Genomic DNA, 144,179 nt, shown 5'->3' with positions numbered 1-144,179 from the left:
TTGAGGGTTCTTTGCCAGGTCAATTTAGTCTTGTTTCCAGACAACATAAGCTTCAGCATGAATAGAGGGCCATGCCCTTGGATTTTATGAACAGAATGACACAAATTGCAACCCAGCTAATGATGTGAAATTCATTCTTCGACTATTCATCAGTAGTCAAATCATTAAGTTTCTATTATACCTCTCAACTTCAAGCACAATACGTGTAGAACAAGACTACAGCAAACTAGAATATTTTTTTTTTTCAATTTTCACATTAGATGTTTGTGTGTTCTTCCTGTGGAAGGTCCCACTGCTGTTCATGACACATGACATTTGTAAAATTCGGAATGGAGCTACATGTACTTTTCTTCTCCCAAAACAGGAATACAACGTATTTGACATGTACAGTGTTCTTAGACTCTTTTTCATTCAAGAAATGTAATGTTTTGTGTCGTCATATGGTGAAGACTTGCGCTATTTTAATCCTTTTCATGACATCAAATTCGACATGCAGGGGGTCACTGACTTTTGTTGTGTTTAATGTCCAGTGATATCATTGATAATTGATTTTTGTTTTAAATGTCCAGCAATATCATTGATATTAACTGATTTTGAATACCTGGGTACCAGCACACACCAATACTAGCTCAGGTTACACTCCCTGATGTACACTCATTTCTTATGAGTCCATTTGGAATGGCAACAATAAACAAGTACTGTAAAAGTGGAAATTTTCGCGGTGTTGAAATTTTCACGCATTTCGCGCAACCAGAAACTGGCGCGAAAATAAAAGCACTCGAATATTTTTGCATGCCATATGTTCCTGTGCATGATATCATGATTCCGCGGGATTTAAAAACACGCGAAACTCTTCTTACCCGGCCAAGCACGGAAAATTTGTCGCGCAAAAATATCCACTTTTACAGTAAGCTGACAATGGCTGCTTGTTTTCTGTGATGCTAAGATATACCCAGGTTATGTTTTCATACTTAAAAGCAAGTGAATAACATGTTCTATACCTTGCTGTAGACACAAAGCAGATTGTGTAATTTATTATTTAACAGGCGTATATATTAATTTACATGTACAATGTATATACTCGCATATATCCCATTGTAAAACACATTTGAACACATATGTACATGGAAAATGCACTGTACACGTGTCTTATTACTGATTTTATATATAGTTATGTGATATACATGTATATGCAATGAAGTAAACTAATAATTAGCCATTCAATGTAATAATTGATTCTGTTCTGCTTCTCTTTTGTTCTGTGCAGGGTGAATGTTGGGTGTGGTCCGGCAGAGGAGCGAGTTCTGCTGACTGGTCTACACGCCGTCTCGGACATCTACTGCGAGTGCTGCAAAACGACATTGGGTTGGAAATATGTAAGTGTGTGGTCATTCCTGTAATGTAAGGACTAGAAATAAAGTACAGGGGGCATTTCATGAAGTGTTTTGTCCGACAAATTTGTCGAACAAATTTGCATTCAGCCAATCAGATGCAAGGATTTCAGTAGCTTATAACAGTTTGTCAGAAAAATATCTGACCAAAATGCTTCATGAAATGCCCCCCAGATGTTTGTACATCTCTCAACACATACGAGCCAATGGGGGGGGGGGGGGGGGGCTGTAAATATTGTTAATACATTTCATTATAAATCATACAGTGTACTCTTCTCTGTTTTTGTGTGAGAGACTGGTTTTGCTCACTTCAAAACATGTTAGGTCCTACACCTAACATGACCAGAGCAGGAGGTAATCTTGTAGAGGATGAGCTTTCTCTCCTGAGGTCTTCTGCTCGCATTAATTTGAAAGAAAATGTCTTAATTTATACTCCCGAGACCCATTAAAATATCCATTGCAGCATCAGATTTTGAAAGGATGTCTGCAGTCACACTGGAAAGTGATGCATACTTTGCCCCACAAAGAAAGGTGGCAGTATAATACTTGACCTGTGCTTGTAAGCCTCATGCTCAATGTCCTTGAAAGAGCGCATAGGTTACGGTAAGGTAGGCCTGAACTTCATTTCAGACCTGTGTAGGATGGGGACACCCCACTTGGCTTGCGCACAGCTCGTTCATTCTAACCCTTAGTGGGATTGTTGGGGATTCGGGTTACCACGTAACCAGCGCTTCCATATTCAGTGAGGGAGCTGTTAATGGGCAACAAAATGTAGGTTGGTGTCACATAGAGAGTGAGTTCAGGAAAGATGTACCTGGTTCTGGTTTCCACGCTGTTGCAGAGAGACAAACACCCCCACAGCTAAGTCATTAAAGGCATTATTTGCCATTTGCAGACGAAACAAAAAAAAAATCAGCTTTAGTGTTTCAAAATAGTTCTAAAATGTGAATGAGGGGTGGAAACGACCAATGTGAAATCTTAGTCAGTATAATCAATGTTAAGTACTGTTAAGTGTACAAAATGTGAACTATACAAAACTGTAGTTATTATAAGAGTGTTTCTAGAATAAACCATCTATAGTTGTTTATTGAGAAAAATAGTGATACCTCCTTATATTTTAGCCTTTATTGCGAAATGTTTATGTGGTAGGATGTTTTGTTATAAAACTGACCTGCACATATGCATCAAATGTGATAACTCGCACATTTTTTAAACTAGAAAAGCACTCTGAGAGCGCAGACCTCCGCCAAGCAGCTTCTTTCCAACAATAATCTTGCTCTTCAATAAAGACCTGTGATTTCCACCCATTGAAAAATCGCGCGATTTCCCAATATAGAAGCCTTTGTTACGTCATAAACCCTCAGCTGCGCGGCATGCCTCGCCCTAGCAGAAACTAGAGGACGCACTTTAGTGTGCGTATGAAAGCTTCAAAAATGCACAGCTTGAACTCCTAAGTTCATTGACCCTGCCTGCCAAAATAGTGAAAATCCTTCATAAAATCCATAAAAATTTCAGGATCACTACCAAAATTTAATCATCTGTTTCTTGTGCCATTCTCAAACTTTCCTGCAAGTTTTATCCAAATCTGTGCACAACTTTTTGAGTTATTTTGCACACGGACAAACAAACAAACAAACAAAGCAGCAAACCAACTGTAATGAAAGCATAACCTTCTCCCCTGGCGGAATTAATCACTGCTCCCAATGGTAAACAGTATCTTTTTAACTCCTGTAGCACTGTATGTCGCGTGCAGTGATTTTCACAGATTTATTCTCATATAAAATAGAAAGGGGAAGAAAGAGAGGAGATGGGACATAGAAAGGGGGAGGTAAAGGGTGGGTGAATTCAGAAATCATACGTAAACAGGATTACTCCCTGTAGCCAGGGAGTTTATGAAATCATAAAGCATGATCACAAAGAACATAATATTACACAGGATAAAAGTGCATATTTGTACTAATCAAGAATATTGAACAACAAAATAATACAAATATGGTACTCATTTATATAGTAGATGTAGAAAATCACTTTGTTGTTTCTCAAGTCTCTTTGAGTTTACAGAGTTGCAGTTGAGAAGAGTTCTGAAGTGACATGTCATTGTACTGTAGTAGACTGTAATGAGTTAGAAAATTCTCTTTGTGAAGATCATAGTTTATTTGTCCCAAAGTTCGCATTGTCTTCGTATTGGCCTTGTGAAATTCCAGTACCGTGACTTTTTTCTTAGGTGTAGCAGTTGATTGTCTGGAATGCTCACAATGTGTAGGGAAAATATGAATTGAAGTACACAGGACCAGATCCCTCAATTCATTGTGCATCTGTTTTGTACCATCTACATGTTCATATTTTTACATTTATCTTGATCTGTATCACAACTATTTGAGCTTCCCTTTCTGTCCTAGACAGCTTTCTTACCTTAGATGCAAACTGACCTTGTAAATGCATGACATACATTTTAGTGAAACTAAGGAGGTATCCTTTTGTCATTTTGATAGATGATAAATGATAGCGAGTCAAGTTTTTGTTTTCAAATGTGTCCAAATTAAATAGTCGTTATTGCATAATTTAGGCAGTAAGATTGGCAATGAATGCAAACTGAAGATTAACAGCTAGCCAGTGAAAATATAGCAAGTCATGTGTTTGGCAATATGTCATCCGTATTCTGCCTGCGGTCAGTGCTCAGTGTACAACATTCATCGTCTATTTGCTTCAATCTTTAATCGTTGTAACAATAATAGACGGTGTCTTCCCGAAAGAGGTTTTGATCGCAAATACCGTATATTTTTGTAGTCCCACCTCCTTCCCCTTTACCCACTTAGCACACATTTCCTCTTTCTCTCTCTCTACCTGTATACTTCCCTGTCACCCTGTTTATATTTTTCCTTTCAACATGTCCTGTTTTGATCAGTGTTCTCTGTTTCATTAGCACAGTGACATTTTGATATAAATGAATAGATGCAGGCATATTCAACATTATTGAGCTCATCCAGTGTTATGAAATCAGAAGAATTGGTAAAATTTTTATGAGTGATATGTGGGATATCATAAGTCACAATAAAATTAGTATATCAGTAAGTCAAACTTAATTATCCAGTATTAGTAAGATAGTCTATCCTTAGTCTTATCAGTAGAGCTTTTTTTTTTCTGTGATTACATTGCTACTGCACCGCTTACATAACATTACTCATAAATCTGATTTGTACATAAAAAGTTAGTGCTTTTACAATTTCTCGACAGAACCATCATATCCATATGAAGATATATCACATGCACTTTATCTTTGTGCACATGCTGCATGGCACATTGAGTTCCTTCTTTCAAGATTCAGACAAATCATATTCATGGCCTCGATCTATTTAAAGCAAGTCGTTTACAACTTACCAATCCAAAGAAATTAAAATCCCATGATGATGACATGGACAGATATTCATTGGCAAATGTAGAATGCTACATTGTTTGAACTGACAGCAATCAAGTCGTATATTTCTTGCCTCCATTAAATTTTCATTGATATTTTACCATGTTTCAGTGCTCATCCATTCAGAGAAACTATGTAGGAGTTTGTAAATACTCTTTATTAGAAGGGAGTCTATACTGTACATTGTAGGTGTCAACATGATAGACACACATTGTTTCTTATTGTATGTATTGGTATGATGTGTGAGCTGGAAGCTATACACAGTAGAGATTTCACCTCACCTCCCATGCTGACAAAAGTAGGGCCAATAGACCTCAGTGACTGCAGTATCATCTACCATTCTACTCATAGTGCCATATCAGCCTTATCTTTCACAAATATGTCCAATTTTAGAGTCGGCATTGTTCAGGGTTATCTAAAGGAGATATTAACACATGATAATATTGCTCTAAATAGATACCACCCCTGGTAGTACCACCGGTAAATCAAATATTGGTCAAGGTGAATGATATAGTATGTGTACGGAGATAGGCCTATTGTTTGTTGGTTTATTGTCTTATTATTTTCTGTGATACTGTTGTAACGTGACACAATATGTACTCTGTTCTCTAGCGCCTTGAGTATCTTTTTTAGGTAGAAATGTGCGCTTTATAAGAGTCTCACTATTATCATTATTATTATATTCTTTTTCTATTTTAATGAGTCTGTGTCATAGTCCTGGACATAGTCAAAATTGTCAGTTGCAATGATATATTTATAGCCTCTAGGATCTAGGGAATCACTATGATGATGCTGTATTAAGACACTTTATGCCATAGGGTATTTGGAGGATTTTCGCAAAGTGCAAGAGTTTATGTTATTCATTATGCCATAAAGGATTTGTCGCCTGACACCCCCTGTGGTTCAGCCACTGGACTAGAGTTTTCTCCTCACACCTTTGTTTAATGAGGAGAGATGAAACCATGCTGAAAATCACTCCCCTCCTAATGGTATGATTGGGCCAGCCCACCACCACCGTGCAGATGTTCCCATATCCCGTCGTGTCGGTGAGCGCAGTGGTTAACAAAGGTAGACAGTCATGGCATGGGTTAATTAGCTGATGGAGGAAGGGGCACCTGCAGTTCATCCACAGTCAGGGCTCGGCAGAGTCTAGTCTGCCATGCAGACTCCCAAGGTTTTGAACTTCTGATGCTGTGCCCAGTATTCCATGTGTTGCCTTTTGCAGATTTGTGTCAGCACAACAACAACAACAACAACAACAAATAATGAAAGATTGGTATTCATTATTAAAAGATGAATAGCAATCAAAAGTTTTTCTCTGTTTTCATTTTGGCGAGTATGATACTGAAAGCTGCAGCGCATGCAGTGCTGGTGTAAAAGAGACTATTTCTCCAACGATTTAACATTGTTGCCATGACGACAATGTGGACATTATCTAATGGAGCCACATCAGAGAGCACTGGGTAATGATGACACATACAGTGTACCCGCATTAGCTTCCCCGTACCCTTTTGATTAGCCGCTCCTCAGATACAGGGATGACTTTGCCATGATGTACCCAGAAATATCTGCCTTCTCTGTATCTGCCGCTATGCCCCAATGGCATTGAGGTGAATGTACATTTGATGGATACTCCATGCTACAGAAGGAAACGGAACAGATGGCTATGAGGCTTGCCTCTCTCTCACTCATACCGATATTCCTCTGTAAAAATCAAATTCTGGGAAATCCCCTTCTGGCTTCCCTCAGAGGCAGGCGTATGATCATGCCCTATGGAAAATCCTTTTTTCCAAGTACAGGACAATAATAGAGAAAACTAAGGACAGTAATAGAGAAAACTATACAGCACTGAAACAAATCGAGAAGCAAGACAGAGATTGCATGATGGTATGCACCTGAGATGGGTATTGTACATGGAAATGTATTATGGCTATCCAGAAAAGAAACAAAACAAAAATGTATATATTTTTTCCTTATACTATTCTCTGAGTAGGAAGAGTAAGCAGAAAGGAAAAATTAGAACCAAGGAAATGAGAGTCATCTTCTTTTGTTTGTTTGGTTATTTTTTCTTCAGATGGTGTATCTAATATGTGAAGGAAAGTTTCGGGTTTTTTTCAATTATTTATGGATTGGGGAGTCAACAGCAATACCCTTCAGTGCTGCTGCGTGTGTTAATGGGCATAGTATAGGAGGTGAGAAAAATGACACCTCAGCTTCCATATCTTTGATGTCTTCCATCCTTAAACTGTAGCAGCAAAGGCCCAGACACCATGGAATCACACCTTCCAATTCACTCGCTACCCATTGAAATCAATTGAAAAACAACGAAAGGCTTGTTTTTGACTGTGAGACGCATCCTGGGTGACGTCACCGACCCACGCCCGTTCCATAACGAGCGGTTACGACACGACCACGGAAAATTCAATAGAGGTTGATCAGCTGGCGTTGGGACATGCGTGATGGTTCGGCGACAAATATTTGCCGCAGTGATTGCAAGTTGCAGTCATTCGTAGAGATGCATGCCTCACCCCATGTAAATGAATTAAACACACACATACACACACACACACACACACACACACATGAGAAGGATGATGTCAAGAGATAATTCAGTATAATCTTTTCAGTATGTTGACTATATACAGTATGGACTACACTCTAGAACATACATTTCAGTTAACATGCAAGTCACAGTTACAGGAGACGAATGATAGAATTATCCAGTTCCCAAAGATATTAGCATGTGAGTCTATGTCCAGTAGATCATCGCTGCAGTGAAAATTACTTGCTTTTTTTGGCTTGATATGTTTCAATGTAAAGGAATGACATATTTTTCTTTTTATGTTGATACAAAGGTATGGCTGTAAACTCCCCCGTCTGAATATAACTTCTGTGCATAGAGATTCAATATTGGTCATACTCTTTTTCGGGGGGGGGGGGGGGGAACAGCAACTTGTGATCAAAATATGAGCATCACAGATTATTTCTTACAAGCAATCTACAAAAGTAGCAGCTGAGTTTGATGTGAAATTGTATGAATTTCAGGCATGCCTGGAAATCATCTATCCTCATTTTCAGATCTGACTTGAATAGGAAAACTGGAAATTTTTATATGTGTGTTTGTCATCTAGCTCTGTTTGTGTGTTTGTTTGGTTTTTTTTTGCAGAGAGGAGGTCTTCTCTAGTTGCTCTTCTGCAAACCAATTTTACGGTGAAAAACTCATTTCTGAGGAGAGACTATTGAGTGCTGCTGTATTTCATTGTCATCTTCTTCCTCAGCCCCAAGTCTTCATCTCTTCCAAAATAGATGATTCAGAGAAAAGAAATGGAAAAAAAAATAGAATACAGTTCATAGTAGCAAACTGAATTTCCCCAGACTTGGCCCTTTATTGGAATGAAATACAATATGAACATGACAGTCAGTGAAATCATTCTATAATGCATGCTAGGCGATGTGATGCATGGGTCCAGATGTAGAAAGAAAAAAAAGATTGAAATGTCAAAGGCGCATGCAGCCATACACCAGAAAATGGACAGCTTTCCTAGAAAGTGGCACTCTGCCCCAAATTGTTTTTCTTACGGGGAGAAAATACCATCAAGAGTTCTTGGAATAGCCATATTCTGCCCGTGCCGCATATATTTTAAACACATAGAGAGATTCCTTGAAAGATTTTAACATAAGCAATACCTGAAGATATTATCCTCTCAACAATGCTGGGTACATTTTGTGATTTTTTTTTCCCTTCTGAGCTGTCATTATTCTTTGTGATGCATCCGTGCGTCACACAATTTGAAAGACATTATTATTAATTCTCCTGCGACATTGCTCAATCAGTACTACATTGTATGTGGTGTTTCCCCGCATATTTCCTCAAGCAATGAGGTGATTAGGAAGACATTATGTGCTGTTTATGTTTTTAGAATTGACCTCATTTCTTGCCCGCATATGTTTTGTAAATGTGAAAAAGTCCTGGTAGTGTGTGAGATAATAGGACAAGTCACCTGAAGTTTTTGTTTGATGTTTTGTTTTCATCTTTTTTTTTTTTTTGGTTATATTATCATGTAAAAGGAAATATTGTATAATAGGAATTCTTAACAAGGAGATGACTGCCAAGACAATTTTTTTTTTTGTGGCTGTATTTTTTGTTTTGATTTTTATTCCTTTTTATTTTGACTTTGGAATGACATGCCCCATGTTTTTCTTTAGAAAATAATGCATATTTCTTTATTGTGAGTACAGCACTTTGACTGTAAGGTAAATCAATTAATAAAGTTTGAATATGATAGTATATATTTGTTATACTCCATATTCATACATGAAGATTATCATCCCTGACATTCACTCTTTCTCAGTTTTCCTCTAATCCCTTTGAGGATTTTGGGAAGAAACATGACTGTGGAACCGTGTATTCTCTCTCCTTGATTCTAGCGTTCATGTAATATGGTTCTTGTCAAATACTAGTACTTTAGATCATGTGCTATGATTTTTATATCAATTGTCTCCCTCCGTACAAATGTATTTGTAAGATTGCAACTGCTGATCTACATTTTAACAAACATGTTGGAAAAAGGAACCAGTGGGAGACAATTGATATAAAGTTTGTAAAAGAGGGAGACAATTGAACAAAAATCTTAGCACATCTTCATCCTTTTGCTTTAATGATCTCTTGCTTCACTTTCAACTCATCTTTAAGTGTTTGTCTCTCTCTTTTTCTTTTTCATCCCTTGTAGGAGCATGCATTTGAGAACAGCCAGAAGTATAAGGAGGGCAAGTACATCATCGAGCTGGCCCACATGATAAAAGACAATGGATGGGATTGTGACTGAAATAACCATGGCAACCAGCAAACTTCATCCAAGCCAACAAGAGATGCAAAACTGACAGCAACTATGTAAAGCAACTAGTGTAAAAGTCAACAATTAACGTCTACTGTGAGTGAGTATGGGACACCACCGGGCCTTTCGACATCAACTAGCGGTGGACTTTTTTGCCGATGGATTGATTCCGCGCGATTCGCTTTCTCGTGTACACCTGCAGCTTCGCACGCTCACTTACTCGTACTTCGGTGCTGCGTTATCTTCTTCGTTCCTGTTTCACACCATTTTCGATCTTCAGTTTCAAAAGCGTGAATGCTGCTTGCCTGTACGGACTGATGTGACCAATCATTGCCTCGCCTCACCTCTTCTTTGTTTTGTTTTATTTTGTTTTGTTTTGTTTTCATAATTGATTTTCATATGGCGCTTGAGCTGTACATTTGTCAGCTAACACCGGAGGTTTGCCACGTTTTGTTTCCTGGCATGGCATCACAGATGTATCATTTTTGTCATGAAAGTGGAAAAGATGTCCATTCACCCCACTGGCACCTGGAATAGCACCCGTACTAATGTCTGTTTCAAGTGCGCTGTGAGGTTAATGGCATCTAAGTACACAGTCAGGTACTGCTGGTTGCTTTATTAGCTCACCTGAGCCAAAGGCTCAAGTGAGCTATTGCGATCGCCCTTCGTCCGGCGTCCGTCGTGCGTCGTGCGTCGTGCGTCGTCCGTCGTCCGTCGTCCGTCGTCCGTCGTCCGTCGTCCGTCGTCCGTCGTCCGTCGTGCGTCGTGCGTAAACTTTTTACATTTTCATCTTCTTCTTGAAAACCCCATGACCGATTTTCATCAAACTTGGCAGGTAGCATCCCTAGGGGGTTAGGAACTCAATTTGTTAAAATGGGCACCATGCCCCACCCAGGGGGCCCCCAGGGGGGCCCAAACCCCCCAAAATTAAGGAATCTGTAAAAATGTTCTTCTCTAGAACCAGAAGTGATAGAGCGAAGTTAATACTATGAGTTAGTACATTGATGACTGTAGTTTCAAGTTTGTTCATGGCAGAATCAGGGGTGCCCCCCTTGGGACCCAGGGGAGGGGGGTGGGGAAGGGTTCTAATGGGGCCTAAATTGTACATTTTCATCTTCTTCTTGAGAACTCCATGACCCATTTTCACCAAACTTGGCAGGTAGCATCCCTAGGGGGTTAGGAACTCCATTTGTTAAAATGGGCACCATGACCCACCCAGGGGGCCCCCAGGGGGCCCAAACCCCCCAAAATTAAGGAATCCGCAAAAACCTTCTTCTCTAGAACCAGAAGTGATAGAGCTAGGTTAATACTATGAGTTAGCACATTGATGACTGTAGTTTCAAGTTTGTTCATGGCAGAATCAGGGGTGCCCCCCTTGGGACCCGGGGGGGGGGGGGGGGGGGGGGGTGAGGAGGGGTCCTAATGGGGCCTAAATTGTACATTTTTATCTTCTTCTTGAGAACCCCATGACCCATTTTCACCAAACTTGGCAGGTAGCATTCCTAGGGGGTTAGGATCTCAATTTGTTAAAATGGGCACCATGCCCCGCCCAGGGGGCCCCCAGGGGGCCCAAACCCCCCAAATGAAGGAATCTTTAAAAATCTTCTCTAGAATCAGAAGTTATAGAGCTGAGATAATACTATGAGTGAGTACATTAATGACTGTAGTTTCAAGTTTGTTCATAGGAGATCCAGGGGTGCCCCTCTTGGGGGTAGGGGGGAGGGGGGTGGTTGGAAGGGTCCAAATGGGGGCCTGAATTGTACATTTTCATCTTCTTCCTGACAACCTCATGATGGATTTTTGTCAAACTTGGCAGGTAGCATCCCTAGGTGGTCAGGATCTCAATTTATCAAACTGGGCACCATGCCCCACCCAGAGGGCCCCAGGGGGCCCCAATTCCCCCAAATTAAGGAATCTTGAAAAAATTGGGCCCTTATTGTACATTTTCATCTTCCACTTGAGAATGCCTCGTCAAATTTTGGTAGAGCTGTGAATAATTTAGATTAGTGACTGCGTGAAAGGTGAACTTGCGATACTCAGGTGAGCGCTAGACCCGCGGGTCTCTTGTTTTATCTAAACCGTGGATACTGACCACTGGTCAGTGGCTAACAGATAGCTAAATATATTTCCCTTTTGGTCAGTTCTATCTTTTTCCATCAAGGCAATCCAACTCTTGTGGTACATGGTCCAATCTGTTGTTGTTTTTCACTCTTATTTACATTTTTAGTAGTTGAATGTGTGTGAGAGGCATCTTTAAGTCACATATAGGATAAGAAGAATTAATGAAAAAAAAATAGTTGCAACAAAAACTGTATGTATAGTACAGATGGACTGTGAGAATGGAATTTGTTTTGAACGAAAGCAGAGCGGCAGAGGGAAAGGAAAAAAGGCAAGCCTGTTTGTTCAAGCTTGTAACAAGGGACCGAACAATGTGACAAATTGAACTGACGGTGGAAGTGGCTACGAGGAGTCCGTGCAATGAGCAACAGAGTGCTAATGGCAGAGACAGCATTTGCAAACGAAACGACTTTTTCACAATTTTCCTGCGTCCACTCCCGCCATCTTTGTGGAGGTTTCAGGAATGGTGCCAGGCACATGAAGCGTTTTGAGCGAAGAGTTTTCGAGATGAGATGAGATGTGATTTACCTACCGCAAGCATTTTTTGTCGCGTGATGCAGCGTGGACATTCGAGGCAATGTGACGATGCACTTGGGTTTATATGTTGATGGGTTTTGGGGGAGCAGATTTTAGTATGCGGAGCGGAGACAGAGAAGCGAGTGGAGGTGGCTACATTTCGTAGACTAGCAACCCGCAGCATCGGCAGAGCAAAGGACCATGGAGCATTCTACAAGCAAAGATTCCTTGATGTACATGACATGTGCCGGCCACCATCAAAACACGAGCAGACTTTTTTCCCCACCACTGAAGTCAGTGTAAGACTGTGTCAGAGCTACTTTGGAGGAGGGACCTACTGCAAAATAAAGGTTTTACACTGCAGGTGTTGAGTGTATAACTGGTGTAACCAGTGTGACAGGTGTTACTGGTGTAAGAGTTTAGATGGCGGTTATACTTGGTCTGTGCATGAGTTTATGTGCATATTATAGGATAGTGGAGTAAAAAAAAAAGTAAGGAGAGAATAATGTGTATCATCAATGTCTTCTATGTAACGATGCGCCCGGATGTAAATTTCACATCTTTTACATGAGACTTGTTGTTTATTCAAGGCGTAAGGGCAAAATGTTTTGCATGATGTATAGGAAAAAATGAGTACTGTATAATATGCATTGATACACAGGTTTCTTTGGGTTTTTTTCTCTATGTCTGCACTTGCCAACAGTCTTTGGCATGAGTATGAGCTGTGTGGAGCATGTGGCTGCTTGGTGGATTTTTGCAAAGGGTTCTCGGGTGTTAGTAGTCTATGGACATTTTGGAGGAAGACATTAACCATTGGCACAATATTACACTCAGATGTATACTTGTTGTACCGGTTATTGCATTGTAACAATATAAGTTGCCTTCACTACTTTGCTTGCATGCTTGTTAAAACTGATGGGGAAAAGAGAGAAGATGCAAATGTCAGTGTATGCTTGCTTTATGAGGTTTGTGGGGTGTGTGTGTGTGTGTGTGTGTGTGTGTGTATGTGTGTGTGTGTATGTGTGTTTATGAGTGCTTGTGTGAGCGTATGTGCATGCCTACACCGATACGTGTTTTCATGAAATGCGAACAGCTTGTGTAGCCACTTGGATATGTGCGGATGAATGTGATGAGTCTGCGTGGATGTGTATGGGTGGCTGTGTGTGTATGAGTGGCTGTGTGTGTATGGATGGCAACATGTGTTTCGTTGAAGCGAGTGCTTTGAAGAGAATAATATTGCCTGAGTGATAGAGAGAGTGAGAGAGTGTGTGCATTGTAGATATTTGACTGAGTAACTTTTCTTGTCATATAGAAGAATTGTACTATATCAGTATCTTCGGATCTCTCTTTAAGTGCAAAGTTTACTTGTGAAAGTAACAAACCTTTTTTTAAGAAGAAAAAAAGTGGAATCTTTGAAAAACTTGGCAATTAGTGGCAACATGTGGTTGAATATTTATTGATTTATTTTCTTTTCTGTAATGTCCGGTTATGTTTAATTCAAGTCGTGGAACTTTTACATGTTGGTGTTTGTTATGTGGCAACCAGGTGTTCGGTGTCTGGCCACAGGCCATTCTTTTTTTATTTTCACCTTGTATAAGTCAATGCCGCGCACCTCGATCTCCAGCACTTTTAAGATGATTGCAAAACATCATTGTTGCAAGTTATCAAACATGCGATGAAGCTCGTATGTTCAAGTGTCTGTTTTCTTGTATACCTGCGACCTGAGACTCAGACCTTCTTAGCTACATGTGTGATGGGTATCCAGTGGACTCGGGTGTTCAGTGTATCACATTTGATGCTGAGTACTTCTTGATGGAAAAAAAGAAGAGCAAACTTCCAAAGTTATTGTAACCAGTGATGATGATCATTGACATCAAGAAGAAACATTAATGCAGAGTAGTGTTTGGAGGCAAATATTTACATGACTTATAATCTTGGGCACTTTTCAACAATCTTTGAATATCCCAAGTGATTTGGTCTCAAGATGTTGTAGAGTATATTATTCCGTCTGAATGTCATGTCAAATTTTGTCACTGAGAAAGTTACTGTGGGCAAAAGACAAAGGAGGAGGAGGTCTGTATAGGGTGTATGTCTGTAAAGGGTGTATGTCTGTGTAAAAATAAAGGGGCATTAAAAGGGCAATGTGCCCCAATGTGCCCTGAGAAGATGTAGGCCTATAGTATGCTTCATGAATTCTGTATAAAGGAAGCAGCAACAGATTCATGAAAATTTGAACAAACTTGGACAGATGTTGGGAAAATGGTGACCAGTTGAACTCAGAGTACCTGAGAATGGTTGCCCCTTTATGGAAATCATGCTCCTCTTTTTGTTTTGTATACAAAAGGACAATTTTTGTCTTGCATTTTTCAGATAAAGCTAAGAAAAGCTACTTTCTTCAGCTTTGCCTGTTTAACTCGACTTCTTTTTATTTATAGCGAGGACATGGTGTTATTACAAATCCTCCAAGAAAAGGAGAAGTTGATCTCTTAATTACTTTTCTTCGAGAAAACATCTATTTTCGACTCTGTGTAGCGGTCAACAAATTGACCATTCCTATTTATGCAAGAGGCATCATGGTCATTATTTCTATGGCATCTACCAGTGGGTGGCCATATGAAATCATGCCATCACCAGTTACTTAGTTTGTGTCTGATTTTGCCTAAAGTTCAGACCGTCGAAAGCCTTTTTCTCTGATTTCTTTAATTTCGCTCAAAAAAAACCAACTTTTCGTCAGAAGAAGCTCTTCAGATGAGAAAGCTACAAAATCTTCATAAATCATGTACGCTGAATTCTCCTGTCCACTTTGGTCTGCTTATGCAGTATAGTGGCTCTTCAGTTGAATTGGCCAGTGCCCAATACTATGCTTGTCACATGACTTTGCTTGCATGTCACATGACTACCTTTGTCACATGATTATGTCTGTCACATGACAACAGCTTGTCACTTGACTCAAATGTGATATTTCAGATTACAAGGCAGAGAAATTTAGGGACTTTGCTAAGTTAAAGAGTTTGTGGAGAGCAAGCTGATTGCTGTTGAGGCTGTGACAACGATTTCCATACAGTATCATTATCGTGTTGCTATGTGAGACGGTCCCATTGATGAAAGCTTGCCCCCAACCCGCCCCCTGTTCATGTTGAGTTTGATTTATAAAACAAAAAAGTAGTGGCCAGCAAGCAGCAGTAGAAGTTACATCAACATTGCACAAATGGTATAAAAAGTCATGAAAGTTAAAGATTTAACATGTTTTCACAAAAGTATTGATACTGGACAGCCCCCAATGCAAATTAACTTGTAGAAGAAATGGCATTATTGTTACAGAATTCTCTCATTGAATTGCACAAAAGCCTTCAGTGAGTTTTTTTCTTCCAAATTGAATACTGTATACACCAAATATTTCATGAGGTTTTTATTTTCACGAATTTCGCGAGTCAACTGCTATTCGCGAAATTAAAAACATGCAAAAATATTGACTCTAATGCCAATATGAATGTGACGTACGCGTATGAATTTCTCCGTTCAGTACAGGACTCCACGATCGCGAATTTAACCACTCGCGAAATTGTTGGGAAGTCCCGATTCGCGAAAATTTAGACTCGTGAAATATATGGCGTATACAGTACATCAAAAGTGATTATTGCCTTGGCATAAGATTATTCTATATAGAGTTGTAATGACTGAGCAGTGAGAAATCTTTAAGATAGTGTTACAGTTGCTAAATTATTGACCAACATGATTTGCATGATAATTTGCATGTATCCAGCCCCATGAGAGGCACGTTAGGCTTTGATATTGTCTTGTCTTCTGTGCCTGTATTTTTATGACCAATATCACTGCCTCATGAAAACATGTGGTAGTGCACAATTCCAAAACATTACTTTCAGCCAGATTTTCGTGGAAACTTTCACAGGTATATTGTTTGACATCACTGCTGCTTTTACTAAAACTTTGACAAGGGAGAATAAGAACATGGAAAGGAGTTTCCCTTTTACCCAAGAAGATCCGTGCTAATCATACTTTTAAATTACTTTGTTTTTTGTAATAACTGCTAAAGATATTGTTCAGTTTAAATGTCTAGAAATGTTACAGTATGTGCGTGGGTATATTAGGAACAGTGCTAACTTGACTGGCTATGCTTTAGAGTTGCAAGGTGGAAATTCATCAACTTTTCTTAAACCGGAAGGTCATTTGTGTGTGTGTGTTTATTGTTTGTTATAAGTTTACTGTCAAAAGACAACTTCAGTGGTCCAAAACATATGGTTGCTGTTATTGTTTGGTAGAAACTCTTGTGTGATGTCTTCACATTATATATTTGTGTGTATAGTATTTAATAACACCTGTGTAAAAAATTTGTAAATAGTACAACACTTGTATTTTGCTGAGTGATGACACGAAAAGGAGAAATTACGGAAAAAAAAGTAATAAAATTTGTGCAAATCGTCTCGTGAAAGCCAGAACAAGGTGTTTATGAGCCCATGTGTGGTTATTTGAAGATAGTTTGCTTGGTTCTGATTTCAGATATGGGAGAATTGTGTGATATTAAGTAGGGATGGTTGATAAAGAGTGGGGATGTCTGGTATTGACCATATTTATTGATGGATGATGATTGTGATGGTTGACACATGGTTAGGATGGTGTTGAAGTTATAAGGTGGTGATTGATATCGATATGATGCTTTGCTAGAATTTTTTTGGTTATGACAATGATAGGATGATGATGATGAGGAGGAGGAGGAGGAATGTGATGATGATGAGGGTGTGGATGTTAGTAGTGGTAGTGGTGGTGATAATTTCATTTTTCATGTGATGTTTGTGTGTCTTTGAAAATGACCAGTATTTGCCAAGCAGTTCTACAGGACACTCCTCAAAATTTAGGTCTAAATGTAATTTTCTCAGAAAGCAAAGGTATTGCTGACCTCAGTGCTCCTTATATTGATCTATCTACATGCATCTATCTATCCATCTACCTATCCTACTATCTTTCCATATCTCTGTATATAATATATAAATTATGTACGTGTATATACATGTATGTATATAATTGATATATTCATATGTATATATATATATATATATATATATATATGTATGCATTATATTATTTATTTATTTATTTATTTATACATTAAAGTACACATGACAAAGAACAATGTCTCACTTTATATCAAGATAGATTGATAAAAGTGTAGATGTTTATCAATCTATGAATAAATATCACGCATGCAATTGTAAGCAATAACTGGGAAAAAACATATAGTTTTTAAATGATTTTCAATGTAAGCCAATCAAATTGATTTATTGTCAGACACGTGACCCAATATGTATATATGTATATATATATATATATATATATATATATATATATATATATATATATATATAAATTATGTTGTTATATTATATATACATATTTAATAGATTTTGTTATATTATGTTGTATTATAGATATATAATGTAGATAAATGAAGAGAGCAGGAGGAGGAGAGAGAGAAGGGAGGGGAAGGGAGAAGGATAAACAGCCAGAAGACATATGAATGAGCATGAGTCAAACAGTCACGTGACCCAAGTTCGATGATGATGATGATGACGATGACGAGCCGTATTTTCTCTCCAGCCCCACCCCCCCCCCCCCCGCCCTCTTAATACACACTTAGACGTGACATGATGCGCCACCCACACTTTCCATGCCCTTTGCACCCTGAAGCTGGATGTATGCTCCCCACCGCGTCTCAGCTAGCTCAAACGTCAAAGCGGACCTAAGGCAAAACGTCATCACGCTAAATTTTCAAATCCATTTTGTCACACAAAGGAAATTCAAACAAACGGCATCACAGAATATTCTCGAAAGTCGGACATGAATAAAGTTATCGAATGTGAATAACTTCCACACGTTTCCACTAAACAGTGGCCATTAATTATTGGTCAGAATCATTGAATCACGACAGAAAGCAAGGAAGATGTAATTTTGTCATAACCTCGCATCTCTCCCAGCAATAATCTACACAATAAAGAGGTAAGAATAATCTTCCCCTATATCGACAAGTACAATCTCTTTCCCATAACAGTCGTAACTGCTGATGCATTACAGTTGAATAATAACGATAATATTATTTCAAAGATACTATTTCTGGAGGTGAGGGGGGGGGGGGTATCACCTGTGGGAAAAAAATATATAAAATGTAGTTTAGTTTTGTTTGTTGATATCTCATTGGCAGACTTGCGGGGTGACAACATCATATTTTCATGCAATGTTTATCAGCTATTTTTCATGAATTATTGTCAGGAAACCTCTGTAACTCTGTTGGAGCAGAGATGCAGGCATGCATAGATTTTTTAAAGTGTTGTTGTTTTGTTTTGTTTTGTTTTGTTTTGTTTTTTTGGTTTGTTGTTGTTGTGTGTGTGTGGTTTTTTTTTTACTGTTTTTTTTTTGTTTTGTTTTTTTTGTTTTTTTTTTTGGGGGGGTTGCAAATTCGTTGAATTTTGAACTTGTAATGGATCAATAACTTGTCCGTACGTCTACACCTCTATGTAGCATTCCTAGGCCAGGTACATAATGATATCGACCAAAATCGCGATAACCAGTCGTGGGACGGACGGACGAACGAGCGGGTGGACGGACGGAGGCGCAATAATCGGAGAGAGACAGTCTGTGTTATGACAAGATGATTACTTGTATTAAAAAGGGAAGGACGAGAGGTTAAAAAAAAAAAAAAACACGGATCGTTATCCGTGAGACAGTTATCACTTTTAAAAGCACATCCTCGTTCACAAACACTGACAAGGATAATATCACCAAGCGTGTCTATATATTGCAATGGACAGGAAACAATCAGGACATTCCGACAACATCTTCATGGTCGGGTGTCCCATACATCAACACTTACAACCCGGTACATGTTACTCTGTGTTGTGCAGTAGATGTGCGAATTGATATTATACATCCCGTCTTGCAATGGCGTGTCTGTCCTACATCCTCGCCAGCAATACCAAAGTTAAAAACAGGGAGTATAAACTTAAAACATAAACAACATCCTGCGTAACAAGCTCTTGGCAATTTCCTGTATTCATCGCAATGGTCCTTTGCGGGGAATAACAAGTATTTCTTAGGTTGTCGTTTGTTTGTTTTTTCGCTTTTAGCATCTTTTTCGTGTTGTTGATTGAACGAAGCTTACCGCTATAACATCCATATAGCCTTATAGGAGCATGGACCTACCCATGATAGGAGCGGGGAGGTGGATCTCTTCCCATCCCCCTGATAGGAGGTACCACATGTATTGATCAATATTTGAGGTAGGTAAAGACGAGAGGTGGGGGGGGGGGTAGTGTCTCATGTCCACTCCTCTGTGGCCTTAGCTTATAAATTATTGCAGAAGAAAAGTGGATAGGTATTTATCTTACTTCATCAGCACCGAGCTTGATTGTTATAGGTCTCTAAATAAATCGCCCTTTAAAGCATTCAAAAGTAGGCAGAAATGGGAGGATCAGATTTAACATAATCTTGTAACTACCAATCGACGAGGAAATTCGACTTGAAATGAGCAATCTAACCATGAAGAAGAGATTTATAAAAAGAACTCTGTTTGCGGTGGAAAAATAATCTTCTTGTATCACAGAATTAGAATATCAAGTGTCATAGAAACATTTGTACATCTCTTGTATATCTTATCATTTATTGCACTTATTGTGCTGTTATATAGAGTAGATTACTGTAATTTCAGTCGACCAAAGAGAAATCTAATGATCAAAAATTTTGATTTTCCCCTTTGTACTGGATTTTCCGAGTATATAACTAGAAGAAGCCATCGGTTGAAGGCAGTGACTTTGTTTCAGCGTATTTACTTCGTTCTTGCTACTCACTACACATACTTTGAGATTCGAGACAAAAATATCTCGCAGTTCATGAGGCTTGGTTGTTTTTTAGCCTTCTACTACCCTTGAGGGCAGAGCTTATATTGTTTTCACTCCCTTCATCCGCCCAACTGGGATGAAGCTCGAGTCAGGATTTATTAGTGGGTTTCTTTCAAAAACAGAGTCGCGCTATAAGGGCAACACAAAGAGAGATACAAATCTTCCTCTCTTCCGCTTCATATACTACGGATGAAATGAAGGAGTGGAGATCTATTCTGTGCAATTAATGAGGTGTTTTTTCAAAGAAAGGATCTTTTTTTCCACGATTCCATATCCTCTGATGAGTCTATTTTAGACAAACGCCCTTGTTATGTCGTGCGGAGACTTCATTAAGCTCTTAGCTACGTCAGTATCATGGGTATAACCTGATTGTGTAGTCAGTATTGAGAATTAGAACATTACAGTCAGTTCATTTCGATCTTGATTTCCATTCCATTATAATTATATAATACAAGTCATATAAATAATTGTATGCATGAGCAATCATATACCGAAGTATATAGAGATGTGGCAGTGCAAACATTGAAAGACCAAAGAGGAATTATGAAAGAAAGAAAAAAAAAAGGCATTAAAAAAAAACAGATAAGTTATAGCAATGGTACATAAAGAACGTAAGTTCAATATCAAAGTTATGTGTGTGTGTCTCATAGATGATCGGAAAACTGATAGTGCGTAGAAAGCCGAAATAGGCATGTTGTGTTGCACATACCCCAAATAGATCCTTTTTTTAAACAATTCATGAAAATGATTAAACCCAAGTAACTTTTGATAAACAAAATACCATGAGTGCAATAATACCCTGAATGCCATCGTACAATTCCTTGTGACATTGTGATGGTTAAAGAAATAGAGACAAAGAAAATTTACACGCCATAATTCATACTTTCCCGCTGAAGGTTTGTGTGTGTATATGATTTACAATACTGTAATCGCACTACAAGCGAAACAAGAGTTCTTGGCGTTGAAATTACTGAGCACTATCACATCTAGGCATATTGCTTTAGATCATGTTGTAATGACAACATCACTTATGAGCCATAGAACGGAGGTACGCGAGACTGCAATTCCATTTCTATTATCTGTCGACAGTGCGCCCCCCCCCCTTCTCTCTTGGATAGTTCCTTCTCCCCCCCCCCCCCTCTTTTTTTTTTTTTTTTTTTTGATAATCACAATTACTTCCTGGCAGGAGCAATTAGTTCGATCACGTCATTAATGCTGGAGTTCGAGATTGCGTCTGACGCGACTGTTGGCATAGTTGTTGTCGCGTTTAATATCAAGTGGCCTCGTCGTGTTGTGTAATAATGTACGTATTGTAAACATTAACAATCCCAAGTCACCATGAAGGCAAACAACATGGGAGACATACTCGAAAGTCAAGCCGCGATAGAACGTGTGTGTCTGTGCGTGGTGTGGCGCTTATTTTGTTTGCATTTTTTTTTTCTTCAGTGATGCGGAGGAGTGTCCCGGATGTTGGGGTGCAAAGATCAGACTATGGCTTTAATTTAAAGAGATAGTATGGTTTTGGTTTTGACCTGGATTCAGATTTCTAACTTTTCTTGGTGAGATAATGAAAATCCTCTTCTGAAATATGAAAGAGCATGTAATTCCAAGAAAAAATTCAACGTTTATTTGATGAAAATAGGTTTTGAAATGGCTGAGAAATCCAAAACAAAGCGTTCCTAATAAAAGGTGGGACCCACCTTTTACTGGGTCGCTTTGTTTTACTTTGTTTTTGCCTATCTTAGCCGTTTCAAAACCGATTTTCATCACATGAACTTTGAATTCCTCTTAGAGTAGTATGCTCTGTAGCATTTCATGAGTGGTTTAAGTATCTCGCAAAAAGTTAAAAGCTCAATAATCATCTCCACCAATGCTATACCATCCCTTTAAAGTCCAAACATCGTGTGTTCGTAAACATTCTCTTACACGACTCACTAAACGTTTCTTCTAAATATTACACAGACACACAGACAGACAGCGAAGGGGTGGCACAGACGCACTGCACTGCTATGTGTCAAGGTTCCGCGCGGCACGCTCATCCGCCATGGTCACGCCGTGACCGGGGAATGCCCTACGAGCAGGTGGAATGTTAGCAATATGAAAAACCAAAACAAAACAAAAAGAGAAAATTAAGAAGGGGAAAGCACGAGGACCCGAAGAAGAGGGGAACGAAATCATGACGGCATTCAGTGACTCAAAATGATCGAGTCTGAGGAGATACTTCAGACTCACGGCTCTCACCAAGGTGATATATCATGCTGAAGCGCATGGGAATGAGTCATGTCTTTTCCCTCTCTTCTTTTTTCGTTCTGTTTTTCCATCCCTCTCCAATCTTGTTTTTCTTTTCTTTCTTTTCGGGTGCCTGTGACTGCCTCCCAATTGTAAGGACGTAGCAAGGACAGAGTCAGGAATAAACATCGTATCATAGGCAAAGGTGAGTTAGTTACATGCAGGAGAGAAGGACAGAAATTTAGCGAAAAGAATGTATGTACAGACGTAAGACAGTACGGGGAGGAAACACGGGAAAGCGCAGACGACGAGGAAAGAGTTACCATGGCAACAAAGATGATGATATGATTATGATGTGGGCTCCGACATCAGCGCAAACATCACATGAGTCGATATCATTATGTTCGCGCTTCATACATGCAATCCCTATAGCTCTCTGGTATAGCTTGAACGAGAACAAAGTATTTTAGAGCGAGACACTAATTGGGTCTGATTGATACAGGACCGAGGTGAGCTATATGCTCACAGCATTCCCTGCGGACTAACCTCTCTCGATCTCTCGACAAGCTCCTCACGTACCACGCGCTGTCTGACTCCATGAGAGATTTTTTTCCTCATGTCTACATATAATTGCTTGAGTGTATTCAAGGAAATGTAGGGTAAAACTGCCGGCAAAATATAACAGAAAATTGATTAATCGTTTGAATATCAGCAAATCATAGTACGATGATACCATAATGATAGCACATTATCATGTAAGTATAAAATCGTTGACTATGAAGATGATGATGATGATGATGATAATGATGATGATGATGATGACGATGATGAGTTTGAATACCTCTTAGAATTGTATTTTTTCTCATATTTCAGAAGAGATTTCTTATTGTCTCACATAAGTTGAAAACCTGAAGCCAAATCTCAAGCAAAACTACCACCCCTTTAACGTACACTTATACTCTGATGTACTGGAAATCTGTTTTCTCAGAGACACAAATGGACATAATTCAAAGGAGGACCCATCTCCCTAGCAAGATCTATCAATCGAAAAAAAAAAAAAACACGTACATCTGTTAATGCTGAAGCCTTGACAATCAATCAAACTCCACAGTGAAACATGTTTTAGTGCAGCACACGTACAATACTCGGAAAAGACTGCTATTGTTTCCGTTTTTCCCCTTATATTGGTTTGGGGCTCACCTGACGAGTCTTCGCGCGTTTACGAGCAATGTGCATGACAAAAACTGGGCAAACAATGCAATTGTTAATTCTAGTGGCACGATCAAGCGACAAGGTTTGACCTACAGTTTTGTTGTTTTCTTTGTCTGTTTTCCACTCTCGTGTTTATATTCTGGTTTCAACTGAGTTTGTGTCATAGTGGTGTTTAAGTTACAGTATTTTGTGTATTTTGCAGAGAACAGTCGATCATACTGTACAGAAATTTACGATTTCAGATGTAGATTATTATAGAAAGCCAAGTTCAACGCACATCTGAAATGCCTGCATTTCAGAGCAAAACTCTGATTACTGTGTGTGTACTGTAGTATCATGTTGATACACAAGTTACTCTTTACGGCTTGACAAATTCATATGATTAAAGTCGGTTTATTCATGTATCAAACATTGATGTGCTGCATCAGAAGTTTTATTAGTTTGCTATATAATTTAGAGGCTCAGTGTTCACGAGGAAAGAGCAAAAATAAAGACTTTTTTTGTCATTCTTTGCCAATGTTTATGTCGATATGTTCACAATTACCTGCCATGGTTGCCGCCCAATGTACGTCACAAATGTCACTGAAGGGCTTATAAATCCGTGTCAGGATTCCTCCCCTCCCCCTTCTCTCTCTGTAAATGTCAGTATTGTCACACCCAGGCGATTTATTGGAAGAGCGCGCAATGCGTATATACGTTTTAGGCGATTGATCATGAACAATAAGACCCATTCAGCTGATGTGGGAAATGAGAGACATGGTGTAATTCAGCCTGAAGGGCGTGTTCAGGTATACTGGATTTAAACCAGTTTATATAATTGTTGTCTGTCTCTCTATAGCCTTTCTAGCCTTCTCCCTTTCTTTCTTTCCTTCTATCTTTCATTCTTTCTCTCTTCTTTTCTCTCTTTCTCTCCATCGCTCTTTCCTTGCTAATATACACGCCCTAAATGCACACAATCACGTCGCCAGACCATCAATATTCACTCAGTTGGTATCATCACAATAACGATCTACATAATTATTGTAGGTCCTAGCATTGCATGGAGAATGTAATACAAATCAGTGATCCTCTGCTATATCAAGACATATCACAAAGCTGCAACAACAACAACAAAAGAGAAAATAAAGTTTGAATTAAATTGAATTGAACATGAAGCTTTTTAGCTTCGTGGTCATATTCATCGCTTCGTGGTTTTACTCTTTTTATGAAACTGTTGCAGACGATTATTTTAGTGCTGATACGAGACCTTAATGATATATGTAGGCTACCAAGATACGTTGTGATGTATACTGTATTTTGATTAATATTCCAAAGAGAGACTGTTTCATGTGACTTGCGTCATGAGTTGCATAGAGGCACAAAAGAAATATTTCCTGGTAGTCCCCAAGAGAAGGTGACCCCGTGTGACCCCATATGAGTTCATCTGAACAGGTGGGTGACCCACATAATGACGTCATGTGTGTATGATATAGAAAAGATGAACACGCCGCGGAACGTACGGTTGCGCGGTGATTCACGGGAAGGTTTTGATTACGGTATATGAAGAAAAGGGGAAAACAGGTATATCGAAACAAGCCAAGCAAAATAATCGAGCTATATTTTGATACTCGCTTGCAATCGCTCTGGTACTTTTCAACGCACACGCAAGCGTTTTCGTAATCTTGTTGATACAATAAACAATAAATGAAACCAAACATCGAGATGAAGAGTAACCTCAGACCATGGACCTATAATACAATGAAATCCACGCTCAGACCAATATTTCTCTCTAAACAAAGCAGAAGCCTTTGAAGTGATAAATCAGAAACTTATAAATCAGATCAATTCAATGCTACTTCCCACAAACCATGCGACGCGAGGTACGTTGTAGGTAATTAGCAGAGAGAGAGAGAGAGAGAGATGGTGTGTGTGTGTGTGTGGGGGGGGGGGGCACGGTTTCCATCAACATCATTGATAAAGGAGTAGATTCCGATCATGGAACGAACAAGAGGTCACTGTCCAAGATTGTATGCAGGGCAATTCAAACAATCTCGTGCCTATTTTTTTTTTTTTGGGGGGGGGGGGGGGGCACAAAGCAACATCACACAACAGTAGATCTTTATATATATATATATATATATATATATATATATATATATATATATATATATATATATATATATATTCGTGATCATTCATCGGAGTGCGGCAAAATTTATTGGGTTCTGTACGGCTTTATTAGGTGGAGCATGGGGGTACAAAGAGACTTTGTACCCCCATGGGTGGAGCATGGAGGTACTTGTACCCCCATGGGTGGAGTTATCATGGACCATTTAGTACATTGAATGCACTATACCTTTTTGCTGTTTTCACTGTCTTAATGTATTCTATAAACGAAGATGCAGCACAATGTATTTCCTCCTTCATTCCAACGCACACACAGGTTGGTTTTCAAAAAAGTCCCCGAGAAACCGGACGTCGATTCAGTCTCGATACAAGATAATTATATATTTTTAGTCGATCCTGCTAATCATAGCATTGCTTGACATAACACATTGGATAGGAGATATATTTCTTCGTTACGACGATATATAACACACTGTTAGAAGAGAAGAGGATGGCGATCTATAGGCCCACCTATTATACGGAAAGACAAAATACAAACCTTTACTTTCAGATAAGCTATAGGGTTCATTCTGCATCGTGAAAATGATGTACGCACTTATTTGCACCTCCATAATGATTTCCACTTGAAAGCAGCCGGAAGATGATGAATAATGTTTAACATGAAATGATGTCCGCCACGCTGTGATTAGAATTATGTGTTATGACGAATTATCTATTTTTTAACCAATCAATCAATTCAGAGTTTCGTAAATTTTTTTTTCAGTTTTTGGAATAATGACAGTAACAACAACAACAATAATAATAATGATGATGATGATAATAATAATGATAATAATATCATTCCTCTTTTTCTTCTTCTTCTTCCTATTATTATTATTATCATTATCATTATTATTATTATTATTATTATTATTATTATTATTATTATCATCATCATCATCATCATCATCATCATGATAATACCAGTTACAGCACTGTAACTGGTTGTTGAATGTCTTCTTTTTTTCTGGGAGGGGGGGGGGATTTGCAGGTGCATGTGTTCCCTCCTTAATACACGCAATGTATAAATCTTTAATATTTTTTAACCGTATTATTGTTATCATATATTGAGTCATATTGTTATTATCGCCAGAACGACAATGGTTCATCCGCCTACAGCATGTGGCTTATCCGACCCCAAATCTGTATTAGAGAAGAATTTGCTATATAACTGTATAAATGTACTTTTTTTTCTCTATGTTTTGGTCAATGTTGTACCCGTGCTCCCCATCTTAATCTTTAACTCGATTTTAACTGGGACCTACGCTCAACAAGCTCGCTTTTAAGTAGGTTCCTTCATATTTCTTTAGCATCCATTCACAGATTCAAAACGTCATAGATCGACCACTATATGTTTTATATATTTGCAATATTTTATGTATGTCTCCAGCTTGATATCATGTACTTCATTTGATTTTGTTATATTTGATGTATTCTTTCATCGAGAAATATGAAAATAAATCGAAATCGAAATCGAAATCATCATCATCATCATTCTACATTCTACTTATATAGCGCAAGTTACAAAGCTGCATGGATCAAGTTTTCCTGCAGTCCTCCCAGAGAAAACCGAAATTGATTAGCTATGCATCATGCTGTGATATTGAAGAGTCAACTTTGAAAAAGTTAGGCCTATAATTTCTCTCCTATGGGGAGACCGCCTTCCCCACCCCCATTTATTACACTGGAAACCGATATACAGTTGAACTGACATTAAAGAATTTATTCAAAGTATAGATGACACCGTCACCGTCTGTATATATTTAGCTCAAATGATGGAGTAAAGAAACATTAGCGATAGGTCTACTGCTTGGCCTCCTGCAACCTGTCGCTAGATGACGTAGAAAGGTGCAAATCGGGTCTCATAAAACCAATATATAGAGAGGTAATCATCAGTGAACATTTTATGACCGAAATGTATAGCAACCAGAAACTTACGAAGAATCAAGTATCAGTAACCATGGTATTAAACGCTCAAAGATGGCGGGTTATGTCTGTCGGCTATATGCAGAACATTGCAGAAAGGGCACATTATTCCTTCAACTGAGATGTCGTCTGTTCGCTGCTCCACATTACATAAATTCACCTTTCGGAATATTCCATACCGTCGGTAGATGAATTACAATATTAATGTATACAGAACTTGTGTGTCTTTGTACTAATCAATGAATATGACGTTACTCTCATGTGTGACTCTGTGATTGCGTGTGTAAGCACTATCGTGCTCATTGTGGGTATAGGAGTAATCGAAAGCATCAAACCATTTCATCACTTTGTCGTGGATTTATCGACTAAAACATTCCAGACTATACACACAGACAGCGAAGTGTTGTTTCTTTGAACATAAATGCCACAGCGAGGCGGTGTTTACATCATGTGCTGTGTTTATTGTCACGGTACTTTCTTTTTCGGCGCGTCTTTAAATCAAATTCATGTACTGGTTTTTTGACACGGTTGTATATAAACCATGTAGTGCTTGTTTATGAAGACGTCTCGTAATACCGGCAAAAAAGCAGCCAACTCACTCGTATTAATGCCACTGTACAAATCCCGAGTTGACAGCTACAACAATTTATATATGCATCTAGCACAGCGCACTCGGCACGCTTCGTTACGAGAAGCAAAGAGAGCGAAAACTTCTATTACGACTCTGTTGATGACGACAATGAGTGACACTATACTTTGTGTTTGAAGTTTGAGTTTTTCCTTTTATACTGTATTCCACATGTTCACCGCGATGTGGAAGCAAGTGAAATGTCTGAAACCGATGGCTTGAGTCCCTAGTTTAAAAAAAATAATAATTTGTCAATCAAATTTAATTATTAAACGATAATACTGAATTTAAACAAAGGCCTATACAAAACTTATAAAAAGGATATAAAATGCAACTATGCAACTATTCTAATTCGTATACGTTATCACATCTAAAATGTCTAAGCTAAGTGTAACTGCAAACTAAGACGTGGTATTACTCTTGCACACACACATGCACATACACACACACACACATACACACACACATACACACACACACACACACAGACGCACACAATTTTGTTATTATGATCATTATTATTCAGAATGTCAGGACACAGAGTAGACACCTTCGTAATGCTAACGCAACTCTCGATGTTCAGTTCTTATTATCTCAGATAGTCATCGCACTTCGTCAAAGACCACGTCAATTACTGCTGATTGTGATCCTTGTCTCGTGCTTGCAGTGATGAAGACGGTAATCAAAATGATGATTGTTGTACTGTGACGTTGAGGTGATTGTGGCGGTTTAACTGTTGTGATTTTGAGTCGTGATGGTGGGTGGTAGTGGGGTGATGGCGGGATAGTGGAACATGGGTTGAGGTGGTCTCGGGAGGTGATGGTCAATCGTGGTGGTGATGATTTTATGGTGATTGCGGAATGGGACGTGATGGTGGTGGCGATTGTGGGGTTATAATAATGATGGTGGTCGTGGGGTGGTGGTGGTCGGACGATGGTGTCGGTGAGTTGCTGTTGGTGATGATGGTTTTGTGATGATGGTGGAATATGCAGGTGGAGATCGGTGGTGCATGTGCTAGCGGTCACATGGTGGGGTGGTAGTAGTGATGGTGGTGGGACCGTGGTGGTGGTGGTGATTATGATGGTGGTGATGGTGATGGTGGCGATGACGAGGTGTGATCATGGAGAGGTAATGTTCACTATAAAGACGGTGGCGTAGGAGTAGACTTTGGTGTTGGGAGTGTGATAGTGGTGGTAATGGTGGTATATTGATGGTGACGGTGGAGTTGACTGCGTTTTAAGGTTATCATTACTGAGGGAAACACACTGCTTATTTCCATAACAGAGCCCGGGTTTCAGGCGTAATCAATTGGAGTTGTGCAAACAGGTCACCTCGTATCACATGCTGACCATAATTACATCAGCAAAGTGACTACATGTATATACCTGTATCTGGCACCGAGCACAGTCAACAGGAAGAGATAGGCAAATCTGTGAAGTTATCATTGTGAGACCGTCGAAGACTTGGCGACTTGCCGCTTCTCAGACTTGAACTGGTGCCAGAATGGTGATCTCGTATACCAACTGGTCCCTTTAGCAAATATTTAGGAAGACTCGCGGGTCATCATCACCAACTATACACGGAATTACTGTTATCTTGGTGAGCTCAAAGTAAACCATATACGAAACAGAGAGGAAACACGACAAGGAAAGAGGGGAAAAACAATAACAGAAAAAAAAAGAGATTATTCCGCTCTACAGAAAAAGGACTGCTATCCTTAGTTCTGTGAAGCAAACTGAAAATAAACAATTTCGGACAAACTTTTTAGTAAACGATCCTTAAGAATTTAGAAAGAAAAAAAATATTGACAGTTGCCTAAACAAACTGACAAGAGCAGCAAACCCAAATTATTTGTCTATATATTTCTTTTTTTTTTAAATCAACACGTACACTGGTAAGAAATCGAGCAAACACTAACACAGTTTTAATACATAATACAAAGTGTTTGTCAATTCATATTGTTTAACGATTTGAAAGAAATAAAGTCAAAAGTGTAATGCAAATTTATGTGAGGATAACTATATAACAAAAAAAAAAAACGCACACTTTGCAAATATATCCCCCCCCCCCAGTACATAAATATGGCGATGGAAAAGAATGGTCTACTGAAAAGGTAAGCTTGATAGACGTGGATCACTCGAAAAAAACAAACACACAAAACAATAGGCCCTATCCATGTCCCGATAACATATATAATATATTCAAAATCAATCTGCGTACCGCTAGGACATTATCGTTGAGAATTGAGGATGCTAATCAGGGGCGGATCCAGGAATTCCGTAAAGAGGGGGCGCGTTTACAAAATTAAAGGGGGGCGCACGCACCCCTCCCCCCATTTTTTTCTTTTTATTTCTTTTGTTTCAACAAAAAATAAGGGGGGGGGGGCGTGCGCCGGTTGCGGTCCTCCCTGGATCCGCCACTGCTAATAATGTAAAAGCATATCGTAAACAGTACTTGTTCTTTAAGTACCAAAAAAAAAATACAAACAAAAGATAGCAATGTCGTCGTAATCGTCATCATCATCATCATCACCACCATCATCTTCACCATGTCCATAGTTATCAACTTAACATCATCAACCTAATCGATGAGTTTTGTTCGCGGGAAGCTCTACAGATTTTTATGATGATAAGATTTCTATACGATATGAATCCCTCTCTCAGAAATTCTGTATCAGGTGCTGCAGTCTCGTTTTCTGTATTTACTTTTCTTTTTTTCCCTCCTTTTATTTTTAACGAACCACACGTTTAATTGTATCACCTTTCTCAGAAACCCGATCCTCCGTCGTACCTTGGTCTCTCCCCCTCATTCCCCGATTACATTAACCCGCTATTAAATGTACACCTTGTGCCAAAATTCACAGCTGCTCCGGACAGCACGGAACAATGCAGCCTCGCTATATCTTCTTCCTCTTCTTTTTTTTTTCTCCCCCCCGGACGAGCAGCAAAATGACGTCATTATGTGGCCTATGCGACCCATTATCAGCAGAGGTGATCGATAAGGACTCATCGTTCGGTGTTATGACGAGGTCTTCTTCGTATAGACACCTTGAAATGGGTTACAATATATGGGTACTGTTGCAAAGCGCCTTGATATAAACAAAGGACTCTGACGACGGACGATTCTATTCTATTTCCATCAAGATTGATTGAATTGAATTGAAATAAAGATTGAATTGAATTGAATTGAATTGAATAGAATTGAATTGAATTGAATTGAATTGAATTGAATTGAATTGAATTGAATTGAATTGAGTTGAATTGAATTGAATTGAAGATACATTTGGATATCACGCTCCCTTCATTTACAGGGAATAGGAATTATCACGTGGCACTGAAGACACAACGACAGCAACGGAAATAGTACAGAATTGGCTAAAGGTCAACATTTTTCTGAAACGTAATTTGCAACACCTGAAACAACATAAATTTTATCATCCTACAGTTGTATTAAATCCATCAATTTCTCAATGTACGTCGAGTCTTCTTGATATCTATGGCAAATCACACAATGTCACAATGGCAACGTAATAGGCTTTAAAATTTCCCCCAAAACGAAGAGCAAAGTGAAGAAATAGCTTCTCCTTATATGACACAAGTAACTGTCTCCGGAATGTCTATGAAATTCGCACACACTTACCTACATACAACATAAATTATTTCCCTTTTACTCAGACTGCAACATGTTCTCATATTTTCCTCAATATGGAACACAGTATTTCAGAGGAATGTGCATCTCAGTTAGATATTAACTTTCCTGCTGAGTTTTTTTTTAAGTCATCCATTTTTCGATGTGCGCCTCAAAATTGATTTCGTTTGGCGAAAAACATCTCCTCTGAAGACAGATAAGAATCTGGCGCGCATATATTTGCTGAGGAGTTATAGCCAACTTGGGTAAGTAATCCCTCTGCCCCACAAGTTATGCATGCATAACAGTGCGGTATGGCGCTGACGTGTTGCATGCATAGTAACCCAACCTTCGACTACTGGCGTATGTTATAGGGTCTAATAACACTCGGGATGGCGGAGTCGGGATAGGGGCGGATGATTGGTAGATATAGGGGTACGGAAAGGCGGAGAGATCTGTGGACTTGGGCATAGGATGATGCTCGGGAGAAGGACAGATCGATAGATTCAAAAGCTGGCTGACCCTATTCAGGATGACCTACTGGCTTTGAGGCTGAATCCTCAGTATCCAGCAGCTCATCGATTATACGTTGAGAGCTTATATACCTGCCACAGACTGGAGAGGGCGTGCGACCGACATGTGCTCTGGGAGGCGCTCTCTCCCCGCGATCGATCAGCTCCTCCTTGTCGGAGTAGTTTCCCCAAGTCGTTTTCGGCGGCAATGACCTCTACTTACTATTTTGGTCCAACAGGGACTGATCTATCTTCCACGAGCCGCGTAGCCGCGAGTAGGGGGAGGGGGTCCCCCCCCCCCCCAAAAAAAAGTGATGACTGTGTTCCTGGCATCTACTATATTGGAGACCACAAAAAGCAGTGCTTGAGTACGTCTTTTTAAATCACGTAACAGTTTAATACACAGTTGATGATGGCGTTTCCTACGTACATCACATTTTCACTTGGCAGCCCCCCCCCCCCCCAACCCTCACCCCGTAGATCCACCACTGGTGCATTCACACACAATAGTTTTCAGATTTTGGATCGCGATGCGAAGATCGATTTTTTTTTTTCTGCCGTTCACGAATGGAAAAAAAAATGAAATAAAGATAAAAATAATGTTCGGCTGCAAGCTATATTATGGATCGAAGCAAGTTGTGCCACGAGATTACCCAAAAATAATATAAGGATAATAAATGATAATACCCTTTCCACCTCATGAAGCATAATGGTTTTAAAAAAAGTGAAGATCGACTGAAGTATGCATCACCATGGGGACGCGATATTTAGTGATATTTTTGTGTCCACAGCGCAGGAATTACTGCCTTTCGCATCGCGTCGCAAAAATAGATAACTAGATAAAATCAATCCTTATCACATGTGATAAGAATTAAGATGTCATTAAGATATCGGTGTTTGAAAAAGTGTCACCTCTTTCAACAAGGAGTTACCCCTCCCTATTATGGAACACTGAAATATAGATACCCGTCTATTGTTACCCATTCTATCTCTTTCAAATAATCTTGTAACCTTCAAATGCAAATATCGCGAAAAAAAAAATCTTTGTTTCTTACAATATTGCACCTGTCGGACGCTGTAACAAGATTTGGTTTGACACACACACACACACACACACACACACACACACACACACACACACACACACACACACACACACACACACACACACACACACACACACACACATGTACCTGAAACAAAGATTATGGTATAAGCTTCACATGAGTCAAGAAACGTGACTGGAGTCGCGAAAGCCTATGAAGCCTATTACTCAGTAATCGAATGTGACGCATACAATAGGGTATAGCCAATGACAAAACTATAGGGTGAGATGAAATGAGCGCGAAGCGTGTCTACCGATGTAACGACCTTCATTAGAGGGACCAAATAAAAAACACTGCAATTAGATCTCTACATTTACTCTTTGCTCCTCTCGTCCTCGTGGGAAAAACGAATGACAATGGCGAAATAGGTTTTCGTCAAATGAGTTCAGACATACCGCCTGCATCTAATATACTTTGATGTACGTGTCTTCATTATTTCACACAATGCCCAGACATTTCAGACAATGCTAATAACAGTAGGCCTATATTATGTAGAGATGAGTTAAACTAAGGTTCACTTTGCTATCGGTGTGGCAGCAACAATTATTGGTACGGGCAACAATATTTGTTGTTTTGTATAGATAGGAGTCATTCCGACTGTCAAAATCAGTGGAAGGGGAATTTGTGTATGTGTATGAGTGTGTGTGGTGTGTGTGTATGTGTGTGTGTGTGTGTGTGTGTTTGTGTGTGTGTGTGTGTGCGTGTGTGTGCGTGTGTGTGTTTGCGTGTGTTTGTGTTTGCTTGCAGATGCCTTTCTGCTTTTACTCAGAAATGATAGAGTATTAATCAGGTGACAGACAAACATTGTTATCCTAGATATTTCAATATGAAAAAGTGTTTGATAAAACAGGTACTATTTCGATTAATGCAGAAAGCGAGACTGTTAGGAGCAATTACTTAAAGCGAAAGTATAGTCCCCAGTAAACATACGTATGTGTGTGGAGGAATCGATGAATAATCATTACTATCATGATAATGATTTACCACTTTGTACTATTTCAAAGGAAATTGCATACATTTTGTGCAGGTGCAGAGTGCATATCGCTGTTTTTATTTGTCTGTTTGTTTGTTTGTTTGTTTGTTTGTTTGTTTGTTTGTTTGTTTGTTTGTTTGTTTGTTTATGTACAAAAACTTTGCAGAGGAATATTCCAATTGTTTAGAAGGGAATTTTATTTGGTTGAAGAAGAGAAAGCTCAATCAGGTCTTGACATTCGAATCAATCATTCTTGGCTGCATTTCAGCAGTAAGTGCTTCTTCATTAGAGCCTTAAAAAAGAGAGAATAGGCAACTTTTATAACGAGTATTCGGGTAATGAATTCCACACATCAGGACCAATGTTGTGTCTTTATATCGTTGTTTGCGCTAAGAGTCTGGGCTTGTTCAAATGAATATCTCAAGCAGTGGTGGATCCAGAGGGGGTGCAATGGGCGCGCGCCCCTTCTTTATTTGTTGTTAAAAAAAAGAAATAAAAAGAAATAATGCCTCCGGCACCACTTCGTGGCGGAGGCATAAAAATGGGGCGCGTGCTCCCCCCCCCCCCCCTTTGACGGAATTCCCGGATCCGCCCCATCCTATACAATATTATAGAAGAACGAGTTGGATAAGAAGGGATACTAGTTTTACATTGTTATTATGAAAGCCTTTTGAAAAATTAAAGGTAGACATTGTTTCCGGAATTTGAACATAAATATAGCTATTTCAAATTCACGAATACTATCTACTTTAAGTGCTATAAACTCTAATAGGTCTATATCTATGCTTGCTATGGTAATGCAAAGGTGTTACCCGCAGCGCATTTTACGTTCTAAAACTAGGAAGTTTTTCTAGCTTGACTGAAATTGTGTAATGCAGCTGAATTCCATTTTAGGATTAATCACGCTTTATATAGGGGAAGAATCGAGATTTTTTCTGAAGGAGGAGGAGGAAAAGATAGAGAAGAACAGCAAAAGAAGGAGATAAAGAGGCGGAACAAGAAGAAAAACAAGAACAGCAACAAGGAGGAGGAGGAGAACAAGGAAAAAAAGAGCTGCGCAGTGATCACATTGTATTGTCTTTATCGTAGAGGGCGTGGTATCACTTACAGTCTCATATTGATCCGCTCCGAATCGCAAAAAGTCAGTATTCCTTGGCTGTGTTGGGCACATGGAAAGCGACAGAAGTTGCTAAATCGTAAATTTGCGAAATATGTGGCTGACAAGAATTCTTTATGGCCATAGATTCCGCAGTTCCAAGGTCCCAGGACTTCAGTGGGCTGGGTAAATATCAATATAAACCGTATTTTATGAAGTGATAGCAGAAATAGTCGACCATGGAAAGTGTAGTCCCATACACTAGAAGCGCTGTTAGTAGACCCCAAGATGAATAAGATTAAACAATAATGTCATGATTGTTCATGCACTTCATGCAATTAATGTCCTGATTAGATATTAAGTGAATAATTGAATAAGTATAATGCCATGCAAGCTACTAGCATCAGTACATTATGTCACCAGATGCATGAAGACATAGACAGGGAATGATGATTGTTATGAAAATGGGCTCCGCTTGCGTGCTCCAAAGTATAAACCTAAACGTTGGACCCTAACGTTACACCTATTCAGTATTGTTTTACCATCCTCTGGCTCTGCAACTAGCTCTGCTAGCTGTATGCCGTGACTGTCCACAATGTTTTTCTACTTGTTTGTGTATAGTTTAACAGGGGTATCTATTACATGTAGAATCTAGTACTAGTAGTGTTAATCATTGTGATTATTTTATTTAAAGGCTAAAAATTCAAATGGAGGTTTCTACATTTGAAAGAGCACAAAGCATAAACGGCATCCACTGTCAGAAACACCACACCACAAACCCTCATCCAGTTGCTGAACAGGCTTTGATGAGAAGCACCATAGAAGTAGAAGTAGAATTGGCATACTCATGATACAGCTAGGCCCCACCACGTACCACTGAACGAAATATTATGGGGGCTTATTTCCCTCAACCTACGGTACCTGGCAAGACTTGATTTTATTCGCATGAATTCAGCCCCACTGTATGGCATGGTGAATCATGGTCTCTAAGCACAGCGGTAGGGCTTTCTTGCACAGTATCAATTACTCGTGAATGTAACCCCACCAAATAAAGGGTGTTAGTTATACACATGATTGATAAAGTAGTGTACCTTTATAGCAGGGCCGATTTCCACAGCAAAGCAAGTATTCGTGGATGTCTGCCCTTTGTTTAGTTTCTCTCTGTCTATTTCATATTTTCTTATTTCACTTCGTCTTGCTTTATTTTCCATCCTTCTTTCCTTCTTTTTCTTTTCTTTCCTTTGATCTTCCTTTCCTTTCTTTAATTATCAGAAAGACTTCGTAATGTCCCCCCACTAATTTTACTATACCCCCCTACACTGCTTAACCTTGATAGCTTACGCACAGATGCACACACTACCTGCACTTTGTGGTGGTGCCTATTTCACAATTTTGCCTTATTTATAACAGGACAGACACTAGAGGAGCTCATGATCATATTTCTATTCCCATTGTGCTTTATCTTTCAAGCTCAATAAACAAAGTAACTAGATTCTAATTTTTTTTTAAAGATTGTAACACTTAGTAAAATGTAGAAATTAAGTCAAGAAGCTTTTAAATGCAAAGGAAAGTGGACTGATGATCTCATAATGGTGGTAATATTACTTTCATTCTCACCATGCACATTTCATTCACTTTACTTCTTACACAGCAAGTATCGACGATTCAGACCCATCACAAGGTTTATGATAAGGAACATGGAGAAGAGGTTGGCCATTGAAGAGGAGAATGCGAGACACCTCAGCAGACCCTTCCTAACTCCCGTAAGTATGGTACAAATTACACATTGTACTGCCAAGGAAAACAAAGACGCAATCTTAGTTGGCTTTTTGGTATTACCAAGGATTAAATGGTGCCTAAAATATTGGTTTTGTTGAAGTGAAATGTAATGTGCATATTCCTTTACCCCCTCTTTTCATGTAATTTATTTAGTTTTGTCTTGTGTCATGATTGGATAGTATTTATTAGTGAATAAATTGACATATAAAAGGTACAGTCGGATGTAGATGGAGCTCCAGTAAGAACATCCTTTGGAAGAACATCCTGTACCATTCCCACATCTAGGACATAAAATACCAGATGGTAGGTTGTACCTTAGCAAATTGTCTCTCCTTAGAATGAATTTCATCTCCTTTGCTGCTTGCTTTGTCTGAAAGACTTCTTTTGTAACTTTGATGTTGGACCACTTGCTGAAATTAAATTGATCTAGAGTAAGGCAGGAAGAAGGGGTGGTCTGCTTAATCAGGCTTCACCACATTGTTTGATATATTCCTCATTTAGGCACACTAATACTGTAAAACATGATATATTCGCGGCATGAAATTTTCGCGAATTGGAGCCGACAGCCTTTTTCGTGGCATGAAATTTTCGCGAATTGCCACTGGCGTTCAATGCATGTGGTGTAGACAAAAACTTTCGCGTGCATTTTAATTTCACGAATTTCGGCGCTCGCGAAATTCCCGAAATTAAAATGCACGCGAAAATTCCTCGTTTTACAGTAGTCAAGTCTTTGGTCTAAACTTTCCTAAATAGCTGTCAAGTCATATGTTTATTTTTCTATGTTTATGAATATTTATATGTTGTTGTTGTTGTTTTGTTTTTTTCATTAAGAGAATTTCCAGTGTGTATTTATTTTTTTTTTTCTCATACAAATTGCTCAACACAGCATGCATTGAAGAGTTACTCACAGGGACATGTCAGATGTGTGCTATTTGTTGTATGAGGCTAAAGTGGGACCCAGTGAGTTATGTTGTTGTTCTGATTTCTTTGTTCCTCTGGTCAGGAAGAGGAATTTGGTCATGCCAAGGAGAGGGCAGTTGAGGAGAAGAAGCAGTTTCTCACCAACTTACGATTCAAGAAGGTCCCGCCACATCGCTACATGGACGACCACTTCTCCCACCTCAGGATATCCCGGAAGTGGGAGTAAGGCCTGGCTGTTGCCTGACGCAATGTGATATGGACTGCATCCGCAGATTGAAATGACTTTGGGACGGACAGGAGTTGGGAACTGTGGCAATCATGATGCCTCCTCTGTAAAATCAGACTCCGACTAATGTTGATATAATCAGGCATGTTGTAAAGTACATGTAACACAAGAGTGGCAGTATTCTTTTCATAGCATACCCAGCCATGTGACTGCCACTTTTGTCCAGATGAATTAGTGGTAGGTGCTCATTGACATACATAAGGTTTATTTTTCCATTGTGGATGTAGGTGTGGTCGGAACATCACATGCGCACCACCTACAGGTGTACGTCCATTACATGTGAAAGTGTTGAAAGAGCTGAGGACAAGATTGAGCAGACTGTGAACTGTTCATTGATTCCGCGTAGAAAACACTCAGTTCATTTCCAAAGCTGCATGTTGTGTTTTCAGAGCAATATACAGTGTATTCTAAACCATAGACCGTAAGATGTGATTACCACCACTGTAAAGTCTCCATTAGTAGTTAGTAATGCACACAAAATTATGTAATTTTCTTGCGCTGTAAAAGGGTTCAGAACATGCACTTCAAGCTAATCAGTCATGTCTGCTTTTAATAGGCATAAAGATTACATGGCCCAAGACTAAAACAGACTAAATAAACAGCACTCAGAACTTAAAAGCTGTAACTGACAACAATGGCAAACTTTGTGATAACTCTGTGAAGCTGGGCCCAGTTTTGCTGGTGGAGTTTGATGGGAAGCAGAGTGGCTTGTTAATGTTCCACTCTTTTATCATTGCTATACAAAAAGCTAGGCTTCCAGCCCCTCTCACCTGTCGATGTAAGACAATGGCTCTGTGCTTGTATGCATTTTGTTAACTGAGTTCAGGATGCATCTTGCCAATGTGATTTATGGGGCAAGGATTGAAAGGTATGAAGACAACATTGGTCTTCAAAATATGTGGGATATAGTATTTTGAAAATTACAATTGTGAATGTGTGATAGGAGTTGTGGAGTAAAAGACCTACAGCATATGTCATTTTTACTGTGTATTTTTGTTTTTCTGCCTGGTATATCAATATACAAATGACGCACAGGTCTGAGTGCGTCAGGCAGAATTGTGTGCATAAGGTAACTATGGAATGCTATGGAATGGGTTAAGGCTAAATTCCATAGTTACCACATGCACACTATATTCCGACTGACGCATGAAAAGACATGTGCGTCATCTAATTTGTAGAATGGGTAATTTTCTTGCCAAAAACCCCTATTTTTATCGTGTTACCCGATGACAAAATTACTGGATGCATTTCCTTTTGGCTTGGCATACACATACCATGCATCAGTTTTTACTGGACGCATGGCCAGCCATGCATCAGTAAATACTGATGCATGGTTGTTTTAGCCAATAGGCGTCTCGTACATGGGTGCGCGAACGCTTGCTTAGTGTGGTTACAAGTACGTGTACTCTTGCTACAAGTGCGCGATAATATGTTTACCACTGTGACTCAGCGTGCGGCCAGTAAAAATCAACACATAGCTCTCGACCAATGAGATCGCAGGATTCTCGCTACCCATTCTATAGCATGAGATGAGATACTGTAAAGTGAGATATTTTCATGGCATGAAATTTTCATGAATTACGTAGAGCCGGTGGCCTTTTTCACGACATGAAATTTTCGCAAATTGCCATTGGCATTCAATACAAATAGTATAGACAAGAATTTTTGCGTGCATTTTAATTTTGTGAATCTTGCCTCTCACGAAATTTGTGAAATTAGAATGCCAGCGGACATTTTTTGGTTTTCCATTGGATTACTTTTGTTTGGTTGATGATGGTAAACATACATACACGTTTTTTTTTAGATTTCATTTCATCTATTTACATGCTATGACAGTATAGTACTAATTGATGCCTACTTTTCTTGCACTGCTTTACTGCCTTGCTGCAACATTTTGAGAAAAGAAAATGGATGGTGCAGTAATTTGAATTAATTTTGTGATTAATTCAGGTGATCTTCAAAAAATTATATTTACTAGTACACAAATACCAGTATCACTTTACAGACACATGCCACTAAAATGCTATTTCACACATTTGATTAAGTTGTCTTTCATTAATAGAGTAAAACCTAATGAATAGAATGCTAGTGGTTTGATCATAATCCGTGCTCAAATTAGAGTTATTGACTCTTCAGACACACTTTTGCATGAAATATTAAAGAGCATATACAGTAATTCTAAGAGGAATTCAAAGTTTATTTTATGAAAATCAGTTTTGAAATGGCTAATATATCCACAGTCAAACAATGTGGTACTAGTAAAAAGTGGGACCCACTTTTTATTAGGACCTCTTTGTTATTGGACATCTCGGCCATTTCAAAACCGATTTTCATCAAATAAACTTTGAATTCCTCTTAGAATTACTGTATATGCTCTTCAAGATTTCATTCAACTGGTTTCTAATCATTTCACAAAAAGTTCAAACCTGAATCCCCATCTAAACCACAACTACATAGTGTATCATCATTTCTGGGGGAATTTTCAGAAAATGTTATATTCTGAAATTTTCTTTGGGCCCGATTCTGATGAAACTTCCGCCATTCTGTATGTGAAATATTACTCAATTCGTAAAGTCTCCTTGAACATGACATGGCATGGCATTTAGAACAGTTTCCACAATCTCACTTTATACTATCCAAATGGTAATGCTCCAATTACACTCTTGTATGTACACAAGATAATGCTCTATAAGTCTTCTCATTCCCAGTGTTGAAGGTGACAGAGAATGATGGCATTGTGCAGTACTCTATACATGAAACACAACATCAACAAAAACTGACACAAAAGCCACACAGAATCAATAAAATTCTGATTTATTCATAGTATTTTCATACATGTACTGGATAGACTTTCTCTGTTAAGGAAATGTAAATCACTATAAATACACATGACACAGACTTCAGATATCAGTACATAGCTATATGCATAATCTTACTGTACATCCCTACAGATAATCATGCCCTAGGTACAAGCATAGGCAAACTATTACCACAGTCATGTGACTACTCATTACACATTACGCCCTGGTTGTTGCTGAAAGGAAGATTGGATTAGATTTGTGAAAGAGAGGGTAATTGTCCAATAACATGGCACAGACTGTTTAGAATATATAGGATGTCTGTTGCCGCCACAAACTTTTCCCCATTGACAATGCCACAGGTACTGGTCAAGACAGCATCATCTAGTACAGCATATATATTAATATGTACATTGTCTGGAAACACATGCTAAATATGCTAGTATTTGCACATGTCATGATTCACAAAGATGTAATGTACGTACATGTAGAATGCAGGCAGGTTTGAAATTCACATTAAGACATGTAGCACTTGTGACTATGGACTCGTATACCGATACATGTAGTACGTAGGGCAAAACAGCCTTAGAATCCCTTGTACTGCTCCAGAATGAACACAGAATTAATGATGCTGTCTTATGTAACCATTATTTAACCTCTTCAGTGTTAGCATAGAGGGCCCCGCCATCAGTCCAGTATTGTGAGGTACCCGTTCGCTACACCTGGGTTGAGAGAGGGACATTGTGAGTAAAGACATCTCAGTCCGAGGATGTAGCCACTTAGTGGGACTTGAACTAGAAATTTCTGCTTCAAACTGAAGAGTCTAATCCAGTATACCACAGTGCCCTCATAATCTAATAACAAAGGCTGATGATGCCTTTGGGAGGTCAATGTAGATCTGGGGGCATTTCATGAAGCATTTTGGTCAGATATTTTTCTGACAAACTGTTATAAGCTACTGAAATCCTTGCATCTGATTGACTGAGAGAAACTTTGTCCAATAAAATTGGTCGCACAAAACCCTTCATGAAATGCCCCCATGGTTAATGAGTGTCAACTGGCATCCCTACAGGTGCCTCCACAATGACCCCTTATTTCAAGGCAGATCAGGGTCCCTCTTATAAAAGATGTTGGGATGGCAGCTTTTACTAGAATACTACAGCAGCTTCTTGTAGCAACAACAAATCAGGAAGCATGATTCTTGTCATGACCATGACACTTGCCATTGCAGCAAGAGTTGCTATCATAACTGTGACATCCATGCCAAAAAATTGATTGAGAGTCGGGGTTACTATACCATGCACCATTAAGTTGCTGGCAGTGATACCACCCTGTTCAACTGGCTAGGGAGACGTTTCTTCTCTATGAAAATGGCTGTTGACCCCCTCCCCCATGCTTCAACAGGCTGCAAGAAGGGGATGCACAACATGACTAAGACCAATGAACATAACAACATATTCTATTACAGGTAACCAGCAATCAAAAACTTGATAGGAAAGATGATATACTAGTAATACATGTGGGATTTCTGAATACCAATCCATGATCTACACTCAGTTCTCCTTGTAGAGACCATGACACATTGTCCATCATTGCACAAACTATCAACATACCTCTTTTATGATACACTTGTACTAGAGATGATGAACAATTGCTACCACTAGTACCAGTAAACCACAATGCACTACAGATAAATATCTTTGTATTTATGATTGCAAGTGACCAACCAGCTGACATAGGGTATTACATCTGGATTCTTTAATGTTCCTTACTAGTACAGAGCAAAACTTAAAGCAATCACTGTTTGTGGAGAGAACAGCCTCAAACTCGTGTAAACTTGATTAACTAATAACCAAACTCATTAGAAATACACTTGACACAATAAATATTACTACAAATTGTACTCTAATGTCAATTTCTGAAGCATTATATGCTCTATTAAAGATCTGTGGAAACCTGTATTAGTATTCACAAAGCCCATGCTAAAGTAGCATGGTGGTTTGCAACAGCATCTTCCAGTATGTTGTTTTAGTGTTTGAAATCTCTGTAGATAAAAATAACAAAATTCAAATCACAGTTGCACGAACAAGCCTGTTGTGACATCAAGGAGAGACAGAATTTATTTGTGTCAATTATATCCACAATGAGTACAAAGAACATGACGTGACACTTGAACTGTATGTCTAATAAAAAGAGAAATATGCAAAATATGACAACAACTGAACATAAGGCACTCGTGCTGAAAAGAAGACATTTACCAGGAATTGACCCATACACATATATTCCTTTATAAAAATCTGGACGGGATCATTGACATCTTTTGGTAAGCCCTGATTGTACACAGGTCTGTAATACACATTTCAGAAACAGTGCCATGCTTGATTGACATATATTCAATTGATTTATGAGGTAACCATGGTGAGAAGCTATTTATGAAAACACGGGTAACTATGACAGAGTTTTAAAAGGACCTTGAAAAGGGAATATGAATTAGTTGGCCGATCATGTTACTCAGTAACTCAAATATTTAAATTGTGTTTCATCAATGCTTTCAGAAAGACCACATAAAATCAGTGCACAGTAACACAAGCTTGTTTTTCCTCCTCAATTGATTATTATAAGTGCATCATAAAAGATACATGTATTTCTGTATGCAGAAGGAAGCACATTTCTCCTGAGAGTTGCGATGAAATCTATTGAGTTGCCATCATATACGGGCACAATTCCAAGGCTAAACTTTTTAAAACATGCTATGTCAAATCAACAGACTTTTTTCATTGTAAAGGATCATAATGAGCTTGTGTGTGTGGTGTTGAGTCCTCCAGAAAAAGCATGTTTTTTTTTTTTTTTAAATCAAACACCAGAACACAACATTACCTATATTCATGTCAAAGTAAATGTGGCTGCCATTTTCATCAAATACAACCCCCCCAAAAAAAAAAATAACAAAATAAAAAAAAAAATCAAAGATTAAAACACATAAAATATATTGAATACATAGATCTGGTACTGCTAAGAAATAAAAACATGAAAACAATTAGCTGCTCTCAGCTTACAAAAATATATTTATTTGTGCATAAAACGAGAGATGATATTTTAATGCAAAGGACTAAGACCTTCTTTGAATGACACTAGTCCTGAAAATACCTGGAATAGCAATTACTAGTATGTGAATAATGGCAGTCCATATTAGTTTCTCGCAACTCTTTTCACTAAGCCACCTTGCTTCTCTTCCACAAAACAAGCCTGTGGAAACGTCCACGGTCGAAAGAAGACTGTGAGGGAGATGTCACTTATTGGGAGTGGTTGCCCAGATTGCTGGAGAATAAAAAACAATATTTTAAATGAGCTGACATCAGAATTTGTTTGTCTCATAACTTGCTCTGCCATTGTGACGGGTCACCCCTGTGCATGGAAACAAAAACAAAAACAGATGTGAGTGAAAATTAATCAGAAGTGAACAGTTCTGGAACTCGAGAAGTGGTTCTTGCAACATGACACCGGTATATGGTCAAGCAGTTGAAGTATTATACACAATATCAACCTAAACACTACAGTACTGCACCAGTGACTGTAATGTTTGTCCAAACACAAGATATAAAAACAAACAAACAAACACACAAACCCAACTGTCAGCAAATCACTATCAGCTATATCAGTTTGCTTCTTGTTTTTATTTCTGAATCAACACATTAAAAAAAAAAAATCATGGCATTCATACCATTTGAGCTGAAACAACCAGGGCATGAATTAATGTAAAAATATGCAAGTCTCACATTTCAATTTGATTTTAAAAAATGGTCCTAAAAAAGTCACATTCTTCCAAATCGTTCATAAGAGAGAATGTATAAACATTTGCAATTCTGCATATACTGATATTCCTTAGGTGAACTTCAGCAAAGTTCATTGTGTTTCACGAAGTCTTATTCTACAATGTTGAAGTTGGTGTAACTGTATCTGCAAAAACAAAAAAGCTGAAGAAAACTCCTCAACTAAACTTTGTTGATCATGAGGATGTACTTACTGAATCTCTGATTTGGTGAGTTCCTGTCCACTCGCCAAGAGCTCGGCAAACTGGGATACCACTGGGTCAGAGTTCATGCTGGCTACAGCCGTAACCACCTCATCCCTAGTCAGAAGAATGATATGGATTATAACTGCACTACATCACACAGACTTCAAGGCCCTATATTAGTTTCGGTAGAACAATAGGATTGTGGAAACCTGAAGCAAAACAAATTGTAACACAGAAACGATTCCATATTTCTGACTACCTATATTTATGAAGGATCAAGAAAGGAGAAAAAATAGTACTTTCTGTACAAAGAGCTTGATGATGATAACTTACAGAATTGAAAAAAAAAATCAAATCATCTGGAAAGATTTGCTGTTTTGATTTGGTAAAAACTGAATTAGCTATTTAATCTCTGGACCATGAGTAGTTAACTTACTTGAGGTAATATGCCACAAACTTGAGTTCATCTGGGTCTCCGACGATGACAATGTCGTTGTAGCCCTCATTGTAGCCTGAAATGGGAACAGAGGAAAGTGTAGATGATTGTGTGCATGTTGATATTGATAACTGTGCTTTAATCTGAGCTTGAATGTTAGAAGGAAAGACAAACTCAAGATTTTAGACAAAACAGGGTCATGACATGCTTACAAATCTGCAATGACCTTTCTCTTTCCAAAATTTAAATAAAAATGATAAACTTTTCAGAGGACAGGTTCGATTCCCATTGGTTCCTTTTTTTCTGATATGTTTGTTAAAATGTAGAATAGCAGTTGCAATCTTCAAAATGTCATTTGCACACAGGGAGACAATTGAAGAAAAAGTTAAAGCCATATCTTCACCCATCTGCTCAATATTCATATCTTGCTTTCATCTTATATACTTTTCACCACATGATTCAACAATTCAAAAGATTTAGTCATGATAACTATTTTACATTAAATGGGGAAGTTTCTAGTAGCTACATTTCCAAACAAATTATTCTATACTCCCTCCATACTAACTTTATCAGTTTTGTCCCGACAAAACTTTAACTGTCTGGTTTTGACATATTTCTTTATTCAAATTCAACTTTGATAAGGAGTAGAGTTTCTATCTAAACTGAAGCTTCTTCTTTTAATTTGGTTATCTTACCTGCAACGACAACAAGGCCAAGTCCGTGCATGGAGATCTGTGGCCAGTCGATATGTGAAGAGAAATATGCTTACATACTGTTACGAGCGCTGGAGTAGACACAACAGATGTATTGTCCATTTTGCTTACCAGATGCCAGCACTTACCTGCATATCTGACACTTTTGCCAAAGATCTGAGTCCAGAAGAAAGGTATGGAGTCCATTTCCACCTTCTGACCGAGAATGTTCAGTGCCGCCACACGACCTGGATTGCAAAAAAAAAAAAAAGAAGCAGAAGAAAAAAAAACACGAAATACTAAAGCAAAATTGACAAATTAAAAAGTCACAAGGTACATTTCAAAGAAATGAAGAGACGGTGAGAGAGAGGGAGAGAGAGAGAGAAGGGGAATGAATCATTGCATAGTGAACTAAAAACTGGAGATGCCACTCTCGTACTTGACCGGGAATTTCCTCTTTCCTTTATCATGATAAATCACGACCCAGAGAATCGTTGATGTATTTTCAAACATGTTATTATCAACGAAAGGTGGAAGAGAGAGAGAGAGAGAGAAAAAAAATCATACTTCACGTTCAAAGTTAATAGCTGCGCAGATCCCCCAATTTCACGGCGACATAAAGGACGGAACAATCATTCACGCTGCCGCTACGCTCGGAAATATTGAGGCATGCCTCTACAAAACATATCTTACTGCACAATGTTTATTAATACACCGACAATGACGATGATGCTTCCAAGTTGCAATATACACTGTATCATGAAAATGAGAATGCACTAGTATAAATACTAGGCTCTACCTATAAAAGAGCAACCATACTGAACGCGAATAATACAACGAAGAGAATTTTACGAAAACGTACGCCGCAGTCGCGCTTTCCCTTCCCTTTTCCCGTTTGTCAGTCCTTTGAGAGTCGCTTTATTCCCCCCCCCCCCCCCCGCGTTATCATTCTCTTTTCCATTGCGCACGGGAAAGATCACCTCGTTCTCGTTCGAACACGATTTTACTTATTAAACAAGGTGAACTACGCTGAGCCATAGCTTTGAAGTCGCTCTGAAACGGGTAATGAAACCGGTACTTATGGTATATGAAAACAGTTTCCAATGGGTAGCAAGGGAGAATCAGGGAGGTAAGAAGACATCTCTGGGAGAATCGTAGCAGATTTGTACCTTGTCTCATCCAGCATGTCGGTCGTTGGTTGCTTTCATTCCCGCAACATCGCAAAACATCGGGAAAGCCACACTGTGCGTTCCCGCTACGTACAGCATATTTTCACTTTCGGAATTACGAACCTTTAGCACAACGAATTACAACAAATCAGGGACAAATGCAAGAAGATGAAGTTTGCCACACTGATCCGAACATCACTCCCCGCGGCAAAACCAAACAAAACCAAACACCTGTATTACATAATGTTCAGTGTGCGGCGACCATCACCACGTTGATGTCTTGAATACAAAAGCGTCGCTCCAATAATACGATAAAATCGTTCCCTATAATCGTGATTCTAAAGAAGGCTTGAAGATTTTTTTTTTCCAATCCGTTTCATAGGATAATAATTCAAGATCTCTGTCTCGTCAAGTCGGTCTTACGATTAATTTTATTTAACTTTCGCCGCATACATCTGTGTAATAGAACATCACACAAGAAATGGGAACAACAAATAAAGACTACTTTCAGGAGCACGAGAGTAGTACAAAAACACATTAAGAAACAATCAACAGCAAGAGTTAATCGCGCTCAAGGCAATTTAGAGAGCACTTAGTATTGTTGCGGGAAAATAGTAGATGACTATACTGGGGGTTTGCAGGATGTTGGCCGAGCGGGAATTATTCCCCCAATAGGCAGATTTTTTTGTTTTGTTTTTTCGTTTTGTTTTGTTTTGTTTGTTTGTTCGTTCGTTTGTTTGTTTGTTTGCAATGGAAGAGAGTTCGTTATAAAGTGCAAGTAAATTCACGCAATTCGCCATCACGATTAGGGTAGTATCAAGACGGAGTTCAAGTGGAAGAGCGTACGGGCGAACTGTAGTTTATTGGCAGATAATTTCCATTAATACACATGGTCGACATGAGTTGTTTCGAGTAAACTTGTATCTTCACTAGTCTAGCTGCACAATATGAAGACTTCGATCAAACTCTTTCTAGAATACTCGGAAAACTCTTCCAAAAGTTCCTCGCTTCGATATTTATAAATTCACAAAAGTATTCAGGTGATTCAAATTATATGAGTAAGCTATACGAAACAGAATATTTGTATGCACACCTTGACATACAGAAGGATAAACCATATAATTCTTCATCGGACTATTAGGGCCTAAATACAAAATATTCGAAACGATGTAATTCGAGGAATGTTCAGAATATATAGAATGTGTAAGTAATATCAAAGAGCTGCTGGGGTAGTTGTTCTTGGGTAATGTGTATATACTTTATTAGAGATTTAGGCTATAGCGCGGAAACCCAGTTGTCTTGGAATGTGCCTTACTCGGTGCTTTAAGATCAGCTAGAGCATGGGAGTTATGTCAAAAATCCCAATATTTTGGGACGGAGGCAGCTTAGGAGAATTCCTTGAAAGTATTATTAACATGAAGGAGCGATTAGCACGCGTGGAATGTAAACATACTAGTAGCCCCACGAGAATTCGTTGCGGAGGGCAAGTGGTTTTCATGTACAACATGTATATTTTGCATTCTGAGAGTTTTTTATATCAGTGGTTTTCTGCTTATCAATATTCGTAACAAAACTGCATCGTATAAGTACGCTGCATGACGACTGGTTCGGTACGTGCGTTCGTGGTTTTAAACCATAGAGTAATACTCTATTAATCCCCAAAGACTCCAAACTATATATGGAGTGCTTCACACCCGTTTGTTGTTAGGGCATTGTTGGCTTGCTTGCTTGTTTGTTTGTTTGTTCGTTTGTTCGTTCGTTTGTTTGTTTTAGTTCTGTCGTATTTTGAGAGTGTCATTGCTCAGTACTACCAAGGAGGCCTTGGTAGGCCTACTAGTATCTGCTATCTGGACGGATTTCAGTCTGTTATTGTATCGCCCTTCATGACGACAAGTTCACCTTTCCCGATTCGCTTGTTGTTCATTGACCCTAATCCGCCTTAATTCCCGTTTTGTTTCAGACCATTGAAAGGGACCCCGCAGCTTTGATGTCATGGAGCTCCATTATAGTCGGAGGGTTTTTCATGCAGTTTCGCCCCCCCCCCCCCCCCCCCCCCCCAGTTTGCAGGCACAAACCCTTGTTGGTCGTATTAGGAGTCTGCATGTGCCAAGACTAATACATGCACCACTGCAGCTTCTCTGTTGGGAGAAGCTACAACACAGGGCCTATGGGACAGTGCTGAAGTGGTGCATATAGTAGTCTTGGCGCAGACTCCTTTACGACCAACAAGGGTTTGTGCCTGCAAACTACCCCCCCCCCCCCCACGTGTCTGTATAAGCCTACACGTTGAAGAAGGAACTAGCATGTAACTCGTATTGCGCCAACTCTTGCATGTGGTTACTCGTATTGCGCCAACTCTTGCATGTGGAGCTCCAGGGATATCGTATACCGAAGTAGTTTATTATGTTGGTAATTTCCAGTCATCAAGCATTTGTTTTTCCTGTAGAGTACCGGTATTATAATCTGCTCTGTGACACTTGCTCATTATAACATTCCACCCTGCAAGTTCGTTTCAGCGACACGTTCGATCAGGGAGGTGAGTTTTGTCTCACCTCCCTGGTTCGATGCATGGAATTTACAGAATGCGCAAGTATGCTAATTTCGTCTGACATCATAGCAAAACCTGCCATGTTAAATTCAAGAAACGAAATTGAAGGAGTCTCGGGAATCGGACGTAAAATGAAAAAGTGCGGGATTTTTGTTTTCCCCAACAAGTTTTGAGAGATATCAATTATCATGCATGATATGTGAATATCATACAAGTTGCAGTGTCGCATCGTTTTCCATTCGCTTAGAACGAAATTCATTCAATACATTGCCGTAAATTGACATCCTACGATTCAAAATCAATCCCTCAAGAGATCGATATAAGCTATGATGAAACGATATTTTGATGAGAAAAAAAACAAACAAACCCTCAACCATGCCATATAAGAGTTTCGACAGGAATGACACCATCGCCTAGCCTTATTTCTTTGAATACGCGACTGCGTGCCCAACATCACTGCAGCGCGAAATATGATAAACCATGATTCCACGAGTCGATTACCTTTCATTACGTTTCTTTTTCATTTCTGGAACAACAAACAGTTTCTTGTTCGCCCAGGTTCTGAAAACGGAAATTCTGCCCTTGAAGCACTTACTTCGAAACTCCTGCCCGAGCTGTCTGTCATCACACACTCCACAGATACTAATCCCTCCCGTCCTTCCACCCCTCCCCCCCCACCCCCCCCCAAAAAAAAGAAAGAAAAAAAAAAGGCGGTGATGAGGTGACATGGCCTCCGTGTACAGTGCAGTGCAGAATTCTGAGTTTTTTCCCTCCAAACCAATACGAAATACCATGAAGCATGGAAATACAGATCTCTATCCTGCACTATTGATTATAAATGCAACCATCATGACGTCGTCTGAAAATGGGTAACACTTTGTACATACATCGATACAGGGAGGCGTTCACGTATAATAAAACTGTTTGTTACTGTTGTTTATGGAAAAATGGGGCGCTAATGGAATTAATTTGCCCCAGTTAGTACTAATATAAAAGCAGACGATATTACAAACAAATCACGCAATATTATTCTACGTTATAGTAATTTTCCGCGAGGGATAATAATCGTCTCAAATTGCGTTTGTGTATGGACGTAATTTACGCGGCCACTGATGACAGCACGTTACCCGAGACAGAGGGGCTACAGGCAATGAAGATGAAGTGTTTTTTTTTTCCCGCCGGCTGCATGATAACTGGTCTATTTTGTTTATATTCTATATTCATTCATTTTTGTATTCAAGCTTTCAAAAGGAAAACACAAGGATCAGAGTAAGAAAAAACACACGAATAACCCCCCCCCCCAACAATCTTAAGACAACTCTTTCCACCTCCCTGTTCCATATTGCATTCCTTGCACTACAAGTACAATGTCTATTTTGCCATTATTCAATTTGTATACAACACTGTAAAAGGACTTCAGACCCCAATACAAACTAACAGAACGATGCAGAATTATTGTATCAGTCTAAATATCCGACGATATAGATCATTAATAGCTATAGTACACAGGTATAGAAGAGGCGAAGGGAAGAGAGATGGAAGACAGGAACACTCCTTGATTGACAGCAAGGGGCGAGCGAGCGAGAAGCACACGGAGACAGGACTCCTTTCCTTTGTTTATTTGCAAATCACCGCGACGCCGCTCACTGTTCGGACGACAACTTTGATAAAAGTTCCCACGCTGACCGCTTCCAATAAAAGACATAACAATGACTTCGGTAACATGACAGGCTAATTGCAACAATAAAAGAGTTTAGAGGATTATTGAGACTACTCTGGCCTTCTTTGTTTACATTGGGATAGTTCAGCGATAGTGGGGCTTAGTCAGACCCTGCGGTCAGTAAAGAAAAAGAAGGAAAAACGGACACTATTATTGTCAAAACAAAGGAGGTTATAGTAGATTAACGCGAGATTTTAGCCAGGCGATGTCTATGATTGTTTATCACCGCCTTCGATTGTTGATTGCTGCGTGCATGAGCAATGAAGGGCGGGAAAGGGGCAGTCGCGGTCATTTTGAAGTGAGTAATCGTGTTAGTCGGTGTCACATTCTTCTCACCCTTCCTTTTTTCTCGAGATTGCGTAAGAGGTTACCGAAAGGAATGCTATCTCGGAAATTGACAGGTGTGGAATCAATTTGCACGGAGGGGGGGGGGGGGGGGGGGGGGGGGAGGAGGGGCCTAATGTATCACGTGACACAATGTGACCAATACGCGAAAATATTAACTAGCTTGTGACCAATCGCTGATATCTTTTCAGTGTTGACAGGGTGTTACGCAAGCTCCCCACAGCGATTATACGAAAGTAATCTGCGATCTCGCTGAAGCACATGTCAGAGGAAATCTTTGCTTGCGATTATTCAGTGTACGCATTGCTCCACCAATTACTGTTTGCTACTGACACTCACAGTTACAACAATTTCTGGCTAACCTGAGCATCACGAAAGTTAATTTGTACGAATTCAAGTGTCAGGATGTCATCTACGTACAGCAGAAGCAACTGGTATTCTCCCTCATCACGCCAGACGGCGGAAGGCTTCAACTTTTTCCGGGAGATCGAGAGCTTCTGGGATGGTGTCTCCGAGACGCAGCCCGAGTGGATGTGGGAGCGCGCGGCCCACTTCGACCCATTCACTACCACCACGCTTGCTAATCCAGCGAATTGCACCAGTCAAATGACCTCTACCTCCACGTTTCCTGTACCTGTTCAGAAGTCTACGAGCTTGCCATCAGCTGATCTTGTGTGGAGGTCGGGACCTGATGCCCACCATCCTGGGTTCGCCACCTTCAGTGCTCAATTCGGTCCATCGTGCCCGTGGTTGTCTCCGCAGCAGCACACCGATCCACGCCCACGGACACCGTGCCCACCGCCGCCGGCCCCGCCGCTTCCCCTTCCCATGTGTGTGAGCAGCAGCGAGTCATTTGACTACTCCATAGCGCCGGTCGCTCCCCCCAGACTTCCGGATCAGTTCCTGAGTACCGCTGACCAGGATGCTAGGAGCACGGGAATTCTGCCTCCATTCTCGTGCTTCCTAAATCCTTCCAGAACACCGATGTATTCGGATAAGCCCAGCGAACCCGTCAGTAGCTCAGATGACAACAACAATGATGTCAGTGTGGAACGCAAGGAGGGTAAGGATGGAGAGATATCCGAGATGGCTGACAGGGCTGACATGGAAACTTCGAACCTGTGCCATGTTGATGCTGAAGGCCCATCCAACGACACTGTGGATTGTCCAGCCTGCAAACCATCGGCATCAGAGCATGATTCCACCACACAAGATCCTACTTCGGATTCCGCTGAATCTACTCGTTGCAATACCAGCACTCGTGAGGATGGCTTCAAGAAATCTCGCTCCATCCGCAGGTCAGCCAAAAAGCGTTGGTCCCCAGACATGCTCCTTGCCAAATCAGCCCCGCAGCAGCCATTGAAGAAGGAGTTCCCAGAGATGCGAGCTATCCTCGTGAGCTACCTGGCCAACGTCATCAGAGCAGCCAGATTCGGCGAAGGCGAGGAGCGTGAGGTGGCTCGAGATTGTCTCAAGGAAGTAACTATTCCAAATCTGAGGCGCACTCTGATTCGACTGGTGCCTGGTCTGGCGGAGCGTGGAATCAGCACGACCAGCGTGTCACGGCTGTTGCATCCCCTCACCACCGTCGTCATCAAGTCTTCACTGCAGGACGAGAAGTCGTGGGCGATAGTTTGCGACCTGCTCGACATCGTTGGTGGAAGAGGCAGTCTGTAGACCGCAGTCTGTCACTTGGACATGGCGTTTTACAGTTGGGACAAATCGCCGTGTATCTTTGTTGGGAAGGCAGAGGGCTTTCCATTATGAATTGTAGTTCATGATCCCTGCCTTGTACATTGTGTGTTAATGGCTATCACAGTTTCAAAACTTGCAAACCCTTTGAGCCTGTGCCCCAGTAGGACTTTGCCATAGCATGGTTGGATGAGATTGAAAGTGGATAATATTATGCACACATTGCATTCTGAGGATGGATCAGACAGCTGGTGTGGTGTGTCAACGTTTCACATTCCGCATTCCTCTCTGTAAACTACATGTATGACTGCTTGATTATGAACTGTAGTCATCAGCAAAATGTTTTGGATTGTGACTTCTGAACTTCAGTTTTAGAGAAACAGCTACACATAAAATCTTTGTGATCTTCTGACTACATTGTATTCATCAGTAAAATGTGTTTGTGTCCTGAGTTTGAGTATAATTATTCAAATAGTAAAAGATATTGGGTTCCGAGTTCCACGTACAACTGAGTTTTACACATCTATGGTACATTATTCTTTGTAAACTACTGGCTCAATTGTATTCATCAGTAAAGCATTTGTGGTCAAAGCTGATTTTGCTCATCAGTATTTTTTTTAAATGTTGTTCAGAGTAGGAGTTTGGGAGGTACAGCTTCACAGTATTCTCTGATCTGAAACCACTGGCTGAAATGTAGTCATCAGTGAAGTGTTTGAGTATTCTTGCTCTTTGTGTAAAGTTTGAAAGGAACAGAGCTCTGTTGTGACCCCCCCCCAAAAAAAACAAAAACAAAAACAAAACAAAACAAAACAAAAATAAATTGCACTTGAGTCTAGGGAGTGATTAAATTCCTCTTTCCTTCCTTTGTTGGATCCATTGTCGTACTTGGAGATTGAAAACAAAAAACAAATCTTCAGGTGTAAATGTCAATCAGATTTTGACAATTTTTCAAAATCCAGACACTAGTACTTCGGAGTACCCTTTCCTAAATTGCCAACTACATGTAATTAATTTGTGTGCTTCATCATGGGTTCTGGATTCAATTGATATAGAAGTCATTTTAATTTGAAAGTGCACCCATCAGAAGTGAAATCGTGAAGAAGAAATTGGTATGGATTCATTGTCTTTCTTTTTTTTTTCTTAAACAAATTCCAGTCAGTATTAGGCACAAATTGTAGCCTCCTGCACCTTCTGTATTCAAAAGTGTACAATGTTCAGATAGTAAGTTGCTGCATACAGTCTTCAAAATCAAATTTTGATACTCGCCTTTCATCAGTTGTTAGAGTGTTCCTGTTCTTGCCAGGTTGTTGTGTAGAAATCTATTATGCTCTTGCCACTCGTTTGTTTTTGTTAGAACACACTGAATTCCTTCAAAGTACATATGTACTCTCATTTACTTAAAGCAGAAGTACTATTTGTCTCACCTTGAATGCATGACCTTGATTTAGACCAAAGATTTTTACCTTTTACTATGCATATCAGTGTGTCATGTATTGATTTCGCATAAATGTGCATCATGTTTATCATATCAGTAAAATGCAGCTCACCTTGAAACTTGAAGCATTCATTCTAAGTGATTGAAATGAGGATTATGTGTGTGACCGGAGGCAAAGTGAACAGCTATACTTCTTACATGTACATTGTAAAATGCCTTTCACTTTGTGTACAAACATTAAAGCACTGTGATAATGCACATTGTACATTCACCATTGTTAGTGATGTTGAATCATTAAGTGATGGTCCAACATACATTAATATGACATGAAATTATGTGTAATTGTCATACTGTTTTGTGACAATTGCTTCCAGGTACAGGTATTACAAACATGTATGTCCATAAATTTAACAGCTGTCCTATCAAATTTATGGTGAACTTTCCCTGTAAATACACATGAAAGCACACAATGTTAAATTGTTTTCATGCAATAACTACAATCTACCTCTATGAACCTGTTAACAAAGCACAGAAAAACAGGAGAAAATGTTCAGCTGTACTGTACATGGTGTGTGTTCGATTACATGTTTGTAAGCCAAACCAAGCGTTTTCCTGATACTTCTATTAGAGCAGCTGCTTAGTAAAGTTTGTCTGATATTACTGAGAATACTTTATGCCTTGATACATTTGTACACTCTTGCCTTTGTAGAGTTTTGGTAATAAACTTTTTTTACTTACCTTTGAAGCAGCACTGAGTGAAAACTGTTTTTTCATTTCTTTTTTTTTTTCTCCTCCTAATTGGGATGGTTGAATTCATTTGTCTGTTCTGTTCAGACGAAAGTTCTAATCAATTTGATGATGAGATGAATGTTGCTGTGCTAAAGATGCAAAATTAAAATACATATTTGTCTGCCATAAAAGGTGAGATGTGCAGTGCATGTGGCTGATTATGTTTGTTTGGCTGGGTGTTTGAGTGTGTGAGCATTTCTTTTTTTTAATAGTTAATGTGTGTGTGTGTGTGTGTGTGTGTGTGTGTGTGTTGTACATGTACATGGAATTAATTGCAGTGTGAACCAAATCACGATAGATTCAGTATTCCATTGTATTCCATGATACATTATTCTGTACACTGGTAAATGTATAAATTGGGGAAGCACACACATATACACAAAACAACTAGAAATTTGTCATTGGACTCTGATGATGCAAGCTAAAATTCTTTACATTACAATTTTATAAGGGATAGTATAATTTTGCATGAGACAAGGGACTTAAAGTTTAACTTTTTGAGAGAAAATCAGAAACATCTACGAAATGTCAAAGAGCATAGAATTCTAAGAGGAACTAAAAGCTGATTTGATGAAAATTGGTTTTGAAATGGCTGAGATATCAAAAACAAAGTTAAACAAAGTGGTCATAATAAAAGATGGGTGCCATCTATAATTTAGGACCTCTGTTTTTTTTTTATATAACTTGGCCAATTCAAAACCAATTTTCATCAAATAAACTTTTAATTCCTCCTAGAATTGTACACTCTTTAATATTTCATATGAGTGGTTTCTTATCATCTTGCATAAAGTTAAAATCTGAATCCCCTATCTCAACCAAAACTATACATTCCTTTAAAGTCTATGGATAACATATCAAATTCATAAAGACAATGGACTTATGATGCAAGCTACAATTCTTTACATTACAATTTTATAAGGGATAGAATAATTTTGCTTGAGACAAGGGACTTAAAGTTTAACTTTTTGAGAGAAAATCAGAAACATCTACGAAATGTCAGAGCATAGAATTCTAAGAGGAATTAAAAGCTGATTTGATGAAAATTGGTTTCGAAATGGCTGAGATATCAAAAACAAAGTTAAACAAAGTGGTCATAATAAAAGATGGGTGCCACCTATAATTAGGACCTCTGTGTTTTTTTATATATAACTTAGCCAATTCAAAACCAATTTTCATCAAATAAACTTTTAATTCCTCCTAGAATTGTACACTCTTTAATATTTCATATGAGTGGTTTCTTATCATCTTGCATAAAGTTAAAATCTGAATCCCCTATCTCAACCAAAACTATACATTCCTTTAAGGTCTATGGATAACATATCAAATTCATAAAGACAATGGACTTATCAAATTTCTGCCTGTAATAGTGAAATTCTCAATAAAACAATGTAAATAATCAGGCCCCAAATTATCAATACCAATTTCATATACTGTAGGCCTACTGAGCTGTTCAGTTGTAATGAAATGATTTTTAAAAAAAAATAGCCAGTCCCGAGGACTTAGTTAAAATGGGAGTAACCTGTACATTGTACCTTGAAATCCATGGGTTTTTAGAGAAAGCAGATCATACACATTATAGAAACGTATGAGTTGATGCATCGTGCATTTGAATGTTTGTGTCTAAAATGAGAGAGGGGTTGTGCATGCATGTACGTGTTGTAAAATGGTATGTGTGAAAGAGTAATAGAGAGATAGAGGAGAGAGTGTGTGGGAGAGAATGAAAGACTATGCGAGGAATAAAAAGGCACATTCTTTAGTACACCCATACAGAACAGCTGCCCAATTTTGTGAGCAGTCAACATATCAAATATTTCACACTATCTTTGCCTCACTCTCTATTTCTCTCTATCCCTTCTAGCAGATCAACTGCAATGTTAATGTATTAGACAAACATCAACAATGAACAAATGAAAGTGCCTGCACTGTGTTTACGACAGGAATGCTTGTAATCTATTGCAGGGACATCAGTGTTCATCATAATGAATGATTCTGCAGATAATCAAAAGTAATGTTGCAAGTTCTGCTTATCTGCTACTACTTCATAAATCTCCATAAACAAACTGTACACCAGAAAAGGTACATATAAATGCCCACATCATGTCCCATCATGTATGGATGGCAAATTGCTCATCATTTATTGCTGTTCACACAAATCATACACATAAACCACTTTGATGAAAAAAAACCAACACAGACTTGAATATGCCAGAAAAGATGATTATCGAACTCAGATAGTGAAATGATAATAACTACTTGAATTAAAAAAGAAAAAAGCTTCATGATTTTGCTAATATGCAAAATGATGGGCATCAAAGACCAGCCATCAAAGAAAAAAAAAGAAGGAAAGAAAAGAAAAAGAAAATATGATTAAAAACAAGGAAAAGTAGAAATTACGCGGTGCGTAATATATGTCCCCGCCGGAAGTAGCATTTAGTAGCAAAATGTACAATATAGGTAAAAAGATGAAGGTCAAAGGTCAAAGAAGTCAAAGGTCAAAATTCTATGTAGAAGTTTTGAAGCCCTCACCTAGTGCCATCACTTAAAGCAAACGGAATTGAAATCGGGTTACAAATGGCGAAGGAGTAGCATTTTGTAGCAAAATGTACAATATAGGTCAAAAATCAAGGTCAAAGGTCAAAGAAGTCAAAGGTCAAAATTCTGTGTAGAAGTTTTGAAGCCCTTACCTAGTGCCATCATATAAAGCAAACGGAATCAAAATCGGGTTAGAAATGGCGAAGGAGTAGCATTTTGAAGCAAAATGTACAATATAGGTCAAAGGTCAAGGTCAAAGGTCACAACTGAAATTCTGTATACAAGTTTCAAAGCTCCCATGTAGTGCTATCATATAAAGCAAACAGAATCAAAATCGGGTTAGAAATGGCGAAGGAGTAGCATTTTGAACATTTTGATCACACACGGACGGACACACGGACGGACACACGGACGGACACACGGACGGACACACGGACGGACGGACACACGGACACACACACGTACGGAGCCCGTTTCATAGTCCCCTGCTCGAACTCGTTCGGCGGGGACAAAAAGAAGCAAGAAATACCTTGTCAGGAAGATACATGATCTGAAAATAACATTAACCATTCTGACGCCATATGACCAGTACAGACAAACATTGTTATGAGGGCTAACTACATGTATTGGTACCACTAGGAAGGAAACACTAAAACCCTTATCATCATATTAGTGTTTGTTTGTTTTTTATCAAAACAAAACAACTGCAAAGGTTCATCTTCACATCAATGTGACAGAAAACACTATGTACATTTGCTGGTTCCTATAGAAACAGAAAAGAAACAGACAATCAGGACAACAACCTTGTCAGAAAATCATTTATGTTTCGTATGCTACACACATCTCCAATGGTATTTTCCAGTGCAAACAGTCTTCAGAGATTTGCCATATCAGTTTGATAGTCTACAAGGGATAGGGATTGACATTATACACATAAGCAACCATTCCAAGCCATGTACACACTATTAATTAGGCAACACTGCTTGATAGTCAATCACCACATAAAATGCAAGCTAAATGTGAGACAAGCGGAAGCGCGAGAAAAGCTTTCATTGTACTGCGGCATTTGGCGATTTATTGATGGGTTAGGGCGGGTTTGTGGGTTTGAGCAGACTATGCGAAGTTGGCACGCCGTCGACTGAGTCGGACGTGCGAACGTGGCTCAATAAGAGTTAAAAGTATTTTATTCTGAAAATACTGTCATATTACAATTGCTAGCATGTTAACTTTCACTGCAAAAAAGAAAAGAGATAATGCTGTGTGTATCTATATGCCCAAGTGTAAGTTAGTGTGTATGCGTGTGTGTGTTTGTCTGCACCTGAAGAGGTCATCTATACGCACACTTCAGATAGTTCTATCAACACATGCTATATTCATGTTTGCTCCTCATATGCCGCACTGTCCAAAATTGCTTTTATTTCAAGATCACTGAATGAAATCCGAATAAATACAGTCCACATTGCTTAAGTCAACGTCAACCTCGCATAATCACCCAAGTCAAAGGTCTTTTCCCGTCCTCTTCTCTCTATATTCTATTTATTTTAATCCCTCATAAGTCAAGTTTTCTCCGGTTTAAGTCAAAGCTGTTTCTTCAGTTCAAATACATCTAGATTCAACTTGGGCAAGGTTGACTGTATGGAGAAAACTATTAACATGCATGTACGTGTGTGTATTTGTGTGTATGTGTGTGTGTGTGTGTCTGTCTGTCTGTTTGTATGTGAAAGGTGAAGACAAAGAGGGAGAGACATAGGAGAATAGAGAGACACACTCAAGCAGAGATATAAAGAGAAGACTAGAGAATGAATGACATGCCAGTGTTGTCCACATTCTATGTGGCTTACCGTGTGCGTGTGCAATCTGCCAATGACCGATGCTGACCTCCTTACTGTCTGCCATGGCCAGAGGAAAGGAGGCAATGTCCCCAGCGGCATAAATGTTGGGTTTGTTGGTCTTCAGGTACTGGAAGAAAGATAACCATCACAGCATGACAACTGATGGCATAGTGTTTGTCAACATAATGTAAAGCAGGTGCTGTTAGGAATTGTTCAGTTCTGCATGTACATGCATGCTTGTGTAGTGTATCTTACACAAGTAAATAGTTTTGTATCTGAGAACAAAGATGAAACAGTCTTTGAATAGAAGAAAGCAACTGCACCGAAAAAATGACTCATCAGCATTTTGATCTTGCAATCCTCATATGCCAAATATTTTCATTCTTTCATGGCTATCTCATATGCCTCATTTAGTGTGCTACTATTAAACCTGATCCCTAAAGTCACAGTACCTATTGAACATGCTTAAAAATGTAAACCAGTAAATTAGTGTACTGAATAAACAAAACATGAGAAAATGATTAGATTCTTCTGAATGTAGGAATGCACTGAAAAAAAGTGAAACAGTTTTGAGTAACTGGAGTTTCGCATACAATATGACACGTGTAAGGATAGATTGTAATAGCAATATGTTTACTCAGGCACAGCTAGTCAGAGAGAGAGAGAGACACACACACACACCCCCAACATTCTTCAGGACTCGGTTTTAGTGACAATCATTGAAAGTGCCAGAAGTGCAGAGTACACTTTCCCCTCCTCAACCAAAAGCAAACAAACCCCCCAAAAAAGGGGAAAAAAAGAAAAAAAAACCCTCTCTCAAAAAAACCCCTAACATTAACAGAAAGACTTGCATACATGTTTGACAATTAATGCTCTTGTTGTGATAATTGATTTTACTACTACTTATAATGATATATATATGATTTATGTTACGCCAAATCCACTCTGTAGAGTGATACAGGTGCACACAAACTATTATTTGCTCTACAAAGAAATAAAATGGCGTGCTAATACTAAAAGAGAGAGCGCCTTGCTTCTCAAACAACGATAAACCTGAAATCATAGCTATTTGTCCGGGGGAAACACACACATTTTTCAAGGAGAAAATAAACACCTTGTCCACTACCACTGCCCCACCACTGGTCATGTTGATACCGCTGTCGCGAAGGAAGTCAGTTGCTGGGGTGACGCCAACCCCCAGAATGCAGACATCGGCGATGACCGACTGACCGTCTGTGAGTATGACCTCCCTGAGGATGCCATCTTCACCTTTGAACTCTGACACACCACTCTCCATGATGAACCTGACACCCTTGGATTCACTCAGCTGGCATCAAATTATTTACGATGGTTTGACAGAAATCAAAGAGAACAGAATGATGAAAATGAGCGATACTGACAACAAATTTTGACTTTCATGGCACAGTCATCTTGGGAAGAAATTCAGCAAAGACAAGAAAACCTTCGCAAAAGAGATAGACTGACAATGCTATATTGATTTCAAGTGTTTATTTACTGTGTGTGCCTCCACAACTCATTGGGCAAAATAACAGAGGGAATTTTCCTTTTCTAACTCCCTTGGCAAATCAAGGAATAAAAAATGTTCTTTGTTCAAGGGATTTTCTTTGTTTCAAGGAATGAAAATGTTCTTTGTTCATCAGTTTTTACCTCTATAACTTTATTCTTCCTGGCTGATTTTTCCTATCTCTTACTGTTTAGTCTCATCTTTCAATGCATTCAGTGCACTACATTTTCTCTTGACATCTACACATTTTTATGTTTAGGAATTATACCCCATGAACAATAGGTTTCTTTTTCAGAATAACAAAAACAAGCTGCGAGATATCCTCCCACACTAATGACAGATAGATATGGTACATCGAGATAAAAGAAATAAACACTTGTGTATATTCATTGTATAAACTTTTGATATTCACAGTAAGTTGCCATATCACAAATTCATCATACTTTAGATAAGTTTGACATTTTGTCATTTTTATGAGTTTGCTCAGGCTAAATATATCATGCCTCTAGTTTGTATGTTTTCACCTATCAATTCTACAACCATGACAGAAATTATTAGGGGTTAAAATGGGTAACTTGGATATTTGACCTTTTCTTTTTTAAACTTAATTTTTAAGAATGAAAATGGCAATCTCATCACACACTTAATATTGAGAAAGAGAATGTAATGAAAGCACTTAGTTTGAGTTCTTCCTTTATCAGGACTGACAACCTCTGCAGATCAAATTCAAATAACATTCTGATGCACAGTGAAATAAACAGATCTGTATATTTTGGAGCATGAATCATATATTTGTTTGAAAAGGGGAAATTGCGCATACAAAGCATTCTAAACCAAATTCAGAAAAAAACCCCACACATTTGTCATTTTGGGAGACAAGGTTATCTACTATTATAAGATGGGTTCAAGAATGCAGCCAATTGGAAGCGCTGAAATGAGTCACGTGTGCGTGCATTAATTTCTCACTAACATGCACGGCCTGACGTCACAATGTTTACGCTAGCAGTGCGCACTCAATCAGTTGTTACAAGTGCGTCGCGCAACTATACGCGCTGTCAATCCTGTAAACAACTTCTAGTTCGGGCTGCCGGCCGGCCTTTCGTGGCGTGCGTATATACGTACAGTACATTATGTGCGGGATTTCCGAGTGCGAAGTGCGTAAATGTTTGGGACGAACATCTTCGGACATCTTGACTCTTGAGCGAGGCTACATGTAGCTGACTGGTATTGACCCACAAAGGTACGTGAAAAATGCTGTTAGTTTTCGACCCATTTTATAAAACAAATGATGCACAGGATTATTTCGTGGCGTTAGTGAAGATGCGCCACTCTATCCTGTGCATCATTTGTATACTATTATAGCTGATGGAATATTTTCAAAACTATTGTGAAACCATATCAGTTGAAAGCTGTGTTACATTGGGGAAGTATAGCTAATATATAACCTCTTCCATCTTTCCTCAATAGTTTACCTTTTGCAGAGCAGCACCTATCTTCTTCCCGAGAGTTGCCTGGTATGGGGTTGACCCTCTGCCAATGACAGTAACATTGGCCGCCTTGTCTGCCAGGTAAGCTGCTACCTCCATTCCTGCGGGCAGATATGATAATAATACCTGGAATAACACACATTTCTTATGCAGCACATATCAATTACAGAAATAGTCTTTGCATGCTTGGAAATGCTACATGTTTAATATACTGATTAAAAGGCAGCTGAAACCATCTCTGAAAATAGATCAGACGCGATTGCCTTTGCCAATTCAAGTCTAAGTGGTATTTACAAAAAGAGAAAGAATGTTTGAGTGGCATAACAAATGCAATTTTGCCCAATATGAATGTCGTTGTCATTTTTCTTTCTATTCTTTTTTATTTTTCAAGGAATATATAAATGATACAGTGTTCTAAGCCAAAGACCATGGTTCGATTCCCGGCGAAGACCAATTTTCCAACTCATGCTCTTTTTCCTAAAAAGGAGGAACAGTAAGAGGAATAATAATTCCAAGCTACGCAACATCTTCCTACGCAATATCTTCTCCTTTTTCACATCTCACATATATAAATGATACAGATATAAGGAATCATATGTGTATCTCACCAATGAAGGAGGTCCCAACCACTACTGCATTCTTGCCCTGAGCCAGCTCCGCTATCCTATTGCCGTCTTCTGGACTGCGAAGCAGACATACACCTGTCAGATCACTGCCTGGGATACCCAGTGATCTAGGCCTGTCAGGAAAAATAAATTGCACTCAGATGAGACAACACGACAAAAGAGCCATGTAAGTATTGAATATTTCCAGTTACAAGTGACTCCCATTATAACGAGGTCCTCAGTACAGGCATTTTTTTTTTTTTTTTTAGTGTCAAAATTTCGCTATTACCAAACAAATAAAGTATCTAAGGATATATAGATGATAATTTGGGGATCTAAAATTTTTACTCTGTTGTAACAGAAATTTCATTAGAACTGTGCACTGTACTGCACATCAATCTAGAAGCACATAGTTTAATTTATGTCACACGTTATCCCATCACCTTCTTCACAGGTGATTTTCCAATATACACCACACCCCTCCAGTGATGAACGCATCTTCTGACCGTGTTGCCGAGGGCAACCAGATCATCTTGGGTGCACTGACGACACTTCAACCTATGGCAACAGGATCTGGGCATGCCACGTACTACCTCTCAGGGGGAATAAAATATACCTTATCAAGGAGGTAACAAATACCTTGAAGACCATTTCCAATAAATTTCAGCGTCCTGGGTAATTGTTTTCACAGACTTAAGTTGGATACCTCGTCCTTGCTGTTAATACAGAAAACACATGTTACACACACTCTGAGACATTTATGCAAGTTTGTGTAAATTTGATGGTATACTGCATGAGTGACAGCCTCTACAGATACACCTTCTCTTTGATGTGATGAAACTGAATGACAGAGAGAAGGCATGAACATAAATAACAGAAGGATGACAAAGAGGATAGGAGAAGCAAAAAACATAGATAGATAGATAGATAGATAGATAACCAAACAGAAAGATAGATAAATGGATAGACAAATAGACAGATAGATAAAGTCAATTTTGTCTAAGTCGGAACTAACAGGACCCAACAATAACAACAACAACAAAGTTTCGACAAAGGCAGAATTCAACTTGTATGACGGAATTAGCATACATCTAGCACATTTGGAGACTTTGTAATTTCCTGTGGTTAAACAAATTTGAATTTGACTCCTGCCATTTTGACATTGGGAATGTAAACTGTAGATAGATAGATAGCTAGATAGATAGATAGGTGGATGGATAGAGATGGGGTGGGTAGAAAGATGAAGAGTGGGCGGAAAGAGGACAACCCATACCTTCCACCAGTGGCCACGACAAGGTTGTCAAAGGAGATGCTGTCCCCGTTGGAGAAAGACACAGAATTGAGCACGGTGTCAATGGAAGTGGCCTCCTGCTCAGTCTTAATGTTGATGTCATAGATGGAGAAGAAGTCTGCATTCCTTAGGGAAATTGAGTCTGCTGTAGAACTCAGTGCCTGGGAAAAACATCACAGAACTTTATATTACGAAGTGGAATGCATACAAAACATGCACTGCAAAGGCCATACATTTTGCAGGGTTTCTATTTTCGTGAATTTTGCGAGTCTGATGCCATTTGTGAATTTTAAAACAGAATGTAAAATGTACTTGTACATTTCTCCATCCACTACCGTATTCTATGATCGCAAATTTTAAAACCACTCGCAAAACTGTTCGAAGTTCTGACTTGCAAAAAATTTGACTCGCTAAATATATGGCATACGCAGTGAATAAACTCTCTGCCATGAAAATGTATGTTCTGTTTTCAACTATTAATCAGTTACAATGTCTTTCTTTCTTTTATTCCCAGCTCTCTTTGACATCCTATTATGACAGATCATTATTCAAACCTATGAGTGTATATCTCCATTCTGTATCAACTACACCTTGTACCTGTCATATATCATACCCCTTGCCTCTCTGTCTTTCTTTCTCATACAGGTAGTCTTTTCTTCCAGACATATATTCTGTGATGAGCAAGCACATATTTTTTGAAGGGAATATCACATCTATTCATAGATATCTACCCAAATTTCAAATCATTCATGTAACAGTGAACTATCTGTGCGTGCGTGTGTGTGTGTGTGTGTGTGTGTGTTTCTACTCAGAAAGTATCAGCAACCCCTCTGCTAGCAATATCATACCACTATCTTTGTATGCCCTTACAGAATCTGATTTGATATAATAAAACAGATTAGGATACACCCCTCAGGGACACACCCCTCAGGGACACTGCCAAAATTTTTGTTCCCACTGTACAGCACAGTCTTGACTTTGGCAGTGACTGGCTTTGACTACAGTCACAAGCTAGATTAAAAACCTACGACTGCATCAGGTATGCAAATTTCATATCAGGGCCTTGTTTTATGTAGAGTTATAATTGATTATAAAGTTGATTTCTATGGTTGGTCTATCTGTGGAAAGGAAATCTATAATCGATTATATCTTTTGATAAAACGGGGCCCTGGTTGAATTAGACAAACCCATTACAGAAGATGTCTCACCTTGCTCAGCTTTGGTCTGTCATATGGAAGGTGCTTCTCTTTGGTTGCCACTATCAGCTGACCTTTGAACCCCTCCTGACGTAATGTTTCTGCACAGGTGACGGATGCCGCGCCTAGTGAGTGTGGAATTGGGTACATAACAAGATGTTAATTTGTTTACTTTTCTTTCCATTATCAACATTGATAGCCATGGAACAGTAAGACACCTTTGAGCATGATACTATGGGGTACAAAATATGCGCCTATCAAATGCAGAGGATGGCACATGGTCATATGTCACATAGTAATCTCTGGTGAAACTGATGACATTGCTGCTCCTGCTGTAGCTACTACCAGCAATGATGATATGTTGATGTCGTTTTATGATGATGTTGTTTTCATTAGTAACACTGATATTGATGTTATTAACAATAATGTCTTATTTACCCAGGGTAGTCTCTTCAGTGTTGTCATTGCTCTACCAGAGGGCCCTGCCATTAGTATTACCCTTGCATTGCCATGTACCCATTTATACACCTGGGTGGAGAGGGACATGGTGGGTAAAACATCTTGTACAAGGACGTAAGCACTTAGCGGGGATTTGAACTCGGGTCCTCCAATCGGGACTCGGGAGTCTTATCCACTATGCTTCATTGATTGATGATGACACTAATGAAAGAGATGATGAAGTTGATGACAATGACGATGGTGGTGGTGATGATGATGAAGAGGACAGGGGCAACAACAATGATGATGACAAGGAGTTTGGAATAGTAATGAAGTTATCAACATGTGCTCATCATTGTATACAGCACATGTATGGATGCAGTGCCAATATAAGATGAGGACTTGATCCTGTAAAACCTAGTAGGATTGATGGTGCAGCATTTTGAACCACACAACTCACCTCCACCAATGATGAGTACTGTCTTCTCCTCATCTGGTGAACAGGTTACCATCTTCTTCACTCGTTTATGAGACAAGAAATCCTATGGGGGAAAAACCCGAGGGAAGAGCAATCCTTATATGCGTGGAATAAGAACATTTCTATAGTGGTCTGTTACAAGAACCTACTGGAAAAACACACAATAAGAATAGTTCTACAATTAAAATACTTAGTAAGGCATCTTGCTCTATTCACACATGTTTTCCTAATTCCTTCATCTTAGATAATTTCATAATTTGTCATCAATATTTCATCATCTCAGTACATGATATGCCTGACCAGTTATCATTCTGTTTATTAAAAACATTCATGAATCTAGTTTTAATGACAAAGTAAGACAGTAAAGTCTAGCTCCTTCAAAAATCATGCCTAAATTTGCAAAAATGTTCACTGAACAGTGTGAGATATTCTACGGACATGTAGACAAAATTTCTCATGTTTAAGATCAATTTGGAGGTATATCAAGCTCACCTCTGGATTTGCCTGGACAATGACATCATCTCCACTTATTCTGACCTGTGAGAAAATAAACAAAGTACAACAAAGCAAGAATATTACTGGGCAAAAATTAATGGGGATGATTTGCACTAAACAAACAAATGTCAAAACATATAATGCCCCTCACATCATCCCTTCAAATTGCTCTTGAAAACTTGAAGTAAATGATGAAGGTGCCTTCATAGATACTCCAGGAAGGAAAGGGGGGGGGGGGGGGCAGGAATAATCACCCATACAAGTGCCGTACCAAGAAAAGGAGACAAAAATTTAAAAAGGTTCACACTTTCAAAGGCAGCTTGCGTTTGGACTAAGTTTGATGAGACTATCTTTATTGTCTATTCTTATCTCTCTACACACATACGTCTTTTGTCATCAAAACAGAACACTAAAATTTCAACTCAAACACCTACAACAAAAGACAATTACAACAATTAAAACTTGAATGTCAACTAAAACCAAATGTGGTATGAACACAAAAATGATACATGACATTATCTAATACAAAATGCCTTCAACTGACCTCAAATTTGGGTACACTGTCCAGCCCTGGAAAGTCTTCGATATCACCCGTCTTGGTGTTAAAGCAAGCTCCGTGCCAGGGACAGCGGACACGCCCATTACACAGAGCACCTGTGTGTACATGAAATGCCATTCAAGAAGTGTGCTTCATTGAGACATCTCAGAAAACTTACAAGACAGTCAAGAAAGTAGGTTCAGAGAGGGCATTTAACATTCAGACAAATTTTTTCATAGTCACATTGTCATTGCACACATCATGCATTTTCCTAAATGTATGTATAATTAGAAAGCAGAAATGAAGTCTCCAGTAAAAAAATCTTCAGATCTGAAAGGTGATATGCATGTTAAGAATCAACACATACACATGCTTATGCCTTTTCACTACACACCAGGTAAAAACTTAAAAGATGACAAAGAAAAAAATCTTAGAAAACAAATTGGTTTAATCGTCAATCACCTCTTGAACCTAATATCCAAGCTTGGTGATTTATGGGGTCCATTCTAAAAGGCTTCTTTGGTAAAATCAGATGTCAGTCTGAATCATTTATGTTATCTTTAACACTACAAAATAATGTAATTTATGAGCTGTGGCCAGATATTTACAATTGACCCTCTATTAGCTTGGCTCACTATGAACTGGAAAAAAAGAAGAAAAAGAAGATAGGCTTTACACTCTTTCCATGACTAAAACCCAGTAATGATGCCTAGCAGGACCATAACAGAATGACACACTATAGAAAAATAACACACAGACATACTTTTCTGTCAGTTTACATGACACTTGTATTAAAGGTGCATGGTCCCGGTGTTTTAGTCAAATGTGTACGCGGGCGCACGTTTCCTATAGAGACCTATACTATCGACTCCTCTTTGGCGCTTACTCTGTGGCCCACTTCCCCAAGTCCGAAGAAGTCCGATCCACTGTAGTCAGAGGTCCGATCACAGTTCGGCTCATGATTCGGCTCAGGGGGATGACAGCTTTAGCAAAATTATTTTGTGATGTCATAATAAGAAACACATATGCACGCACCCTGGCATTAGTACAGACTGCGTGATGCGCAGAGAAGACAACAAAGGCAACGTTACATAGCAACACCTACGCGCTTTACTCTTGATGGCAGCTCAACTTCGGCTATCTTCGTATCAATGCTGACGGTGATCGGCAGTATCATCAACAGTGCCCTCTAAACTACCGGGACTATGCCCCTTTAACTTAATGAAACACACCTATATGCATTCAGTTATTCAATGTTTTTTATGCGATAACAGCTGTTGCATTTTCTGTGACAATAATTCTTACCTTTAACTAGAGGTGCTCCATAGTGAGAACACTTGTGTCCGATGGCACTGAACTCACCAAGCTCCTTCACAAGAAGTGCCTTGCCAGTGCCAATGTCCACTTCTCGCATTCTGGTAAAATGATAGGCAGCATTGAAATAAACCGTATTAAGTGTTTGCTCTTCCTCTGTCTCCCCAATTACGACACATTAGTTAGGTGACTGCACAAAGTTACGAACATGATGTTTTTTAAAGTCCTACTGTAAAGTCATAGGCATAGCAAAGTTATCGTATGACAAATGAAACATTTATATGAAAAGGTTGGGCCAGAAAGTGAAGTTCTCTTCAGGGGGGCATTTCATGAAGCGTTTTGGTCGGATATTTTTCTGACAAACTGTTACAAGCTACCGAAATCTTTGCATCTGATTGGCTGAGAGCAAATTTGTCCAACAACTTGTTGGACAAAATGCTTCATGAAATGCCCCCCTGTATGCTCACTGGATCAAATGACTAAACCAACACAATAAAATCATAGGGAGTTCAATCTCAGTTTAGATGCAGAAGGATTCTAATTCCAGGTCTCTCTTGACTGATGATAACTTTGTATGGGATGAGACAAAAGGACTATCTTTCAGGACTGATCAGTAATCAGATTGCAATCCTAACCATTCGGAGATGCATGCCACAAGGTACATATATGTGAAACAGATACATAGATCATATATCAGACAAACTGAGTACTGTAACATCAGAAACATTTCTGGCAAGAAACCTTTGTGAATTGGAGCCGACAGCCTTTCGTGCAGCATGAAATTTTTGTGAATTGCCAATGATATTTAATGCCTTGTGTAGACAAACACTTTTGCATGCATTTTACTTTGAGGAAGCTTGGCTCTTCGTGAAATTTACAAAAGTTTCATGCACCCCAAAAATGTTTGGTTTTACAGTATGAAACCTTGAAAAGGATGAAACAGAGTGACAGATATCTTACTCTCCATCTTTCATGTCATCCACTTTGCAGACTATGGCCTCCAGGCCAGGTGTGTGGGTGCCATTCTTCACTTGTCCCTTCTTAGGGGCCTGCTTACCGGTACTTCCAGTCCCATCTGCTGCGAGATTAGGGGTGCCACCGGGTTGGGCAGGGGAGGAGTTAGAGGGCGTGGCAGATGCAGTGGGTATGGAAGGGTCAGTTTTGGTAGGAACAGACAATGGACTGACTACAATTTGTGCACATGTAAAATATTCACAGAAATGGGCGTGTTCACGCATTGAATCATGCACATTCATGATAAGAGGTATAATGAAGAATAATATATCAACTCGGGAGTAGAATTACAAAAGGAACATTGCACAGTAGTGTAAAAGAATGCATTCCACACAAGTGGAAATGTAGTGCATATATTGCATCATGAAAAACAATGAGCATGTGTGAAATGAAAAGAAATATGAAATTACAACAAAAGATACAAATACAGACCCCAAAATACATAGTGATTGAATACAAAACATTTAATTTAGAATGCAAATCATATAGAATGGCAACACAAAAATGGCAGAATGTATAAATATCCATGAAAATAATAAACAGAAGGCATGATAAATCATATTTACAGACACAATAACACAAATTGCCAATAACAGTGATGTAACAATGTCAGGGTATATGTATCCGAATGATGGAAAGATAAATAAAGAAGAAGTGGTGGGAGAAAAGGGGAAAGAAAACTGTAAATATTTTTCTTATTTAAAGATGCAGCCTATGAATCAAACATTTACATGGATTTGCTAGGAGCTGATAAAAGCGAATGTTACAGGTATTCTACTAAAATTTGCTTTCACTTTAATATGAACATCAACACTTATTGTGAGTCACTTTTACAACCCCCAAAAATGAAGGTACATTTTGCCTATTTTGCTGCCCAACATAACAAAATGAATTACGTCATCTGAGACTTGCATTTTGCTGGAACAGAAATTGAAGAGCAGACAGACAGCTATATAGATAGACAGATAGAAAGGAAGATAAAAAGATAGAGGGACAGATGGATGGAAAGATAAATAGATAGATAGATTGATAGATACATAGGCAGAGATATACATTGAGAAAGAATGCTGCACATTCTATTGACAAAAACAAAAATCTTCTCATTGCATAGCAATGAAGTTGGAGAGTTTGTAAAGAATAGTTGGAAGCCAGTTATCACAGAAGAGGAAAACTGCATGGCTGGAAACTTAAGGGTCACTTTATCACATTACAATCTTCTCACTTCAATATGATGGTGGTACCAAAGTTTATACTGGTAGTGTCCTGGGAGTGAAAGCTGATCTTCATGGTCTTGCATGTTAGAATTGTCTTGGTTTTCTGTCTTACCAGGGAGGTGTCTCTCTTCTATTTCCCTGGTCTTACCTTGGCTGACTGTCTGGTCTTTTGATGAGCACCCTCCCATGGCTTGCTGTGTCGGCAGATACTAACTTCAGCTGGTCTTCGATATTATATTTCCACTCATATAATGGATGAATTCAGGGCACTCTCGCAAACTCCTTCAGCCCACTGTCATGGCAACTTCCTCAGTGACATCTGTTGCATGGAAACAAATCACCACAACTGAAAATAATCAAGCAGTCACTCAGCACTGTTTTCTTCCTATCTGTTGTTGCTTGTAAATGATGAAACATCAGGAATACAATCACCAGCACAAAATATGCAGAGTAAATCACTAACCCTTTTCCACAATTAGCACAAACCCACCTGCACTTGGTAAGCCTCTAAGATGCAAATGCAAAATGCACACAGACATATATTTGTTTAATAACTGCATATCAAAATTATATATTTGAGTTAATGCTGATTCATAGCTTCACACAAAATGCTTTCTATCAAACTGCCGAATCATTCAGGTCTATTGACAACTGAGCTGGTTGGATGCACAGTAAACAAGTGACAACGTACCTCGTTTTTACAGATTCCTTCCAAACTATTGGTCAGCAAATTTTGACGTGCCAGAGAGGCAGTACCATTTAGAATTCCATGTGCATGATTTTGATTTGAGCACTGGTGGACTTTGACTCTGTACATTTATTTACTCAAGAAATCCAGGTCAGACATTTCAGTCACCTTTCTAAACAAACACCACTGCTTGATACTTTCAGTCAACTATGAAAATATGAATGACATTGAAAAAAAAAGAGAGAAAAAAGATAACAATAACCTGCAAAGTGCCTTGTAGTGACATATAATTGTTTTCATTCAATCAACTCTGTGGAGTAATTTCACAATCAAATTGATTCACCATGGGCATTTCAATTTTTAAAGTTTGTAAATAGAAGAAAATCCCACAGAGTTTACCTTGTAGAGAAAGCTGTTTTTGAGCAGTGATCAGGACAGCAGATAAATGGAAATCTGGGCAAAACTTGAAGTCAACTACAATATCAAGACTATTTCAGGTTAATTTCCTCTTCAAAAAGTTTCCTAAATCAGATGTTGAAAATATACCAGTGACAACATGTTGTTGCACAGACATCTTGTATAAAAAATACAGCCTTTAAAATGTAAGTTGATGTCACTCAAAAGACAACTACAAGTAAGTTTGTATCTAGGCAGAATGTGACACAAATTAAATGAGAGTGGAAACCCAAAGTGATATTCCCTAAATCCATAATTAGGATGAAACTATGACAACTGTGAAAATCTGTATCTGATGCATGCATGTCAGATTCAAAATGGATCCCATTAACATGATCAGCAGCAAGCCAAACCATGTCACAGCATGGCAGGAAATCAAATATGTTCTGAAATCCACTCATATGAACATAACATCATGTGACTGCACATTTACAATTCTTTTTAACAGAGAATGACAGGTACTCCCACCTTGAAGGGTTTTAATGTGTATTCTGATTATTGCATATGTTTACTCATCCAGTTTAAATATTTGCAATTCCACTACCCCCCCCCCCCTTCTCTGTATGTTGAAAAATGATGTAGACACATGTATATGCACACACACACACACACACACACACACACACTTTAAAGTGGAGCTACATTTTGTACAATTGGAACAACTGTACAATTCCGTCACACATCTTCTTGTTTATCCCTTTGTAACAATGAAATGACGAAATCTTCAGCCTTCTTCCCACAGCACTTCATCCCACAACAATACATACTTCACCTCACACCTGTGACTTTCAAGAGATATCAATACTGCTGGCAGCATACTATTTTTTTTAAACACTTTTTTTTTACACAATGATCTGGTACCTGTGGTCTCTCAAAACTTATTTTATGTCAGTATGTCTAGTTGCAAATGAGTGGATCATAAAAGGTATTGCAGTCACAAAACTAATAATCCACAATTCTTCGAATTTTCTACAGACTTAAAGAAAAGAAAGGAAAGAGAAGAGGAGAGGGGGGGGGATAAATGATGGAGGGAGAGGCAGAGAGAGAGAGAGGCAGAGAGAGAGAGAGAGATGAATGACAATAATACGTGTGGGTTCAAATGATTGTAATTTTGTAGAAATGTTCTTTTGAATGTGTTCATAGGGTAGAAGAAGAAACTTATTTCCAAAAGCAAAAATGACTTTACAATAAAGCGGCATAACAAGGCAATCAATACTGAACAACAAATGATAAACTACTGGTAGCCAAGAGTACTTACGTATCTAGGTTTAACACTCCATAAATTATTGATTTTCAATCCATCACACAATGATATTGGTTTCAAGCCTTCTAACCCATTGACAATCAACATGCAAGTACACCTACAGTGTAAAGCTATGACGGAATACTTTTCTTTTGAATCCACCTGCCTCAATAATACTTTTGCTGATGGAAAATGTGTATTCTGGTGTGCTGATGTGAACACACTCAATGTGTGCTGTTAGAAGGAGGGCATTAGAAGGAAGTCTACAGTATTGGAATCAATAATTAGGGTCACAGACAGCAGTTGAAATAATGGGGGTTTTCCCAGTCCATGCAGCACGTTCATAAGCTTTTCATTATAGCACGTCAACTGTGAATAGATTAAATCCATCATCCTTGACAGACATTCATTCAGCCTGAAACCTCACAGCATATGTGTAAAACAGAAGTATCTTGCTGAACAAATATGTGATCTGAATTGATTGTAAAATCAGCAAGGGTATGAAGCATTCCACGTGATCCTACAGACTGTACCTTTAATCAGATCTATTTATCTACTGTAAATGTGGAAATTTTCACAAATTTCGTGTGACATGACACTAGTGCAAAAACAAAAACACTCATTTTTTTTTGCTTGTTATACCACTCAGCAAAAAAAGAAAGTAAACACTTTTTCCAGTTAATACTTTGCATGGAAGATTTAGATAAAAATCAATGTGTCAAACCATATCAAAGTTTAGTTAATAGGCTATCAACCCGGTAGGTTTATACAAAGGGAAATATTACGCAGGAGTGAACACATTTGTGTTTGTCCTCCAAGGCAGAAAAGTAAAAATTGCAGAATTGGACATATTGAAATTCATTTGCAAATGCCCTCCAAGCTAGCAATGATAACAAAAGACCAATTTAAAGCAATGAAAGACATGAAGGAAACAGCAGAAATAAGTTTCCATTCCCTTGTTTCCCTTTATATTCAAAACAAAAACATAGTGGGGAAACTGAAGGTGGAACATAAGCATATTTCATCAATTCAAACTTTAAATGACATAGGAGCAAGCCGTAAAGGTGATAAAATCGACAGAATTTCTTCATTTTACCTTTTAATTAAGGAATTTAGGAATGCACGAAACAAATTCAAGATCAAAATATTATTTCAAATTTTCTTAATTTGAAATATAAATGTTTCAAATTTAACTTTCTTTGTTACCATAGTTTTCTCTTATGTCTTTTGACTGCGGATTTGACAGAAGATTCTTCAGTTTCCTCCATTATTTTTTGCCTTTCTTTATCTTTTGAGGGTTACAGAGACATTATTGAGATCATAGGTTGATTTTCGCAAATTAATTTGCATTTCTTTTGTGTTAAATTTGTCTTTTGTTCTCATATAACTTGAATAACAACTTGTCCATTTTGCAATTTTTACTTTTGTGCCTTGGAAGAGAAAAACGAATTTGTTCACTCATGCGTAAAGTTAACATTTTCATTGACCTACAAGGTTGATAGCTAATTGAATTACCTTTAACATGGTATATAAAACACCATTTTAGCCAGCTAGTCTATGAGAAAGATAAACTTGAAAAAGTGTTTACTTTCTTTTATTGCTGAGTGCATTTTGTTAAAAGCATGAAAAATTACTCATGCAAAGATTTCCACTTTTACAGTATCTATCTGTCTATCTATCTATCTATCTATCTATTTATCCATCTATCTATCTATAAAGAGTTCAGAACTTTTAACATCTCACACAGAAAAAAGGACTACAAACTACACAACAACCAATGAAAGGAAAATGCATCATGCCATGGCACAGTCATGTTGACCTAATGAACACAAACTTAGCACACTATGCCAGTAAATGCTGCCGACTGCTTGTGCATGCATGGCCAATCTATATGCAGTACTGATTCATCAGTATCTATTGGTCTGCTAATTGCCATTAACAATGTATGGCAACTGAAATTGTGACAACATCAGGGTCTCATCCCCAGGCTAGCTGCAATAACTTTGTAATTGCTTCGTAATGAAATGTCCACAGCACAGAACAATCTAACATGCTTGATAATTAAATTATGGAGAGAAAGGGGGGGGGGGGATCAGTAAATTTTAGGGTTCATATACTGTCTGTGATAGTGACAAATTCTCTCAGACTGAACACTTGAACTGCACAGAAAAAAACCCCACAATTTTACATGTTTGTACAAATGTGTTTAAATACAATGCACATGTAGATCATGAGTAACAGTGACATGTGACTGTACATGTAGGCCCTACTCTGTCATTGTGTCAAACAATTTCACATCCCACCCCCCCCCCCCAAAAAAAAAAAGAAATCAAAGAATTAAAAATATAATACATTTGATTGTTTAGAAGGTACAATGTGTAGTGAATAGGAGATGGAGACAGAGTCCTAATAACTACAGAGATCAAACATAAAGAAGAGGGTGAGAGAGAGTACAGAAAATACCGACCATTTTATTTTAATATCCATGACAGACAGCACCCCCGTGAAAAGGTGGATCTAAATTATTGCTTCTGAATAAAATTTATTAAAAAAAGAACTAAATGCACAGGATATCATAGGCAGGGCTCGATATTAGAGGTGGTCCTGAGGTCCAGGTTCACTAAAAAAAATTATGTTGGGTCACCAAATTTTTCACCTTTTGGTGGCTTGATTAGGCAATTAAAATTTAAAATGAAATTATATATTTCCTATCATTTCTGACCACAGCATTTTTTTGAGGGCCACCAAAATTTAATATTCAAAGATTTTAGTGGCTAGCCCGGATGAGCCACCAAAGAAAAATCTAAGTATTGAGCCTGTTATAGGTGATTGTGCCTGTTCATTACACTGTTGGATCACTTGTTACAGATGATAAAAGGAACTTTACAGGATGCATCTGCTTGCCATTTGATAAGGCCAACATTTTCAAACACAAGAATGCATACACTATACATTGCTTTGAAACTCCCAGTGTACGCCTTTCAGTGCTGACGCTAGCTACAATTGTAAAAGTGAACACTTGGAATTTCTACACTCCACGGCACCCATAGTCACTGACAATTAGAGTAACATTTTTGTTTATCACTCCTTAAACAAAAATCCACACTTTAAACACACTGTGTGCCACAAAACTTACCCCACTCAGCACTGGAACCAACCAACATTTACGATTATGCATCTGCATTAAGCAGAATTAAAAGTGCTCATTCTTGCACATAAAACACTACAGACTAATGATAGAGACACAATACAGGTGACAGTTGCTATAATTTGTAAACAGGCACCAACTTTGTACGAACCTGTGATGATAACCTTGCCATGACACTGAGTCTGACAAACTTTTGATGTCTTTACACAACTGCCTGCATACCAACACAGTATGGTGCAATATGTTTGATAATTTGGTATTTACTTTCATAGACTGTGCTATGGGATAACTCTGCAGTTTCAAATGCCCGGAGTTGAGAGCAATGTATCATGGTAGTATCATCCAGTGCATGTATGCATAGGCTGAACATAAAGACTTCTTACAAAACAGAATGTGCCTGCAGGTAGAATGGGGTCTTATCTTTTCAATTCAACAATCTCAAGATGACATTGACTTTGAATACCATGAAATTAAAATCACACATAATCTTGTAACACAGCATGTAATTGACATTCTATATCTAAGGGAGAAGGGAGATATCTAATCTCCCTTCTACTTTGTAGTCTATGATGCAACTCATCTTGTAGTTCCCAGTATTCTGGTACCAGGTATTCAAAATGTTTTCGGATTTTATGCTCCCAAAGTATGGAACATTACACTTTCTCAGTCAATAAGAAAATCCTTTTCACTCACATCATTCAAAAATCAACAGAAATCATATAATCGATTCTGTAAATTGTAACATATCACAATAATACAATGATATAACAATATAATAGTAGAGTGTAGTTCTGTAATTTTCTAAGCATTGCATTTATTCGTTATGTCATAACCACCTCTTGTATAGTGCTGTCATACCTATTTTGAACAGTTTAATTAGATACCATTACAACTACCGGTATTATCACTATCATCGTCATCATCATTATAACTATTGTCACATTTGTATAAGTTACCAGTAGAATGCATCTGAGCAATTGCCTTGGTTACTGTGAAAATTATTAAAAAAAGCATTCATGCACCACATCATCATTGCTTGTTCACCATAATTATGAATAGCCATTCTGAGCACGGTATCCTCTTCCTTTTTAGTCATCAACAGTGTTGTTTCCTACTCCCAAAGACTCCAACTCTCCAACTTTTGACAGGAGATTTCCCGCCGAAAGCCCATTTTTGCAAAATCTCCCATTCTTCCGTTTGAGATTTAATTTCTCCCGCCCTGGCTCTGTGTCTCCTGCTTGAAATGATTTCTTCCTTATTGCCATCGTATGTGGAAAAATAAGCCTTAGATAGCACGAGAGAGCATCTAGAACCCTAGAGCTTCCAGGGCTCGCCTAAAGGGCCCTGGACCCCAGCTGCAAGGAACATCGCAGTTCGCGCTCGTGTAAGTTGGAGTCTCCCGTTTGCTAGGGGCTTCAGGCGGGAGAATCTCCAGATCAGAAGGTGCTTGGGGTTGGAGTCTCTGTACCCCCTTTGCCCAACATAGCAACAAGTAATGTACTATGGACACTGGATTCCAAGTTTTGAAAAGTGTTTTTGAGATACAGGTACTACTGTAGCTCGTGACTACATCAGAATGGAAGAAACATCCATTAATTTGAATATTTTAGTAAACTAGTCTATTGTATTCCATACAAATATGGATACTGGTATGTAAACTGCGAAAAAAAAAAGAAAAAAAAAAAGCAGTCATGCATGCTTACGAAGAATACACTATACTGTCACACACTGTTGCTGGGTACCCGCAGCATACGGTAATCACTTCCTATTGTGTTAGCCACAGGAAGGAGTTATATAATTGTATTATGTTTCATGTGGCAAGGCTGTCTAATATTTCTTAATCTATACTGCTGAAACTACTACCTTACTGTCAAAGTGGAAATTCTTGCACATTCGCACAACCTGAAACTAGCAAGAAGATAAAAAAGCACGCAATATTTTTCAGTGTGCTAATATATTACTTTTTTATAAATGTTATTTTGATTCTACAGAATCAAAAATATCTGTGACATTAATCTTACCAGACTGAAAGCAATGAACTACTTGTGCAAAAATTTCCAATTTTACAGCGGCTAATCCATAACAAAGTCCTTCCATAAAACATGTGAAACACAGTGCACAAACACATCTTACGATCATGCAAAGGATAATAAAAGACACTTCAAATATTTCTTCATTGAATATCCAAACTTGCTATGAGCACTGATTTATAATACCCTTCATACTTAAATATAAACAACAGCAAACCTGTCATTTCAATTGAACTACAGAATAATATTGTAGTGAAGAGTAGACAGGACTAAGGATTTGTGTCTGTAAGAACCTTACATGGATCTTTTTCCCCCCATGTACAGCTTGTAGAACACTTAAATTTGATGAGTATACAGTAAAAGTGCCTTGAGTCACATTACTTAGATAGAACATAGATCAAGTAGTACACAATTTGTAGACTATTTATAAATGTGCACGTATGCATCACACAGAATGCCATTAATCATGTCACCTAAAAATTTTATAGAAAAACATTAGGACTTTCTATTCTCTTCCCATACAGTAAATGTCACAACTGTTTCCATGTTCATGGGAGCTGTAGGCTATGATCATCCCCCCCCCCCCCCTGTGATATTGCAAACAACACACGTCACTATGTAAGAATCCAGAGATCCTCTTGAACTTTGATTATTGATATGTGTGGCGAGTACACGCCTGTCGAGAAATACCGGAAGAAGACCCAGTGGCAGTCCACAAGCCTCCTCTTGGGGCAGACACGAACGCAAGAGGGACAGCAAACATTGTGACAGGGACTGGAGCGGGGCTGTTAGTGTTACTTGGTATCAATCTAATCTATGGTAGTCTCATACACTGGCAACCGATTCTGATCATTTTCTATGGAATTGATTTCTTAAATGAAAAAAAAAGAAAAATTGCTAACTTTGTCTCGTGATATTTTTCACCTATTGAGATTCAGCCCTACCAAGCAGCCTCACTAAAAGAGATTAAAATCCACACACACTTGTACAATGTACATGGTAAGAAATGCAAAATCTTTCTGATGATCTAAATAGACAATCACTACTGCATTTTTGTGGTTGATGAGCTTATACTTAAAACTTCTCATTACATACATATTTCATTGCATCACAGAACATGCAAACATGTGACACTACTTTATACTCAAATAGAAATGAATAACAGATGCATGAATATGTTTATACTATAGCTCATAGTATGCTAAGCCTTATGTACATAGTATGCATGTGTTATGCTCACACTCGAGATATTGATGCAAGGACACATGCGTGAAATATGCAAGCAATGCTATACTGCACACTCTTTACCCCAAGTTATGCTCACATTTCATGTCAAAATCAAGTGGAGGATTGATAACAGATACTCAATCTAAATGCAGGAGTAACTCCAGTACAGAGTTAGATGCCTTTACATATACCGTACATAAAAGTCATCATCCAATTCTCTAATTTCACTTCCATGAGAAAGCTGTTTTAAATACTAGACAGAAGTCTGGAAATAACAGTACACAGTAGGCCTACAGCCCCTCATCAGCAGAAAAATTAAAAGAAAAGTGATGATATGATTTAGAAAGGGTCTGCAATACTTCCCAAGTGTCAGGAAGTCATATTCTGGAGACCTGTGAACAATCTGAAAGAAAGTTGTTTTGGTCATGCGAAGATGACAATGCTCAAGATAGAAGTCCTCATGTTCTTGTGCATATCAAGACCCTGGGGCACCACCTATCGGCAGGGCACCTTCCCATCGGCACCCTGCGTATCATGGCTGTTTGCGTATAGAACGAAAAGGTACGCGCGGGATTAAGTGTCATTAGCTATAAAGACAATAAAAACGAAGAAACGAAAATCAAACTCAAACAAACCAAGCTAAAAATTACACATCCGCTTAGTAACGACACATGGCTGTGAAATTCACGTGTATTACCTATGGCCTGTGAAATTCATGTGTATTACCTATGCTGTGAAATTCACGTGTATTACCTATGGAGGGGAAGGGGTGCCGATCGCAAGGTACCCTTTTTAGCTGCGCGAAGAAAACGGAACGCACGCACTAAAATTGTGCTATTTTAAAACGGAGATTCATAATCAAAGAGACGGTCACGACATTCAAAACTGCAGTATTTATGGCATATTTGAGGTAAGAATTACGCGGATTTGTGTTATATTTTTAGAATAAACAAGCTACAGATCCTTTGGGTGACGATAGGTGGTACCCCCAACCCTACTGGTTTCGTAGTAGGACTTTTGCAGAATTAGGAATCAATATCACTTGTCCAAGAAAATTAGTTATAACATTAGTATCTTCTAGATTCTCGTATCTGGGAAGAGTTTTATAAATGGATTACTGATCCCCTACACACAACTAAAACTAAAAGTGTTTTTTTTTCCAAGAGTCATTAGGCCTACCACTACTAATACTACAGACATTGACTAGAACAGTTATAAAACCAAGACAACTTTTCTACAAGCTTAGAAGTTAGAGCCCTTTGTCTATAAACCAGATTTATATAATTTGCAGATTCAAATTGTATTTGTGTGATTCTCTTCCACTGATCTTCTGAATGTGTTCCGCTGCATACTTGTACACAAAATATTTCCATGATGACATGTTTTTCTTTAATCCATCTTCTGTCAAAAAGACTTTTCCTGAGGAACTTGCAAACAAACTTTCATAAACCATCTAATGTTGGATCTAATTAGACTTTGCTTCTACAACTACAAGCTACAAATAGTATAATTTCGGGAATCTGCTGTAGATCTACATCGATTTGACCGATCTTGTGCAATTCTGAAACCTATAATGTGCCTGATAAAGAGATAGCTGCCCAGCCATTCATTATCTACAGACGGCACAGCCACGACCTTAGCTTTGCCTGTCGGGACAGCACAGGAGACGGGCACAGTCCCCGGTACCGTACGAGCCACTCAGTCGGTGGTCGCCGGGCAGGGGCTTAAATACAGTGTACTAATATTATGCAGGCTGACTCTGGAGAGAGTGGTGTGGTTAGTAACTAAAACATCTCCTTTAGACTCTGAAAGAACAACATTATTTAGAACACTACTTCGTCCTACCTGTCCACGAGTGTATTTCCAAATGTTTTTCGTCGATCACAAAATAGGAAGTTAAGGTGAAGTTTATGCCGAGTCAGAATTTAATGCGATCGTTTGTGACAGTCGCTTAACAACGTCCCATTCATTCAGTATCGTATGGAGGGAGAGTTTTCAACTATCGATATTACATGATCGAACAAAATTACGACAAGGTGAGTTCTTACTCCATGGTATTTTACGCACGACTAGCAAGAAACCAACAACTCGATATTGGTATATCGATACTTATGACCAGATTTGTTTACACCCAGGAATCTACATCCTAGGGTCCATGCTTACAGTGTACAGGTAGTTTCAACGGCTTGCTTGCACAATATTGGCGTCAGTCCTACCTGATCACGATCCTGTCAGCTGTGCCTGTGTTGGGGAAACTCGCGAGCAAGATACCGGGAAAATCAAATCAACACTGCATTCGTCTGTCTCTAGGAGAATGGAGATTCTCCCATCCGCGCCAACGTCGTTTCCGTGGACCAGGGTATGGACGTCGGTATCAGACGATGGATTATTAGGTTGGGTTTCGACACTAGAGGAGGCCAAACGAGTGCGATCACTCTTCGAAGTCGCCAAAGAGATACGGTTTATAGGCGAGAAGAAAAGAGGGAATTTCGGTAGCTTCACGAAGCCAGCGGCTGTCGGGAAAAATGTAACTTGCACTGCGATTGTCACGCCCACGCCGGGTCGCATCCCTCCACAAACTCCAAAGACTTCAACCGAGACGTCATCATCGCTGAACCCTTCCTCCTCCTCCTCCTCCTCCTCCTCCTCTTCCTCTTCGTGCCCCACTGGGCCTGACAATGCCAATGGTGAAGCAAGCACTGTATTATTCAACCAGTCCACCACTGTTACTGGCACAATGAAAAATGGTGAGAATAAAAAGATATCCTATAGTTTCCACCATAGGATTCCTAATTATGATTTGTATCAATTAGACGTCTATGTTATGGATTTTGCAATTCAAGTTGATATATGATGCACCATAGAGATGATGTATACTGACAAGTAATGTCATCACTTTTAAGAGTATACAGTAGCAGTAGGCCATAGGCCTACCTAGTAGTTATACTTTTTAGTAGAAGTTCTAGTACACTGGCAATTTCTGTTATAGTTTTGAGTTTACTGTTACCCTTGTAAAGTGTTACATTAATTGATAATGAAGTCCTCGCAACCGGCAGTTTCCTTTCATAAAAGCGAAATTTTGTGAAAGATGAAGAAATGGAATATGTTTTATAGTTAAACATGGATAATAATTTTGGGACCAGAATATTTACAATTAATGTACTTCAATGTAACAAAATTTCATGATATCTGTGCTCGTTTTTAACAGATGCTTAGTAAGAAAAAAGAGAGGGCATTTACACTAGATACTACATGGTTTAGACAAATGTACCGGTAAACAAGTTGAGCCTTTTTGGCTAATTTTGTTATTCATCGTTTTATTTTTCAACATTTAAAGCTTTCATCAGATTCAAAGACAAGAACGTTCCAGGAGATGGGGTTGCTTTCATGGTTATGTCGAAATTCGCAATGACCTGCATGTTTGGACGTGACAAAAGCCAAACCGCAGCCAAGAGGAAAGCAGTGGAGAAAGGCATACAAGTGGAGGTAAAAGTATTATAATATTTTAAGCGTATTGAAAGCGTTTTTCTCGTACTGTGATTAAATATTGTATCTTGTTTTAATACGGATAGTTCATAACAGTACATGTATGTAGTAATATAGAACTCTAGAGTAAACCACAAGGAAATATAAAGAGACCACCCTCGATTTAAATTTCTGTTGCCATGCTTACACACATTGCCATTATTCAAACATTTATTTCAAGTTTCACATTTAAGTGACTCCTAAAAATCTGCCAAATGTTCCATTATCTTGTAAACCTGCAGGTCAAAATACTCAGTACTGAATATCCTACATTTTGGTGAATGGTTATTAATTGTGTATCAGTTTGTTTCAGTAAAGAGCTTCACATTTAGCTATGCTTCTTTTTCATTCTTCTTTGAAATATTGTCCCAAACTTTTAAAGGGACTGTACAGTACTGGTTGAGGTAGGGATTCATGTTTTGAACATTCCTAAGTGAGATAATGAAAAGCATCTTTTGAAATATGAAAGAGCATGTAATTTTAAGAAGGATTCAACGTCTATTTGATGAAAATTGGTTTTCAAATGGCTGAGATATCCAAAAAAGTGCTAATAATAAAAGGCGACATGCCCCAACTTTATTAGTATCTCTTTCTTTCACCTTGTTTTTTGGATATCTCAGCCATTTCAAAACCGATTTTCATCGAATAAACTTTTGATACCCCTTAGAACTGCATGCTCTTTGACATCTCATAGAGTGGTTTCTGAATATCTCACAAAACATTTAAAGCTAAATCTTCACCTCGACCAGAACTGTACACACCCTTTAAAGTCAAGTGCTGCATGACAAGTTTCCCTCTGCTTTAATACCTTCCCTGAAAGGATGATCAACCAACCAAGAAAAGGAGGAAAGTACGGCAGTCAAAGAAAAAGGGATGTCGGGCCCGTATGATAATGAAGGAGGTCCTGAGGTTTCCAGAGTTTAAGGTAAATGCTTTCAATGATGATCACATAGAAGAGTTCTTAGTGCTTAGAAACTTTAGTAATTAGCATTTTATAGATACCATTTATTATTATTATCATTATTGTTATTGTTATTATTATTGTTATTATTAGTATTATTATTATTATTATTATCATCATCATTATTATTATTGTTGTTGATATTATCATACAGAAAGCATACAAACATACAAATTGTACAATGCGCACACACACACACACACATATATATATATATGCATATATATAAACATATATAGCACACATACATAGTATAAAGTGGAACTCGATATAAAGAGATCTGATATAACAAAATATCTGATAGAAAGAACAAATTGTCTTGGTCCCAAGGATCTTGTTATACTGAGTTTCCACTGTACATGTTATGATGCATGAATGTGAGTATGCATGCATGCATATATTGGAATAGATACATGAATGCAGTGTTCGTAGTGATTGAGGCATTCCCATGGAAGTACCTGTTATACATGCGTTTGTCAAGAGAACTTAGATTCAGATTGTCTGCTGCACACTCAGATCTTAAATGCCTAGCCTTATTCATCCTCAGTCACATTCATTTTATAAACTTACTTGAATGTTTTCTTTATTCTCATAGGTGTTCATCTGTTTACTTTTCTTGTTTTGTTTTGCTCTCCAATTGAAGATAGACAAATACACCAAACATAACTGCAACGCAATGAGCAGGGATCTTCGATACGCCCTGTCTGGCGGAGAGAAGGTGCAGTATGAAAGTAGGATCTACATCGCATTGCCAGCTGATGAGTTGCATGGTGACTTACACAGTATTGGACAGGTAAATAAACTGAGTTCATTGCCAAACAGCGGTTTGTGTTTTCCCTCCTTTGTGCTAGAAGACATGCACAAAATGACAACATGCGTATATATTAGTAGTGTAACAAAGTGTGATGTCATAGCCTTTCATCACCATGGAAACTGATTCCTAACAACCTAACCTGTCCCAAATATCTGTGAACACTCTTTCAGTGGATGTAACCGGGGGATATGTGTTTATGTTCAAGGCAAGAAGCAAGGAATATAAGAGATTCATCATACTGAGATAATTATATGACCACATCTCATATGCATCCACTTGTGCTTCAAGCTTCTCTCATCACTGTTCTCTTAATACTTCAGCTGCTTTCCCTACAGATAGACACAGTCATTTAATTTGTCAATCTATCTAGCTCTTTTGTCCAGTTGTTGCTGCCGTATCCAATATAAACACCAAAAAGCTACAGCATAATATGTTCCAAAAAAATATATAAGATGATGATATACACTGTACTCCTGCTTCTTAGTATAATGATATATTCTAACGGGTCTTGTGTACTAAAAGGAGAAAATTAGACAGAGTATCATAAACATGGCTGTTTGCTAGTTTGTGGACACTTTCATCAGTTTTATAGTGAATGGCTGACCCTCCATTTATGATCCACCAAAATGAAAAAGGTGCACGGGCGCTCTTGCCTTCCAAGCGCAAAAATTGCGTCAGGTTGTCGAACTGTACCTAACTTGTGTGTGTACCGTTTGTACACTGTACTGTACACACCGTTACGCGAAACACCTACGTGTGTGTAACGGATCATCTCCATTCATCTGCAGTTCTTTGCGTAGACGAGATAGCGGCGTCTTCATTTGCAAAATGCCTCGATTTTCGGAATATTTCACACCAATGACGGTGAACATTTTATTCAGTATGGGGGCAGGAGTGCTACTAGGCTGGTTCATTAAAGGAAAAGTGGGAAGACAACAAATTTTGCGCGCTCAGGCGGCGGCAAGATCATCGGGTGCTGCAGATGTGAGTTAATATTTGGTCCCACGTACTAGTTTTTATGTGTTCAATTGAAGGCAGCTTCCACACTGCTACTACTACATGTCATTACAAGTGAAGTGTGGTCAGCATTCAATTCAAATCCGGCGTTGATATTCACACAAAAGTTTGAAGTCCACAAAGAGTTGGGCCAAGAGTTGTTTCAAGATTGACAGTACGCTGTCTCAGATATTTGCAGATCTGACCTAGTCTACGTTTGCTGTTTTCAATGCTAATTTAATGCACTCTTTACAGATTGTTTGCAAGCAAATACATGTCATTATCCACTACATTAAGATTAATCCAGTCTGCAGTGCTTATCCCGTTCAGAGTTCTGTAATTTTGCTATTCAGGTAGGGTAGTGCTAGATAAAACAGGTCTAGTGGGCTTGTGCTTGACCAAGCTTGGTGGGCCAAGCTTGCTCAAATTGCATGCAATATTATCCAACGTTTGTCACATCATTGTCATCATTCCTTCAAATTTATCATGCAGATCTTGTCACATCATCATTCCTTCAAATTTATCATGCAGATCTTGTCACATCATCATTCCTTCAAATTTATAACATCAGATCTTGTTTTTGACTGGTTGAAAAGTGTCAATTCTTCTTTTTTTTTCTTCTTCTCCTCCCCCTCCTCCTTCTTCTTCTTCTTCTCCTCCTCCTCCTCCTCCTCCTTCTTCTCCTCCTCCTCCTCTCCCGCCTTCAGTAGTACTAAGAGTAGATCCCTAGTACAAAGTCGTAGTAGGGCCATGCCTATGTACATTGTACTGTCTGACACCCTGTACTGTATAACAGTATACAGGATAAATAGCAAGTCTAATTTTTTGCAAATTGGGACTTCCTGATAGTTTTGTGAGTGGTTACAACCACAAGTTCGTGATTGTGGACCACAGTACCAAACAGAGAAATGTATGCGTGCATGTTAGATACATTCATGTCAGGAGCAGAATTCATATTTTTTGTGTGTTTTTAAATTCACGAATTGCACCCGTCTCGATTTACGGAATTTAATAACCTCGCAAAATATTTTGCGTATGCTTGTACAGTAGCCTGCAGGAGCCAATCAAAGAGATATTTGCCCCAAGCCTCTTTCGCACCCCCACCCACCACCAAAAGAGGAAAAATCAAACAAAAATATACATGCATGTTGTATTCTTGTAACAGTACATATTTTCTTTGATATATGTTGTTTGTTTCAAATTACTTTGTTATTTGTCTTTGTCTGCCTTGAATGAATTGATGTACAGACATTACTCAGAAATTCTATCACAATGTATTTGAAAGCATTTTACCCTAAAGGCTTGTCAGCAAATGTTGTTATTCATTGTTTTCTTTCAGGGTTCATCCAGTGTGATGTCTGAGAATGGAGAGTACAAGATGGTGCTGGTTGTCAGAAATGACCTCAAAATGGGCAAAGGAAAAGTTGCTGCACAGGTGAGAACAAAACAAAATGAACATCAAAACAATTGAATTTTTGGTAATCTTACTTATTTGTGAACATGAATTTGTTACACTTCAAAAGTAGTAAATATCATAAATCATACAAGTCCCATTTTGCAAAATACTATACTCACATAATATATGGCATGCACGTTGCATTCCAGAGGAAGAGACCATAATGCTTTACAACATGCTCTGTTTATCAATCTGTCTTGCAGTGTAGCCATGCCACCCTGGGCTGCTATAAGAAAGGTCTGCGTATCAAACCGGACTGGGTGAAGAATTGGGAGCTGGATGGTCAACCTAAGGTGGTGCTCAAAGTACAGGATGAACAATCATTGTAAGTATCACAAAGTGATAATGATTTGAGGCATTATATGCCCATTTGCAGTATGGGTAACTCCTTCATTGTTAACACTGGTCTTCCAGAAGGCACTGCCATTATTTCTTCCGCTAAGGAGGTTCCGTTTTTACAGGCATTGGTTTGTCTGTCTGTCAGTTTTCAAAATAACGCAAAAAGTGTGTATATGGGTGGAAATGAACTTGGCGAAGGACTGCGCTGTTTGAGTGCCTTTCTTGTTATCACTACCACTTCCTTGCTAGATATCCAGTTTTTGAAGTGTGGGATATAGTCCACAGATGTAAACACTGGGCAAGATTTGAAATGGCAGCCAGAATCTTTTATATAAGATTTGCCACTCTATACTCTTGTGGGGAGAGGGTGTTTCAGTATCCATGCATTATCCTTCTGCTCGCATTTAATCCATCGACAAAGGGAAACTTTACTTCATGAGTGCAGCATAGAGCAAAGTCTTCAAACATTTGTCCTTATTCTCACTCCTTTTTTCATCTCCTTGTGCTGCCTTTCTCTTTTTTACCCTTTCCATTCTGCCATCCAGACAAGTGCTTTCAGGTCAGGCCACCCGGAAAGGCATCCCAACCTCTGTCATCCAGGATGCGGGGAGGACGCAGATTGCTCCAGGCACAAAGACGGTCATAGGGATCGGACCAGGTAGGAATCCTTTTCTGATCATTGTTGGATGACCAGTGTCCAACAACATCTGCTGATGAGACACCTTCGACATATCAAGATATTCTGTCAAGTTATTCCCGAGGTGTCCTTCTGCCTCTTAATTTGGTACCACTGATATGACAAGATATTTTTCTCTATCATGGCATCTACCATGATGTATATGAAAATGTTTTCCTGTTTATTTATTGTCAACACGTCAAATGTGATTCAAATCATGGTATCTGTATACCACATCAGTAGGGAACACAGGTCCAAATAAATTAAATTTAAGGGCACATAATTTGGTTCTGATATATTAAAGTGGAACTTAAATGGGAATCCTGAAATAGGAAAACTATACCCCTTTGTAAGCTGAGAACATACTAAATATGAAAATTTTAAGTTGTGACTTGGGAAGATGGAAAAAAGATGAATAAAGATGAAAACAGTCATTCTGTGCACCCATCGGCAGTTTATACCAGAAGAAAGTTTGTGCTCATGTTTGCCTAATGTAAGTGACAAAGGGCATTGCAATAATTTTTTGGCTACATATTTGGTGTTTATGATCATTATACATTAATAAACCTTTGAGAACTTTATCAAACTGTACTTTGTGTCAGCTGACATGTCTGGTGGTCCAGTAAGAAATCTCGTAGATCGCAAGACTTAGGGTCAAACATGACTTCACAAACTTTCCAAACACATATCAATGTGTGAGAGACAGGTTAATCTCAATATGAAATGTGAAGAAAAAAACTTAAGATAATACTGTAAATGCAGTATGCATGCATTCGAATATGAAGTACAAGCAATATCTTTTTATTCCACTCTTGAATTCATTTACTTGTCGACACTAAATGTTTTGTCTCTTTATCTTGTGTCACAGGTCCAGCTGAACTTATAGATGAGGTCACTGGAGACTTGAAGCTGTATTAACCTGAACATTTGAGGATACATTCATCATGGACAATTCCCATTCTGGCCTGGTATCAGGATGGTTCAGGACCAGAGAGGTAATGTGAAGAGCTTGGGAACATGAGCAGCCTTGTCTTGATTCCATGGAGTATGATCGGCACACTGATGCAGCCAGGCCGTTTGAAACATCCTAGTGGGCGTGTCATCACCATGGCAATGGGTAGCCTTGGGCATCATCAAAATGCCAATGCAGAAAACTTCTCTCCTCTGCCTCCTCAGTGACCCGAGTGGAGAGTTGCAGCTGCTTCATGGTGTATACCTGAAATAAGAGGAACCTTTAACAGAATGAAGTACTGGACAGGCCAAATATTTTTTGTAAGAGCATCATTTTGCGATTAGAGGAACTTTCACATCACTTTCACCAGTGGTTGAATTTGAAAATTGTGAACCACAGTGACAAAATGAGAAATGACTGTTATCCCTTTTCAAGAAAAAAGCTGAGCATTTTTCCACCTTAGAGAAGACATGCATTGTAATTGTGGTATGGAAGGCAATATTTTTGCAAGATGTTGAATTAAGGACTATCAGTATACTCATGAAATTTGCAGAAGTAAAACTCTGCAATAATATGGCATATTCAATACCCTGGACCAGCCAGGCTACTCTGCCTTTGGAAGTTATAAGACTGTTAGTACAGTGCACTCGCATTATAACAAAATTCTGGATACAACACAGTCAAAATTCAGGTCCCCAAATTATCATCTATTAATATATCTTTATATACTTTACTGTTTGGCCACAACAAAATTTCAATATAATGAAAGAAAATTGCCAACCCCGAGGACTTTGTTATAATGGAAGTTGCCTGTATTCCTTGCCAAAGAATAAACACAGAAATTGCATTAATCTTCCTCTTTTGAAATTATATTTGTGCATTGAGAGGCATGTTGCACACAAGTATCTCCCTAATTACTCCTTAGAATCTCCCTGATGTGACGGTTGAATATTGGCAGCACTGAGACTTACTGGAGTTCGGTCAAGTTGTAAAACAGGTTGCATAACTTTGTTTTTCTTCTTCTTTAATATGTATACAAGAATGATTCATTTCATTTTTCCGTTTTGGTTCTGGGTACATCTCAATGGTCTTACCACATGATTATGAATTGTTACTAGGCTAATTCGTCTTTTTGTGTACAGGTATATGATTATTCATTTTCAGTATCTTGTGGGATACTCCCCCCCCCCCCCAAAAAAAAAAAAAAAAGAAAAAAAAAAAGAAAAAGATCTAAGGGTGCAAAATGGACATCAAGGATTTCTTCTACTTGAAGACTGCATTGGTAGTAATCATGAATTATTACACACAGTTTGAGGCCTTGCCTAGGTTAAACTGCACTGTTGTGTGTGAGGAAAACCAGTGTGGCATATCATTGTTACATCATATCTGATAGTGCAATACAGGTGATGAAAGATCTTGCTGTCTTTGAATTTAATGATCAAAAGCTTTCAAAGAACATTCCAAGGGGCTTCCTTTCTTGGCTGGCTTCAGCACCAATTTAGTACTTCAAAATACTTCAAAATGGTATCTTTGGAATAAGTGTAGTATTTCTCTCTGAGTGTACTTTGCTGTAACAAACCAATCAAGTTTGGCCACAGAAAAGCACTGTATGAGAAAAGAGATGTTTAAAAATCTGATTCAACTGTGCTTTTGCAAGGCTTGAAAATGAAAATTTGAAATGACATCTACATATTGGAGCAAAATATGAAAACGTGCAGATTTTGTCATTCTCTGGAGCTTTGCTGGATATATTCTGGATTTGGATTGAACTTACTCAATTCTTAGTTTGGTACTAAAGATGAACTAGTAAAACATCAATACAGAAATTCATTGACTGTGCATATCAGAACAAGTTTGGGCTTTTCTATGTAATTTCTAATGTGTCATTTTTAATAGGCCAGAATATCCAGAATGGTTGCCTTATTTTTATTGCCTGTTCACAAATGTTATTAGTATGTAAATGTACTAGGAATCTAAGAAACCAAAATTGGTTATCAGGCATGATCAATAAAGCTGCATGTTCTTGAGCCTCAACAAAAGAGCTCTCTTTTCTTAAACAGTATGATAGAGTAACTGTACACAGTGGACATGTTCAACAAAGTATACTTGCTGCTTTCTTTTCCACTACAGTAGACTCCCGTTATAACGAAGTCCTCGGGACCGGCAGTTTTCTTTCGTTATATCAAAATTTCGTTAAAATCGAACAAATAAAGAATGAAAATACATAGAGTGGATAATGTTGTGGCCTGAATTTTTACTTTGTTGTAACCAGAATTTCGTTATAACCGTGTTCGTTATAATGGGAGTGCACTGTAGCACCTTCTCCAGCAGTGGAGTGTTATACTAAGAAACATAATTAGAGGGAGCAGGTTAATAATACATGTATAGTTTGTTACTAGGCCATAGGAAAAGGAACATCCACAAGTTATAATGGTAATACATTACAGTAACATTATTGTACTTTGACCATGCTTGCTTTATAAATTTCATTCTCATACAGTGATTTGGGTTCACCTGGTTGTCCATGCTATTTTAAAAGGAATTTGAAAATGGTATATATGGCAGGAATTCACTTAGCATTTATGAGTTGCTGCTAGGGAGAGCAAGCTGTGTGGTTGTGAAGGCAATCTTTCGTGAACAAAACATGCACTGAATTTGAATACATTACAGATACAGTCAATTCTGACAGTATGTATTACACCAAGAGCAAGACAATGGCATGATTTACTTGTATACTTTATATACTGGTATCTTGTTAAATCAGTGGCGGATCGAGAGGGGGGCGCACCAAGCGCACGCCCCCTCTTTATTTCTGATTAAAACAAAAGAAATAAAAAGAAAAATTAGAGGGGTGCATACGCTCCCCTTTAATTTTGCATAGGCGCCTCCACTTTACGGAATTCCTGGATCTGCCCCTGTAAATGATTGAACAATGATATGATGATCTTTAATAATTAATATTATGATAGTGATCACTGTATGTAGCATCTTGTTGTATGATCCAGTCTTATAAGACTATTCCCAGCAAGGTCACTGTGGATATCTTGTAGCTGGCCACCAACAACTGTACTTTGCATGCCAGTACATGTAATAAACATTTAACAAATATATTTTTATGCAGTTCTTTACCTGCCACCCCCTCCCCCGTTTGTTTGTTTGTTTGTTTTTGGTTTGTTTGTTTGTTTGTTTGTTTGTTTGTTTTTTGGGGGAAGTTATTTGTTTTATTTGTAGGGCTTGACAGGCCTAGGTCAACTCATTTGTAACTGCTTTCTTCTCGTTGAGAAATGTTAATAATTTGGGATTTTTTTTAACACCTCAGGGTAAAAAAATGACTAGATGGCAGGATGATTGGAAAAAGGGGTTCCATGGAAAGTGACTGAAAATACTTGTTCAGCTACAGAATCTAACTCGAGTCAAATTTTTAATAGTGTACAGTTCTGCCTTTTGTAATGTAAAACCATATTGGAATAAATGTGAAAGGATAATGGAATAATCAGACGAGTTCCTCGGTTTTGTATTTACGAGTGCTTAGCGAACCTTACTACACTGTAATGCCTTTCCTCACTTCTCTTCATTTATCCATCCATCCATCTACCCATCTGTCTGTCTAGTCTTTCTGTCATTGAATACATTCAAATCTCAAGCAGTTAAGTCACACGACATCGTATGGCTGTCTGTAATGACATGTCGTCACATGAATTACAGGGATGAGTATGCTATGCAAATGCATAATTATTGACTTGTATTGATTCGTAATACCCTGATTATCACTTCTGCCACCAAAAGAATATCTAGATATGTGCCTCATATTCATCATTTTTATATTTTTTGAGACAAAATTTCAAGGAGAAAGTTTCCCATTTTCAATAAATTACAAGCAGTATTTCTGTGTAAAATTTTGAATGCAATTCTAGAAGAGTTTAGGAAAGAATTCAGTTATACACTAGCATTTCAGTTCTGTTTCTGTTAGTTTATTTGAAATCGAAATGAAGTGAAACTTAAATTCCCCTTAAAAAACTTTGCAAGATGCATAAATTTGCGCATGTTAGTCTCCCATTTCTTAATCTGGCATTTTTTATCTTTCAAATAAAAGTTGTCCGCTAAAGTGTGTTCTATACAATGCATCTTGATTTGCTGCTCCAAGTCAAAACACACATATTCATTGTTGCGAGTACATTAAGGGACAAGTACACCTTCATATACATAAGGATTGAGAGACTGCAGCAATATCAGTAGAACACATCAGTGAAAGTTTGAGGAAAATTGGACAATCTGTTCAAAAGTTAAGAATTTTTGAAGTTTCAGTGCCGCCATCGCTGGAAGAGAAGACTACTACAGCTTGTGATGTCATGTGCATAGAATGGTATAAGGACTGTATAAAGAAATTCAATATATTTTCACTTTTCTTGCATAATAATAGAGCACTTGACTTGCCTCTTTCAGAAGACAAGGGGAATAATATGTCAGTTTTTCTTACATATTTCTAAACACATGACATCATACACTGTAGTAGTCTTCTCATCCAGCAGTGACTGCAGAAACTTCAAAACTTCATAACTTTTGAATGGATTGTCTGATTTTCCTCAAACTTTCACTGATGCGTTCTACTGATATCACTGCATTCTCTCACTCTCTATGTATATGAAGGTGAACTTGTCCTTCAAAAGAGGGAGTGAACTGCAGCAGGGTAGGTGTACTGTGAGAGCACTTACCATGCACTCTTTTGTCAAAGCATGTGGGTACCACTTGTCGTTTAGCGCATAACTTCTAAGCGGTGTTGCGCAGGACTTCAGAGGAGAGCAATTCTACTCCATCTTGTAACACATTCCTGACGTAAGCGTGGAGCAATCAAGAAATACCACTGGGAAAGCCAGCAAGCACAAGATGAAAGTAGACATCCAAAGACACACTCGAGTTGTGATAGAAAACTTTTGTTTCCTCTTCCAGAGATGTTGCTGAAACAAGTTTATTGTACAAAACCTCGGTTAAACCCAAAAGGGTCGCAAGTGATGGTAGTTGTATAAATTAACCAGTGATCACATTTACACACTAGGCTTCGACTAAAATATGTAGTATCCATGTTCAACTGACTCCACAGTCAATCTATACAGTGTACCAGTACAATATGCTGTGTCCAATAATTTGTGCAGTGCCATTGCTGTGCCTTGGGCACTGATAAATGTACCTGGCATGCTCTTAATTGCCACTTTTACATCCATGCACTGTGGCAAAAATAATCCTGAATTTCACAAAAAAAAAAAACATAAAACAAACAAGGCATAGTTGACACAATTTGCACCATACTCCTCAAATTGTAGTCCCTTTTTCATGTCTGTCTTTTCTTCCATTTCCATTTCCTTGTATAAAAAAGGATACATAATTGCTCTTTTTTTCACGATAGTATACTGTACATTTATGGACTCCTGGTTAGAGAGACCGACAGATTATGAAGTAACAATGAACTTGACTTCTTTCAAACGTTCACCACATGAGAAACATTTGAACTGAGTGAAAATTTACCCAAAACTGGGAAACTCATAGTCTCCATGCATATGAGTTAAGTGGCAAATTCAGGGGGGCAATGTGGAAATGTGTTGATATATCCATAACAGTATTTTTTAATTACCAAACAACACGTAAGTCACATATTAAATATGGCTATAACTATATTTGGCAAATATGAGTATGTCAATGTGATATTTGAAAGTATCCATCCACTGTCTTATGAATTGTGCAACAGGTAGACTTGGGGGGGGGGGGGCATTTCATGAAGTGTTTGGTCAGTGATTTTCACCAACAAATTTACTCTCAGCCAATCACATGCAAGGATTTCAGTAGCTTAAAAAAAGTTGCAAGTGACTGACAAGTTTCAAGAAACGCTGCTCTTGGTAGCATCATTAAAAGACATCATCAAAACAACAACAACAAAAAGCATCTGACATATTCTTGCAATATTCATCAGCAAGGGATAAGATCATATGAAAATTTTGGCCAATTGCATGGACACTGACAATCTCGGCCCCTGTTTTAACATTTCCACCAGCATTACCAAAACGTGTCAAAACAGAGAAAACTAAATCTTGAGCACATGCAGTGACAACACTGCAACGCAAACAACACCAGTTCCCAGTCTTTTCCTTCAGGTACTACATGGTCTGACATTTAGCAGCTGCTGTTGTTTTCTTTTTTTTAACTTTGAAAGAAACTCCTTGATTTCAGCACCATTGATAAAAAAACAACTAATCATAAGACTAAAAGCAAAACACAACATGACAAAGGTCATCAGCAAATTTGGACATTTTCCTTGTAGCTGCTAATTTCTCAGCAAGTTTGACATGGTTGCTGGCAATACAGAAATTTCTCCTTAACTGCTTTAAATCAAAGGTTTGGACCACTGTCAATACAATGTATCTGCAGTGTCAGTATTTTTTTTTCTTGTTCCACACAACTGTATCCTGGGTTCATTGTTGAAATACTAAATGCAAGATTGAGTTTTACAGAAAAGAATCTATACAGATAGTCTATAAACCACTGTGACAGTCCTTTCTTTTGACATTACTTCAATTCAACTTTTACTTAAAAAAAAAAATAAAGCATGACATTACATTCAACTGCTGAATGAGGTATCTATTCAATTTGTTTATCACTATCTCTAGTAAAAAGCTGTGATTTATTTTCACCACTTTTTCTCTGAAAAAAAAGATATTGATTGATTAAATACAATGACCTCCAATCAATGAATGATACGTGTTCAAACTGCTGATGTTTCAAGAATGTGGAAAAGGAAAAATGTTGGCACTTTATCAGGTCAGTGTAAGTTACCCCTCTGCATCTTGACAATACACTAAATCATCTTAAATTCTCAAGCATGTTTGGACTTTGATGATGACTCGCCAGCTGCACTTACACTGTGCAATTGTCCTGAGAAAGTTAGGTCTCTGGAAACCAATTTAACAAGACATGGCACACAGTTTCAAGTAACAATTTTCTTTACCAGCCAATAATCATGGTATCACGAATGAAGATCAGGATATACAGTGCACTCTCGTCATGATGAACAAGGTTAAAACAAAATTCTGGTTACAACGGAGTAAAAATGCAGGCTGCAACATTATCAGCTTTATGTTTTTTGTTGATTTGTTTGGTTGGAACAAAATTTCGATATAATGAAAGAAAACTGCCAGTCCTCAGGACTTATACCCAATCTTTTCCTTTCACATCTAATTAATTGTGGGAGATCCGGAAAGCAAAGCAACCAAAGAAGAGACACTGAAATCATATTGATATTATCATACAGTGCACTCCCATTATAACGAAATGCTCCGGACCGGCAGTTTTCTTTCGTTATAACGAAATTTCGTTATAACCGAACAAATACAATATATAACGAAAACAAGGAAGCCGAGCATATATGATATTCTGTTTGTTGCATACTTGTCATACACTGAAAATAAAACAAGTAGTTATTCAATTTCAGATTATTATATTACCATAACGCAAGTTCCCCTCGAAAACAGTGCGTGACATACCAAGCGAACACACACAGTGATGTGACGCGTTCGCCCATGCAGAGACGCTATAAATGCTTGTTCCGCTACGTATTTTCGAAAGCAATCCTCAGTTCGTTATAACGGAGCACATTTCTTTTGTTTTTCTTTGTCAGTGGTGCTCGGAAAAGACTTCGTTATAACCGTGTTTGTTATAAGCAAATTTTGTACCATAGACTTAAATGGCGATAATTTTGGGACCAGAAGTTTTACTTCGTTATAACGAAATTTCGTTATAACTGTGTTCGTTGTAACGGGAGTCCACTGTACTTTCAAGTTGATTGCCTCCAGGTTTCAATACATAGTGGGGAACATCCTGCAGGCACCGAACCCAACAAGAAGAAACATCCAACAGTGTCGACCACTTTCAATATGAAGATTATTTTAAGAGGATGTATATAATTAAGTGTTCAATTGATGATGTGAAATGCATATGCATCCCTCTCTCTTTGCACAGAAAATCAAACAGTTATGCACACCTCACAAGCTGGTATCCATCTTGCATGCTGAGAAAATTGATTTACGGTATTTTTTCTTATGCTATACTGGTTTGATGATCAATTACTGATTTCAGATTCGTTGGTGTATTAGTTATGTTTTATTCATCTTTTCATTCTTTGTGGTAAGACATTCCAAAGCTCTCCAAGCCACACCATACGTAGGCGGTACGTATGGTGATCATACATTTAAAGCTTCTCAACTCTTGATGTGCCCCTGCAGAAAGTGTTTCACAAACCAGGATTTGAAGTACTAAAAGTGTCTCAAGGGTCAACCTTGTGTATGATATCGAAACAACTAATATGAGCTGAATCGTCTTACGGTAACATGACTACATCAGCCATATGAAACCGCCGCAATGATTTTTTTTTCTTCTGTCATGCGCTGAGGAATCATTACAGCGGATTGCAACAAAGAATTGAGCCATGTCCCAGAAGACACCCCCGTTAACGGTGAAGTGAACACGATGTGTTTCAGGTGAAAAACATTTACAAACTGGTTTGCTCTATTAAAGAGAGCTATATGCAGTACGTAGCAGGAAAACTTACTGGTACTTGTGTTAAATCTCAATGATGTACCACAGGGTACAAAAGGGATACTGGCTTTGGGTCATTGGTCAATCCATGTATTCCAGGAGTTCATAACCTCGTCCATCTTTCTCATCGTAAGGTACAAAAAGACATAAAAGAATAATTTTCGTTCTATATCTAGCATCCAACAGTCTCATACTGAAATTACACACTTCCATACATCTCTCAACTCATCTGCATCATATGCTAAACTTTTCAGCTAAGCTGTGTTTTTCTTCTTGCATTGATTGCTTGTTTTCTTTCTCCAACAGAATCACATGTTGCATGCACATTTTCAACCACTCTCTGCAATCGGTTGCACTATCAAAATATCTGCTTATCGCATTTTCAGTCTAGCTTTGTGGTCAACACATTCTCCCTCCGAGTCTCGTCACCATCGATGCCTTCAAATCCTGCGAGATGCCACAAACTCCGCAGGATTCATCCTGATGGTCCAGTGTCACCGTGGAGACAGGAGTCCAATCAGTTCCTTCTCCTTCAAGCTGCAGTCGTTCATCATAATTTCAGCGAGGCGAGGTATTCTATCTTGCCCTTCAGGGCTTCGGACAACTCCTTTGATGACTCCTGGTAACTCTCCTCCACTTTGGACCACACCACTCGCTCCTCTTCCTCAGTATACTGCAAAGATTGAACAGGAGATGAAAGAAGAGACGGGAGAAGTGTGTATTAACCCTGTCTACACCAATGAGTCAAACGAGCACAAATTTCAAACACATACCCATGGACAAGTAATTAATGTGGCACACAGTGGGTTAAAGAAAATTTCACTCAAAAACTAAATCAAGTAATTGCCCCATCATAGGTCATCCTTGGACCAAGTTTGGTGAAATTTGCTTGATCCAGTCTTGAGTTATTGTGTAAACAGATACATTTTATGATTTGACCGTGACCTTTGACCTTTGGCCTCTGGCCGATTTCACCCAAAATCTAATGAAGTAATTGCCCCATCATACTTTATACTTGGACCAAGTTTGGTAAAATTCCACTCAATATTACTCAACTTATCACGTAAACGAAAGGGGACGGACGTACGGACAAACGTACAGACAACCTGAAAACATAATGCCTCTGGCCCCCTTCAGGCGGAGGCATAAAAAATCACTCATGCGAAAATGTCCACTCTCACAGTAATCATCAACAAATACTGTAAAATCACAAACAATGGTGCCATGAAACTTTCGCGAATTGGAGCCAATGGCCTTTTTCGTGGCATGAAACTTTCGCGAATTAGCATCTGGCATTCAATGCATTGTGTTAAGACAAAAATTTTAACGTGCATTTTAACTTTCATGACACTTGGCTCCTCGCGAAATTCATGATAGTTTCAGGCATGCGAAAATTTCTGGTTCTACAGTAAAGCATCATGTGACAGGCACTTACAAACTCGTGGTCACTGTCAGTGAGTTGCATCTTCTCCAGCTTGAGGAAGAGGAAGACAATGTCCGTATCCATGACAGCCATGTGGAGACCGTCCATGAGTTGGTGGAGCTCCTCCAGGTATGACTTGAACTTCTCAAAGATTTCAGGCTGCAGCAGAGAGTAAAGAAAGATGTGTAAAATAAGAGAGTTGTAATCATAATCCGAAGGATTTCTGAAGCATATACCCTCTTGCAAGCCCCACTAATGTCCTATAAAAAAAATTTGTGTGAAGATATTTTCAGACATACCGAGATGGGTTTCTGACATATTGAAATATTTCACACAATGGATATTAATTAACAATGAATACTGATTTAAAATCTAAATTGCGACAATTTCATCTGGACGGGTTCTCCAGCAAGCCCTTTTGTTTCTTACAATCGTTTTGGTTTTTTTTTTTCTGAAGAAAAGCTAAGAACTTGCCTTAATTAGTGTTGTAACTTTTGAAAGATGTCATCCTTCAATAGCATAAAGAAAAAAAAATCCAGTGAAGACAGTAAAGAATCTGCAGTCAACCTTGCCTAAGTCGCATCTATTTGGAGTGAAGACATGGCTTCGACTTTGAGAAACTTTAACTTATGAGGGATTAAAATCAATAGAATATAAAAAGAAGAGGACTTGAAAAGACCTTTAACTTAGGTGATTATTCAACTTAAGGGAGGATGACTTTAAAGGGTGTGTACAGTTCAGGTCGAGGTGAGGATTTAGCTTTTAACGTTTTGTGAGATATTCAGAAACCACTCTAAGAGATGTCAAAGAGCATGCAATTCTAAGGGGTATCAAAAGTTTATTTGACGAAAATCGATTTTGAAATGGCTCAGATCTCCAAAAACAAGGTGAAACAAAGAGATCCTAATAAAAGGTGTGGCCTGTCGCCTTTTATTATTATCACTATTTTGGATATCTCAGCCATTTGAAAACCAATTTTCATCAAATAAACATTGAATCCTTCTTTAAATTACATGCTCTTTCATATTTCATAAGAGGTTTCTCATTATCTCACTTAGGAATGTTCAAAACATGAATCCCCACCCACCTTGTTTTGCGGAGGGGTGGGAAAGAGGAGAGGGTGTATGGGATCTTACCAGCGGCTTCTGGGGACCTCCTTTCTTCTTCCTGCCTCTTTTCTGGGCCGCCTGTTTGAGTTTCCGCAGCGTCTTGTAGCACACACCAGTCAGCAGGATCAGAAAGATGGAGGTCTGTGGTAGGAAAGAGGGGGAGAGGTGATTAGGGTGAACTGGAGTAGACTTTTGCTTCATTACTACTTACTGCTTGAATAGAAAACTTCATAACTTTGCTTGTCTGTAAATTTGTCGACTGGAGTAACTTTGGTACAGATTGAATATCTCTTCAAGTATCTGCATTCTATTGTATTTTTGTTATTTCCATTCAAGTTTTGCAAGTGCAAAATTTTTTATAATATACACACAACAAAATATTTCATTTTTCTGCATGACTACAACATAATTCTCGATGTGCCTAACTTCTAACATGTCAAAATATTATTTTTCTGACAATAACAAAGACAACAATGATCACAACAATGATAGTACAGTATCAGTGTCACCCACATCATTATCATTATCACTATCAATATCACATTTGCAAACATGTGAGCATTCTTCCTAATTGTTACTATTCTGTAATTATTCTGTAATATGTGTTAACACTACATACCATTACCCTGATCATAACATGTATGCTGTATGTGATGACAATGTATTCCTAGGTATATGTCCCACTGGGGTTAAACATTGCAGGGAAGGTTCGGAGTAAACCTACCTCCACAAGTTGTTCCACCTCTGATAGCATCCTCCTGTCTAGGGTCTTCTCTTCATCCTTCTCTATGACAATACTTCTCCTGCTTCTCCTAAGGGAGTCTGTGGGGATGATGGCAATACATTTATGATAACCAACCTTCACACAGATAAGAATGACATGATGTTCAGCTGTGGCAATCATTTTGTTCTTGTTTTTTCCTTCATTTCCTCTTAAAACGCCCTCAAAACAGGTGGCAGGAGAGTTGAACACATCAGAAAGTTGACAATGACTGGCACTAATAAAGCAGCTTCAAGAAGCCACCACCTATCCAACCACACCCCCCCCCCCCCCCCGAGGGAAAAAAAAACACCACATGGCATCAAAATACAAGCATAACACATGGATTACTGCAAAACCCAAAATGTTTGCATGCATGAAGCTTTCACAAATTTTGCGGTGAGCCAAAATGAATTAATGTAAAATGCCCGCACAAGTGTTTGTCTACACCATTGAACGCCAGTGGCTATCCACACAAGTTTCATGCTGTGAAAAAGGCCGTCAGCTCCAATTTGCTAAGTTACATGCTCCAAATGTTTCCAGTTTTACAGTAACAGCACAATGTATAAAGCATACTGTAAAAGTGGAAATTTTCGCAGTGTTGAAATTTTCGCGCATTTTGCGCAACCAGAAACTAGTGCGAAAATAAAAGCACATGAATATTTTTCTTGCCGTATGTTCCTGTACTTGGAGTCTTGATTCCGCGGAATTAAAAACAAGCAAAATTCTTCTCAACCGGCCAAGCGCGAAAAATTAGTCGCGCGAAAATATCCACTTTTACAGTACTCTGTGCACAGGACACAAAAGCTGTGCTATTGGCTTGGTGTGAGGATGCCACAAATATGACTCCTATGGGAAACGTAAGTTGAAGTTGACCGATCTGGTGAAAAAAAAAAAGATGACATTTGTTATCAGGAACACACAGGATGTTTGAGGAGGGCGTAAGTCCCTCAATAACACTTAAAAATCCTTTGAATGGGACATAATGAATGTTACCTTACCGTCCAGTCATTGCCTCACAAATGCTTCACAATCATCCATTCAACACTTTTTATTTACTCACCCCTGAGGGTTGTCAGTAACTCCTGCGACAAATCAGATATCGAGGTCTGCATCTTTTCATAGCTTGCATCCTCTGAAAAGAAATCATTAGGAAAGTCAAGAAGAGAAGTACTATCAAAATATCAATGCAACAATAACAATGCAAGAATGGTTGAGACGTAAATCAATTCTTTTCGTTGGCTATGTCCGAATGTGACCTGTTTCATGTTGTGTTCAAATACCCCTCTGTATTGAAAAAATAGACATACCTCTGAAATGCACAGACCCAACAAAAATGCAATCAAGGCATAAGAAAATAATATTTCCGCATAGTATTATCTCTAAAAACAACCATTCCTAATCTTGGTATAAGGAGAACAGCAGTGCTATAATTTTCCCTGTCATTTCCCAAAAATATTCAAGGGCTGACTAGAGTGAAAAACAAAAGAAAACAAACTCAAAACAAAACAAGGAGTGTCAAAAAAGTCTCATCAAGACATCATCTGTTTGTCTTCCTGGCTTCCTCTTGTTAAGATCTCTTCTGAGTTTACAAAGAACTTTGTACGACTATGACACATCAAACTGTGATAAAGTGGGTACAGTTGGCCTGCAGTGCTGTATCATTCACACTTGTGCCCATAAGGGTTCTCCTATTTTGTTCCTGTTGCATAACTGTCAGGATCCTACTTGTTTTTGTACAATATTTGTCGCAGAAAATACATATCATATTCACAATGTTTCTTTACCAAGGTGTACTTGCTTCTCTCTACCATAGAAATGAATATGTGTACCAGCCATTTTCTTTAGAAGTCAGAACAGAATTAAAAGGGCATGTGACATTTGTATGACAAAGAAAAAGAGAAGAAAAAAGATCTCTCTTGAGAAGAGAATGGCTCACCTGAACTGAGGCTTGAGAAGTCATATACATTGAGGACTAATCTCAGGCCAGCTAGCAGAAGAGAGTCGTGGTTCCCTGCCAAGTATTCACCTGTCGCTGTCTGAGGTGGTCCTTGTAGTGGATACTACATGAGGGATTACAATAAGATAACTATCAATCAATCACCTTTCAATTAATCAAAGGCTGCCTTGTCTGTCAAATGAGTGCAAGTCAATAGACTGCTTGAGTCGTGAGATCTTGTGAAATTGTGCAAGCAAGCAACTTTATGAACGTGGGGGGAAGGAAGTGGGTAGAAAATGAAAGTGCTATTCTCCTGATTGGCCATAATGCATCAAGCTTGGATAGATCCTAGTACATTCAGATTTGAACATGTGTGCTTGATACAATTTTGATACGTAGCAGCGATGACTTAACCACTCAGAAACAGCACATTCAGTCATGTTCTTTTTATTTAGGTGTTGAAGTATTATCATATTAATAACACATATATCTGAAATGTAGCAAGGCTTCAGGTCCAAACCCTTTACATTTCTTTGTTTTTGTACGCCGATATTGTAAGACACCTAATATAACAAGGAAATATGTAACTAGCTCCTCATTATAAGGTGGTTCCCTTGGAGTTATACAGTCAAACCTGTCTATAGTGGTCACCCAAGGGAAACAAAATAGTGGCAATTATAGACAAGTGGTCATTATGGACAAGGTCTTTAACATGTTTTTTTGTTTTTTGTTTTTTTTTCTCCGGGGGAATTTAAGAGGCTGCACGTGGCAGGTAGCCACTGAGGAAGGATTGACTATATTTTACATATCACAGGCTGCTTCAAGCATCACAGAGTGGCAGGAAATGGTGCTACCTAAAAGAAACAATTATTATCATTGCTATACCCGTTTGTTTAGGTTTGGATCCTCCCTGAGTAGTGCCGCGTGGCTGCTGAGTTCTTCGATCAACCTCCTCAGCACCTCTCCCCTGTCCATGGCCTCCCCGTTGTTGCTCTCGGTTACGGTTGCCGTCGGCGCGTTCGCGTTCTCGGCGTGCGTCAGACTGGGGAGGTGCTGCGGCGAGAGGTGGGCGGCGGCCGAGAGGGCCCTTAGCAACAGGCTGCGTAGCCTCAGCCACCGCTTTTCTTGCTCTGACGAGATGGCGGCGTCCTCCTCACTGAGTTGTCTGCCATTGCAGGACAAAATTCCAGTGAAAATTTTCACTTCTTATTAATAATATACATTCCTTCAACTTGCTGCTGACATACATTTAGGGTTATAATAGTCTCCTGTTTTCTAATAGAGGTAAGTTGAGAGCTCTGTCATTATGCTAGCAAAATGATAACATGTAGACTTCTCTCGGTTATTATTTCTTTATGCCACTGTCCTACTGTGTCATCAGGGATTGCTGAAGCCTCCTTTAATAACCAGTGATGACACCACATAGATTTAACATACATTTTCACAATTCAGAAATTTTGAATGGATTGTCAAATTTTCCACAAACTTCACCCTGATGTGTCCTGTGGCCATTGGAGTGAAAGCAAGAGAGGAAGGGTGTAGCCTTTCCTCTATCCCTCCATCCAGCTATGAGGTCATTATAACTGCTTACTTTTAGTAACCATGTGATAACTACTTCCCATGTAAAGAGAGGCCTGACATGCACTTGAAAGAACAGGTAACTCCATGACAGTGACATCACCGATGGTAATCAAATTTAATCCCTGTAATAAAATCTTAATACAAAATATACATATAACTACATCTATATATGAGGTGTGTCAGAAAAGTTCCAGGACTGGTGTCATAAAAGATTTATTTCAAATCCAAACTACAAACTAAGAGGTTTCACCTTCAAAGTAATCTATCTTGAGTATGTAACTGTGATCTTGGCTCTCTACAGCCATCAGAATTTTTTCTACATAATTTTATATTCACATCCTCTGTTTCACGTCGTTCCGCAGTGAGCACAAACAACGGACAAACTTGAAGTTTCTGGTAAGGTTGGGAAACTCTGTAAGAAGTGCTGAAAGTGCTGCAGCAAGTCTACGAAGATGAGACGATGTCACGCACATGTGTTTTTGAGTGGTGCAAGACGCGCTCAATGTTGACCTCAGTCCTGGTTGTTGATGTCCTTCCGCTCCTATGGGGTTATCTTCCACATTTTCTAATCCTTCTTTAAACCTCTTGCAACACTCAAAAGCATGTTTACATGACTTCATATCACTTCCGTAGACTTGCTGCATCACTTTCAGTGCTTCTGACAGAGTTCCCCAACCCCACCAGAAACTTCAAGTTTGTTCATTGTTCTGTGCTCATTGCGGAACGACGTGAAACAGAGGATGTGTATATAAAATTGTGTAGAAAAAAATCTGATGGCTGTAGAGAGCTAAGATTACAGTTACATACTCCAGATAGATTACTTTGAAGGTGAAACCTCTTAGTTTGAAGTTTGGGTTTGAAATATATTTTCTATGATACCAGTCCAGGAACTTTTCTGACACACCTCGTACATAAAGATCATATATTCTACAGTTTGTCATTTCACCATTGGCATGTTTGAAAAAAAAAAATTGGTTTGGGGAGAGTTTGTTAAATTCATGCTTATCAAAAGCTATTTGAAAGGACTTACCGCTCCTTGGGTGCCCACGAGACAAAGCAGTTGAGATCCCTGTTGTCTCTTAGCAACTCCCACTCTGTGTCATCTTCAGAAAGAAGACAAAGGAGATGGGGTAAATATTAGTTCATCTCAATAGCTGACTCAACACTCATATCATTGACACGTCACAAAGATTACTGATCGCCAATGGCATGTTTAAATGATCTACCAATATTCCAGAAGTCATATTGCATAAATATGCTACAGGTTTCACTAATATCCAATTGCTTTTAATAAACTAAACACAACTTTCACCCTATGGTAAACTGTCAAGAAGAACACAATTTTGCTGATACAGTACACTCATGTTACAATGAACACGGTCATAACAAAATTTCGATTACAACGAAGTAAAAATTAAGGTTGCAACATTATCTGCTCTAAGTTTTTTTGTTTATTTGTTTGGTTATTATAATGAAATTTCAATATAACAAAAGAAAACTGCGAGTCCCGAGGACTTCATTATAACAGGCCTCCACTGTATTCTGTAACTTCTATGACTGATGCTCCTAATCTCTTACCATTTGCTGGGATGATTTCCATATCTTGCACTACAAACTCAAATGTCTTATTGCCACTGAGAGAGAAAAAGAGAGAAGAAAAGAGACATAAAAACACACATTTACGGTGTGAAATGCACCAAAACATATGGCAATAGCATGATAATCTATGCTATTTCACCAGTGCATCTCAAATACCTTTTCAGCCAACTTTTACTTCACACACCTAAGCTTTAAGAACATAAAAATCGCAGTACGCAACTTGACTTATTCTAGCTATATTTTTCATGTTCTGTCAATAGACACACTAACATCAACACTGATGCCTTATCCATGATCTAGACTCAAAAGCAATGGTCATCTGACATGATTGCCTTCATCATTTATATCATCATCAATATCACCATAAACTTCATCCTCATCACCATCATCATCACTACAACACATCAACATTGCCAATATCAAACTGCTGCTATCATCACTCATCAGCAGTAGTGCAGTCAGCAACATCGGCATCTTCTTGAAAAAAAAAAATATTGCCAGCATTGTCAATCATCTACTTTCATCATCCACATCCTCCGACTAACCCATTAACCATCTCAGCATATACCACCTTGATTTTTTGCAATTTGTGATTTTCCCTTCCTGTCATGCCATTACCTTATCCTCCTACCATTTGTGAAATCCTCCACATTCACTGTCATATCCATCTGGAAACTTAACTATCCACCATTTGCGATGTTCTCCACTCTAGCCATTTGCCCACCTCACCTTGTAAACTACCATTCATAACATACCCCCATTTATCTTTCTCCCACCTAATCTTTTCCATCGTCAATGGCACTGTAGACTCTGTTCTCTATCACCATCTCTTTCTATCATTTGCAATATCCCCTTGTTTATCCCTCTACCACCTCATCCTTTCTATCGTCAATGGCAACCTGGACTCCAAGCACCACACCACCTTGCCTACCCACCCAAAAGCACCATCCTCCGTTTTGTCCCCGCCTCCCGTCTCACCTTTCTGATTCCAGCATGATGTCGAGGAGCATCTTCTCCACCGTCGTCTGGGCGAAGTGAAGCGAGTGCTGGACTCTCTTTCTGAAGGCCAGGAACTCTGGGATCTTGTGAAAGGAACCAAACTTGTACGCTGCTATGATGTGCTCTGTTGTCTGGTGTGGAAACAAGAGATGAAAAACAAACAAACAATAAAGGAGAGGGAAGGAGCAAATTTCACAAAGGCAGTCCATTGCTAAAGAAGTAAAACATATGTCTTTTTAATGTTTTCTATTGTTTAGCATTAACAAGACTCAGAGTAGGGTTACTAAACTGACAATAATCATTCCTATCAACCAAAGAAAATGCTTATTACCATACTTTTGTTACAATCTAAAAGAAGATGATTCAGAAAATGCTCATAACCATACTTTTGTTACAATTAAAAAATAAAGCTAATTCAACACAAGACTGTCAACTTTACCATAAATCAACACTACCCCACTCTACAGCATACTCATTTACACTGAACTGGGCATACAATATCTGTTTGTCTGTACATCATTCTGTTATCTGGAAGCACATCCTACTGTCTCATTAGGCAAAGGGGTCACATGAAGACTATTATCTGGTTCCATTCTCCAACAGAAAATACCTCATGGCAATTTTGCACCCATTCACCAAAGTACATTCATTCTTAAAGAGGCCCTTGGTCACTGAGTCAATCTTTCTCAAAATATTTTTTGAGCAAAAGGTGATCCTTCTAACCCTCAGTTGAAACCATGTGGAGCACACACACATATCAGTGCTTGGCAGAGCTTTAAGTCAGCTTTGAGCTAGGAAGACATTAGCTAACACAGGTCTAGTGGCAGTACCAGGAACACAGACTTACATCTTTGTGATTTGAGGTGAAAAACCGCAGCGTTGAATTGTACAGCGCATTGGCTGACGAAAAGTGACCTAGTGACTTCACGAACCTTGCTGCATTGTACCTGCAAGAAGGAAAGATTGTGCAATTCTTGGCTGAAGATGTCTTGTGTCTCTTGGCAACCAGTGACCAGTTAAACATCTTAAAAATGCAACAGTGATTCCTAGGGCCAAACCTACTGCATGCAATTACATTTCACCTGTATGTACACTGTTTCTGTACACATAATTCTTATACAAATCTACGTATCCATCAACCTATGTACCTGTATATCTAGCTGTCTTTGAATTTTATCTACCTATCAATTTTTCTGTATGTCATATCAAAATTTACAAACTTGATAAATTCTGCAAACACCATCAAATATTCCTTGGTTTTCTCTTCAGAGAAATCATAGTCGTGCTATAGATACTTCATTGGCATATGATTTTAAGCATAGACAGACATTAAAGAAATCTCCCTTCACCTTGAGGGTTCCTTTAATAACTTAAAACAATATCAGTGTATTCAGATAAAAATAACTGAAGTTGGGATTATCCACACTCTGTTGTACTGCACAACACCATATACTGTAAAAGTGGAAATTTTCGCGGTGTTGAAATTTTCGCGCATTTCGCGCAACGAGAAACTAGCGCGAAAATAAAAGCACGCGAATATTTTTGCGTGCCATATGTTCCAGTAGTTGACGTCTTGATTCCGCGGAATTAAAAACACACGAAACTCTTCTTATCCGGCCGAGCGCGAAAAATTAGTCACGCGAAAATATCCACTTTTACAGTACATATAATTCTACACGGCTTATTACATACTATTTTTCTCTCTTTTCAGCAATTTGGTAAAGATCATATGAACATGTGACTTTTGCTCAGAATGCGTTTCAACATTGCTTCATCTCACACCCTTCAATTAAGTACAAGAGTAGTGAAAGTCATTCAAATAGACCCCTAACTGTTCATGTGAAAACTGCTGCAGCTGTAAGACTGACTGTATTTTGAAAATGATTGTTACTGATAATGCTGTACTGTTTCCAAGTTTCACATCCAAAGGATTTGGACTTTTAAAGGGACTGTACAGTACTGGTTGAGGTGGGAATTTATGTTTTGAACATTCTTAAGTGAGATAATGAGAAACCTCTTATGAAATATGAACGAGCATGTAATTTTATGAAGGATCCAACGTTTATTTGATGAAAATTGGTTTTCAAATGGCCGAGATATCCAAAAAAAGTGATAATAACAAAAGGCGACAGGCCACAACTTTATTAGGAACTCTTTGTTTCACCTTGTTTTTGGATATCTCGGCCATTTCAAAACCGATTTTCATTAAATAAACTTTTGATACCCCTTAGAATTGCATGCTCTTTGACATCTCATAGAGTGGTTTCTGAATATCTCGCAAAATGTTAAAAGCTAAATCCTCACCTCGACCAGAACTGTACACACCCTTTAAAATTGAAATGAACTATTGAAATTCCCAGGATGTCTTCAGTGAGTAGTCTCAAGCTGTTATTCTTACCCTAGTGTGTCTTGCTGTATGTGTTTGATGTCTAGACTGGTAAAGAGGTCAGGCACAGGACCAAATGCACCTGCAAAGACAAACACAGGAAAAAAGAAACAAAAAATAAAAGTAAAAATACAAAGGAGAACCTCTTATAGTATGATTTCAGTATACCAGACCATCTTAAACATATCACTGGCAAAACAATTGTATGTTGAGCAAGTTACACCTCAAATCACTGCCATGATAAAACAGTTTTAAATGCTTGTATTGCATACATGTATATGCATACAATTGGACATCCATATCGACTAATATCAACCTGTTAACCTTTGACCCTTGACCCTTCTGCTCACACTTACCTGCAAGACAATATAACCTCATGAGCAAGAGCTTCATCTGGCTGTTGTGTTGACTGTTCTTGATCCCCATCTCAAGCAGAAGGATGGCTTTCCACAAGTGCTTATCATTCTCTGGAGAGAAGGGTGAAATAAAAGAGAACTTTTTTCACTTCGAGTCTCCAAATCAAAATCACACATCCATTCACTAGAGGTATGTACTATATAAGCTGTTATTATCGCACGCAGATATTTTTTGCGAATGAGGTCGCAGAAATTTTCGCGATTGTTTTTGCAATTTGACACCGAGGCTATCATATGTGCATTAGTTTCCTAGCGTATGGCGACATTTTTGTGTGTTGTTAAATTTGTGGTCCACAGTGATTCGTGAAATTCGCGAAAAAAACAACTTATACAGTACAGGAAAAAAAAAAACTGTGCCATACAGCTGTTACATGCACTGTGAATGTGGAGATGAGAGTAAATTTGATGTGCTTGATCACTATCTACCTACTCCCATAATACGGGACGAGTCTTTAAATCACAAGATAAGGCTGCAGCTTCAAACTTGAGCTGAAATGAAGAGTTTCCTTCTTCAACGGTTAAGCCACTGAACTTAAATTAAAGGAAGCAGCAAATTCACAAAAATTTGCTACAATGTATGCATCAAATACTAAAGAGCGATACCCTCACAAAGTATAATTATGACACCCTTTAATTCCGTCCACATAGATAAAGAAGGGGGAACTATAGCATGGTGGATAGGGCTCTTGACTATCGATCGGAAGTCCCAAATTCAAATCCTATGAAGTGCTGCATCAAGATGTTTTTTGCCCACTATGTTCCTCCTGACAAAGGTGTATAAATGGGTACCTGGCAATGCCAGGGTAATAATAATAGCAGGCCCCTCTGGTAGAGCAGTGGCAACACTGATGAGGCCACCCTGGATAAAGAAGACTATACTGTAACTGAAAGAAAGATGCTAATGATGCAGAGTTGTTGGCTTTACAAAGAACACCTGATGAACCAACCTGATTCCTCCCATACATCTAGGAGAATATGCACTGCCAGCAAGAGGTAGTCGTCAGCGTACTGGTGGTCAGCGGTGATGTTGCCGGCGGCGAGGCGCAGGCTCTGCCGATGGGTGGTTGCCATCTCCATGGCGACATCGACTTTTTCCGAGACGGACAGGTCGGCCTGGATGCCGAGCCGCCTGCTGAGCTGGATGGTATTCAGGTGTCTTTGCAAACCCTTGATCTGTTGGCAGGCAACGACAAAAGAAAGAGGTTTCAAACACAGCTGGTGGAGTACAGTGCACTCCCGTTACAATGAACGTGGTTATAACTAACTTCCGGTTACAACAAAATAAAAATTCAGGCCGCAATGTTATCCAAACTATGTATTCTTTTTGTTTATTTGTTCAATTATAACGAAATTTTGATGTACCAAAAGAAAACTGCCGGTCCCAAGGACGTTGTTATAATGGGAGTCCACTGTAGCATTAATCTCTCAAAATAATGCCTGTGAGGCTTGGAATCCTTGTCATTCCTTACCTGCAGGTCTTGTACATTGTAATGTCTTAACATTTTTTTTTTTTTTTTGGGGGGGGGGGGGGGGGGGGTCTACCCTCACTGAATTAATGACTAAGCTTACTGCATATGCCATTAAGTTTAGCGAGTCTAAATTTTTCCAAATCGGAACTTCCCGATGATTTCGCAAGTGGTTAAATTCGCGATCATGGTGTACAGTACTGAACGGGAAAAAGTATATGTGCATGTTACATTCATATCAGGATCTGAGTCAATATTTTCGCGCATCTTTGTATTCACGAATAGTATCTGACTGGTGAAATTCGCGAAAATAAAAACCTCGCAAAATATTTGGTGTACACTGTATGCTCTGGCTAATCTCTGACTGAAACTAGATTAAAGCAGCCTTCAATATTAGACCAGAATTGTAATTTGAGAGGATGGTAATTTGAGGAGAGCAACAAACTTTGATATGAGGAGAAACAGCAGACATTATTTTTTCCAACAAGTTTTCAAATTAAAGGACAAGTTCACCTTCATAAACATAAGGATTGAGAAAATGCAACAATATTAGTAGAACACATCAGTGAAAGTTTGAGGAAAATTGGACAATCGATGCAAAAGTTATGATTTTTTTTAATTTTTGTGTTGGAACCGCTGGATGAGGAGACTACTACAGCTTGTGAGTCATATGCGTACAACAGTATAAAGAAAATGTAAAAGAAAATTCAACATATTTTCACTTTTTTCGCATAATAAAAGAGCACTTGACTTGTCTCTTTCTAAAGGCAGGGGGAATAATATTACCCATAACATTTGTCGGTAACGAGTCAGGGGAATGTGTACTTTTTTCAAAAGATGGAATTTTGTGAAATTCTCTTTATATTTTCCTTATATTGTTGTACGCATGTGACATCTAAGTTATTCATACACTGCAGTAGTCTTCTCATCCAGCGGGTACTGCACAAAAACTTCAAAAATTCATAACTTTTGAACGGATTGTCTGATTTTCCTCAAACTTTCGATGATGTGTTCTACTAATATTGCTACATTCTCTCAATCCTTATGTTTATGAAGGTGAACTTGTCCTTTAACATAACATGTTGCCACCACAGTGTTTGATAATCAAAGATGAGGGAACTCACCGATGTTGCTATTGACAACCCCTCCTCCTCTGAATTGGGGGACCTAGCATCCACCAGGCTCTGGGTGAAGATGGCACCGTCCTCCCCAGCGAGGAGGTCGGTGTAGCGACACAGGTCGCTATAGCAACAGAACTTCGCTCCAAACAGCGAGTGGTAGTGCCTGACCAGGTCCGGTGCAGTACCTACGTAGATGGAGACAGATGAAGGTATGATGACTTAATGGGAAGCTGGGCAATAATAATAATGTCTTACAGTTCTCACGACTTATCCAACCAATATGACAAGATGCCGTAAGCAAACAAAGTCTCCTCCACAAGGGTACGAGATGTTCCCAACATGGAAGAAAACATTATGCTGTTAGCTGCCAAGATCTGATAACAGGCATTGTTGATCTGATCTCATCCTTTGCTTATCGCTCACAGTGTAATGCCACAATCTCTTTGCACTTACCTTCACAGATGGAACGCAACAAAATGGAATGGGGGAAGTATCATCAAAATCTGACCTAAAATATGAAAGCTAACCTCTTCCGTACGGGACCTGGTGGCCTGCGTATTAAGTCTATGGGCATTTCAGAATTCAGTATGGAATGGGTTAAAGAACTTAAAAGTTCTATACACTTACATGATACCATAACATTGGTTGAAATCATACGACTATGAAGTGGCGATGTCATCATCTCACAAGGCTTCCAATTGACTTGCAGACAAAACTTCACAAATTTTCCATGTTTGGAAATGTACCTCAATCAATTAATAAGAAAAAACCTGTATCATCCGCAGAAAGCGAGAAGCTGGCCATGTGAGTTAATATTGTATTCTCTTTCACAACATCTAAGCCCTCCTCACTAATTTTGAACAGTGGTTTAGTGGACAAGAAAATGAAGGGATATTTGAGACTTTGGTTTGATGGATTCATAGCAGAACCTTGAAAAGATTTGTACCTATTCTCTCCCTTGCCGCCGTCTCCTCTTCACGCCCCCTTTCGACAAGTAGCTTCAGCAGCTCCAGGCGGGCCAGGAAGGGCCCCCTCACCATCCGGCCGCCCCTGGCATCCCCACCAGTGTTGGTCTTGGCCGTCTCCGCTTCCACCCGCTCCTCGACGAAGCTCACCACCAGGTCCAAGGTGTGGTCCACCTGACCGAGCTTGGACTTTTCTCTGTGGGCGTGGCGGCAGAGGATTTGATTGTTGGTCAGGGTTGGTACAACGTGTGGTCATTTAGGACTTGTTATTGAGGTATCTATAGTGTTTGACAAGAAAACTGTGCTCGTCTTTGCACTACAAATAAAATGCTGATCACAAAGAAAAAAAAATAACGATGACATCGTTTGAGAATAACAGCAGACTAAAAAGTGGGTATGTGTGCCATATATAATGCTACTTGAATGCAATTAATGTAACTGCTATAGCTTGACTGAAGAGAGAAGTCTCTTTGTCAAAATGTTACATATTTCCTTCATGAGCAACAAATTAAACTACAAGTACAATGCCATGAAACATGGCAAAACTGAGAGAGCATATTACTTCAAACGACACATATTACTTCAGCAAACATAATAGAACAATATATGAAAGTGCCACATTTAAATAATCTGTTTTGAGTAGCTGGGTTGTTAGTGTATCTGTATCTTTGCTTTCAAAGCAGTAACGATGTCAAGCAATTACCTTAAACCTAAATCGATTCTGTCCCAGTGTTAACTGACATTTGGAAAATAATAACTGCCCATAACTTCTAGTGGATCAATGAAACCATACAAAAAACCCCAAATGTTAACTACTTACTGACCAAATGAATATTGATACTTTATTCTACTTTAACCTTTTATGTGTTTTGAGTGCTGATTGAAACAAGAGACCCAATAGCAAAGTACAGACTGTCCTAAGTACCTGGCACAGGACAGGGGGGTGTTTCATAAAGCTGTTTGTAAAGTAACGAACAACATATGAGCGACTGGTGATCAGTTGCGATGTGCTATACTTACTAGAATTTCAATAATTCACCACAAGAACTGATCACCAGTCGCTCGTAAGTCATTTGTAACTTTACGAACAACTTTATGAAACAGGGCCCAGGTTAAACATATTTCTGGGTGACACTTACTCCTCACTCTCCGGGGGTGTCCACGCCGAGTCTATGAGTTTGAATGCTGACTTGTAGTACTGTTCATAGAAAGACCAATTATCTGGCCTGCAATGGGGAAGAAATTCACAAAAAAGCATTCAACCAACCACCGTCTACAAGAGCAACATGAAGTCACTTATTTGAGAATTACATACAAAACTAATACAAATCTTAACACGCTTGTCCTCAATGTTGGAGATGCATAATTATGCATCTTTGTTTTTGCTTTATTATTTTTTTTTTTTTTGAGGGGGGGTTGTTTTGGGGTTTGTTTTTTTTTTGTTTTTTTTTACATGATGCAGCAATACTGAATTGAATCCACTATCACATATCTTGCCAAGAACAAACTTTATCGTAAGACTGGCTGGAGTGGAATGACCCGCAATAGATTCATACACAGAGATTTGTATTTCGCAGTAAAGACTACATTACCATAAAGTAGGATCATTTGCATTAACTCAAAATATAGACACAATGACAGCATTCCCTGATAACCTCCTTTATTGGGATGTTTAGACACTATTTTTGGTTCATTTTGAGCATTTTCTGACATTAGTTTCAAAATGTAAGAACAACACATTATTCAAATGCAAGTTTAGTATCACATTTCTTGGACCTGCTATTCCAGATGAAGAAGAAAAAAATTGGCCTGAGTTGTATAAATTTATCCCTTGCAACAAATCCATATAGCAAAACATATTAATGCCGCACTAAAAACTGTACTCCTTGATATGGTAGTGAAGTAAATATTAATATAATATATTATGTCTGTCTAGTGTGAAGTAAATACAACGTAAAGGCCCGAATTCACGAAGGTGGTCTAAATTTAAACCATGGTTTATGTATATTTCTTCTGCGTAGATATGATTGACAGATTGCGTACGTTAACAGGCATCCAGTAAAAAAACGTGCATTGCTGCGCACATGTATTGGTACGCCTATTTAACGCTATTTTAGACCATGGTCTAAATTTGTACCATGGCCTACGTTTAAACCACCTTCATGAATTCGGGCCATTATGTCCGTCTAGTGTGAAGTAAATACAACGTATTATGTCTGTCTAGTGTGTTCATCTCATAGAGGAGCAAATGGATTTAATGCACATACTCATTCTGCAGCAATTTTCTGTAGGCACTGTTGGCCTCCGCCCACTTCTCCATTTTGAAGTAGAGTTCAGCTTTCCGGCACGGAATCCCGTGGAACTCGCTGTTCATTAATTCTGCAAACAACAAAAAGGATGGATGTTACACTGTCATTGACAATTAACAAAGGCTGACAATAAGGCCCATAAAAGGACAGATGACAATGATAGAAGGTCTGAGATGCAAAATGGATTACTTCTGAAGGCACAGTAAGACTTTTGAGGGCGTGGCAAAGTATGATTAGCAGCTGAGAAGAGAATCATGAACACAAAGACAGAAAGAAATATCACATGGGTTAAAAAAGACTACAAATCGAACAAATAAGACTCTATTTCCACACTCATGGCCAGAGACTAAAGAACTCATTGCCATAGGCCATAAAGTATACTGTAAAGCAAGAAATATTTGTGGCATGAAATTTGTGCAAATCATCACTGGCATCTAATGCATTACAGTGTAAACAAGGACTTTCTCATGCATTTAATTTCATGAATTTTGGCTCTTGCGAAATTCGCAAAATTACAATGTACACAAAAATTTATGGCTGTACAATACGCTCAAAGAGCATGCAGTCTAGTTAACACAATTTTAGTGAAAGCCATGACTGATTTAGAATAAATCACAACTATAGACAGATTTGCGGTCGAGTTGGACCAAAAGTTCCTAACGATTTCAATTGCAACGTCTTTATAAAGATGGATTTGCAATCAATCATAAAGCTATGATTGATTGGGGGACTTACAATTGAGTTAAACCAATCGTAACTCTCCACAAGATGGGGACAAGACTTACTTCCTAGATCGCTGTCGAGGATTTCCAGAGCCTTTTCGTGTTTGGCGAGGTAGTTGAGGATCATGAGATAGAGGATGACTTCGGCCTCCGCATCCAGCTTCCTTTCCTTCACCATCTTCTCCACCATCTTCTCTGACAGCGGGAAAAACATGGTGGAGGACAACTTCTGGTCTGGGCTGGTTATACCCTGGAGGATAAAAGTCGGGAGGAACAGTTCATAGAGGAAGAAGTGTATTGAAATGCAGCTTTGTTCCACATTAAACCTTGATGTTGTCACAGATGTTACCTTGAACCATAGTTTGTGCCTTTCACGCAAGTTTTAGTGAAAATCATAACTGTTTACACATAATCATATTTTGAAAAGACTTTGTTCAGTTGTTGTTGGTTTGAAAAACTAACACTTTTTTTTAAAGCAATATCTCTCAAGTTAAATATGCCCTCTTGAAATGATGACAAAAAAAGTTCAGTATATTTCTTGTAAACTAATTGTGATATCATCTCTCACTGAACCTGCAGCAGGACATAGGCAAACTGAAAAATCAATGTGTTGGAAACACACACTAGAACACAGTGCAAGACCAGGAGCCAGAGGAATCATGACGATGAAGAAAATAAACAAACCCAAACTATATTGCACATAAAAAATAAACAATAGGATAAACACTGTTTTGAAATAATACTTGCTTTCAATGTTTCTTCAGACTGATAAACATCAAATATCTACCAAGTACTGTACTGTAAGAGCTGAAACTTTTGCGGTGGTTTATTTTTTGTGAACTTTGCAAATCGATGCAACAGAATCGAATCAACGATTACTGGACCCTCACAACTGTGAAATCACCAACACAGGAAAATGTCCAACAAGTTGCAATATGCGAAATTATCTGTACACTAGAATTTCAGCCTGTACAGAAAGTGCCTTCTGCATTAAGCATATCATGACCTAACAATGCCTTTGCGTAACTCACCTGCATGACAACACTCATAACGCCCCAGAAGTAATACGGGTTCTTTGGGAAGACTTTGTATAATGCCATGGCAACCTGTATAAACAAACAGGGATTGAACATAGCTAGATAGAAACTTGAACACATTAAATCATCTGAAACAATAATCTACAGAAAACTTGTGTGAACCGGCAGTGATGAAAATGTGATGAACAATGCTCAGCTGATACTGTAGGATAATGTGTGCTAGTAAAAGAGGCATTTAACCGCGGTTTGATTGTTGGCATTCACTACTTTAAAATCTTACAGCCGTAACGATTGCAAGGCATGGAATAAACAATTGCTACATGTACTAGTGCGCGAAGTTTTGTTACAATTCACAAGCGTGCAATTATCTTGCTAGTTGCTTGCTTCATACGCAGTTTAAGGGGCTTCCCTTTTCAGCGCTGGGATGGGACTGCCGAGTCAACTTCAAAGACAAGTAAAAGTAGCCCTACTGTATTTTTGTGCAGTATATGCTTTCTCTACATAATTGCAGATGATAATAATTACCGGTATTTTGGATGGCATGAATTCATGGAATGCCGGGGAATATAGCGCTCGTTAGGGCCAATATTGCACTCATCTTCGATGCGTGCAATATTGGCCCTAACTCGTGCAATATTCCGTGATATCCCATTCACAGCCATCCAATATAATATAAATATGGAGAAAAAAGCTCACTTGTTGCTGACGTTTGGCATTGCCTATCCTGACTAGAGCCATGAAGAGATGTGTGTGAAACTCCTCGTTCTGTGGCTGGCTTTTCAGGGCACTTGAGTATATCTCTACAATAAGTTCGGCTGAAAACAAACAAACAAACAATAAAATGGGTAAGAAGCAAGATATCATGCTCGAATACATCTAGATTCATGCTAGTAAGCACTACGCATTTTCATCTTGTCTTTATATATTTAGGAATGCATGTACAGGGTAAATATCAAGAAACAACCTATTTACAACAAATCATTTTAGGTGCACAGACTTGAACACAGTATTTGAGTACAAAATAGCATAGATAAGTAATAGCCTATCTACACTCATGGTAAAACAATGGTCACTAACGTAGACTGGGAAAGAAACTAGGGTACAGGCCTAACATCCTGAAATAAAAAGGACCACAGACACAGTGGGCACCAAGCTACAAACGTAGTTTCTTTTCTCTGCCAAACAAAACCTGTTTGTTTTTTTGTTTTTTTACGTTCATACACGCAATGATGGCAGTAAAGCTTGATTGCCAATTTAAGAATCGATACCTATAAACACAGAACTTCAAGCACAAAAAATTAATACTATAACCAAGAGGTTTATTTTTATACATGCCAAAAATCTCATATCATAGCACTACATGATACGTTCGATATAAATGGTTGGTTTACTTGTTTGTTGTTGGGATGCTTTTGTTTTGGTTTTTGGTTTTGCAAAGTGAACTCTCGACATTCTGGCACCTACAAAGTGTAGCAATCAGATGGTAAAGTGCTCACTTGTAAGGAGGATGCCGATATATCCAGGTAAGTTATTCATTGCTACACCAACAGTTATGCTCTAGTTGCTGTCCCTCAAAGCACTGGTGTTAATTACAAAACACAAGTCAAATACATCCAGACAGTGGAAACCCTATTCCAGTCTTGCTGTGCTATTATTTAGCTTTCCCCCCCCCCCCCAAAAAAAAAAAAAAAAAAAAAAAATGAAATTGAATTCAAATAATAAAACTAGAAATATTTGCTGCTGCAAAATGCAAATGCATCCTATGTACACAAGTTCTCTTAGGTGTAACATCTTATTACAGAGATGTGAAATCTGATCCATTAAAAGGGATGGTATAGTTTTGGTTGAGGTGGGGCTGCTTCAAGTTTCCAACTTTTCTGTAAGATAATGAGGAAACTCTTATGAAATATGAAAGAGCATGTAATTCTAAGAGGAATTCAAAGTTTATTTGATGAAAATTTGTTTTGAAATGGCCGAGATATCCAAAACAAAGCGATCCTCGTAAAAGGTGGGACCCATCTTTTATTAGGACCACTCTGTTTGACTTTGTTTTTGGATATCTCAGCCATTTCTTAACTGATATTCATCAAATAACCTTTCAATTCCTCTTAGAATTGTATACTCTTTAACATTTCACCAAGTGGTTTCGAAGTATCACGCAAAAAGTTAAAAGCTAAATCCTCACCTCAACCAAGACTGTACCATCCCTTTAATCATATCAGGTCTCAGGCCATGTGTACAATCTAATGTAGCTTTGGTAGTACAAAATTCACAGAAATTCCAAAAGGGATTATAAATGCATTAAGAGAATGCAGTGAAATTCAGCACTGAAGGAAACACAAAACAAAATATGCATTCTCAATTTTTGCCAATAGCTAGGCTAAAGTATTGGAGAATTCCTTACGTTTCTGCATCTCCCTGAAGCATATTGACAGTGCTGACAGTGTTGGTTCGTCTGTTGGTTTCACAGCGACGACCTCCTCTGTCAGGGCAAAGCTTTCTTTTCTTCGGCCAATGCGCAGCAGGGCCAGAGCCTTTAGAACCTGTCCGTCAGTAAAAGGTCACAAATGCATAACTGATATATCACGGGGGTCTAGGGCAATTACCCCCTGGACAATTACTCCAGACCCTTATCCTAATCCTGAACCTAAACCTAACCCTAATCCAAACTCTAACCCTAACCCTAATCTTTACTCTAATCTTATCACTAAGCAGTATGTAGGCAAGGGGTAATTGTCAGGAAGGGGGGGATTTGCCCTGATACAATATCACAGGGATGCTTACCTTGTTGACAGCATTTCAGAAAATGTATATTTTTGTAAGTATTTTTACCTTTCCTGCATTAGACATGTACAAAACTAGGACTGGGGAAAACAGATTTCCCATGAAACCTGAAGTCTTTTGGCTAAAAGAACACAGTACGAAATACAGCAAATATTTTAAAGGTGGCATATCCGACATTACTATTCATAATGATTATCTACCAAAAGCAGGTTTCAGAATCTCTGCAATCCAACTGGCTGATTGCCAAGGGATGCATAAATACTCTAAAGTGTCCAAATTCATTAACATTAAACAAGGCTCCACACTAACTTTGATGGGGCCACCAAAATCCTCAATTTCAAATTTGTGGTGGCCCCAGAGAAAAATTTGGTGGCCCAAAAGAAAAATCCAATAAAAAACATTAAAAGTTCTGTTTTTTTGATGAGTCAGATATTCAAGTTTTATCATAGTAAGACTTGGAAGTTGGACATATCTACTCATAAATAAACCTCAACAAACTCGCAACACTTACTCTCAGGCACTCATTCAGTCCTTTTCATCCATGCTTTAAACAAATTTGACTGCTAAAAAGTTACAAATTTATTGACATACAAGTACTTTTCAAAAATATATGGTGGCCCGAGGCGGGCAACCTAATTTGCCCTTTTTAAAATTTGGTGGCCCAACTTTCATTTTTGATGGCCCTGGGCCACCAGGCCACCATTAGTGTCGAGCCCTGCATTAAAGCTTGTACCTGTACCATCTGTGTCTGTTAAAACTGACTCACACATCAGCAAAACACACACAATTTAGGAAAATAGGTTTAAATTTTGTCATTTTGCTAAAATTTTCGAGCACCCATCTCGGAGAACAGGTTTGATGCACAGGTGTATTTGGGATGTGACTTTGGCAACCGTCTAAAACCTATTCCACTGTACCTCATGAGTTTAATCTATTCTAAAGTGAAGTCATGCCTCCAGTTTTCACTGATTCATTCAAGCTTGTACATCATAAATACATATATGTCAACTCATTTTGGCAAAAGAGTGAACATTTCACTGAGGAAAATTACAAAACACAAACAACTGATTGGCACAGTAAGCATTTAAGGCAAGTTTAAAGTATTTTAAGTATTCAAATATTTGATCACTAGCTATTTTTTTTTTTTCTTTTGGTGCCCTTTGGGCCCTCTGACAGAGTGGTAAGAAGCATTAGAAATACCCCTACTATTTTATCATTAATTATTAACTTCTAGAAGTATACGCTTTTATTTTCGCGTACAGATATTTTCGTGAATAAAGAGGTCATACACATTTTCGCGAGATGTTCTTTTTGCGAATTGACTCCAACGCAAACGTAAATGCACTATCACCAAGGTGATCGAGGCATTTTCGTGTGTTGTTAAATTCGCAATCCAACTGTAACTCATGAAATCGCAAAAATTAAACTCTCACGAAAAACAACAGCTTACACAGTAATAATTCAAGGATAAAAGCATGCATGGCGGGTGATATGCAGTCTTTGTAACCAAGCGAATCACCTGCTCCTTGACCAACAAATGCAATCTGTAGTAGATACACACTGGAAAGAGATGCCAAGTTCCTCCTACGTACCTTTGCACAGTGGAGATCTTTGTGCTTCTTGAGAAGCTTGTCAGCTGCCTGCAGCGCTATCTTGTAGTTACCATTGTCAAGGTTATCTGTTGAAGACATATTTCACATGTAAAGATTTACATTAAAGGCACTATTTAACATTTGCAGATGACACAAAAACCCAACTTTAGTGCTTCAAAATAGTTCTAAAATGTTAGCTAGCAATAGAAACAACCAATGTACAAATGTTAATCAATATAATCAATGATAAGTATTGTCAAATATATAAAATGTGAACAATAGTTGTAATAAAATTGCTTCTAGAATAAACCATCTACAGTTACGAGTTAGTGAGAAAAATAGTAATATCTCCTTATATTTTAGGCTTTATTGCAAAATTTTTATATGGCAGGATGTTTTGTGATACAACTGACATGCATCACATGTGATAACTCAAACATTTTTTAAATCACTGCTCCCAATGGTAAACAATACCTTTAAGATTTGTATAAATGCTCACTGAGAAGAAGGTGAAACTCTCTGACTGCAGCACTTATTTATTTCCAGTACTCATTATTTGAACATTATTGGCACATATAATTCAAAGCAAAGATCGGTCTATGACTCATTTATCAAAACTGAAAAGTAAACACGATACCGACACTTGATCTATGACTCTAAGTCATCTAATGCATCCTCATTAGGCAACATGCATCGACAATGCAGACTGCAGCATAATGTCTAATGTGCTACATGCTTTTACAAGACTCCCCTTCAATTCGAGTTCAAGCTCCTCATTTTGATGCTGCACAGCACAGGTAATTTATAACTGCACTCAGGCTATTAATATTACAAATCAAGTCATATTCTTCACTTTGCCTTGTCTTCACTTTGCCTTGACTATCAACTACAACTTACAAAACAAGAAACGGCCTTAAGAATCTAATGAATGTTATTTACATGAATAATTCATGAATCAGTCATCATAAAATGTCAGTGATTAGACCTAGTTAAAAGTCCCCATACAAAACACACCTAACATACAGATATACGGCACCTGCACAAAGGTTGGACCTCCCGCTTCAAAGTTCAAATGTGAGCAAAAGCATATAGGCCCTAAAAGTGTAGGTTTCTACATGAAGCAGGTGGTCACATTTTGGACAGCGGTGTGGTCGAATTATGGGCGGCTTGCGTTACAGTCTCTAGACTAAATTACGGTAGACCATTTCTAATAATAGACCCGTCTGGGCCATTTCACATCAGTCATCACCCCAACTTAAAACCTGCATCTAGTCTAGATTCTAGTTAGTTAGACAACCACTAGTTACCAAAAAGGGTAATTCCTTGGGCGCTAGTGTACTTTCACACCTCCTTGTCAATTGATTTCCAAACATGCACAAACTCGCTCTAATTATCCAACAGCCACAAATATTTGCATCTGTGTGAGACCCAAAGTCCAGTAGAAAATGAATTTTAGCTGTTTTGATACTTTTACATTTGTCCGAATAAGTCGATCACAGCTAGTTTGCTCTGCGATAACTGCGTTACACAGGAGCAGACAGCGCAGTGTACAGCATAATTATAAAACACGTTCACGGCACAGCAGCAAGCGCTGCGATTGATCTGAATATAGTGATCTCATAGTGATCACAGCAAGTTCTTCTAAGGTATCTTTAAAGAGATAAATCTTTTTTTTTCCGTCTTTCCCTCAGCTTGTTACGAGTATTGCGGTAGCGACTGATGGAGGTTTGGGGTTGTTGTTGTGTTGTGTGTGCATTTGTGTGTGTGTGGGTGTGCGTGTGTGTGTGAAAAATGTGTTTATAAGACAAAGGTGAAAGAATATAAAGAAAAAGGATAGGAAAGGGGGAGGACACATGAAAAGATACTACAATTTGTAAAAAGGTAAACCTGGAAAAAATCAAACATAAGGTTTACAAAATAGAAAATACACTTGAGGGGAAATAAAAACAAAAGTTAATAGGAGGGGAAAAAGAAGAGAAACTTGCATTATAAAGGAAAGCAAGGGAGGGATGAATTTGTTTGAAAAGAAAAGCAGAAAGCAAAAAAAAATATTGAAAACAAAAAACCACTACCTATAATTTAAATAGAATGGAACATGAATCAAAACTGGACGAAAGCAAAGATGAATATGAAGAAAAAAAAGAATTGTGCTACTACATAACAGGTTGTAAATGAAATAAAGAAAAGGATACATCAAAGCGAAACAAATTAAAGAAAAAGATATCAGCGGTAAAAAAGGGAAGGTAGCTGGAGGGAAAGATAACTCGTGAAGGAAACAAAGAACAATTAGGCAGAAAGTGTGATTAAATAGGAAATTAAGAAAGTTAGACAAGAGGAAACCCACAAAGAAATGATTTATAAGGAGGAAAGGCAAAGCTTGGAATACCTGAAAATTAAAGAAGATAGAAAAGAAAGAGAAAGATGGGGGCTGCACACACATGCGCACACACTCGCCCTCAACTGCTTTGTATAGAAGCTACAACTGCCACCGCAAGACTCATTTAAGGAAAAGGGAAAAACAAATTTTAGCTTTTCAGCAGAGACACCACAGAATAGCCGCTGTAATTGCTACATTCAAATCAAACGATCGACCCTTTTTACTGCATACGCTGAATGAATTCGTACTTACTGAGCTGCATTTCAAGCGATTGAAGATTTTCCAAACAACTTTGGAGGCTCAGATACAATTATGTTGGGTTACTCACTGAGCTCACTTTGTTAATACTGAATAACCAGAGACTCCAACCCCAACCAAGCACCTTCTGATCCGGAGATTCTCCCGCACGAAACCCTTAGCAAACGGGAGACTCCAAATTGATGTGTGCGAAGTTCCCAGGGTTCTAGATGTTCTCTGGTGCTGTAAAGGCTTATTTTTTTCAACATACGATAGCAATAGGTAAGAAATCCTTTCCAACCAAAAAAATGTGCCAACAGGAGACACAGAGCCAGGACGGGAGAAATCAAATCTCAAGCGGGAGAACAGGAGATTTTGCAAAAATGGGCTTTTGGCGGGAGATCTCCAGTTGAAAATGGGAGAGTTGGAGTCTCTGAATAACATGAGTGAGTTTGTGCATGTTTGGACTCCATGGAGATCATTTGACAATAATGAGGTGCAAAAAGTACTGTGTACACGAGCGCCATTCCTTTTTGACAAGTAGAATCCTTTTTTAGCTTTATGTTTGTCGAAATTGTTCACCGTTGATATCTGGCTTGCTTGGGTTTGTTTAGACAGTATTCAGGCCCAAAATATGCTCAGGCATGTCTGCCCGCCGAGTTGCATAGTGAGTTTCCGGTCAAATGCAAACACTGTTTCTATCGTGCCATCCAATCTGCTGCTTCATATGCGTGCTTTCACCACAAGACACCACACGGTGCATTTGCAGCGAGCGAGCACAGGGGACTCTCCCCCATCAGAAATAGTAATTACGGATGTAGGCCTACTGCCTCGAGCCACAATTAAGTCAACTTGTGGGCACACCTTTTCAGGAAACACATAAATGAACAATTAATTACATTCCTAAGCCAGACTCAACACGAAACATCTCAACATCACATCTGAAATTGTCGTACGTACCATACAACGGCTTCAGTCGACGTTCATTCACAGCATCCACATGGCCACTGCGACCCGCCATGTTGAAAGTTCACTACGACCACATTTCTCGCAGTTCGCGAGATTATTGTGCGCAGGGCAAGTCGAACGAGACAATGCGCATTTTCGACGAGGGTGTGGCCGCGCATACCATGTCCATGAAATACATCTTCCTCTTCTTTTTTTCCTCTTTCATTTCAGCTTTTTATTAATTTTCTACATAGGTATGGGCAAAACTTGACATGAAAATAACTTTGTGTGAAAGTCCGGTTAATTTCATGAACCAGGCCACCTCTGCTCAATAAAGGTTTTTTTTTTTTCTTCTTCTTTTTTTTTTCTTTTTTCTTTTTTTAATCTACAGTAGTTAAATTGAACAAACTGAAACTATTATAAAACTCATTAATAGCGTATCTATTTATGCATTATATATAAAGTTGCCGTATGTAATGTGAAAGACTTTACCTTAAAGAAAAGCGCATGACACTTTCAGGTGTCAAAATCGATTCTCCACTTTTGAAAATGAAGAGCTAAATTTGTTTCTTTTCTATACTGTATATGCTATAAGTGAAATTCTAAATCTTTCGTACGTTTTAACTGGGTTTTGAAGCAAGCAACAGCAAGAGGTTTAGTTCGGAATTTGTAGATATAAATGTTAATATGTCATTGACATCAGCAAATGTAAGTAAGTTAAAAAGTTACATTTAATAAAACAAAACAAAAAAGAAGACAGATGCTATATGGCTGAGATGTAATGTTTCCATTTTCTTGCTCATCATGAAGACTACCACTGTGTACGCCAATGAGAGAAATAATCACCAACCAAACTTATACCAAATGACTTTAGATGCAAGCAATAGTGATCTGTATCACTATTTTGATGAAAACTTGCAAAACTGTAAAATCAAATAGCTGTCTCAATGCCCGATTGTACTGAAACATTTTTTTTCTGCACTTCGTTGTGTATGTCCAGAGAAAATGGCGCTGAGAAAATAAAATCATGTGGAAACATAACAGCATTAGACGGAGAGTTCTCAGCATCTACTGCAATGGGCTTGGATTGACTGCAATGGTGATAAGATTGTGTAGCGATTCCACAAAATATGGTGATCGTGCTTTTTCTACAATTGCCCCTTCTCTCTGGAATTCTCTACCTGCCTATATACGTCTAGCCACTTCCATTAATAAGTTTAAGACTCCGCTGAAAACTTATCTTTTTAGTAGTCCTTTGGAATGGTCCAGTTTTGGGTCGGTCGATGGAGGTGCACACTGATTTTGATTTGTAGTATTTATTTATCGCATTTATACACTGTATCTATTTTTTTTTGCATTTTTGTATTATTTTGGACTAAATATCAATTTTCCGGTAAACTATGCGCTTAGAAACATCCGTAAGTGCCTTATAAATATATTGTATCATTATTATTATCAATTTGTATATCATTGTGCGCACATGCAGTTTTCTTGGGGTTTTTTGTCATTTTCAAAACTTTGAAGTCAGTTCTTGGTATGGGTGTTCCGTTGATCTCCTCAAAGAAAAAGCTACTTCATTTTATGAAATAAAAATCGATACAATGATATTATATAGACACGAACACGCAAGCGAACTCCTAATTCTAGAAAACTTTACTGATACACATGCAGTGAATTAGCAATAACTTAACAATTTGATAAAACAGTGATAAATAGATATAAAGGCTTACACACCAGAAAGAAGATGATTCCGGGAAATTCAGTGTGGAGGAATGAAACCTGAATTACCGATTGCAAATTTCATGAGTAAAACAGACAAAAAGAGAGACACCTTAAAGAAAAGCACCATGCATCTCCAGTCATTCGTTTGATATCATGATGACACTCGTTTTATTTTTGCAGATCATTTTCTCATTACAATGTATAGTTCTTAAAAGCAATAAGGTATTCTTTCCTGGTCAGTAGAAAATATCAACATGTTACCTACATGTATTAAAATTCTTCTGAGATTTTCAATGTAAGAGCTTCTATCTATTGCATTTACTCAAAATTAATTCATCGTCTGTAAAACTATCACATACAAAAATACATTAACATGAACATGTATTTTCGCATAGGCCTAGTTATTTGTCATTAATCCATGCACTCTTGATGTTTGTAGTGTATTATTATTTTCACGTTGGATAAGAATGTTTGTAATTACTGCAGGGCTGAACAGAACTGAACAGGCCTACCCTGCAGTAAAAAATAAATAAAACAAAATAGATGAATAATAATGAATAGAAATTAAATATTCAGTCAAATTTCCATGCACAATATACAGTGGGTGTCTGAACACTATATCTTACACGGAGATTTCATAAAGAGACTCTAATGTCGTTAAGAATTGCACACACATTGCCGATGCTGCCCTATTTTATTGCATGGTACCCTAATTATACAGTAAAGCGTACATGGGTTATGAATAACGAAATTCACATTAACCCATGCAGACCATTTCCGAGTCTTTTCATTATAAAGAAAGACATATTCAAAGGGAAATGCGTCCCGTTATAAGAAAATGAATATTACTTCTATACCATAACTGTGTAATCATTAAAGATAAAAGCCCAGGCAGTGATACAAGTGAATTTCGTACCGTAAAACTACTCGAAAAGTTCTTTAAACTTTTATCTTTATGCCTATTATATGACTAAGAGGAATCAGGGATAAAAACATATTATGAGGAACTATCTAGCAATTTATGCAACACGATTACAAACTTTAACAGCCCTGTATACAAGATTGAAAAGACTCTATAATTATGAGTTTATGTAAAATTTGTATGAGATCGTTTCCACTGAGAAGTAAAATAAACCTTTCGTTTGTTTGTTGTTTTTTTAGATCGGCTACTTCCTGTAAAAATGAAAAACTTGCGCATTATGATGACAGTTCATGTATATATGACAAATGTATTTTAACGGCCTGAAACTGCATTACAGCTGTATGCTATCTTTAATGAGAATAACATTTATGCTTTTCTTTTAAATCTTTTCTTTCAGTTTTCATCATTATGTCAAGATTACACTTATAAGCGGTGAAACATAAAATCACACACTGCAAAAAGTCCGGTGTTAAATGTGAAACACCGAGCTGGTGTTAAATTTCCGGTGCTCATTCATGGTGTTAGATTAACACCTCCGGGTGTCATTTCAAAATATAAAACTGTTTTTTTGATAGATTCTTAGTTACTGAATTTCTTGTTAATTCTGAACTTCAAACAAGACGATGAAGAATTTTCCGATAAAGTACTTGATTTTTGAAAAAAAAATGTGTAAACAAATTTACACCATTTACGGTAACACCAGTTGGTGTGGTCTCCTATTAAAGCTGGACGGGTGTTATACCACTGAAACACCATCAATATCAAATCAACACCATGCGGCGTCATTAATGAATTAACTCTGGCGCAGTGTCAAAAATTAAACACCACGAAGTGCCAGGTGAACACTTTTTAACACGGTCACAATACATTTTCTACACCTGTAGGTGTGGTCCTCTATTGAAGATTGATCGGTGTAAGATTTAACACCCGTGGTGTTAAATCTAACACCGATGTTTTTACAGTGCAGCAATTCAGAGTGAACGTCCTGGGAGGAAGACAGTCTCACGTACAAAAGTGGCGCATGTATTATTATTAACAGGTTTTTCCTTGTGCGGCTATACAGGGAACAAGGACAATTCAGATTTCCCCCACTTTATAAAGGAATGGAAGAAATGCAAAAGAGGGGAAAGAGAACATTATTTTCGATGAAGTTGCCAATTTCTTGTTGTCGTAATGCCTGAGATACACGATATGTCAAACTCGTGAGGTAGCTGAAAACTAATAGGGTGTTGCAAGAAAGTTGAATTGCAATCGATTGCAAACATCTTATTGCAACTTTGAGATAGATAGATCAACAACTTGCAATCAATCGCAAGTTTCCGTTGCAAGAAAGGAGCTGGCAATTGATTCAAACTTCTTGCAACACCCCAGTATCTTTGCCATGCATGATATACGTGATAAACAAGACAGTAATGTCCTGTATCTCACTTCATAAAATATCACAGATCCTGGCTACACATGCCCACAGTCAGTTCAATCTCTGTAAAGCCTGTTTTGTATAGCCATGGCAATATCATACATCCGATCGTGTCAATGCTCAACAGCCTAGTCCAATCAGACTTGCTGTTTTCGGATTCGATATGGGGTAGACACGTTCCCTGGCAACCGCCAATAAATTCAGCCGTTTCTTGTTTGCGTTCTTGGCCTGCTCGTGGACGAAATCAGTGACGTCACGGATGTTGACGATCCATTCTGTCCCGTACTTCCGTAATGTCTACAGAGGGCGAAACAAGTGAGAATATCAATGCAATGTTCTCTGTCACACCATGTATATGGATAGAAAAGGATTACTTCGACGACATTCATGTACTAAAAGTCTTTATTCCTTTCATGAATATAATCATTGAAACAGAACATGAAAATACAATACGAAATTTCAGTCTGATACTTGACACATTGTGTAATTAAATCAAACTCAGAGAAATGTGAAAAAGCAGGTGAAAGCAGGTGAGAGCAAGTGAGATGAATATCATCTCTTAAAATCACAAAACTAGTCGTGATTTCACCCCTTGGTCAGTAAAACAGCATGGTAGGCCTATACGACATCTTGTTTTGTTTTATGTTGTTAGACAAATCTTATCTGTCGGATTGCATCCTATCGTGGCTCCAAAAAAAAAAAAAAAAAAAAAAAAGAAGTCAGTTTTTACTTTTACACGTTCCCATACGCGTATAAATGAAGAAAATACTTTCTTCACAGCCGAGAACTCGCTTCTGTTAGGCCCTATACGTACACGTATAAGTAATATTTTGTAGCCGACACAGCACACAGATCTTCGTTCACAATTTGAATGATGAATGATAATATTCATATAAAACATTCTAAAGCAAATTATTTAAACAGATCATTATTTATTGCAAAATCTCTACTTTGATTCACAGATAATGGAGAGTATTAATACAGCACGTTAATATTCTCACCTCCCCTTTCAATCCAAGCTGTATCGCTCTCCTTTGCACCTTTTCACCGTCGGGGGCGTGGTCGGGATCCCACTGCAGTCTCACCTCGATGTTTTCCTTCGTCAATCCCGCGTTGGCCTGCGCGTTCGGGGTGTACGCGCGCGAAAGAATCTCGTCAAAGGCGTCGCGCCTAATACGCACTGCCAAGACGCGCTCTTGTTTAGGCTTGGACGCCCAGCCGCATCGATACATCATCCAGAGGAAATTGGTCTTAATCCACGACATACGGGCGAAAGAAAAAGCTTCCCCTCCGAAGCTGGAATGGAAACAAATCAAACAATGAATTGTCACTCAGAAATACAAGAAAACACATTTTCTATCCTACTCTTGATTTTATGACTTCATCTACAAGGTATATTTGGAAGCAATAACGTATTAACTGATTCTTATGCCACTTTTTTTTTGAATCATCAGGTGGACGTATTGACTGGACTTAACATAAAAGTAGAATCATTACAACGTATAAATTATTTCGTGGAAAATACAGGTACAATGTATTGATACCCCTGTTCAGATCAATCGTTTTACTCTTGTGACATGTGCGGAAACAGAAAGTTTAGATGAATCTACCACACTAAATCACGGACTCTCGTGATTATGACAAAGTCTACCAATCAACGAATCAGTTCATAAATGCCACTACTACGATGGATTATTTCAACAAATCAACGTACAAACAAATTATGGGAAAACCGGTTCTTCATCTCCATTTCATTGTTTGAAAGGAAACAAAATCAAGTACATACACAACCATATTAGTAGAAGACATCTGCGAAAGTTTGAGGAAAATCGGACTATCTATTGAAAAGTTATAATTTAAAAAAAAAGTTTTGGTGCTTCCATCGCTGGATAAGAAAACTACCACACTGTTCATCGAGTCATTTTGAACAACAATATAAAGTAAATTCAACGAGAATACCACAATGAGCATAAAACAAATGCAAAATGTCTTTTTTTAATGAAAAGAACACATTCCATCAACTTGTTAGTGACGTACTTTTTTTTACCCCTACTTTTTGAAAGAGATCCATATATACCAAAGTCAAGTGCTCATTTATTTTGACCGAAAGATCGGTCTGTATCTGGTCGTCGGGGGGGATATGTTTCGTGGAGACTGCGTCTGGCTTCACGGATCCCCTCCTACTGCATGGGGGGAGCGATAACGTTGTTGTTGTTGTTTTGGTTTTAATGGCGTGTATCACTCAGAATTGAGCATTTACGCCACGTCAAAAAAAAAAAAAATTCGATGATCAGGCAATGATCATTGCATAACGATAACGTAAAAAAAAAAGACTCCTTCGGACAGACGAATCTTTCTGTCAATCATTCATTATGCTAAAGATGAAAATTATGTTGAACTGTAGACTCTGCACTGCAAACATAAAGTTCTTTGAAATAAGAGGGAGAGAGAGAAAAAAAAAGCAGAAGGAAAGAAGGAATGATGAAAAGGAGGGAGCGACCAGAGCGCAGTTTATTTAGGTTTCTTACCGTTGGTGCTTTACAGCCCAGTCCGCAATAGCTGGACAAAACGCCTGGTACACGACTATACTATTGTCATCGAACTGAGCGAGAATATGTTTTCCAGCTACGGGCCAGTGTGCACCCTCCTGGTCGTTGTAGGGCTCCGTTTCCCAGTCAGCTCCCGTAGCTGCGCTCGTGCAGGCCGCTTGATCCGATGAAGACATCTTTGCTGCTTCTCTTTCAGGACGATTCAGGTTTACTGGTAGTCAAGTATTAGAAGCAGTCCTTATAATATCGGGACGTACCTTAACAATCGTGAAATTTCTAAGATTACGACACAGTCGCGTCACAGCGAACGGCATACTAGTACTCTGTATGTAGATTGCGGATGGCAACACAACCAAGCAACGATTTCCGCATTCGCTTGCCCTGTTATAGTCTTATTTCAAGACGGGGTGGAGTAATGATTATTTTTTTTTTTAATTCATAGCGCAAAGCTAAAATACATTATCCAGGCTTCACCGGGGAGTGTGCTGAAGAGTGATACGAACACACACAAAACCACACACACGAGCACATACACACTAATGCACGCAAGCTGCAGATATCTCCGTAGCACGTACATACACACCCACGCTCATCATAATTATACACGCAACACGCACTGAGATATATACGGGTATGTAAACACGAACAAATTGAGAGTATTTTCTGCTTTCATTTTCCTCTGTTATGATCCGATTTCAGGGTGATCATTGCATGTATCAAGTGGGAAATGTAACCCCCCCCCCCCAAAAAAAAAAAAAAAAAATGCTGTCATCATTATTGTCCTTCACTTTGCACACGCCACTTGGGGAAAACCAGCAGCAGCAAAAAAAAAAAAAAAAAAAAAAAAAAAAAAAAAAAAAAAAAAGTCGAGTACATGTATTTGAAAACAATACTGATTACTCACCTGATGCACGCAGAAAGTCAATCTTTATTGATCTGTACAGATACTACATTGGCTTCTATCATGCTACTGTTTGCCGTGCAGTTTGAATGCATCCTCGCGTTCATTTTCGAGTGTATGATAAAAATTATTAAATAAACATAATGGTTATATTTTCATCAACATTTGGACGTGAACAAGCAAGATGTGTAACACGTTGCGCTTGAAGGAAGCCAACGCCCAACTAGATGAGTAAAAGCAGCAATAAGTGCTCAGTAGCTGAAAACATCGAAGAAAATTGGAGGAAAATTGAACTATCCATTTATAAGTTCTGAATTTGTGAAGTTTCAGATAAGGATAAAGATAGGGAGACTACTACAGTTCATGACGTCATTATGGACAACAATAGAAAGAAAATTTAAGGAGAATTCCACAAAATTTCACTTTTCATGAAAAGTACACATTCTATCGACATACTTGTGTAAAGGGTAATGTAAGTGTAGTTGTGGTCGATCGCAAGAATTCCAAGCAGACAAATGTTTTTACGGGAATGTCGCAATGTACTTTATTAGGGATCGCAATCAGAAACACCTTCCTCTCTCTCTCTCTCTGTTTCTTTCCCTATCCTTCGTTCCATCTGGTAACAATGCATGTATGTAATTCCTTCTATTCTGTCACTCTTTCTGTTGTTTGTACTCCTCGTACACTCTGTTACCTTGGTACTCATTCGGTGATACATTCCGTGAAAACTGGAATTTCAGAGGCAAACACAACAACTGCAATTATTGCATATGAATTATGCCATGCAAACATTAACACATAACTGAAACACTATAATGCCTTCAACACTGCTTTCTTTACAGATACTGAAATACTGGTATAACTAATCATTCTCTTAACCTTCAGAAGCAGAAGCCTTGGCAGGAGCTATTCATGCAAGCAACAATTAGATTCTCCGTGCTATTGATCATTAAGAATGCCTCTTCATATTCATACAGGTATAACACATCATACACAGAACCTAGTAGAAATTCTACTAGCTACTTTACCCCTTTGTGTAGCCCTAGGCCTAACGCTACAGTACAAATACTTCGATCCATCAATACAATTACTCTTTGCATGTAACTATTGTAAGTATTCTGAAGATCTCACACAAAAGTCTCCAAACAACATATCACTAATCACAGTATGCAATCAGTTACAATCAACCAGGCAGCCTTATGCACTGTAAAACAACTTCGGTACTCAGTTCTAGCAATGCATCTGTATGCTACATATACACAATAGTTACTGAGCAACTGTCATTTGACCCTATTCAGAGAGCATGCAATGTGTGGTACACACATTTCTCCAGAAAGTCACTACATTTTTACTGTCTGTGGTGTGAAGACACAGCAGCCATCATCCTCATCTGGCCCTTTGTGTCTGTCCTTGTGTGTGTCCAAGACAATGTGTAACATTAATGTGCAGCATATGTATACACAAATTTTATACACACATATTACAAAATGCAGCTCATCATTACCTTTGTATGCATTCAAGGTCATCTCAATGTCATTGCTAGTCTTTGTTTCCAGACTGAAATTGTGCTTAATGAACTATTCCAATGAACACTCATTACAGGTAATATTATTCCTACGCTTTTTGAAAGAGGTAAGTCAAGTGTTTTCTCAAACTGATGTGTTCTACTTAATAGTGTGCTGTTTCCATTCAATCCACGCTAACATTTGGGTTTTGGTTTCCTTTGATGTGTGCACACATCGTAGGTTAAGCGAGAACTACCCCCTCTAGCGATCAGTTCCGCTCAATTTCAGGTGGGGACAGTATAGGGCTCACACGGGTAAATAATTCCCCATAGAGACGTGTGTTAAAATTCAAATTTCAAAAAATTCTGTAAAATAGCTGGGAGAAATGAGGTGTTTCATCTTCTCTAACCTGAATAATTGAGATATTACCTTCATCCATCAGATTTCTAGGGTGGGTTGTTCAGCTCTAATTCTGTCCAGGGGTCCGCAAAGCCAGACTACGAGTTCTTGTCACTCAAAAAATCACCTATTTTCCGTACACGTACCCAATGAAATATAGTCCCCTCAAATTCCATCAGAAAAGCTGTCATCTTCCAACCAAAATGCAGTTTGTAGAGGAATTCATACTCAATATCTACAGCTATTCAGTTTTTTTGCCAAACTACATCATCGATTTTTAATTAATTTTTTCTTCATTTATTTTGGTATCTTTGGTACGAATTTGTGAAGGGGTCTGGGACAGTCCATTTTATTTACAGGTGTGAGCCCTCTATTGTACGTGTGACTCTGCTGCGGTGAACAGTCGCATCATATTCTTTCGTATATAGGTCTCTATCATTTTGCGTCAAATCAACTGAGTTTTTGCTTTTATCTACATCTCCATCATTATTGTGATTTTAGGTGCGTGTCCTGAACTTGACATCCACAATTCTACAGCCCATGTATGTCATGTATAGGCCCTATAGCTCACAAGTCATAATGCCAACGAGTCATTAGTTATCTATAGCTCACGAGTCATACAGTCCGCGAGCTTGAGTGAAAAAGACCCACGAGTAAGACATCAAATAAAATATGCCCATTAGTGTCTGGCTCCTGCGCCTGTTTTGTCTTCTCTTTTGATCTGATTTTCCTGGTATACATGACCTAAAAGTGTCTGCGCCACAATATTGCTACGTTATATATTTTATTTGCATTCTAAAACAAGTATTGTTGATAGTATGCTTGTATTATCACCATCACAATTATATCAATGATTAAATGTACAATGGTACATAGGTGAATTTAATATAAATGCATTTTATTGGTATATTGGTGTTGCTGTTGTTTTGTTTCACAAGCTTTGCTTTTTAGTGTAACACTCCTTTCCATCGTTGTGAATACTTCTTCGTTAATGTTACCATGACAAAGTGTGCATTGTTCCTTTCTTGTTGTTGTTGCTATGATACCATACGTGCATATATTTCATATTGTGTTCAATGAACTGTCCTTTCCAGCAAGATGAATGTTAAATTGTCACATGTACCTCTTTGTATAATTTTTTTTTTATAGAAATGAATAAACTATTGAATTGAATTGGATTTTACTTGGTGTCCAGCTCAAGGGATGTAATTGTAATTGATTCCACCACCACCAGTTTCTATTCATTGTTGTCTTTATAATCTATCGGCATCGCCGTTCTCGCCTTCTTTTTTTTTCTTCCTTTTTTCATTGGTTCCTTTCTCTTTCTTCTGCTCCGCTTTTATCGTGTTTCTCTAGTTCTTCTCCTTTCCTCCCTTATTCATATTTCATTTCATCATTTCTTCTTTTTTTTTTTCTTTACCATTTCTGGAAGCTACACGACGAAACAATCTAAAGCAAGTTGTAGAGAAATTTATACCGCCATCGACCTATTACCCCCTCCCCCTTTCTTTTTTTTTTATATTTTTAATGCTGGCATTCCATGTTTTGGCTAGTCCTTCCCTAATCAAGTATGTACTAGTGTCTTTCATGAAACAAAGTGATTCGGTTCATGAAGGATCCATTCTATCTACGGGGGCGAGACCTTCAGCACTATAAATATTAGTACCGGTACCCGTTTCAAGCAGTCACCCTACAATGAAACATACGCCCCCACATGACGAGCGCAAGACAGGCTGCCCTTGCGCCCGTATGGGAGTCGAAGCGGGCAGAAAACGCCATTAATATTTATTCACATTTAAAACAAAATGGGAACAACTTATTACTATTCCGTACGGAGCAAGGGATAAGGGTCCCCTGTACTCTTCTGATTGGATTGTGGGAGATGCTAGAAGGACGATTCGTGGCATTGTTCCCTTATCTAACTCCTCGCCGCTTTTTTTTTTTCTTTAAGGGTAGGGTGTCATCTTTCGACTGCGAATGAGAGAGAAGTCGCGGAAACGATACCAGAGAAATTATTAATTTTCGGGAAAGTGCAAAATGTAAATGACGTCGTGACAACGAAGGGGATCAGGTAGAATTCTCCATTACCAGTCCTTTCAATTCATGGTCCGATGGAAGACATTCTATCCCTGTAAAGCGGGACTTTGAATTCGGTGAACCGCGTCGCAAAATGACGTCGAGTTCTTCTGCCAATGGGCAAATGCAGATTAGGGAAAATATTCATGTTGGCGCGGTAAAACTTACCAGCACAGAAGTCTCAGAGCAGTTAATTACTGTCAAAACACATGAAATGAACAAGACAGAATGTTTGCATTTTTTTTTCTTTTTACTTTGCCTATTAATGCCCAAGAATGACTCCTTGATATGAAGAGGTTATGCTCTGGTACGGAAGCAAACTATATGTTAAGATCCCAAAACAATTAATTACTGTCAAAACACATGAAATGAACAAGACAGAATGTTTGCATTTTTTTTTTCTTTTTACTTTGCCTATTAATGCCCAAGAATGACTCCTTGATATGAAGAGGTTATGCTCTTGTACGGACGTAAACTATGTTATGTTAAGATCCCAAAACAATTAATTACTGTCAAAACACATGAAATGAACAAGACAGAATGTTTGCATTTTTTTCTTTTTACTTTGCCTATTAATGCCCAAGAATGACTCCTTGATATGAAGAGGTTATGCTCTTGTACGGAAGTAAACTATGTTTGTTAAGATCCCAAAACAAGAATGATTTTTTTTCTTTTGGTCATATTATTAACATAACTTGCAAAGCCGTTTGTGTAAACACCTTATTTAGTTCAGAAGTGAGAAATAAAGATAAATGAAATTTAGTTATTTTACACTTGATAGACTCGAAAATACAATTGTTTTCAACCTATACCTCGTTACATAACATTAATCCAAAGCGATGTCGTTATGATAAGCCTATGATTATGTATAATATATCATTATTTTTTTTTTCAGATTACACAATCTATATCTGGTCCAGAATGATACAATATTTGACATGGAAGCTTTATCTAGGTAATAACAAACGGCCTAAGAGAGTGTAATGTTTAGAATGCTTGTTAATATTAACATTTTCTGGAGCAAAATACGAAACTATACTGTTACCGGCACGCCACACGTTCAATATCAATTCGAGGACATCCAAGCCTTGTCCACACTTCCTCTGCACTTGTCTCGATCGCTGCTTTTTTTTTTTCTTTTTTGGCACCGATTCGTTTAACGAAGATCACTCTCATACCCAGCAGAGTTGGATATCGTGATCGAGCACGATCGATACCAATGTTCAGAAGTGTAACTGACAGATGTAGAGAAAGTGAGGCAGGGTGAGGGAGAAAAAAAAATAACACAACCCCATACAATAAATATCCCACAATCTGATTGTCTGCAACTCGTAACACAGAATTGGCGGGACACCAATAGACGTCCACAAATTACGCGTGATAATGAGGGGCCGCGGTGGGGGATCGCACGGGGTGTTAGCTTTCCCGTCGTGTCCTCTGGCTTGTTGAAGGCTTATCGTTCTTTTTTTTCTTTTTTCTTTTTTTTGTGATATTTTTCTGAAAAAAAAGAAAACAAAACACGGGACGTTTTCGGCCTCCCGTCATGCATGCTAATTCTAAAAGGAAAGAAACGAAACCCTTCCATTTATTATGATGATGTGAAATCTTAAATTTGCGAGTGACTCCTTACAATTTTGATAAAACTTTACTTTCAGACACTGATGAGGGACATTTTGACACTTTTGAATGTTTTAGACACGAAAGCGATGATGTAAAGGCTGACGTAATGCCAAAGGGCTAACATGTTACGCAATTGTTTTAGAAAACATGAGTGTAACATTAACGATAATCTCAACCTGAAACGTTCCGTTCTTTCTGGGTGTGTCGTCATTTCCAATGGCATTCCTAATGTTTTACATAAAAGGGTGCACGTCACGAGTTCGACAATCACGAATCATAAAGCCCTCGAGTCATAGGGCCTACAACCCATGAGTCATATACAGACCACGAGTCATGCAGCCCATGAGTTCGACACTAAGAAAACAAGGCCCACGAGACCGACACGTTAAGCCCCGTGTTGTAATACCGAACTCGTGGGCCTTATTTGCCTAGTGTCGAACTCGTGAGCTGTATGGCTCGTGGGTGTCGTTCTCGTGGGATGACCCTAGAATAATATTCTGGTGCTCTCGGAGCAAATCAATTAAGCTAACTATAGAATTAGATTAGCACACCGACAAGTTTAAGTGATAAAGATAAAAGTCTTAAGTACCTTCATCTTTTACCCGAGTGTGTAATGTATTAACTCCCCTCCCCCCCCCCAAAAAAAAATGATATTCTGTGCATGAAGAGTCATTAGGTGGTAGACTTTGTTTTGTCTTTCTCCTTGTTTCATTTTTCAACAGCCTTCGCCGTTTTACACACAGCTGAGCTTAAGAGTTTCAGGTCTTCCTTGACATTCATCTGTTTGACGAAATTTGATAGAATAATCAATTTTCAACGAATTCATCTCATGGTCAATATATCGTCCAACTACTAAGTATATACGTACGATGTATTTCTTAAAACATTTTCTCATATGTCTTTGCATTTCCTTCTCAGTGTGAGATTTTCCGTGTCGTCTTCTGAACGTTACAATTCTCCAGTTCTGTCGTTACATTTTCGTCCCTTCCCCGTTTTCCGTTTACTTGCGAGAATATGTTGTCTGTTTCACTCAATTTCAACCAATACTCCACATCGATGAAACTCGTTCGGTCCCTCAAAGTCATTTATAGTGATCTTGCTTTTCAAGCTCTCTCTATTTTAAATGAAAACGTTAAACTCTTCTTCACGTTTTCACTCTCATAAATGTCATGATCAGAATGTACGTCGTGTTCTTAGAATGCGACATTTTTTTTTTCTTTCACATTAGCCTAATCTTCTGGTACTGTCAATACAATTCTTCCTTGTTTTGTCTTTTACGAAATTTAGTGATTTTTTGAAATCTGTATTTGAGCTTCCAATACCTTCTCTCCTGTTAATGTCGGATGTGTTGTGGCTCAGTGGGTAAGACCAAGGACTTCCAATCTTGGGGTTGCTGGTTCAAGTCCCCCTGAACCTCTAGGCAAGACACTTAATCATCATTGGTTAGTCCTTAGGATGTTACCGAAAGCCATTGGTCCCATGGTTGATTGCTTACAAGCATTTATGGCTTTTCCGTCGAGGGGCCACTTAAACAAGATAAAACAAAGATCACCTGTATTCAATCTGGTGTTTCTTTATAAGAGTCTATCAATGAGATATTGCTCACAGTGCGGAAAGCTCAGCTGAGGTGGCAAATGTCTTCCTAATCATCACGATTTAGCTTTCACATTTCAGTCTCGAACATGCTGTCAAGGTAAAAACACTTATGAGCAAATTCTGCTGCTTCAACTAATTTGTGAGAATAACATTATCTTCCACCAAAACTGAAGTCTGTTTTGCATTTATGTTGGTAATGGTCGCAATAATGATAACGATATAAGATGACGAAGAAGAAGAATGATAATTATGATGATTTATAATGACAATCATCATCATCATCGTTATCATCTATAACTTCTTTCTCGTTAATGTCGGAGGTGTTGTGGTTCAGTGGGTAAGATCAATGACTTTCGATCATTAGGTTGCTGGTTCGAGTCTCTTTGCAGCTGCGGTGGTGCTCTAAAGCAAGACCCATTTCTGCTTGCCATTCCAGAGACCCGTTTAGCAAATCTTAGGATAACTTATTTAGTGCAACTGCATTCAAAGAATGGACAACATTCCCTCGTTCATTAAAGCAGCTAATTCTACCGATGAATTTAAAAAAAATCCTGACAACGTATCTCTTCCCCAAATAGATACTTATATGTAGTTATCTTTCTGTATCATTTCTATGCTATTTGATTATCATTTTTGTTGTTTGACTATTTTGTGTAAACGCTGTGATGTAGTTTGAACTACGGAGAACGTCCCAAATACTTCTTCTTCTTCTTCTTCTTCTTCTTCTTCTTATTATTATTATTATTATTATTATTATCATTATACTACTACTACTACTACTACTACTACTACTACTACTACTACTAATAATAATAATAATAATAATTATTATTATTATTATTATTATTATTATTATTATTATTATTATTATTGTCATTATTATTATTATTATTATTATTATTATTATTATTATTACTATTACTACTACTACTACTACTACTACTACTACTACTACTACTATCATAATCATTATTATCATATTATTACTATTATTACCATCATCATCATCATCATTATCAAGGCACTTTATCCTCCGTATTCATTGCCAAGTCTTTCGGAGGGAATTTATAGCCTTATTGTTATTCTATAATACATATAGTCTAATGAGTGCTTGCTCACAAGTGTTCATTCATTTCTTTTCGTTTGTTTCATTTCCAACAAGAATGCAATTGCAATAAGACATTCAAATACACATAATGACACAAAATAGTACAACAATGCAATCAAGGAAAATACTATGAACTGATATGCAATAGGTAAATGTTGCGACTTTTATAACAAATATTGGATAAAAAACAACAACATTCATTGCTTGCCTGGCAGCCACGTTTAACGTACCATAATTCAAATTCATATTCACTAAAATGGGTATCTACGGTATAATACCTATAATCAGTGTCAGAGGTGCTATCTTACAATCCCTCCAACTTCCTTTTCACGTCTATTCGCATTTGTCACGCATTCATCAAATTGTTATGGTCAGATGTGAGTTTTAATCCTTCGCCTCGGATTCATCAATTATTGTACTTAAGTAGCACACTTAATTGTAAACGTGATCTCTCAGAGTAAACAATCAGGCAGTGGGTGTTTCATAAAGCACTTGTCGCAACAACAAAAATGACCATTTCAGCGACAAATCAGGGTTTTAGCGACAAATCCCACTGCAGCGTTGTTGTCCCTACAAAGCTGCGACAACTGTCTGGTATCAGCCACAAATCTGGTGAAATTTTGTCACAGCTCTTCACCTTATCATTGATAACAAAGAAATTCTGTCACAGGCACGATTTGTCGCAATGACAAATAATTTCTTTATGAAACACGCCTCCCCCACCCCATGCTACAAATAAAAATGGAAATCACAAATTAACCATGTTAACGGCGTATCACAAATCCACCATTAAAAAAAACACACACGAAACGTATGTTTCACACATTACATTATACTCTGGATGAAATGATACTTAATAGCAAATAATAGTTCAATTCATCAGATTTTCATCGACATCAACAACTGCTACATATGAAAATAATGATTCTGCTCAATTGTTGTAGAAATCTAGCAAATCACTTGAAGACCAGAAAAAAAAAGAAAATTCTCTTAGCTTTATTTTGTGTAAGGTATTACGCAAAATCAAGTGAGAATGTGAAAAAGTAGAATAGAATGTTGATAAATACTTTGTTTGTTAAAAGACTATAAATACTACATCGCTGATATCTTGATAGACAGGGAAAGAACACTTTATAATGCTTTTGAAGGTGTAACGTGATATGACATTGTTTAACTCCCTCAAGAACATCATCTACTAATGACACTGGTATTGTGTGTACACACACATTGCCGACAGTATTAACTGCTGGTGTGTTTGTCGGTTGCATCCACTTTCAGCGTAT

The 144,179-nt window shown here is 38.4% G+C and overlaps 6 protein-coding genes across 6 annotated transcripts in view; 3 read left to right on the top strand and 3 right to left on the bottom strand.

The window, feature by feature from the left end:
* LOC139711627 (protein yippee-like 2) overlaps positions 1 to 10,244 on the top strand; it is a gene marked incomplete at its 5' end in the record, with an annotated part of 21,427 nt that extends 11,183 nt beyond the window's left edge. Inside the window, 2 exons of the mRNA XM_071623489.1 lie at positions 1,268 to 1,376; positions 9,537 to 10,244. Of these exons, the coding sequence (XP_071479590.1) occupies positions 1,268 to 1,376; positions 9,537 to 9,632 (205 nt within the window). The remainder of the gene's footprint in view (positions 1 to 1,267; positions 1,377 to 9,536) is intronic.
* Positions 10,245 to 35,685: 25,441 nt separating this feature from the next.
* Positions 35,686 to 39,195, top strand: LOC139712211 (large ribosomal subunit protein mL63-like). Its single transcript, XM_071624052.1, has 3 exons — positions 35,686 to 35,822; positions 37,288 to 37,399; positions 38,419 to 39,195. The coding sequence occupies exons 1-3, from the start codon at positions 35,752 to 35,754 to the stop codon at positions 38,560 to 38,562; spliced, it is 327 nt and encodes a 108-aa protein (XP_071480153.1). The 5' UTR covers positions 35,686 to 35,751; the 3' UTR covers positions 38,563 to 39,195.
* Positions 39,196 to 44,544: 5,349 nt separating this feature from the next.
* Positions 44,545 to 72,408, bottom strand: LOC139711617 (apoptosis-inducing factor 3-like). The gene is made up of 16 exons (XM_071623477.1): positions 72,369 to 72,408; positions 70,953 to 71,178; positions 69,984 to 70,093; positions 68,685 to 68,794; positions 68,138 to 68,182; positions 67,628 to 67,709; positions 66,742 to 66,854; positions 65,516 to 65,694; positions 64,246 to 64,376; positions 63,623 to 63,738; positions 61,740 to 61,952; positions 60,635 to 60,752; positions 46,713 to 46,811; positions 45,872 to 45,947; positions 45,445 to 45,549; positions 44,545 to 44,825 (listed from the first exon to the last, which is right to left on the bottom strand). The coding sequence occupies exons 1-16, from the start codon at positions 72,406 to 72,408 to the stop codon at positions 44,792 to 44,794; spliced, it is 1,797 nt and encodes a 598-aa protein (XP_071479578.1). The 3' UTR covers positions 44,545 to 44,791.
* A 14,688-nt stretch (positions 72,409 to 87,096) lies between these two features.
* Positions 87,097 to 91,422, top strand: LOC139712201 (peptidyl-tRNA hydrolase 2, mitochondrial-like). The gene is made up of 5 exons (XM_071624044.1): positions 87,097 to 87,296; positions 88,648 to 88,743; positions 88,968 to 89,089; positions 89,649 to 89,761; positions 90,648 to 91,422. Exons 1-5 carry the CDS (start codon positions 87,141 to 87,143, stop codon positions 90,695 to 90,697), a joined length of 537 nt encoding a protein of 178 aa, XP_071480145.1. The 5' UTR covers positions 87,097 to 87,140; the 3' UTR covers positions 90,698 to 91,422.
* Positions 91,423 to 98,975: 7,553 nt separating this feature from the next.
* Positions 98,976 to 127,154, bottom strand: LOC139712191 (N-alpha-acetyltransferase 25, NatB auxiliary subunit-like). Its single transcript, XM_071624033.1, has 24 exons — positions 127,094 to 127,154; positions 123,520 to 123,605; positions 121,548 to 121,686; positions 119,840 to 119,958; positions 119,138 to 119,212; positions 118,170 to 118,356; positions 117,343 to 117,454; positions 116,215 to 116,301; positions 115,057 to 115,271; positions 114,114 to 114,295; positions 112,471 to 112,696; positions 111,464 to 111,574; positions 111,120 to 111,189; positions 109,569 to 109,668; positions 108,701 to 108,852; positions 107,702 to 107,757; positions 107,154 to 107,226; positions 105,428 to 105,707; positions 104,543 to 104,666; positions 103,667 to 103,738; positions 102,568 to 102,665; positions 101,871 to 101,984; positions 100,747 to 100,893; positions 98,976 to 99,984 (listed from the first exon to the last, which is right to left on the bottom strand). The coding sequence occupies exons 1-24, from the start codon at positions 127,152 to 127,154 to the stop codon at positions 99,862 to 99,864; spliced, it is 3,009 nt and encodes a 1,002-aa protein (XP_071480134.1). The 3' UTR covers positions 98,976 to 99,861.
* Positions 127,155 to 130,762: 3,608 nt separating this feature from the next.
* Positions 130,763 to 133,867, bottom strand: LOC139711605 (uncharacterized). The gene is made up of 3 exons (XM_071623468.1): positions 133,671 to 133,867; positions 132,144 to 132,438; positions 130,763 to 131,439 (listed from the first exon to the last, which is right to left on the bottom strand). Exons 1-3 carry the CDS (start codon positions 133,865 to 133,867, stop codon positions 131,263 to 131,265), a joined length of 669 nt encoding a protein of 222 aa, XP_071479569.1. The 3' UTR covers positions 130,763 to 131,262.
* Between the last annotated feature and the right edge of the window lie 10,312 nt (positions 133,868 to 144,179).

This window comes from Diadema antillarum, unplaced genomic scaffold, assembly GCF_040938485.1.
Source record: "Diadema antillarum isolate AM-2024a unplaced genomic scaffold, OU_Dant_1.0 scf00000040, whole genome shotgun sequence".
Lineage (NCBI taxonomy): Eukaryota > Metazoa > Echinodermata > Echinoidea > Diadematoida > Diadematidae > Diadema > Diadema antillarum.
Note: the sequence above shows the minus strand (reverse complement) of the source record. Positions and strands in the feature narration are given on the sequence as shown.

What these genes read in the sequence shown, in the direction of transcription:
- LOC139712211 (XM_071624052.1), top strand. Translation starts at nt 35,752, where the DNA reads ATGTGGCTGACAAGAATTCTTTATGGCCATAGATTCCGCAGTTCCAAG. An exon ending in CCAGGACTTCAGTGGGCTGG is followed by an intron (nt 35,823 to 37,287) that starts GTAAATATCAAT and finishes CTTCTTACACAG; the next exon opens with CAAGTATCGACGATTCAGAC. An exon ending in GCAGACCCTTCCTAACTCCC is followed by an intron (nt 37,400 to 38,418) that starts GTAAGTATGGTA and finishes TCCTCTGGTCAG; the next exon opens with GAAGAGGAATTTGGTCATGC.
- LOC139711617 (XM_071623477.1), bottom strand. Translation starts at nt 72,408, where the DNA reads ATGGGAGGGTGCTCATCAAAAGACCAGACAGTCAGCCAAG. An exon ending in TAGGTGCTGCTCTGCAAAAG is followed by an intron (nt 61,953 to 63,622) that starts GTAAACTATTGA and finishes ATTTGATGCCAG; the next exon opens with CTGAGTGAATCCAAGGGTGT. An exon ending in TTTGTGGCATATTACCTCAA is followed by an intron (nt 45,550 to 45,871) that starts GTAAGTTAACTA and finishes TCTTCTGACTAG; the next exon opens with GGATGAGGTGGTTACGGCTG.
- LOC139712201 (XM_071624044.1), top strand. Translation starts at nt 87,141, where the DNA reads ATGCCTCGATTTTCGGAATATTTCACACCAATGACGGTGAACATTTTA. An exon ending in GTACAGGATGAACAATCATT is followed by an intron (nt 89,090 to 89,648) that starts GTAAGTATCACA and finishes TCTGCCATCCAG; the next exon opens with ACAAGTGCTTTCAGGTCAGG. An exon ending in GGTCATAGGGATCGGACCAG is followed by an intron (nt 89,762 to 90,647) that starts GTAGGAATCCTT and finishes CTTGTGTCACAG; the next exon opens with GTCCAGCTGAACTTATAGAT.
- LOC139712191 (XM_071624033.1), bottom strand. Translation starts at nt 127,154, where the DNA reads ATGGCGGGTCGCAGTGGCCATGTGGATGCTGTGAATGAACGTCGACTG. An exon ending in ATGCCAAACGTCAGCAACAA is followed by an intron (nt 119,213 to 119,839) that starts GTGAGCTTTTTT and finishes TTGTTTATACAG; the next exon opens with GTTGCCATGGCATTATACAA. An exon ending in ATCATGCTGGAATCAGAAAG is followed by an intron (nt 107,758 to 108,700) that starts GTGAGACGGGAG and finishes TTTCTCTCTCAG; the next exon opens with TGGCAATAAGACATTTGAGT.
- LOC139711605 (XM_071623468.1), bottom strand. Translation starts at nt 133,867, where the DNA reads ATGTCTTCATCGGATCAAGCGGCCTGCACGAGCGCAGCTACGGGAGCT. An exon ending in TGGGCTGTAAAGCACCAACG is followed by an intron (nt 132,439 to 133,670) that starts GTAAGAAACCTA and finishes TTTCCATTCCAG; the next exon opens with CTTCGGAGGGGAAGCTTTTT. An exon ending in AGCTTGGATTGAAAGGGGAG is followed by an intron (nt 131,440 to 132,143) that starts GTGAGAATATTA and finishes CGCCCTCTGTAG; the next exon opens with ACATTACGGAAGTACGGGAC.